Source organism: Mangifera indica, chromosome 3 (assembly GCF_011075055.1).
Source record: "Mangifera indica cultivar Alphonso chromosome 3, CATAS_Mindica_2.1, whole genome shotgun sequence".
Lineage (NCBI taxonomy): Eukaryota > Viridiplantae > Streptophyta > Magnoliopsida > Sapindales > Anacardiaceae > Mangifera > Mangifera indica.
In genome coordinates this window covers 6478747-6597818 of record NC_058139.1, presented here as the reverse complement: position 1 = coordinate 6597818, position 119072 = coordinate 6478747, and the positions used below count along the sequence as shown (strand labels likewise).

General features: G+C 32.3%; 13 protein-coding genes, 1 long non-coding RNA gene and 2 pseudogenes across 24 annotated transcripts; 8 read left to right on the top strand and 8 right to left on the bottom strand.

The window, feature by feature from the left end:
- The first annotated feature begins 8131 nt into the window (after positions 1 to 8131).
- On the top strand, positions 8132 to 17431 carry LOC123211760 (annotated as a pseudogene).
- Positions 17432 to 17566: 135 nt separating this feature from the next.
- LOC123211761 lies at positions 17567 to 18098 on the top strand. The gene is made up of 2 exons (XR_006501470.1): positions 17567 to 17811; positions 17932 to 18098. It is a non-coding gene; the product is annotated as an uncharacterized LOC123211761 (long non-coding RNA).
- Positions 17966 to 19630, bottom strand: LOC123211759 (protein SRG1-like). The gene is made up of 4 exons (XM_044630626.1): positions 19207 to 19630; positions 18854 to 19101; positions 18382 to 18703; positions 17966 to 18315 (listed from the first exon to the last, which is right to left on the bottom strand). The coding sequence occupies exons 1-4, from the start codon at positions 19456 to 19458 to the stop codon at positions 18079 to 18081; spliced, it is 1059 nt and encodes a 352-aa protein (XP_044486561.1). The 5' UTR covers positions 19459 to 19630; the 3' UTR covers positions 17966 to 18078.
- A 4384-nt stretch (positions 19631 to 24014) lies between these two features.
- Positions 24015 to 27363, top strand: LOC123210877 (calcineurin subunit B-like). Of its 2 annotated transcripts, none has more exons than XM_044629367.1 (7): positions 24015 to 24175; positions 24548 to 24641; positions 24740 to 24864; positions 24959 to 25055; positions 25558 to 25667; positions 26530 to 26607; positions 27117 to 27363. In XM_044629367.1, the coding sequence occupies exons 2-7, from the start codon at positions 24572 to 24574 to the stop codon at positions 27165 to 27167; spliced, it is 531 nt and encodes a 176-aa protein (XP_044485302.1). In that variant the 5' UTR covers positions 24015 to 24175; positions 24548 to 24571; the 3' UTR covers positions 27168 to 27363. The 2 variants fall into 2 exon arrangements, with proteins under 2 accessions (XP_044485302.1, XP_044485303.1); XM_044629368.1 differs by having other exon boundaries at positions 24020 to 24200.
- Positions 27364 to 28024: 661 nt separating this feature from the next.
- On the top strand, positions 28025 to 29428 carry LOC123211913. Its single transcript, XM_044630885.1, has 3 exons — positions 28025 to 28232; positions 28586 to 29073; positions 29187 to 29428. Exons 2-3 carry the CDS (start codon positions 28615 to 28617, stop codon positions 29274 to 29276), a joined length of 549 nt encoding a protein of 182 aa, XP_044486820.1. The 5' UTR covers positions 28025 to 28232; positions 28586 to 28614; the 3' UTR covers positions 29277 to 29428.
- Positions 29429 to 29523: 95 nt separating this feature from the next.
- LOC123211912 (DEAD-box ATP-dependent RNA helicase 35) lies at positions 29524 to 32257 on the bottom strand. The gene is made up of 3 exons (XM_044630884.1): positions 32115 to 32257; positions 30979 to 31888; positions 29524 to 30506 (listed from the first exon to the last, which is right to left on the bottom strand). The coding sequence occupies exons 2-3, from the start codon at positions 31878 to 31880 to the stop codon at positions 29642 to 29644; spliced, it is 1767 nt and encodes a 588-aa protein (XP_044486819.1). The 5' UTR covers positions 31881 to 31888; positions 32115 to 32257; the 3' UTR covers positions 29524 to 29641.
- A 390-nt stretch (positions 32258 to 32647) lies between these two features.
- LOC123210560 (triphosphate tunnel metalloenzyme 3-like) lies at positions 32648 to 34757 on the top strand. 3 transcript variants are annotated; one of them, XM_044628998.1, is made up of 2 exons: positions 32648 to 33401; positions 34471 to 34757. In XM_044628998.1, the coding sequence occupies exon 1, from the start codon at positions 32729 to 32731 to the stop codon at positions 33389 to 33391; it is 663 nt and encodes a 220-aa protein (XP_044484933.1). In that variant the 5' UTR covers positions 32648 to 32728; the 3' UTR covers positions 33392 to 33401; positions 34471 to 34757. The 3 variants fall into 3 exon arrangements, with proteins under 3 accessions (XP_044484933.1, XP_044484935.1, XP_044484934.1); XM_044629000.1 differs by having other exon boundaries at positions 34406 to 34757; XM_044628999.1 differs by having other exon boundaries at positions 34397 to 34757.
- A 1266-nt stretch (positions 34758 to 36023) lies between these two features.
- On the bottom strand, positions 36024 to 38134 carry LOC123210741 (phosphopantothenoylcysteine decarboxylase subunit VHS3-like). The gene is made up of 3 exons (XM_044629215.1): positions 37880 to 38134; positions 36689 to 36747; positions 36024 to 36598 (listed from the first exon to the last, which is right to left on the bottom strand). Exons 1-3 carry the CDS (start codon positions 37994 to 37996, stop codon positions 36283 to 36285), a joined length of 492 nt encoding a protein of 163 aa, XP_044485150.1. The 5' UTR covers positions 37997 to 38134; the 3' UTR covers positions 36024 to 36282.
- Positions 38135 to 38735: 601 nt separating this feature from the next.
- On the bottom strand, positions 38736 to 43916 carry LOC123212267 (P-loop guanosine triphosphatase YjiA-like). Of its 2 annotated transcripts, XM_044631358.1 has the most exons (10): positions 43312 to 43908; positions 42568 to 42633; positions 42260 to 42440; positions 41894 to 42090; positions 41411 to 41461; positions 41217 to 41308; positions 40224 to 40321; positions 39421 to 39503; positions 39206 to 39310; positions 38736 to 39048 (listed from the first exon to the last, which is right to left on the bottom strand). In XM_044631358.1, exons 1-10 carry the CDS (start codon positions 43804 to 43806, stop codon positions 38911 to 38913), a joined length of 1506 nt encoding a protein of 501 aa, XP_044487293.1. In that variant the 5' UTR covers positions 43807 to 43908; the 3' UTR covers positions 38736 to 38910. The 2 variants fall into 2 exon arrangements, with proteins under 2 accessions (XP_044487293.1, XP_044487294.1); XM_044631359.1 differs by lacking the exon at positions 42568 to 42633 and having other exon boundaries at positions 43312 to 43916.
- Positions 43917 to 47002: 3086 nt separating this feature from the next.
- Positions 47003 to 56718, top strand: LOC123211653 (F-box/LRR-repeat protein 14). Of its 3 annotated transcripts, none has more exons than XM_044630448.1 (16): positions 47003 to 47158; positions 48592 to 48891; positions 48974 to 49102; positions 49214 to 49421; positions 49916 to 50062; positions 50468 to 50542; positions 50753 to 50824; positions 52018 to 52089; positions 52377 to 52448; positions 52579 to 52650; positions 53825 to 53896; positions 54587 to 54658; positions 55029 to 55172; positions 55513 to 55584; positions 56084 to 56230; positions 56336 to 56718. In XM_044630448.1, exons 2-16 carry the CDS (start codon positions 48694 to 48696, stop codon positions 56518 to 56520), a joined length of 1737 nt encoding a protein of 578 aa, XP_044486383.1. In that variant the 5' UTR covers positions 47003 to 47158; positions 48592 to 48693; the 3' UTR covers positions 56521 to 56718. The 3 variants fall into 3 exon arrangements, with proteins under 3 accessions (XP_044486383.1, XP_044486385.1, XP_044486384.1); XM_044630449.1 differs by lacking the exon at positions 47003 to 47158 and adding an exon at positions 47200 to 47340; XM_044630450.1 differs by lacking the exon at positions 54587 to 54658.
- Positions 56719 to 57741: 1023 nt separating this feature from the next.
- Positions 57742 to 66642, bottom strand: LOC123211454 (topless-related protein 1). Its single transcript, XM_044630201.1, has 27 exons — positions 66479 to 66642; positions 65982 to 66120; positions 65645 to 65824; positions 65428 to 65541; positions 65182 to 65340; positions 64636 to 64813; positions 64426 to 64552; positions 64204 to 64313; positions 63929 to 64094; positions 63698 to 63807; positions 63530 to 63599; positions 63368 to 63441; positions 63175 to 63270; positions 62998 to 63093; positions 62726 to 62853; positions 62361 to 62595; positions 62122 to 62280; positions 61960 to 62049; positions 61619 to 61765; positions 60738 to 60848; positions 60452 to 60631; positions 60243 to 60371; positions 60064 to 60159; positions 59584 to 59772; positions 59336 to 59502; positions 58327 to 58604; positions 57742 to 58047 (listed from the first exon to the last, which is right to left on the bottom strand). Exons 2-26 carry the CDS (start codon positions 66059 to 66061, stop codon positions 58391 to 58393), a joined length of 3405 nt encoding a protein of 1134 aa, XP_044486136.1. The 5' UTR covers positions 66062 to 66120; positions 66479 to 66642; the 3' UTR covers positions 57742 to 58047; positions 58327 to 58390.
- Positions 66643 to 78498: 11856 nt separating this feature from the next.
- On the top strand, positions 78499 to 80641 carry LOC123210583 (annotated as a pseudogene).
- A 4831-nt stretch (positions 80642 to 85472) lies between these two features.
- Positions 85473 to 86733, top strand: LOC123211205. The gene has a single exon (XM_044629788.1). The coding sequence runs from the start codon at positions 85653 to 85655 to the stop codon at positions 86391 to 86393; it is 741 nt and encodes a 246-aa protein (XP_044485723.1). The 5' UTR covers positions 85473 to 85652; the 3' UTR covers positions 86394 to 86733.
- A 166-nt stretch (positions 86734 to 86899) lies between these two features.
- Positions 86900 to 92093, bottom strand: LOC123211204 (protein NUCLEAR FUSION DEFECTIVE 4-like). Of its 2 annotated transcripts, XM_044629787.1 has the most exons (4): positions 91588 to 92093; positions 88090 to 88979; positions 87510 to 87700; positions 86900 to 87422 (listed from the first exon to the last, which is right to left on the bottom strand). In XM_044629787.1, the coding sequence occupies exons 1-4, from the start codon at positions 91915 to 91917 to the stop codon at positions 87235 to 87237; spliced, it is 1599 nt and encodes a 532-aa protein (XP_044485722.1). In that variant the 5' UTR covers positions 91918 to 92093; the 3' UTR covers positions 86900 to 87234. The 2 variants fall into 2 exon arrangements, with proteins under 2 accessions (XP_044485722.1, XP_044485720.1); XM_044629785.1 differs by having other exon boundaries at positions 86900 to 87700; positions 91588 to 92092.
- Positions 92094 to 95342: 3249 nt separating this feature from the next.
- LOC123210492 lies at positions 95343 to 96442 on the bottom strand. Its single transcript, XM_044628877.1, has one exon. The coding sequence runs from the start codon at positions 96290 to 96292 to the stop codon at positions 95645 to 95647; it is 648 nt and encodes a 215-aa protein (XP_044484812.1). The 5' UTR covers positions 96293 to 96442; the 3' UTR covers positions 95343 to 95644.
- A 1257-nt stretch (positions 96443 to 97699) lies between these two features.
- LOC123211685 (mediator of RNA polymerase II transcription subunit 15a-like) lies at positions 97700 to 115787 on the bottom strand. Of its 4 annotated transcripts, none has more exons than XM_044630508.1 (12): positions 115448 to 115787; positions 113582 to 113682; positions 112267 to 112378; positions 105372 to 105492; positions 103312 to 104664; positions 101921 to 101991; positions 101515 to 101589; positions 99842 to 101200; positions 99320 to 99664; positions 98667 to 98867; positions 98491 to 98579; positions 97700 to 98286 (listed from the first exon to the last, which is right to left on the bottom strand). In XM_044630508.1, exons 1-12 carry the CDS (start codon positions 115532 to 115534, stop codon positions 98079 to 98081), a joined length of 4122 nt encoding a protein of 1373 aa, XP_044486443.1. In that variant the 5' UTR covers positions 115535 to 115787; the 3' UTR covers positions 97700 to 98078. The 4 variants fall into 4 exon arrangements, with proteins under 4 accessions (XP_044486443.1, XP_044486445.1, XP_044486446.1 ...); XM_044630510.1 differs by lacking the exons at positions 112267 to 112378; positions 113582 to 113682; positions 115448 to 115787 and adding exons at positions 105860 to 105971; positions 107194 to 107317; positions 108915 to 109070; XM_044630511.1 differs by lacking the exons at positions 112267 to 112378; positions 113582 to 113682; positions 115448 to 115787 and adding exons at positions 105860 to 105971; positions 107194 to 107317; positions 108632 to 108782.
- Between the last annotated feature and the right edge of the window lie 3285 nt (positions 115788 to 119072).

The following is a 119072-nucleotide window of genomic DNA, read 5'->3' as shown; positions in this document are numbered from 1 at the left end:
ACAAAACCTTAGGGGTACATTTGAAATTCGTCCCTGAATATATTATATTTTCTGTATTTTTAAAGTGCCAGCCAAGCACCGAAATGTAGGAATAATAATTGGGAAGACATATTTAGGCGGAAAGTACGAAGCAAAATTTAGTTATGACTTCATCGCTCCCGAGTCTTCATTGGCTAAACAACTAAATTTGCGAGCGGTGGCCACGTGTCGCTATTCGTTGATAATTTCTAACTGCCGTCATCCTAGTTGACTTCGACAAAGCTGCGTGGTATGCTTGTGTGTCTCACCCTTATCCACTAAGACGAGAATTAAGTATTTTTCCTACTTATTAATATTATTTGATTTTTTTTTTTAATTTCAAACTTTCCATTATAAATGGCAAATCGTCTAATATGGTATTTACATAACATTTAACAATTTAAGTCCTCATTTACATAGTAATGAAATAAAGATTTTTGTCCTCTTATGGTAAGTAATTTCAAAAATTATATTCTATAAAAACAGATTTTTTTGGTTTCATTAATGAAATTTTGCAAAAAATAATTTTGTATTTAATTTATAACAAATTAAAATATATTTGATAGTTTATAAGAAAAACCATTTTAATAACGTGTTAGAAAGATATATTAAAATAATTTTTATAATATTAAAAACCTCATAAAACATTAGGAAAACTTAAAAGTGTTTCATATTTTAAGTGTTTTATATATTTTTTTTTTGAAGTTTTTAGTAATTATGGTGATGTTTAACATTAAAATTGATATTGTAAATATAAAAATAAAATAAAATATTTATATTAGTGAAAAGTTTTTTTTTTTTTTAATTTCATTTTCAATATTGGAATTTGTATTTCAATATTGTAACATTTTGCATAAATATTAGAATTTCTATCAATATATTTAATGTTTGATGTAACATCGCATGTGTATGCACAGATTATGGAAAAGCTTTCTCAATTCGTGAAACATGCTCTGAAAAATAGAAAAGAAATATTATCTATTAATTAATTAAAATAACTTTTTTTCCTTTCGATATGTGTGATGATGGAAACCCTCCAATATAATATTAAATTCTTAAAAAATAAAAATTTTCATTTCCTTTTCAATCATTTTAGATGATTTGATACGCCTGTTGAAATTGACTTATCCAAACTTTGATATAAAATAAATTTAATATTAAAATAAAATGTTGGGGCAACAACCAAGAAAGTAAGCTACCATATTTTTTATATATTCAGGTAAACCATCAAAATATATAAATGTTATTGACTAAGTCCGAGAACATTTATTTTCTTGGATCATGTGGATAATGTGTAATTTTTAATTTTTCATATTGTAAACTTTTTTGGTCACGGGGAATTATCCATTTATTTAAATGCTTTAACTATCTTGAGTTCCCCCATTCATTATCATCATTTGATAATATTGAGAATAATCAAACATCACATATATTAAATTTTGTAATTACTATATTAAAAATATTTAAATATGTTAAATATCAATTCAGTAAATTTTGTAAATATAAATTCGACGTATTCAACTACTAATTTATAATAAAGCTCATTCAAATATAGAGCGAGGTATGAACATGAGTCATACCCACAACCCTATTTGCCCATATACTGTATTTTTATTGGGAAATATTAGTTTATATTTTTTTTATGTGTCCAAGGAGAAGAAAAGAGAGTCTTCTGTTTATTTTGCATTACTTTTATAAGATGATAATTTTTTGAATGTCTAAATAACGTTGAAACTGTCATCTAATAACCGGGTTCAGTTAATCCATCATGGTGGACCCAAACCCAATAGATAATTAGTGTGTATATATATGTAACAAAAAATATATATATATAAAGTTTAGAAATAAATTTTATAGGGTTTAGTGAATAATATCACTTTACTTGAAGCGTAACTAAAAAGGCTTGTGTTTTTTTTTTCTACTGAGCCAAGGTTAGGCCCATAAGGAACTTGAAGTCTAAGCCCAGATATACCAGTTAATCTCATGACCATTATTATAACGAATGGAAAGGTGTTGATGTATAAACATAAGAACAAAATGTATTCTAGCATGTTAGTGTCGCCTTAGAGTGGCTTGGTGCCTTTTTGGGTGTTGTTTCATAAGTTTGGTTAACAGGACCTTTCCCATCGTTGTCCACAATATTGGAAAATCCTCATCCCTTCTTGCTAAAAAAGACATATTGCATTTTATTGATAATCGAAGAGAATATATATCTCCATTCAGATGTCGTTTAGCTTATTTTGGAGAATCTCTTTTTCTTAGACAATAAAGTGTGGTGAGATAAAATTGTTATCTCAACTCGTAAAACATTATAACAAATATTAATATTACAATTTTTATATATATACACACATATATTCGAGAGTAATATTATATATATAAATAATGTGTATAATTTTACACACCGTTAATTATAAATTGATGGGTAAGTTTAGGGTTGTTGTTGCTTTCCTATAACCATTTATTTTATAATTTACAACCTAAAAATTTGTTAGGTAAATTAATTTGATAAGTATTTATAAAACAATCTGAAAAAAAAAATCCTATATCATCATAAAATGTGATTTTTCAGATTTTATCAAATAAAAAAGGGTCTCTCAGTATAGGAAAATAATTAAAAATAATAAAAAAGGAATATCAGAATGTTGCCACATCATGTTAGGAGAAGATACAAGGCAGGGTGTGATTGGATAATTGTTGACGATGGAAATATTTAGATTGAGACATCTGAACAGAATGCCCAGATGAAGCCTTCCCTAGTTCACAATTTTCTTTAACAAAATCAGTCTCTTTCATTTCATGGAAAAGAATCCACGTTCTCTTGATATGTTAATGTTCTAGAGAATATCAAAGCACAAATTCCCTGTTAAGTGGGTAGTTTTCTGTCTAATTCAATCCAGACAAATACAATTAATTGGGTAATGGAATAAAATAAATTACATTCATAGTTTTTCATTTTTTAGTGTTAGAAATTTGTGGAAATGGTGATTGCATACCTTTTCAAGAGAATTACTTGTCTTGCACAATTGAATAGTAACATTCATTTATTATATATTTATTTAAAAAATAAAAATAATAAAATTATATATACAATTTTATATATAAACAATTATATGTTATCATACGATTTAATATTATTTTATATTTAATTTTTAATTATTCAATCATATGATAATACGTTGTTATTTATGCACATATCATTACGAAAAAAAAAGTTATAATGAAAATTACATCAATTCCACTAAGCATCCCACGATAGAAGCACAAGTGTCTATCTCAAACTTTGACACTCATACAATGGGAAATGTTTTAAATATGAAAACACTTACTTTTTTGAGACATTTTCAAGACAAAAAAGTGAAAAATTCAATTTAAAGTAGCCTTTCTAATAATATGAAACGTTGTTGTCTTACATCAACTTCCATAAACCCTATAACCATTTTGTCCCCTTTTTCTTGAAAATAATCATTATTTTGTCAAATTCCCCCTTGATTTGGATTAATGGGTGCATGACAAGCGTTCAAATTTATTGATGTCAAAATTTGTCCAACTTCCAAAAATTATTTGAAGTGTTGTGCGTGTGTGTTTATCATTTTCACTCAACACATATCATCAAGATAAGGCTGGCTTGTGGTCACTTATTCTTCTTGTCGTTATAATCATTAAGTTATTAGGATAGTTGGTAATTGATTGTATTTGAAGATAAATGATGAAATTATTTGAGGAATATTTGATTTGTTATTCAAACAGAGTAGTATTATATATACAAATAATAAATAGTTTTTGTCTTAGTGTAGGTTTTATTTGATTTTTGTTGTTTTGGTTGCCCCTCCCATGGGAGGAAGGGTGAACTTAAGGTATTTCCAAGATCTCCTTTTGGAGATCTCGTTGTTATTTGTTAATTTTCATATTTACTTACTCAAAAAAAGATATAATAAGTATCATTTTGTGTATAAATAATGATATATCTCATTAACCTTTAAGAGATAATTAAGTGACAAAAAATGAGGGTTTATATAAAAAATCTTACGATATATCAAAATCAAACTCTTGACTTACTTGATTCAGTGATTGTGAGATTGATCACTGAATCTGAAGTTTGTCTTATTTGGTATGGTTGGTTCAGTCCTGAATGTGATAATCTAATTTAGGTGAAATTCTTCGTTAAAAAAAAAAATATATATATATATATATTTTATTTGATTGAATGTTACTTTATTTTAATATAACAACATTTAATTATGTGATTATATATTATTATTTATGTATAAAATTATATTTATTATTTATATACATAATTTTATTGATTCAAATATTATAATTTATTTTTGAAAAATAAAGCATTGAGAAAAAAGAAGTACATGGTAGAATTATTTTTTTCATGTCATGATATAAATTTAATCAAGTGACCTTCTTTGAGTCATGCATGATTATTATTGGGCATTGATGAATGAATGGCAATTGGGTATGGAAAGAAATAAAGTTGGTCAAATGAATTTTCAAGACAAAATGCTGGTGAATGACAATGACTATTCAGATTTATAGGTCTTGTGAAATATGGCAGTGCCTCACTCCTTTTGAGAAAATTTTGTTTACATAATAATAAAAATTCATAATAGCTGCCTCCAAAAGATTGAATTTTAGTCAATATAATTTACAACACAATTTAAAGATTTGAAATCAAACTTCAAACAAATATATTTCTTTAAATTAGAGATATAATATTTGAAAATTAAATAAATTTAGTATTTTCAGTGTTTGAATTAATTTATATACCCAATAATAAGACATGTCAAAATCATGGAAATTCTTTAAGCTTACAGTCACTGATTTTGACTGTATAAGAATAATTTAAATGAAAATAAAATTGAAAAATAATAAAAATATAATCCTTTTTAGGGCAAGAGAAAAAGGCATTTTCCTTGTATATGCGATTTTGATGAAAAATAGTGTACTAGCCTTTTCATGAAATTCTTCTTGACCACAAATTTCTAAAATTGGCCCTACAATCCTATTCATTAGCAATGACAAAAATTCCTTACCTGAACATGAAGGACGAGGACAAAGTCTCATCTTTAAATTAATTTCCAATTGAAAATAGTTTTGGGTCTATATAATAATATATTATTATTTATATATATAAAATTTATTTAAAAGAAGAGACGAAGATGTCTTTTACCATTTTCACAACCCATTAACAATTTCTTTACCTGTTGTCTCTAATTTTCTTCTTTCTTTTATCTCGAATTTCTCTCATAGATTATCACCCTCAGTAATAATACCTTGCGATTGCCATTGGCAAAACCAAGACTCACACATGGTCACCAACACCACCATACTTCACTATATAAAGAGTTTAATTTAATTTAATTTTTTTAATATTATTGAATTTATTTAAAGTTAGTTTGTGAATGTCATGAAATTTTAATTAAAAAATCATTAATGTTCAAATAAAAATGTCAAGAGTTATATTTTTATTTAATGTAATCAAAACTTTCAGGATTTTTTGTTTGTGAATATTCAATTTTAGTTGGAATTAAAGTACGTTAAAAATCATTTTTTAAAGTCTTAGTTTACTAAAACTTGTAATTAATTCTGTGTAAGGGAGTTATTGTAAATCGAATCATCATCCATTTATTGAAAAAATAGAATTCTGTATATTTTTCTTAAAATCTTCATGTATATTCACATTATTATTTTATTATTCTTTTCATTTTATTGAATTATATGAATTTTTTAACTCGTTCGAGGAAGAAGAAGGTGGGAAAGAAAGTCAAAGACCTACGGTAAGAGAACGTAGGGGCCACGGATGAGAGTTTACGTTGGCCTTTGAAAAAAAAAAAAAAAAAAAAATTTGTGGTGAAAGAAGAGAAATAAAAATAATAAAAACTTATAAAGTAATATAATTAAAATTTTAAATAAGATAAATAAAATTACTTGACAAAAGTAAAAGTTGCCGTAAATTTTTGACGATCATCGCACTCTATATATTTTATAAAAGATATTTCTTATCTAAGATTTGAAACACGTCAATCAGAAAACGACGTTCGTTGGCAGGGTTGGCATAGTCAATGGCTCTCCAGGGTAAGGCCTCCTGCTGGCAACCGATTAAAAGCACCGAATGCTGTGTGGCGGCCGAAAAATGCTTAAACGGCGGGTTCTCTGGTATTCATTCCGAAGCTAATTTGTCCTCGGAACCTTTCAGGAGCCTTATCCCTTTGAAATTTGAGGGATGAAAAGCAATTTCCAAAATTAGGTGAAAAGTTAGTGTGGATCAGCCAATGGGTGAGCACCCCTGCTGAAATAGATGCGGGTGTAGGGGACCACAGGACAGGACAACAGCGGGGCCAACCTTGAGAGGCGAGTCTTCTTAACCGTTCCATTCACTCTTCTTCAAGATGAAGCAAACAAAATCCACTGTTTGCTACCTGCCAAATTTCACGTCCATCTCTGTTTCCCCTCTCTCATTCTATTTCCACTCCATTTTTCTTTTATCTTTATCGTTGAGGTCTTTTCAATTACATTAAAAAATTTAAAAAAATCTTTTCAATTATAAATAATTAAATATTGAAAGTCTCTGCTCATATAAATAGGTTCGATGATTAGACCCTAAATTTATTCTCTAACAAATATATATAGGATTTTTTATTATAAACAAAATAGAATAATTAAATATTAAATTTTATATTTCTAAATAAATCTGTGTTTCTAATGGGAAATATATCAAATTTATAAAATAAAAATATAGAATTTTGTGGGGGTGAAATCATATTTATAAACAAAATTTTTTTATGTGTATTAGCAAATTTAAATGCAAGAATTTTGGATACATTTTTGAATCTCCTAAAATACTGGAGTGCAAGAAGATAAAGATGGAGTGGAAATATCAGGTAAGAGAGTGAAATAAAAGAAAATGAAGATTATCCCATCGGAGGATATGCACACCACTCAATACACGCAACGTCACTAGCCGTTCAAAAATCCCCTTCACAATATCCTGTCACTCAGCTTTTACACCCTGTTCTCACCTCCACTAAACATCCCTCTACTCCATCCATCATCTCGAAAGCTTCATTTCAATACCAACCTACATCAAACCGGATTCATCTTAAACGCTAGTGAAACTGCAATACAGAAAGCCGAATCTGACAATGAAGCGTCGAAAATGCACGCTGCAGTCATCAACTATTTTCTTCTCGCATACACCCCGCCAATCATCCACCGTTGCAATTAATTTGATCGGACCCCACCTTCATTATTCGGTTGGGGTCGGGTCTTGCTGCATTCCGGTTAGCTATACCTTAATTACATGATTATTTCTAAGAGTACGCAATCATGTATTTTATTTTTAATTAAAAATAAATTAACTTTATTTTTTTTAAAATACTCTTAAAATATAATTAAATGTAAATTTGTAACCTGTCTTGTTAAATTAATATGCTTTTTGTTAAAATATTTATTTTGTGTATTTTTTAAAATATTTTACAGGTTTATAATATATTATAAGTTTTTAAATTATTAATTTGAAAATGAGAGTATTATTATGCTATAAAATAATTAATCAAATTATTTCCTCTAAAATATTTTTTTTATTATATGAATTGAAAATAAAAATATTATTGTGCTATAATTTTAATAAGTAAAGTTAGATAGACCTGGATTATCTCATATATCATCTTTTATCTAACTTTGGTAATAAATTATTTAAATAAAAAATTACTTGAACCAAAGGTGTTTATATTTATTATCAAGGAAATATAAATATTTTTATAATTTTGAATTAACTTGTTATAAATTAAGTCAAAACCCTCCTATGCAAAAAGGATTTTTGCATATTTTGCTAAATACTAATGTGGGAAATTATTAATACTTTACTAAAGCAAAATATATAAGTTTACAACAACGATTCATGCTTATCCAATCTAATTGTAAGTCATTACAAATTAAGTGAAACGGGCTATCCGGTCATTAATCATATGATTAAAAAGCCTGAAATAATCCAACGGTGCATATTTCACCTCTTTTAAGAAGCATATCTCACATCTTAACATTACGCTCATTGCCACGTGTCAATTCCATCTTATTCACTCTATATATAACCACCTTAAACCTTTTTCACTAGAACAACTTCACTTTCTTTTCGTTTCATTTCTTTCTTCACGAGCCCTTTGCTTTCATTTCTTTTGCGTTCTTTTAGTTGTGGCGTTATGGGGTCGCCGACGATTCTTCCGGAGTTGGGGACCGAGATTCTGGTGCCGGTCTGCGCCGTCGTCGGCATCATCTTCTCGCTCATTCAGTGGACTCTCGTTTCGCGCGTGAAGGTCACGCACGAGCGGACTCTGAGTAACAAGGACAAAAAAAATGGGTTCAATGATTGTTTGATCGAGGAAGAGGAAGGGATTAACGACCAGACTGTTGTTGCCAAGTGTGCTGAAATTCAAAAGGCTATCTCTGAAGGTGAGGTCTTGTTTAGTTTGGAGATCTTAGGGTTTTTGTTCTAGATCTGGTTGCTCACTTGTGGTCGTTCTGTGATTCGTCGGTGTGATTTTTCGTTTTGTTTTGGTGGTTGTTTGGTGTCTAAGAAAAAAGGAGGAAAATTGAAGTTTGTTAAACGTTTGAGCTTGTTCGGTGGCTATGGGTCAAGTTACATATTAGACTAAAAATTTGATTGTTACTTCATTTCGGCTTTGTTTGTTGTTTGCCTGTTGAGAAGGTGGGTTTGAAAAAAGAACACGTTCAGGAACAGATTTTCTTTTAAATTAATTTTACCGGAAGAAAATATTTGATTTAAGTTTTTAGAGCAAAAACGACGTAGCTTTTGTACTTTTCACTGTTAGAAAAATCTAGAACTATTTTTTCTTTACATCTTTTAAAAAATTATTATTGAAATTTTATTAAATTACTTTCTTATAATTTGTCACTAGTTTATTTGTACGACGTCGTAATAATGGGTGGGGTGTTATTTATGAGGCGCCTTTGTGACTTGTCTTTATGTAAATGATGTAACTTGTCTTTTGGTTGTTATTGTCACAGTCTGTGTTGCACATGAGTGAAACTGATAATAGATCTTAAAGATTAGATGTATGTGTGTGGGAGTGACTCGTGGTGGGCATCTTTATTATTTTTAATTATACCGCAAAATATGGATTTATTAAAATAATCTGGTTTAGATTTCTGTGTTCCCTCGCATATGTTTTATTTGGACTTTTCTGGCTGTTTTTTAATTTTATTGTGTTATTTGTGAGGATCTGGATTACTGTTTTAAGGTTCCTGCATCTTCTACTGTGGTATTTAACATATTTAAGAATTTTCTAAAAATTGGAAGTACTCTAGTTTTGATCCATTGATATTTTTGTCTGATTTGGAACATTTTAAACATGTACTTAGGTTCTTAGGCTCATAACATGTAGCATGTAAGATGTTTTGAGCTGATAACATGTAACTGGTAACATGTTACAAACATATTTGTTCGACGTCTGCCGTTTAAGCTATCATAATGTTGAGGAATGATGACAATCTTTTAAGGGTTGAGAAACAGTTTTTTTTTTCTTTTATTTTTTTTTTAAATTTATGATTCCATTACTTTATATAATGTGTTCATGCAATCTACATGCGATACCTTATTACGCACTTGTTAGATTATTATATTTTTGGGATTTTAATAACATCGCGCGATTTTTAGCTTGGAAATTGTGATGATCTAATGTGTTTATCTTATGTTAAGTTTGGCCCTTGTATGTTAACACCAGTTAATACTAAATATTGCTTTGCGGGATTTACTACTGTTTTGTTTTTTCAATAACTATTATTTGATTTCTTCTGCTGTAGTCTATTCAATTTGTATAAGGATATTTCCTAGCAAAACCAAACGTTTGGTGCAAGTTATATCTATTTCCCAACATGTTTACAATTTCAGTTACTCATCATTAATCTGATTTATATTAGGTTGATTTTATGATCCACGTATTTACTCTTCTTTTTTTTTTTTTTTTTTTTTCAGTTCTTGGCCACTACTGAAATTGTAGGGACTGTTTGGAAGTATATTATATTTTTTTGTTCTACTTATGGATGTGTTTATGGAACAGGTGCAACATCCTTTCTTTTTACTGAATATCAATATGTTGGAGTTTTCATGGTTGCCTTTGCAATCTTGATCTTCCTCTTTCTTGGTTCTGTGGAGGGCTTCAGCACCAAGAGCCAACCTTGCACTTATGATCAGCAGAAGACTTGCAAGCCTGCTCTTGCTACTGCACTTTTTAGCACAGTGTCATTCTTGCTTGGTGCTGTAACCTCTCTGCTTTCTGGTTTCCTTGGGATGAAAATTGCTACTTATGCCAATGCAAGGACAACCTTAGAAGCAAGGAAGGGTGTTGGGAAGGCTTTTATTACTGCATTTAGGTCTGGTGCAGTGATGGGTTTCCTGCTTGCGGCAAACGGTCTTTTGGTGCTGTTCATTGCTATCAATCTTTTTAAGCTGTACTATGGTCATGACTGGGAAGGCCTTTTTGAGGCTATTACTGGTTATGGCCTTGGTGGATCTTCCATGGCTCTCTTTGGGAGAGTTGGTGGTGGTATCTACACCAAGGCTGCTGATGTTGGTGCTGATCTTGTTGGAAAGGTTGAAAGAAACATTCCAGAAGATGACCCCAGAAACCCAGCTGTAAGCGACACAGTATTTCTGAGATTGAGTTTTAGTTTGAGATTTGGGCTTTACTAATATGGTTAAATTGTTTTCCTTTCAGGTCATAGCAGACAATGTTGGTGACAATGTTGGGGACATTGCTGGAATGGGTTCTGATCTTTTTGGCTCATATGCAGAATCATCCTGTGCTGCTCTTGTTGTTGCTTCCATATCATCTTTTGGGATCAACCATGATTTCACTTCTATGCTATATCCTCTGCTCATTAGCTCTGCAGGTATCATTGTCTGTTTGTTCACTACTATGGTTGCTACTGATTGGTCTGAAATCAAGGATGTCAAAGAAATTGAACCAAAATTGAAGCAGCAGCTTATAATCTCCACTGTTATTATGACAATTGCAATTGCAATTGTCTCCTGGATTGGCCTGCCTTCGTCCTTCACAATCTACAATTTTGGGGTTCAGAAGGTCGTGAAAAACTGGTATGAATCCAAATAATTCTTCGTTGGAAGATTATTATTTTATTGAAAAAGTAATGTCTGGGTTTTTTCTGAACATTAATATAAATTTTTGGTTTCTTCGGATCTATTTGTAGATCTATAGGTAGTTCATTCCATATTTCTGGCTTATTTAGTTTATGAGACAGATGTGGGAATGTGAGGCTCCCAAATGTGTGTTGGTATTTATGCACTTATTGTGGGCCTATTTAGGCTCCAAATTTCCTGAGATGACTTGCATAGCTAGGTCTTTTATGATTTTCTCTAAAACAATATACTGTGATATTCATGCTCTGCTCTGTGAACTGTATCAAAACATTTTTATGCAATGTTTTACATGGGTCTTGAGTTGTTGAAATACGGAGTCAAAACTGCAGTGGATTTTCTACTCATTGCGGTGCCACTAATGATTAACTTATTCACTTAGTCAAATTCTAGATGTTTACATCTTTTAGAAGTTTTTTGAGTTTTTGATCTATCTACTATCGTTGTTTTTCTTTTGTAGGCAACTGTTCTTATGTGTGGCTGTTGGTCTTTGGGCTGGACTTATTATTGGGTTTGTCACTGAGTATTACACGAGCAATGCATACAGGTAATATTGAAAGAAAAAGAGAGAAAAAATTACAATTTAACAGATGACTTTTTATTATTGCTTCAAGTTTTTGTTCTTGATGGTATGTCTGCTCGATATGCAGCCCTGTGCAAGATGTTGCTGATTCCTGCAGGACAGGAGCTGCCACCAATGTTATCTTTGGCCTTGCTTTGGGATACAAATCCGTAATTATTCCAATTTTTGCCATTGCAGTCAGCATTTTTGTTAGTTTTAGCTTTGCTGCAATGTATGGTATTGCAGTGGCTGCACTTGGAATGCTCAGCACTATAGCCACTGGTTTGGCCATTGATGCTTATGGTCCCATAAGTGACAATGCTGGAGGTATTGCTGAGATGGCTGGAATGAGCCACCGCATTCGTGAGAGAACTGATGCCCTTGATGCTGCTGGGAATACTACTGCTGCCATTGGAAAGGTACTAAGATATTCTTTTGGAGTATATATGACCTGGAGAATGGGTTTCTTTTTGTTTCTCTTTTTTGGATCCTTTTTGTGGGTGCTACTAATGTTGACTAGTTTCACAAATTTCTGTAAACTCATTTCCTTTTGTGCTTGTTTCTGTTATCTTTTGCTAACATAATTTGATGTGGAAGCCCAAGATATATTCATTGTGTGATGCTTAACAGTTTATAATACATTATTTAACTTGAGTAATTCCTTGGCTTCAGGGATTTGCAATTGGATCAGCTGCACTGGTGTCCTTGGCTCTATTTGGTGCTTTTGTCAGCCGTGCAGCAATCTCTAATGTTGATGTCTTGACCCCAAAGGTCTTTATTGGTTTGATTGTTGGTGCTATGCTTCCTTACTGGTTCTCTGCCATGACTATGAAGAGTGTGGGAAGTGCTGCTTTGAAGATGGTTGAGGAGGTTCGCAGGCAGTTCAACACCATCCCTGGTCTCATGGATGGCAGCACCAAACCTGATTATGCCACCTGTGTCAAGATTTCCACTGATGCATCCATCAAGGAGATGATCCCCCCTGGTGCTCTTGTAATGTTAACACCCCTTATTGTGGGAACCTTCTTTGGTGTGGAAACATTGTCTGGTGTGCTTGCAGGTGCCCTTGTTTCTGGTGTCCAGGTAAATATCTGCTATGTATATTGTCCAGGAGGTAAAAATTTTTATATCTTTGAAATCATGTATGATAACACCTATTGCTCTCTTGTTTTTGTTTCTACAGATTGCGATTTCTGCATCTAACACTGGTGGTGCATGGGACAATGCCAAGAAGTACATTGAGGTAAGTGTATACCAAAATGTTAAAATCTGATTTATCCTTTATGTTTTTTTTTTTTTTTTTTCGTTTGTAAATAATGATTGTTTTGCATTGTTAGGCTGGTGCCTCTGAGCACGCAAGGACTCTTGGACCTAAGGGATCAGAACCACATAAAGCAGCTGTGATTGGTGACACCATCGGAGATCCACTAAAGGATACCTCAGGCCCATCACTTAACATCCTTATCAAGCTCATGGCTGTTGAATCACTGGTGTTTGCTCCTTTCTTTGCCACTCATGGCGGCCTGCTTTTCAAGATCTTCTGAGGGGGATAACCAAAAAATACAATGTGGAAGAGGGTCATCAACCCATTGAGACTTTGCTTTCACCCATAATATTAGTATCCTCACCAACCCTTGATTTAAATTTTGTGCTTCACAGTAATGGGGTTTCTAAGTTAGTTTGGTTAGTGGTGAACATTTTGTTTGAAGCGGGGATAACGATGATAATTGAGAGATGATTTAGATTGATGGCAAATAATGTTCAGTCTTTACATTTCCGTGAGAGTCGTGGCGTTTTGGGTCTTTAATTTTTGTCCTACTGTAGTCTTGTAGAATAACTTCCATTTTTAACTTTCCTGTAAGGTTCATCTGTCACCATTTATGGAAGAAAAAAAGCATTTGGACTCCATTTAAGCAAGAATGAGCTTATCTATTGATTTGATATTTTTCTCTCTTATATGAGTTGCTGATTCCCAAAATTTGAGGCCTGTGATTGAGAACCACTAGTTTCTGATTAAATAAGGGAACTGATTGTACTTATTGTGATGCTATCCCTCCAGAAAATCATCTCTATTTGTGTTGCTTAATATGAAGGGTTCCGTGCCCCCTCTTTCTTGTCCTTCTCAGCGCCACATACTGATTATGAAAGAGACTCGCAACAACCAAGTAACGTACGCAAGTCTTTGGAAATTACTTTGGTACGGGTATTATAAATCTAACTTTGCCCACTGGACGTTTTATAAAAAGGGATAATCACTATTTCCCACTTGATATATTCAAAAATGACAAGTACCACCTTTGAAGTAAAAAAGATGATGAAATCCCACTTTTAATCAGTCTGAAGGAAATTCTATTACATTTTAAGAGAAGCGCATAGAAAATATGAAAATGCTCTTATGATAATATTAAGGATAATATTATACGAATCTATTTTGAGTATATAAATAAATATATACTTATTTATATTATTATGTGATTAGTTTTTTTTATATTTAATTTAAAATTATTTAATCATATAATGATATATATCAAATATATATTCATTTATATATTTAAAGTAGGTACTCATAGTTTTATTATAATATTAAAATAATGAAATTGTTTTTTTAATAATTTATTTGCTAGATTTTAATGCTAACTGCATACGATTACCGTTTCTTCTCTTTCAATTGTCAATCTTAATGTCCATCAAACAAAGACCGAATCTTATTATAAAATTCAATAAACAAAACACTTCAGAATAGGATCAATGCTTGAAGAACCCATCATAGTTTAAACTCTTGACTTAAAAAACTTCTTACATAATCATAATTTAGTTTTAGTACTGATTTAAATAAGTGAAAACACTGTCACATCGAATTAGTGGTAGATTGAGATTGAGGATGAAATATTCTTTTTTTAACTACTTGTTATCTCCTTTGAACCATAAATATATCTTAAATCTAGTTAGGTGCATACAAACATATGCAGACAATTATCATCTTTAGTCAATTTCTTGAAATTTATCTTGTTGGAAGATATCGTTATTGCAAAGTGAGCTTGACCATTGGATAATTCCCTTACACTCAAGGGAAGGTAGGAATGATCGGATCGACTAAAGACTTCAAAGTAAGTTTATGCTCAACTTTAAACTAAACAAATGAGAAAGGCATGCTAATTGCCTTCCCAAAGTCCAAAAGGCTGATGCATATTAACATAGATATTTCTTAAACAGATCCATACTATCAGGGTTGTAAAAATAAATGGAAGAAAAATAAATAAATGGTGTTATTTAGTCAAAATTATACTATTATTATATGATTTATACTTAATTGTATAATTACAATACGATTCTTATTTAATCATATCAATTCAATGTGATTTCTATTAAATCATACTTTTATAATTAAATTATAATTAGAATTACATTGATTGTAGTTGAAGGGTGCTGGTTGTTAGGGTTTCATTTAGTCATTGATTTTGTGATGTTTGGAGATGAAGAAGAGAGGATTAGGGAGTGGCATGGAGAGATGAAGATTGAAGAAGAAGAAAGAAAAGTTGTACCATTTGGGCTTTTGTGATAGTATCTTAAAGTTTAGAGGGTCTGAAAACAAGTACACTTTTCATTACTTTAAAAAACAAAACACGTTTCATCATTGACGTTTCAATTTCGTTAAACCCGTTATCCTACACTGCCCGTGAGTCTTCTTCACTGTTTCCTCTCTGCAACACTTGAACAATTCTCTTTCTTTCTTTCCACTTAGCCACAAATCAAACCAAGGAAAATGCTTATCTCCACCACATATCCTCTCTCTCTAATCCCGCGAGCATCGCCACCCTTTCTTCCCTTCTTTTCTCTCTCTATTCGCCGCTCTTTGCCTTCCACTCCCTTCTCCGCAATCACTGAACCCCTCCTCCCCCGCCTACCTTCCTTTCGAGCCCTTGACGCCGCGCAGCCTTTCGACTACGAATCCCATCTACGCTACCAGCACCTTAAATCCGCTTCTCTTAAAATTGCCATTATCGGATTTGGCAATTTTGGCCAGTTCCTGGCCAAGGCCTTTTCCAGCCAAAATCATACTCTCTTTGTTCACTCTCGCTCAGACTACTCTCATGTTGCTCAGCAATTCAACGCTCAGTTCTACTCCGACATTGACGACCTCTGTGAACGTCACCCTGATGTAGTTCTCATCTCTACCTCCATTCTTTCCACTGAAAGTGTGCTTAAAACTATCCCATTTCAGCGGTTGAAAAGAAGTACACTTTTTGTTGATGTTCTCTCGGTTAAAGAGTTCCCTATGAATCTTTTCTTGAAGTATTTGCCGAAGGAGTTTGATATCTTGTGTACACATCCGATGTTTGGTCCAGAAAGTGGTAAAGATTCGTGGGTTGGTCTTCCCTTTGTGTATGATAAGGTGAGAATAGGAGATGATGAAGAAAGATTGAGGCGGGTGGAGAAGTTTCTTAACATTTTTGCCAAAGAAGGTTGCAGAATGGTAGAGATGAGCTGTGCTGAACATGATAAGTACGCGGCAGGGTCACAGTTTGTGACGCACACAATGGGGAGAGTGTTGGAGGGTTTGGAGTTGAGTCTTCGCCAATTAACACAAAAGGATATGAAACATTGTTGAATTTGGTGAAGAATACGAAAGGCGATAGCTTTGATTTGTATTACGGGTTGTTTATCTATAATCAGAATTCTTTGGAGCAACTAGAGAGGTTGGATATGGCCTTTGAGTCTGTTAAGAAGGAGTTGTTTGGACGGCTGCTTCAGGTTCATAGAAAGCAGCTATTTTTGAATTCTAAAGAAGAGGATAGATTTTTGTCGACAATGAAGTTACTTCGGGGTGGTGATGATTTGGTGGAACCTCATGATGAGGAGAGTAAAAGATCTGAAAGATCTTAAACAGGACGGTGAATTTTACAATATATTCATTTTGTGACCTTTTTTTTTTTTCATTTTATAGGTATTATAGTTGTCTTACCAGTATATATAAGTCATAAGACCAGAATGTAAAGGATAATGCATCTATTAGAGAAAATTGTTCAATGACTTGCTTTCTGAATTTTCATCATTCCTTTAGGTTTCAATTAGTGAGAGGTTTGGTGTAGAAGTACCTCTGAATTTCGGTTCTCCTAGGTTTAAATTGTGTGTTCTGTACTTGTGTTGATTATTGGTTCCCTTAATTGGTAAATGGTTTGGAGAAGACCTGATTGAATTGAAGTATAGGATGGAGAGGTTGTGTTCTATTAAATGGTTTTGGAGACGATCTCCGATTGAATAAAAATGGAAGAATGGAGAGGCTGTGTTCCATTAAATGGTCTGGGAGATGAGCTCTGGTTGAAGGAAATAGGAGATGGAGAGGCTGTGTAAAATTATGATAAATCCCTGAAGACACAGATCGTTGCAGATGAAAGAATGGAAATAAGGTCTGAATCCTAGCGGTACAGTATTAAACATTAGTTTTTCTCATAATTGTAAGAAAAGGAGATATCAGAACCAGGTGTTTTCATTGTGAAATTCCCGAACATTTTACTCTCTCAGATATGTCAAAGTCGTTCATTGTCAGTGTCTTCTTAGCTGAGACCTGGATGAAAGGGAAAAGAACTATACTTGTGTAACTTATCTTCCCGTTGGTTTGCCTATTCTGCAGATAATTATACCAGAAGCTGTTCAATGCTTTCTTTTCATGTTGGCAAAAGTTCATTGCTTTGCTTTGCTCTAATTTCACCTTCAATTCAGTTTCCCTCATCTTAGCCGTCCTGGAAGTCTTCCAAGAATGTTAATGGCCTGAAGCTGAAGTTTTCAAGAGTGGCCAAGTATGTTATGTATGCCATAGAATGAAAAACTTCATTTTAGGAAAATGAAAGTTAAATTCTTTTTTGGGTTGTGTGCTTCTATGATTCACCTTACATAATTCATAGGTATTTGAGATCAAAGTCATCTTAAAAAATGTAGAACTTCCTAGGATAAAAAGGACATCTGTGTGTTGTGGAATGGTCTTACTTGAAGCTAAGGAGCATTTGCAGGTATCATACCCAAGGACAATGGAGCATCTATCAGTAAAAAAGTAATACAGATACTCTAATTTCACATCATTTAATTGCAGAGTACTAGATACACTCTGAAAACGTATAATAAAGTTTGATCTTTTGAGACATAGTTTAAAATTTTGAATGCTATTTTTTAGGGCAATACGATATCATACCAATGAAGGATCATCATCAAAAAGCATGCAAAGGAGAGATTTCATTAAGGTTTAAGATAAGTTTGTTTAATTTGTTTGTATACATAGTTTTATTATCGTGCAAAACATACACAACAGAACTTTTCACTATCACACTTTTGCAACATGAAGTGCTCTCTCTCCTTTCTGGTAGAATCCCCAGTGAATATCAGCATAATTTTTCACCTTCTTGAATAATTTTGATGTTTCCTCATTGGTCAAGCTGTCTTCTGGTCCAATCTCTTTGTTTACTTCAGGTGTATAGAAAACAGCCATGGAAATCCTCTCCCTTTCTGAGCTAGCCACCACCCTATGTACTGCGCTCTTGAATATCCCATTACTCATTATCTGCAAGTCATTGGATAATAAATGAAACTGCAATTTTAGATGAAACAGGTTAACCGAAATACATACCTCCATTTGATCGCCCATGAGAACTAGGAGAGCTTCAGAGATTTTGGGTACTGTAAACCACTTCTCATCTTTGAGGATTTGCAGACCCTCTTCATCCATCATTATAATGGTGTATCCAGATCCATCTGAATGCGGCTTTAAGCCGAGAACAAGATCAGGTCTTTGGCAACGCGAGTAGTAGTTAAACCTAGCCTGGTACTGTGCTTTTTCTCCAAACAGTGTCAAGAAGCAATTTTCCTCTATGTTTAATGATTTTGCCATTGCTTTGGAAGTGAGTTCTGTCACCCTTTTCATCTTAACGGAGTATTCCTCTAATATGCCTCTGTACGTTTGCCAAACGATCAAATTAACATCAGGTATGTACCTATTAAAGAAACAACTCAAGAAATTGGATGAGCAAAGATTTTAGAAAATTTCTAGTGTCATTTTGATGTGAATTTATTAACTCGAGACATGGAGAGCATGAAAGCACCTGAAAGATTCTGGTTTTTCTGGCCATAATTTAGGATTTCTTCGATCCACTGGGTACACTTCAAGATAGAGCCTATCAGACCAATCCAAAAATTGACCTTCTTCAGGCACAGGGTCAGCTCCATAGCCTTCAAAATCTTCAACTCCTTTCGCTTGTTTCTTCTTCTCTTCCATTGGCTGTTTGAAGTATTCCTTTGAAACTTTGCGAATTTCATCTAGAAAAGTACTGGAAATCCCATGACCCACTGCCTGAAATGCATAACGCAAGAGAAGAACTTATGTTATTATATTACAGAACAGAACATTTAACTCAAAAAACTAGTTCGCTTCCTCACTAAGTTAAAACTGTTGAACCTGAAAGCAACCCCATGAGCAAAGTGCTGAATTGAGCTTGTGCAGTTCTTTCTTTTGCTCTTCGCCAGGCGTCGATGAGGCGCAAACACTAAGGTCAATGATGGGCACCATAGAAAATGGAGCTTCAACCTCTTGAAGTCTATCATCAGTTCTGCAAACATACGGAGCTGGTGGTTCTTGCCCTTCCAGGACCATTTCCTGGACACGCTTAGATAGCAAAACCCCAGCCGGAAGAACTGAAAGTTGAGCCATGCTGTTTGCAGAATTACAATAGCTTTTAGGAAGTGAGAAGTTGTTGGTGAGATTTGCACAATATGAGAAGGTCACTGATTAGTACTAGGAAAAGGATGGCAGCATTATCGCACTCTCAAAGCCAACAACTTTACGCGTCAGTGTTGTGCGATTCAAGATATTTGTTATCAATAATTGGAATGATATGTATTTTGTAGCTTTCTCCCACCTTAGAGGTATAGTTGATTGATTGATACAAGATAAAAGTGATATGGACAAGAGCATCATCATCTGTTTTTACACCAGAAGAAAAATCAAGAAAAGTTTACTACCCATTTCAAAAACTTCATCATCCCAAAAATGACATCTTATATAGTGCTTTAAACTACTGGTTTTGGTATGATTTTTATCATTGCATAAACCTGTAGTCTATAGACAAGACATATGATAATTTAGTTTGTGATTTGTTTTTGAAAGATTTAGGTTTGCGTCCCCTCATGAGCATTTGTACCGAGCCGCAAGTCTGGATATAGTGAAAAGATTTTTTCTGGTATGGAAAAAGAAGCAAAACAAACTAGATAAATGGTGATTTGCAAGTTTTCACAATCATATAAAAGCAAGGCTCGTGCCCTAGGCCCGTGGGCTGAGAGGTTAGGACCCAAACTCTAACATCAGGCCCGTAGATCGATCTGACCAAGTTTGCAACTGTTCACATATTAAAAAAATAATAAAAAGTTTTGGCAGGAAGCCATTGGGCAATGACCCCGCGTTCCATCCAATGGCTACTAGCCATTATTATTATTTTTTAATTTCCTATATATATTATCCCAATACTTATTTTGAATTCGCAAAATCACATTACAGTCTACTTGCCACTTTTCTCAAGTCTCTGAATCTCAATCTTTGATTATGAAGTTTTCAACCCTTCCCAATCAATTTTCAATTTTTTAAATTAATTTTTTTAAATGCCTTTTTTATATTTTTTCAATTATTATTAGACTTGACAGTTCATATTATCGATTTGTATTCGTATCGTATTAATTTAGATTTTGTATTAAAGATTTTTAACTATAATTCAATCCGATTTAGAATTATGTCAAAATTTTTAACTATAATTCAACCATTTAATATTTAAATTAATCTGATTTGAAATTATTTATTATTTTTACTTTTTAAAGTATTTTTATTATTTTAATTTCTTCATCAAATTACCTCAACTTACTATTAATAAAACACACAATATAATATTTTGTTTTATTGACAAATGATTTAAAAATTTATATACTAAAGACTTTTAAAACACGTCAATAATTTGACAATTAAATCAAATTTTTATTATTTAATAATAAAATAAAATATTTAACTAAAAATAAAAAATAATATGAGTAATTATAATTATACAAAAGTACAACAATATATAATATATAAATATTTAAAATTCATAGTGTATGACTTTTAAAATACATCTATAATTTTACTAACCAAATTAAATTTTTATTACTTAATAATAAAATCAAATATTTAAATAAAATGCAAACCAATATGAGTAATTATATTTATATAAAGATAAAATTATATATAATCTATAAAGATTTCAACTATTGTTGATATTGTTTTTAATATTTCTATAATTTATCCCTAACAAATTTTATAAAAATAACATTTTTCTAAAATATTTGAGTCAATTTATGCTATATCAAATTACTTTCGTATGAACTTTAATACTATTTGATTTAATTTTAAGTGGTATTGAGTTGATCTAAAATAAATTTTATGTTAAAAAACTCAATCCTAATCCAATATTTTTCGTATTATATCATATCCAGTTAATAAGTTACATTGAAAATTGTTGCTTCTAATTATTATATTTATTTTATTCGTATCAAAATGAATCCGGATCAAATGAGTTTATTCAATTGATTATTTTAAAATAGTATTCGATATAAATTGGACAACTCATTATATTCTAAATTTAAAAAAAAAAAAGTAGTCAAACGGTTAAAAATAACTCATTTTTGTAAGTTTAAATGAGGAAAAAACGTTTAAAGATAACTCATTCTAAATGTAAACATTGTAAGACATACATTATAGAAACAAAATAAAAGTGAAGTTAAACATTTAATTTTCATATATCATTTTAAAGATATTTTGTTTTGAAAAATTAATTCGAAGCAACAGATAAAGCAAAAATATTTTTTTTTAAATTAAAAAATATATATATATATTTATAATTAATATTAATGATAATGTATTAATTATATTATAAAAGAGTAATGTCATATATGTTTAATTGGATATAAAAATAATAATATATTATTATATAATTAAATGATTCTAAATTAAAAATAAAATAATATTTAAATATATAATAATATATTATTTAAGTATTTAATTAGACATTTAAACTTAATAAACATAGTTTTATTAATAGTAGAACCACTCTAACATTAATAATAATTTTTTTTATTTTGTTTTCATACACTTTTTATTTAATATTAATTGAATGAATTTATATCAAGATTTTCCTTTTTTGGAATCAGAAAATGAATTAAAGGTGTGATTGGTTTTGATTATTTTTTATTATAAAAAATAAAAACTATTGTAAATAAATTATTTACAAGATTATTAAATATAAATTATTATTATATTTGATAAAATTTAATAAAAATGATAAATATAAATCATTATTGTGTTTCATTGAAAGTTATATAAGAACACTAAAATATTATTTTATTTAAATGTCTTTAGATACAAATATTCTTCATATTACTTATTAGATTAATAAAAAAAATATTTTTTAACTAAAATATTAATAAATAAAAATATAATTATAACAAAATTAATATTACTTTAACAATATTTTGTTAATTGAAAACAAAACCTTAGAGGGGTTTTTAAAACTTGGCGTAGAAAAAAAATTGTTAGGTTTTAGAGTTTAGAGGGAAAAAAAAGATAAAATTTTAATTTATTTTAATATTATAGATAAAATAACGATTTTATCTTTAAAATTAAAATAAATAAGTTTTTAAAATTAAATGGTAAAAATTTGAGATAACAACATGTTTTGAATGCGAATAAAGTTTTTGGCCTATTGATAATAAAAAACTTACAAATTAAATAAAATAACGTAAATAATAAAAAATAAATTAATTATTTTACATCATGAATCAAATTTTTTTATATTAATTATCATATTATTATTAATAATAAAAATTATTAAATTTGTTTATTATTTATAAATTAAGAAGTTAATAAAATATATATTATTAAAATAATCCTTATATCCCTTCCATCGAACTCACCCAAAGGGTCGGTGATTGTAATAGAAAATGAGATATGTTGTGTCGTGTAGTGTGCCAAAAAGTACTGCATTATACGCTAACATTTATAATAAACCTACCAATTTAATATAAGCATTGATGAAATCGGCATTTGCATTTTATTATATTTCAAAACTACAGCATCAAACACGTTCCTTCATTTTCAATTGACAACGTGATTTTACATGTATCTTATTAAATTTTAGATTAATAAAATTTAAAGACTTAAATATTACTCAATTTTTTAGTTATATTTTAATATTTTAAAAATATTTTTTATATAATATTAAATAACTATAGAAAATTAAGTCCACAACGCATGGAAACTCAATTTCACCGCGAGTCATAGAAAAATCAATTAAAACAAGGCCAAAGCACTATTTCCCACCCAAGATATGCTACAATTCTAAGTTTTCCCCTTTATCTTTGATAATAACAAAGATCCACCCGTGAGTAGTTAAAATTAACGATAATAAAGGTAAAATCATTATTTTCTTTATAATATTAAAAATAAACTAAATTATAATCTCTTTTTGCCCTCCTAAAGTTTAAAAACTAAAAGTCCCCCCTAGCCTAAGTTTTAAAAAATGGTAGTTTCACTATAGGTTTTCGTTTTAAAATCTCCGACGCTATTGCCAGTGGTCTCTCCCTCCCGAAACATCCTTTCCCTCCGATAGTTTCTCTTCTCTCATTTGGGCGTCTGATCGACGTCGGAGAAACAGTGGAAGACGAAGAGTTTTGTTGGGGAAGACGAAACTCTTTATCTTTCCAGACAAAGACAAAGTTGTTGTCTTCGTCTGAGAAGATGAAGGTCTTCTTCTGGGAAGACGAAGAACTTCGTCTTCCCCGACAAAGTTCTTCCTCTTCCACTGTTCTTTCGATATCGATTGGACATTCAAATGGGAGGAGAGAGACAGTTGGAGGGAGAGGATGTTTCGGAAGGGAGAGGGCGCTAACAATAGAGCTAAAGATGACGTCAGGGATTTTAAAACGAAATCCTATGATGAAACTGTCATTTTTTAAAACTTACGCTGGAGAAACTTTTAATTTTTAAAGTTTAGGGAGACAAAAAGAGATAAAATTTTAAGAGATAAAAAAGGATAAAATTTTAAAGAGTTAAAGTTTTGTTAATTTTAACTGTTAATAGGTAGATATTTGGTATTATCAAAGATAAAGTTGAAAAACTTGAGATTGCAGGATACTTGGGTGGAAAATAGTGCTTTGGCCTTAAAACAACGTGAAATTCGTCGTCACCTTTCCAACTACAGAATAAAACGGCCTTTGGATTGTTCCAGTGGTTCGATGATGGCAAAGTCACTCTATTTATCTCTATTTCTTCATTCCTATCTTCGCTTTTAGCCCATTGCCTCTCCCGAACGTTATTGCTCTGTTTGGTTTTGACTTTCGAGAGATTTCAGGTCAGAAAATAAAGGCAAAACCAGTGTATGTGTTCATATATACACTTTATGACAGTTGCACAGTTTCAATTCAGTTTCAAAATCTGGGTTTATCGTTATTATTATATATATTTGTGGGGAACTAACTAGAGTACGATTAGATATTCTTCGTTCGGTTGGTGAGAAACCCCGTTAAAGAAAGAGAAGCGCTTTTGTTTTTTTTTTTTCAATGTTTGAAGCTTTTTAAAGTTAATTGAGCTTGTTATTTATTGAAGTTTGAAGCTTTTTAAGTTACTAGAATGAGAAATTTCATCTTTTCATTTTTGAGTTTTGTCTGATGGGTTTTGTCTATTGTTGGTAAAAATTGGTGGGTGTGTTTTCTATTGTTCACAGTTTATAGTTTTGAAGTGAGAATCAATGGGGAGTGCCTCATCTATGCTGACCCAATATGATATTGAAGAGGTTCAACGCCACTGCCATAATCTATGTATGTATATTCTGTATTGTTTATGCTTTGCGTTTCTCTTTTTTTTAAATATCTTTTAGTTGACAACTTAATGTGTTTTTGAATTGAAACTCGCCCAGTTTCCCAGCAAGAAATAGTTTCATTGTATCAGAGATTCTGCCAGCTGGATAGAAACGCAAAAGGGTTCATCTCTGCTGATGAGTTCCTATCTGTGCCTGAATTTGCTATGAACCCACTTTCTCAGGTACTCTTTAGGTAAATATTAATTGATGTTCAGTTGATGGAGTTTCAGTGATTGTTTTAGTTTATTAATTTGAGAATTTTTTGGGGTTATGCAGAGGTTGCTTAACATGGTGGATGGGCTGAATTTTAAGGATTTTGTGGCGTTCTTGTCTGCATTTAGTTCTAAAGCTAGTATGCTGCAAAAAGTTGAACGTGAGCGCTAATAACCTTGACTTTGTTCAGCATTTAACGACTTTAATGCACGTGTGGGGTTAAATTACATAGTTTTGGAAGTTGTGTTGTGGCATAAGTAAATCGTCTGATGCTAAATCTTAAGTGAAATATTTCTTAATGTATAATGAATAATAATAGCTCCCAAATTTGATGCAAAAACTAATTCAGTGGATAATGTTATATAAAAAGATTAGAATCAGGTTGTATACGTAAAAGAACCATCTAATCATGTATGTAAAGAATAATAAGCAATCAGTAAATGAGACTTTGACTGGGAGTTTTAGTTATCTTACAAGCTTAGCAGACATTTTATGTTTCATTCATAGTCTTAGTTTATTGGTTACTGGCTCAGTGTGACAACCGAGGTGGTATACTAATCTCAACTACCTAGGCTATTACTTTTCTACTGTATGTTTGAGGATACCAATTGCTTTGATCTCCATGATGTTGTATCAACACTGCATACTGTTTCTCCTCTCAGTTATTTTTAAAGTATATGACTCAGACTGTAAAGGAAAGGTGTCTTTCAATGACATAGTGGAAGTACTGCAGGATTTGTCTGGTTCGTTTATGACTGATGAGCAAAGAGAGGTATTACTGAGGATCCACAGTCTCTCCCTTTTTATTTTATCCTATCATCCACACCAAGATTTAAAGGTTGAAAGAGATTTTAAAAATGACACATGCCTTTCATTGACAGAGAATCTTGTTATTTAGAAGTGAACTCATCGGCTATGTGAAAAATACTACAATGTTGGAGAAATTTGTCTAGTAATAAAGTGGTCTAGTCGTATACTCTGACCGAAAGCATTGGATTATGATGTTTGTCTGAACTATGATAATAAATTAATAGTTCAGGATAATCAAATATGCTTAAATTCAAAATGTATTGGCTAATACAGGAAATTATCAGTGGTTTTTTTGTATATGTTGATTCATATTAGTAGTGATTGATAGCTTAATAGCTCATTGATAATTTTTAACTCAGTTATTGTGTTCTGCACTAATTTTAATGACCAACAAAGTTTTTAGGAAATATTTGTGGTTGTGAAGTCTTCTAATTTCTGATGCATTTAAAAGCCTTTGATGTAAATCATTTCTTGAATTACATAATCAAATTTTCTATGATGCTATAATATATTAAAGAAGCAAATTGCTCATTTTATTTCATTCTTGTAATTGAAAATCGTGGCATGTGATGATGTGAATAAGATAAAATTATCTAGTAAGGTATTTAGTTTCTAGATTTACTGACATGTTCAACAATTACTTTAATTTTAATTATTTATTGATAACATCTTTGCACCTTGTTTCTTATGCATCAGTACAATTACTGTTTGAAAAATATCTTGGATTGATTATTTTTTTGCTCATTTACTCTGAAAACAAAGAAAAGATGAGTTTTTCATAGGAATGTGTTGTGACAAATTCCTGCACCTTCTCTGCTTTGCAGCAAGTCTTGTTGACTCAAGTGTTCAAGGAAGCGGGTTATACAAGAAACTCTTATTTAACGTTGGCTGACTTCATTAAGGTGCTTTAAATTTATTTATTCTTTATGAAAATTTTGTTTCTGCAAGTAAAAGGGATGGGAAGAAGTAGAAGACATATTAATTTAGTTGCTATATCTTATTTAATTTATACATCCTTGCTGTGATAATAAGCGAAATGATACTTATTTCCATTGTTTGGGAAAAAATAACGATAACAAACTGTTGAAGAAGGCTACAGTTTGAAATGCACAATTCTTTTTACACTTTTGTATTAGCTGATAGTAGCACAAAGGACAAGATAATTTAGGATGACAAAGTGAAATGGCTTTACTGGAAATTTCTCTTATCTGGCAAGGATAGCAATTAAGCAAACAATTTAGCTGATTTTATGGACAAAATGAGAGCATCGTAAACTTTTACCCATTAGCAAGAACCCTGTTTGAAGAGCTACTTTTATTTGGATCACCATTTACCTCAGCTGAATTTGCTTCAGTTGTTACTTTAAATTGTTTAAAATATTACAATTTTCATTGGTTTCTATCTGTTCCAGGTTTTCGGAAGTTCTGGCCTAAACATGGATGTTGAAGTTCCAGTTGACTAAAGCAAATCCTGCACTGTTCTTGATCTTAATTCGGGATCCTTCTCTTTCTGGATTTAATTCAAGGCAAACATACAAAAGAGATATCAAAGCATGCTTATGTAGAACAGGTCAAATCATATAGAAACACACTCTTGTATTATCCTTTTATGTTCCTTGAACTCAATGAATAATAAGGAAACAAGTTATGTGTGTATTACAGTAAGCTTGCAAGTTTTTTTTTTTTTTTTGGTTAACATGGGGAACCTTTGTGGTAAACCCCAGGTGTTGTGGTATATTACGTTGCGGTCACTCGAACCCCTAGACATTTGTTAATGATTTTTAATCCTTCACCGTTTAGGCCAATCTTTGGGTCAAGCTTTCAAATTTCCTATGGTCAAATCAACCTATAATTGCATCCAAATGGAAGCTTATCTGTTTTGCTCCATGCATCCATCTGTCGAAATCACTTTCTGTGAGACACACAGAACTATTCAATTAAGAGATGCGGAAATCAGGCTTCAGGTTTGTTAGTGTTGTGCTTTAGCTATAACCCCATACTTTTATCATATGGCAGAGAATGATGATGGACCATTGGACCCCCTCTCCCTCATCGGACATATTAAAGGGCCAGTGGGAGCCGGTGACCCCACTGAAAGTATTAATTAATTTTGCAGAATCAAATTCATTTAGATTTCCTAGAATTACACTAGATTACATAACTAGAATGATGCAGGAGCCATGAATCTAGGACTCTCTTTAGTAGAGCCAAAATTTTGCCTCTTTTATGTCATAAATCAGAAGCCAGTCTCTGAAATCCAACTCTAATTGTAACTTAAAGTTAAAATAAGCCGAAATGGGCTACCAATAGCAGTAGAGACCGAATTTAGAGTGAAGACATTCTATGTGCAAGTGCTTGGTAATTTCTCATGACAATAAAAGCAAACAAAATGATGAGAGAAAAAGCAAATCAGAAGACTTCCCTTCCTCTTGACACTGCAATATTTTTTCTCTCCATCTCTTAGAAGATAAGCAAAGAAAAGAAAATCTCTTGAATAATGTCCTCTATGGAGACTGCAACTTTGTCTGGTAATTAACCTTTATTTTACATTATCATCATGCTGACCAACCAATTTATACATGTCATTTTTTTTATTTTACTTTAAAACTTGGAATGCTTGTCGTTGTTCGAAGTTTGAACATCATTCGATACCATCAATTTTTTGAAGCAGAATATGCTTGTGATTCATCAAACTGTCAGAACAAAGTTTCACCTGTCTTTTCATTTTCTTAATATCAAATTTTACTGGCCTTTTGTATCCTTGGTTGCTTGCCAATATTGATTCAGAATATTATGTTTGCCTATTTACACAACAGATAGATCAAATGGGTGCTGTATGACGCAGCAGACTTTGTTACTGAACATTCTTATAATCTTTCAGATTCCTGAGAAGATTTGGTTGAGAAGGAAATGGAAAGCACCCCACAAGAATTAGAAGTTGATTCCCGGAGAAATCAGCAATCTAGATTCAGTAAATGTACAACTTATGATGGCTCTAAATTAGTGAGTAAACAGAACAAGCAGTTTTCTAATAAATTTATCCCAGATTCAATAGCTTCAAGATCCAATGAGGCTGGGAAGAAATTGGTGTTGAATTTTTCCAGAGGTAAAGTATTCAATTATTCCTTCAAAGGCCAGGATAGTTCACAGGCAAATGAAATCGAACAACTGATGGAACGATTGAAGATTCTTGAAGATGAAACTGAAGCTATGAAGCAAACATTGGTTGACACCATAGAAGAGAGGACAAGGTTGGTGAATGAAATATATCAAGAGTTTCTGACAATACACCATTTCCAGCGCCTCAGAAACCTCATGACAGGATTGAAATCTTCGGATGGATCTTTGATTGTCAATCCTTCACATAAGGTAATGAATTTGCCTCGAAGACTGCAATTACTGTTTCATATAATCGAAATTTAAGACTACTTACTTACCAAAAAAAAAGAAATCTCAGACCACTTTGTTTGATGTTAATACAGAAGGCTATAATGGGGATTGGCCTGTCGCAAATTCTACAAGAAGAGTCAAATCCTTGTACTGTCCACAAAGCAAATATGCACTTCAGCTAGCAGTAGCATCCATTCCCAAATGGGGCTTTCGTTTTTCTTGTTCAATTACTAGATTGCAGCCTACTAGCATTGGTGTTTACTGCATATTAATACTTTTTCACAACTCAAAAACTTTCTAATTGATTAATTTGGTATGTTAGCACATTACACAAGCGCAGAAATTCACCTCCAACATGCAAGGAACTGTTGGGAGAATGATAGTCCTAAATTTGCTGAAATGGATGATAATCCAAAGATTCCTAAACCATGAACAAACAAGAAAGCAATAGTACTTCTTTATTAACTAATTATACTAGAAAGCACAAGCAGACTCAATAAAAGGTTTGCTACCACGTCGAAAGACATGTATAACGGGAAAGTGTACATCAGATTTCTCCTCGATAGCCTCCAGAACCAAAATAATCCCTCCGGGAGCTGGCAATTGCCATGCTTTTCTGATGCTCCAACTTGGGGCAATCACGGATACGATGACCAAGCCCACCACAATATGCACAGCCCTTAACCCCACTTGCAGTTGTAATTGCTTCTACATCCTCCATCGGATCGTTTAGCTCAGCTAAAACAGGAGGAATCCTCTGTTTTGCTTCTTGCAATAGGTGCTTAAGATCAAGAAGTGTTGTCTCACTTTGATTCTTGTTTATAAATGTTGTTGCAATCCCAGTCCTTCCACATCGACCAGTTCGCCCAATTCTGTGAACGTAATTCTCTATTTCAGCAGGCATGTCATAATTAATGACATGTTGAATATCAGGAAAATCCAAACCCTTTGAAGCAACATCAGTAGCAACCAAGACATCTTTCTTGCCTGATTTAAAGGCCGAAATGGCATATTCTCTGTCTTCCTGATCCTTCCCTCCATGAATGGCCACTGCCTCAACTCCTTTCACCAGAAGATATTCATGAATGTCGTCCACATCAGCTTTGTTCTCACAAAATATTAAAACAGGAGGTGGGGTTTTCTGAAGGCATTCAAGAAGGTATACAATCTTTGCCTCTTGTTTCACATACTCAACTTCCTGAATCACATCAAGATTTGCCGCTCCAGCTCTTCCCACATTGACAGTAACAGGCTTCACCAGAGCACTTCTAGCAAAGTTCTGAATTTTTGTAGGCATAGTGGCAGAGAATAAAAGAGTTTGTCGTTGAGCTTTAAAGTGGTCAAACACTTCCCTTATATCATCTTCAAATCCCAGATCCACCAATCTATCTGCCTCATCCAATGTTAAATATCTGTAGTATGAAGGTCGCAGTTTTAATATCATTACATATTATCAAAACAAACCACATATATATCCTAGGAACAATAATATATAAGTAATCCTTCAACAAGGCAGATATAAATGGAAACATCTTACAATGAATGCTAATAGATGTACATAGTTATATCTCAACATGTATAACAACTGACCAACCAATTCCAAACTTAAAGTTCAAAGGATGAAATAGAAAGGATTGGGGAAGGACATGAAATTTTCTTGCAATAAACTAAACATTTACAATCTTTTTAAGTAGAAAACATAGGTTAATATTGAAAACATTCTGGCTGACAACAAAGACTGCCTACACAAGTTCCATTAATTAGAGAGGAAATAAGCATTGTGCATAAAAGTGCAAAAGTGAAACTACCCACTCAAGACTTCATAATTTTGCAGCTTATTCTAAAGTTCGACGCAGTTAGAACCGTGGGACTAAGTCAGCTCACCTACAGTTATCCAGATTCATCTTCTTCTTTGCCAGCATGTCCTTCAACCTCCCTGGAGTTGCAACAACAATGTGCACGCCCCTCTTCACAATCTCCAACTGTGACCGCATATCAACTCCCCCGATACAAAGCAATGCCCTCAACTCTGGATAACCGGCTTCCTGCATTGGTATCAAAAACTGTTCTACCACCTCATATGTCTGCCTTGCGAGCTCTCTGGATGGGCATATAATTAGACAAAATGGCCCTTCTCCTGGAACAATTGGCATCATCATCTCCTCTTGCAGTGCTATCATGATCATTGGCAATACAAACACCAATGTCTTGCCTGAGCCCGTAAATGCAATCCCAATCATGTCCCTACCAGACAAAATAACTGGAAGACCCTGTACCTGAATGGGAGTTGGTTGAACGATCCCCTTTGCTTTCAACTTCTTCAAAATGGGCTCAGGAAACCTCATGTCCTTGAAATTCTTAATTGGCGGAGGAATATCTTCACCATCAACGATAATATGCCACTGCTTTCGAATTAAATCACATGCCTTCTTTGACATTTTTCGAATAGACAAAGGTGGCTTCCATCCCGTCAATAAAGGTTCAGTGTATGTTATTCCCTTTGCCAATTCCCGAACTGACATCAGCGTTTTCCTATCAGACAAGTGCTCAATCATCTCCTTTTCTTGTTGTACAATCTGCTCCGTGGGACTGATTTCAGGTTGATCACGCTTAAGCTGAGATGCTTTAACAAGCAAGCTAGGCTTGGCTTCAGCAAGTTTAGATTTTTCAAGCTCTTCCTCCAACGCCGAGGATTTACCCTTACGCTGAAGTATTTTTTGAGCTTCCATAGCTCTACGCTTCGCCACTGGAACATAATCAACATAATCATCGTCTTCCTCCATCATTTTATTTCCTGATACAGCATTAAAAATTGTCAATAATCACAGATGCCAAACTTACAAAAAAATGCGTAAACAAGCTTAATAAAAAAGAATCAAATATCCAGAACATTAAACACAACCGCTAGAAACTCATATCAAACAGATGAAACTACAGAAGAAATTAGGGTTTTTAAAACACAAACGAAATTGCACCACTTGATTCATAGTTGATAAAGAAAGAGACGTAAGTTTACTTACAATTGACGAGGCTGATGGAAAAATCAGAAGATCTGGGGGAATCGCCGAAAACCTAGGTCTCAAATTGGGGCCACTGTATTAATTATTTCTTTGTCCAGAGTCGGTTTAGTAACGACATATTAATTTAACTTTTTTAAATATAAATTTTAGAAAAATTAAATGATTTAATCAAAATTCGAAATAAGAATTTGGATTACCGTTAAATTTCAAAAATGTTATATCTATATTAATTTCTATTTTTGATATTTACAAATGTCTCAAATACTTCTCTGTAAATTTAATGCATTTATACAAATTTATTATTTTCTGTTAGAATATACTGAGCAAAAATCAACTTTCAAATAAGTTGGAATTATTTGATTTAATAAGTTGTATATTGATTTGAATCACATCTTAGGGGATTATTGCTATTTTAGAAACTTAAGGTGCACATTGTAGTAATTATATCTTAGGGGAATATTTTAACTCTAACAAAACAAGGAACAAAAAGAGAAAAATGGAGAACCCCTGAGGTATAATTAAATAACGAAATTTCCCCTAGATTTATTCCGTTTTCTGCGCAAAACAAAAATACAAACAAAATCCATGTTTTCCTTATCCAGTCGAATAATTTTATGAGGTTTTTTTCCAACATTCCTCTTCTTGACAAGCTCAAAAATTTTGTTGCCATGGAAGTGGAAGTTAAGCTCCGATTGAAGAACTCCACTGCGCATCAAAAGCTCTCTCACCTTCTCTCACCTTTCCACAAGAGAACCCTTTTCCAGGAAAACGTTTTCTTTGATGATAAACACTCAAAACTCTCTTCAAACTTAGCTGTTCTTCGTCTCCGTTTCTACAACTTAAATTATCACTGTGTCCTCTCCCTCAAAGCCAAACCCGTCATGTCAAATGGAATTAGCCGCATCCAGGAGCTTGAAGAGCCCCTTCCTGTGACTACAGCCACTGAATGTTTATCAAAACCGAATCTTTTATCCAAAATCGATTCAAAGATCATGGCTTTGGTTAAAAATGAATATGGGGTTGGTGAAGATGGTGAGTTTATTTGTTTAGGTGGGTTTAAAAATGTGAGGGGTATTTATGAATGGAAAGGTTTGAAGTTGGAATTGGATGAGACAATTTATGGGTTTGGAACATGTTATGAGATAGAGTGTGAGAGTTTGGAGCCTGAGAGAGATAAGAAATTGATTGAGGGGTTTTTGGAGGAGAATGGGATTGAGTATGAGTACTCTCAGGCTTCAAAGTTCGCGATTTTTCGATCTGGGAAGTTGCCTGATTGAGTGGAGAATTGTAAGTTGTTTATGGTTTTTCTTTTTTTTTTTTGGTTGAATTATTGTATTGACTGTAATGTGAATTAGTTTAAGTTAATAACGTATAATGAGGTTGTTTGTGTCAATTTTAGTGAATTTCGATTGCAAATTTATGTGCTCTTTTGTCATCTCATATTTATTGTGTGTGACAAGTGAGACTAGCTGTTAGCAGTTGGTTTGAAATTCAGTAGTGAAATATTCTAAGAAAATTATGGCATTTGTGCTTAGAAATTTAGTTAAAGTGTGCATAGTTATCTAGTTGTGGTGTAAGTATTCATAGTCTGGAGTTTGAAGGTTCATAATTTCTGGCCAACGCTGCCCAAGAGAGTGAATAAGGATGGTAGCTCTGTGTTTTTGTTGTTGAAGGGGTGGAATAATGTTTTATTGATTTGTTAAATGATTAATAAACCACCATTGGCTGTTTATACATAATTCTTTTGGTATTGTTTTGACTCATAAGTTTAACAGTCTCCATCCCAGCAGATTAAAAGAATATGAAGTCATAAAATTTCGTGGACTGAGAGAACCACCATTATGTTCTTAAGGAATAGTAGAATTACCTTTTGAGCACTTATAATGAAGGTTGAATTACTACTTTAATGATTCTACAGATTAGAAGTGTAATAGCACATGTTATTAAGCACCTTTTGTAAACAGCTGAGCATGGTACACTCACTGTGATTTATTCTTTTCTTTAAAAAAAAAATTGTCGTTTCCATGAACTAGACTAGACTTTGCACAAGAGAATGTTAATTCAGTTATTTTGGAGAAAAAAAATCTGAAAAATTGAACTAATAAATGTGATTCACTAACTATTTTTTATTCAAGTATTCACACGATCATTTTGGTACTTTATTGACCATTATAAGTGAGCTCTAAATGTTTATTTAAGCTGTGGATTGTGTTTAAAATCTAAGTTGATTAAGATTTTCTCTTCCTTTTAAACTTGTATTGACATTTTGCTATTTTGTCAAGTGGCTGAAGATTAGTTTCTATAATTCTGAGGGCAAACTAACGACTGTCTGGTTCTTCACTTGTTTGACCAAAAGGTAGAAGAACCTGAGCCATCTATGTTCTGGTTAGGCCCTGCAGACACGGCCTCAGGAATTGATGCATAAAAGTTTAAACATTATAAGCCTGGAAACTTGCTCTGTTTGTGGTATAAGAATTTCTCCTATGCTGGCATGATATAAGATGCAGTTATAAAGAAACTAAAATTTTTCTTTCTTGTTCCTTATTCCTTAGTTGCCAGAAACAAGTTCTGATCTCTTTTGTAGTTATGAACACTAACACTATTCTATGATATTTTGCGACTCTTGTTTGTTAACTATACAATGATTGAAATTCTTGTTATAAACGCATATTTTTCCCATTACTGTTGCTGATTGGGTAAGGTTCTTAATCTTCTAAGAAATCGGAACATGTGCTGTATTTTCTAATGCAGAGGCTTGTGTAAGAGTAAAAATTGGTTGCTATGTAGAATTGTGGAAACTTCATATCATTGTGCTTGAAAAACTTAGGGGAAGATTTGGTAGATGAGATGCTGAAAGTACTTTTTCTATGGATCAAACATCAACATTGTTTAATTTGTGTTTGGATAGGAGACAAAGTATATGGATAGAATTTTCAACTCTTCTTGTCAAAATTTGTGGTAGGTGTTTGAAACCTCTGTTTTAGGGAGAAAACGTTGAAGAATAAAACATGCTATTTAGTGTCAGCTATTATTATTGTGGATTTCCACAGTTTTGATCGAAATTGTAGTATATTTAGAACCTCTAAGCTGAATCCAAAATTTTTACACTGAAAAAAAAGATAAGAAATATGCTCATGGAACTTCTACATGCTGCAGCTCTAGAAAGGTTTTTTTGAGTTTTTAACAACATTCTCAGGTTTTAGACATATAAAATGAAATAAATTATAGATCATTACAGCAATGAATGGATACAACTCAAAAAATCATAACTTTCTCTGAAAACATCAGTCAAGATGAAGTGTAAGGGTAGCCCACGCATCTATCAAATTATCTCCATAAGATATCTCTGAGGTCCAAAGTTAGAGGTGTTTGTGGGTAGGCCCAGCCGTCTCACTTGAAAAAGTATGACCCATTGGGGCATGGCTCACGATTTGTGGACTACATCAGGTCCGTAGGTTGTACAGGTCATACCAGACCTATGGATCCAACCTGGCATGACCCATAAAAAATAAAAAATATATAAATATATTATGATATACCGGCTCATTAAAGGTTCATAGAGAAATGCCCCAGAATCCATAGATCGTGTTGCAGGTCGGCAAAGCTCATCCTTTTGACAATATGTGAATACGACGGGACATACCAAATTCAGCTCGGCACAGCCCACAACTGTGTCTAGTCAAAACCATGGCCCAAGGAATTGGAAACCAAACCCAGCTTCAGAAACTTGCAAATGTTAGCAAACAATGTCTAGCTTAAGTTCCAAACCAACTTTTACGGCAATCCCAAAGAAGCTCTAAAAATGTGGGTTTCTAAATAAGATGCGAATGAAATTTGCCATTGGCTTATCATTAGTTATTCACTATTTAAACACACATTCCAAAGAATCAACATTCTACAATAACAGCATGTTGAAACTCATTGATGTATAAGACCTGGCAAAACAATTCCTCATTACAAATTTGTAACAAAAAGGGCGGTCCTTTCATATACAGGCATAAGAGCCAATGTGGTCAAGACTTAATCTACTTAGTTATACATAATAGACGATGGTTCAGACGCTAAATAAAAGAAAGCTAACTTTTCTTCACCTACAGAACAAAACAGCTTAAATAATTGCCCCTCCTGACAATATTCAAAAATGGCTTCAACGAAAAATAGCATTCTCTCATTTCTTCTTTTTAGATGGTGGCTCCCTTTGCTCTTCATCCTCTTCTTCATCATCATCATCCTCTTCATTGTCGTCGTCATCATCGTCATCCTCCTCATCCTCCTCCTCATCATCCTCATCGCTTTCACTATTGCCATTTGCCTCAGCAGCATCATCTGAATCCTCCTCCTCATCACTTTCTTCTTCTCCAGAGTCATCTTCCTCCTCCTCACCACCATCATCATCGTCATCACTTTCAGTTTCATCAGCTTCACCGGCATCTTTGGCTTCTGCATCAGGCTTTTGCGCTTCAGTCAATTGGGTGAATGGAAACCTGCAATGCAATCACAAACCCATTAGACGTTATCACCTCAAATTATCATTACATCAGGAAGATTTTCAGTTTAAAAAAACTCTTTTGTACCTATGATCAACTCCTGGGAAGCTTGAAAACTCATTTCTACCATAGCATTGAGATCCAATCTGTTAATTGCAGAACATGTTAAAATAAGCATATTATCAGACTACATATACCAATTCCTAAATTAGTGGAAGACAAAATTTGCCAACTTATAAAAGGGAAACAAAGGAGCTTCTTAGATATTGCAACATAACAAAACTGTTGTAAAAAGAACAGGATTATAAAGAGCACAAAGAACCTTGAGAAAGCAAACAGATGATCTGAAAATGATATATACAAAATCCTGGATAAAGAATACAGGGAATCTGAGGAAAGAGTTGATGTGTCCCTAAAGCAGCAAATTTTATAATCATCATGGAACTGAAATTTATAAAGTATTGTTCTTGTCACCACATACATACAGAAGCCACAATCTTATCATCAAAATAATTCAAGAAAGAGCATAGATCCAACCCTGTTAATCTCCAATGTAACAATCCATGAATTGTACATGAAATTTACACTAATTGCTTCAATATGATAATTCTGTAAATTGTACCTTGGTTGGCCACAAAATTAAGAAAAATTCAAATATCATAGAAATTTAAAGTTAGGTTTTGTACTGATTTGATTTTGGAAAATAAAAGCATAGCGCTGCTCAGCCAACATTGGCGTCACTCTCTGTTCAACTGAAAACTCTTAAAAGTAAACAACCTAACAATCACCACAAGTAATCTTGACCAAGCAGCATTGTCAAAATCCAATATTATTGTCTATAGGAAACTACCAATTAACATTGCACAAGATGACCCAAAAAAAATAAATGTATCTATTGCTCTATCAAGCATCCCCAGCTTGATCACAAATAACTAACCTTCAATGCAACGATCTCAACCCACAAAAGCTCGTCTTTTAAGAGCTGCTCACTTAAAAACCACCCCAAAAATGAAAAACCCAATTATATATTTATTTATTTGTGTGTGTAGCCAGGTCACAAAAACACTCTTCTTGTGCTTGTGACATAGAATCTTCACATCAACAAAACCGTCATTAAAAAACAAAACCCTTGTCTATAAAAATATACTGTCAGCATATAAATCTTCAAAATCCAATCTAAGCATCAAACATGAGTCAAATTTGCAACATAAAAAATAAACAGGTAAAAAAATAATGATAAAAATTTAAGATACTACACTTATGGAAACGACAATGTACCAACAAGAGAAGGCCAAGAAGAAACTTTTGAGCCTGCAAAGAAGTCTCCGCCACCAGAGAACACAAAATCATCTCCAGATCAACAGTAGTTCTATGCAGAAGTGTCTCCATCTCCATAAGCGAGTGCAGAGGTCTGAAGAAGACAAGCGAAGGAAGCAAAGACTGAGACACGAGAGGGTCAAAGGGAGGTTTACAAGGGAGATTCTTAGGGCCTTGACTTCTTTGTCTGCATTTGGACTTGTACTTTACCGAAATTAATTATTTTTAATGTTATTGGTTAAAGTGTAATAATAATTTTGTTAATAAATGGGATACGAAATTAATTTGTGTATATATTAAGTAATAATATAATTAATTAAGAAATAAGATATTATTGTTAATTGGATAACTTATTTAGTAATATGTTGTTCTTGGGGGAAAAAAAACTCTAAAGTGCAAAATATTGAGAAATTAAAGTTCAGTTGTCACATGTTAAGCGTAATTGAAAGAAATTGTGAAAGGATTAAAATAGGAGAGATAACAAAATAAAAGACTTTAACTGCGGGGTGAGGTGTGATCTCAACTCACACGTGGCATCCAGCTCAAGAGCACACCTGATGCCGGAGATCACCAAAGCTGACAGACATCGGAATAGAACTATTTATATACACTTTCAAATATATAAATAATTAATTAAAATATAATTAAATAATTTTAAATTAAAAATAAATATATTTATTTAAATAATTATTATTATTTATGTACTTAATTATATTACAAAAATTATATACATATGTTATTATTCTTTATATCCCATAGATTCGACTCTTGCAGTGCAATCCATTTTAATTGAATTTCAGGTATCAAAAATGAAATCTTTGGTAAAAAGTTTATTTCAATCCAATTTCGTGATTGCCGAATTTTTAACTTGGGTCAAATATACATATTTTCTTTAAATTTTAGGATTGACAACCAACATACATAAATACATACACACAAAAATCCATTTTTACGGTCAAGAGTCAGGACAATATATTAGATTGTTTTGGTGATCATAGTAAACAGGCTTTAAACCCCTTCTCTATTTCCTTTGCATCCAATTTCTTCCCAATGAACACAATCTTATTTATTCTCGGTTCATCTCGACCCCATGGCCGATCAGGAGAGCCTTGAAATATGTCATGAACACCCTGTTATAAATGAAAATATACCAAAGTTAATTCGGGCTGAGAGAACAAAATACCCGTCGCAAATAAAAAAGGACTCAATGAGAAAAACTCAAAATACCAACAACAATGAATATGTTACTAGGTGGCAGAAATGTGATTCATAAAGAGTATAGATTACCTGAAAGACAAATCTTTCATCCATTCCTTGAACGGACAGGAGGCCTTTCATTCGATATATGTCTTCACTACGTTCTAACAATAAAGTACCAAGCCACATGTTAGCCTGCAAAAACAAATGATCAAATGGCATCATCAATCTGTCAGTTTCCAATACTACTAAGCAAACAACTATTCAACAGTTATATAATACTTATCCCTATGGTTGTAACCAACCTTCTCCAGATCTAGGTTCCCTTCACAAACTATGCTGAGAGAAGAGACACCGGGATCGTGTGAATGGTGACCATCATGATGCTCTGCAAATCAGGCCCCAACAAAATCAGTTGAGTTAATAATACAATATTAGTACCACCAGCATGAGAGTCCATTCTTATTGGAGCCAAAGACCAAAATGCCAAACTAAACAGGCAAATATATCCAAAAAATGAAATTTACACAGAAAAAATGAGGAACTGAAACCATCTAAAGCTTCTCCAACTACATCCTCTATACAGTCTAAGACAGTGAAACCGATGATAAATTAGGGGATAAAAAAAAAAGAGGGAAGACATGAAAGGCAGTAGGGTTGGCTATATGGAAATAAAAAGGACCCAACAAACCAAATGCAGAATGCACTTGAGAGAGAGAAAAGTGGCTGTTTCAGTATGGCAGGGCTAAAAACTAAAAACTGAGAACTTCTTTACCATGACAGGCACAATGTTCTTGTACATGCATGTTCTTGTCCATGTATGGGGATGTTTTGCAGAATGGAGATCTACCACAGGTATGGGATGGAGATAACTCACACAAAAAAGAACAATATTACATCCTAAGAGACAGCCATTCAGAGATTGAAACAACTATTTTAGACCATCAAGATTAAATATTCCAAATGCAGTGAAATCACTAAGACATCTGGTATATACCACTGGGAGACAGGAAAGCACATACACTGTTGCTGAAACAAATAGCATTTACACTAGAAACAGCGATAAAATGCTAGATTGTCTCCTGAAATTGTAATTAAAAGAAGTTACCATGCTTGTGGTCATGTTCGTGATGGTCATGATCATGATGATGGTCATGGTCATGGTGACCAGCATGATCTTCCTTTGCATCTACAGCACTCTCAATTCTGCAAAGGTTAGCAAATGTCAGTCCACAATCTCAGATCATTAAATATTTAGCAGGAGTTAGACAGCAGGCAAAAAGAAGAGGGTAGAGAGCATCAGCATAAGACTACATCTAAATCACGACTATGCCACATTGCCCGAATTAACAAGGGCAAAAATATTAAACAAGAAAGCTTGAGGTCAGCAGGGTGCAAATAAATTGTAATTTCCACTTTTTATTCAATCCTTAACCATTTTGATTGTTGTCTTTTTATTTCACTTCCTCCTTATATGTTGCAAAGATATATATATATATATATATATATATATATATATATATATAGAGAGAGAGAGAGAGAGAGAGAGAGAGTACATATTTAACACTAAAATGCACCTATATATTTTCGTAAGACAAAAAAGAGTCCAAACCATTTAGCAAGTAGTAATACACATGAAAAATCAGTAAAAGCATAAAAGACTATCAAAAGATCCATACATGTTGGCAGATCAGAATTCCCTTCTACTTGTGAAGACTGTAGTTAGCATCTATACAGATAAGCAGACTATGAGAATCACTGTTTTTCTATCTAACCAAAGGAAGACAAGACTTGTAGTGAATACAAACCTCAAAAATAACTACTGCTGTGCATGGGCTCACAAGTGATATAACATATAAAGCATCTTCATCAAATATAATTTTTGAATTATTTAAATATATGTCACCAAAGATTCTAACTAAAAGAAAAATTATTTTCTTCATAACCATTTGAGGTGACAGCGGTACAAGGATAGGGAGAAAATTTAAGAAATGAAGATGTCATGTCCTAAGTATAAATTAAAAATGTGAGTTATTTTACCCAAAAAATGGAACAATGGAAACCCAGAAGCAAAAGAATCAGAATCCAGAGAAGATCTAACCTCTCCAAATCAAAACCTCCAATTCCAAGAACATAATCTAAGTCAACTTTTCCAAACTCTGTTCGCTTCATATAAGCCATCCTATTTATGTGCTGCATTTACATGAACAAAGTCAACTTTAGGAAAATAGTCTAACTGAATTAGTAGAACAAGAAAATTACAAAGCATGACACAAGAAACAATAGAATACCAACCTTTATTCGGTCCACCAATGAAGCAATCTCTGGCTCACTAACAAGATCAATCTGATAACACCATAAATACATATATCAGATGGGCGTTAGAGAAACAAATGTGGCATCTGAAATAGGATGCATGTACATTCTATATTCCAGAAGATACAGAAATTACTATCTTCTGATTGAATGAAGCAAACGCATCAAGACAAAAAAGCAAGCTCTTGTGAAAATGATTAAGCCTAAGTGTTTGTTTCTGTGATGTTAAATTGATTCCCACCCAAGGTAAAACATTTTAGGAATCCTGGAGTCGTGGAAAATTTTATATAACTATGCCACCATGCCATTTGGCAGCCAAGTCAGGACATTTCCATGAAAAACATCACATTAAAGTTCAAGAAATAGATACACTCGCAGGACCAGTCAACCAAGAATTCTAAAGCTTCATTTTGAACTGACAAAAATTAACAAGTGTGAACAAAAATATCATATTGAAAATACCTTATTTACTATGACACGATCAGCATAAGCAATTTGTTCTATTGCCTCATTGACAACTCCTTTTGGCTTAACCTCATCCAAATGAAAACCCGCATGTTTAGCATCAACCAATGTGACAACACCATCCAGCTTTACTTCATTAAAAATAGAATCCTCAGCATAAAATGTCTGAATGATTGGCGCTGGGTTTGCTAATCCTGAAAATAAAATTTTGAAACATATCATGCAATGAAAAATAAATATTTTCAACAAATCCAGTTGATCAATTACATATTTGAGATACAACAAACAGCTATAAGTAATTCAACAATTAGTCTTGAAGCATATAATTACATCATAAACTTATGTTGTAAACAAATTTGATACCTGTAGTTTCGATCACAATATGGTCAAATTTCCCCTTCTTTTTACTGACTAATTCAGAAATCATCCTCACCAGATCTCCCCTTACTGTGCAACACAAACAGCCATTGTTAAGCATAACTATGTCCTCAGCCCCAGTAGTTTTGGCTGCAACTAGTGAACCATCAATGTCCACTTCACCAAACTGCAAGTTCAATACAACAACATGAAATTATTCACCAAATGGCAACCCATTTAAGCATGTTTCTACACAAAAAATTCAAGTACCCTTAACAGCATAACAAATGCACCAATAAAACTCAACTTCATACCTCATTCTCAATAATGGCTATGCGCTTCCCATGATTTGCTGTCATGATATGATTGAGCAATGTCGTCTGTCATTAACCAACACAATTTACCATCTTACTAGCATTTAAAATCTACTATCTTTCAAAAGCAAAAATTCTGCTTTCAGACCATAATAGCAGCAATCATTTGATTACTAAAAAACACCTACTGGCAACACATTTTCTCCAAAGGTTTTGATTTAAAAAAAAAAAACAATTTTCAGAAACAAAATGATGAACAAAAAAATAGAAATAGAAGAAATTTCGTATTCAAAGCTTTAGAAGAGATCTAGGGTCTGTCTGTAATAATTTGAATGAGCCAAACGGCACCCACCAACTATCAAAACTCATATTCTAGACACTCTCGTTATAAAACTAAAATTTTGACTTCAGAAAAATTCAAAAAATTTAACAGACTGATTGTTACTGCTTAATTGAATAGATAATAGAATAAAAGCAAAACTTGTGTTCGTAGTTGATAAGAATGTATAATTTTTAGAATTTTTATAATGAGTGTGACTACTATTTTTGTAGCTCCATCAATACAAATTCTAATGGAAAAAAAAAAAAAAAAACCTACACAAACCATATTTGTTCCAGTTCGTTCTTACACTAAAACTAACTTCCCAAATTTCGCAACAGTTCCAAAAAGAATTCCTCAACAATTCACTTTTTTAACCCTTTTTCATGCTTTATTCAAATTTAATTCCTTAAAGAAATAATTACCTTGCCGGAACCTAAAAAACCGGTAATAATTGTGGCAGGGATTCTATTATCGGGTGGAATTTTCGTGGCAACGTCAGATTCATCAGCTGCCGTCGTAGCATTCGCAGCGACGGAAAACCTACGGCTGAGTTTGGTGAAGTTGACAGCAATGAATTTGGACTGAAAAGAAGACGGCGTTGTTTTGAAAGAAAATCTCCGTGTTTGAGGTTTAAATGGAAGGGAAAGGAGGGTGGTTGGGAGTTTGGAAAGGAAGATCGTTTGTTGGCGACAAGTGGAGGAGAAAAAGGCAGCGGCCATTCCCATTGAAAACGAAGCCATTGTTGCTAGACGAGACAGACAGAGAGGGCTTTGGTTTAGGGGTTTTAGATAAGTGAAGAGACATCGGGGCTTCCATGGGGTGATTTTGCGGTTTTTCAAACCATGCGGGCCACGAGAGTTGTGGGGGACTATGTGTGAGATTTCAGTTCGCGAGGGAGTATTTTGTGCGATCGGCATGCGAGCCAGTGTGGTGGGGTTTTTCGTATTTTCCACCAAGCGTGGTGGTAGGTGTTTTCTGAAAATTTTCCGGAATTGGGGTTGTTTTTTTTTTTTTCAAATGTTTTATGAGATATTCTAAATGAGAGTATCCTTTGAAAAACTAAACCATTTAAAATTGGTATTTTGGTATGATATTGAATACGATTTGGTTTTTGTTGAAAGAAAATTGAAAATGGTTGATGATATAAGTTACAATTTTTGGTGATTTTTAAATTAAATCAAGTAGTAAATTTTTTATATGACCTCTTAGTATCATCGCATCTTTCGTCATCAGTAATTATCTTCAATAATTGAGACATCTTTTGAAGTGGTAGTTTAATAATGAAGTTCGTGTTTTCAGTAACCATGAAAAAAATTATAAATCTAAATTGTAAGTCTGAGTAAATCATAATTTTTAGTTCAGTTTAATTTATTTTAACGTATAAAATAATTTGGTTTGACATATAATATTTGTTTTTCTTTTTTTCTAAATTAAATTAATTTTTTTTTAAACTAAAATAAACCGCCCATACACTTTATAAAATGAAAATTCAAGGATTTTTTTTTAAAGATAAATAATTTATTTATAGTTTTGAGTGATATTATACATTTCAGAAGATATTCCATATTATTTCTCAAATTGTGTGTTTTTCCTATTTGCCACTGTCATTATATCTCATCTTCCATAATTTTTTCCTCCCAACTCCAAAATTCTTAAGGGATTATTTCAGTGTAACACGTTTTTTATTTGGATATTGAGTTTTTCTACAATCTATTTAGAACTAAAGAAAAGTCTTAATCCGCTCACGAAATGTTCAATTATAATACTAAAAAAATAAATTTGTGCTATATTTTTTATTTGAAAAATTAATGACACTAAATATGATTATTAAATCCTAACGTCAGTACCTACTTTGATATCTTGTTGAACCAGGCAACCAAAAATATTATTGGTGGAAGAATCACAAAATTAATTACCAATAATGTCAAATTCAACATTGAATCCAAGAGAAAGAAAACTTATAATTTAGAAGGATAACGTGGCTAATCAGCTCACTCAAAGAACTTATGATAAATAAATAAAAGGCCAATGGATTTATTCTAATCTGAAGGAGGTTGTTTTTTTGAGTTTTTATTTTTTAATTTTTAAAATTTTAAATACTTATTTATAGGTGATTAAAATTAATAAAATTTTAATCTCTTAAAATTAATTTTTTTTTACTATGAAATCATAAAAACTAAAAGTTCTTCCTCTAAATTAAGTTTTAAAAAAATTGTATTCATCTCTAAGATTTAGTTTTAAATCTTTGATACTATTGTTAGTGATAAATAATTTTTAATGTATCACTATATTAATAAGATCTTTATCGATCAAAATTTTGAAAAAAAGAGGAGAGATTATTAAAATATAGTGATGCATTAAAGATTTTTTTATCTCTGATAATAATATCAAAAATTAAAAACTAAATTATAAAAAATATTATTTTTTAAAATTTAATTTAAGAAAAAAATTTAATTTTTAAAATTAAAAAATATTAAATTTTAATTTATTTTTAATATTATAAATAAAAAAATAATTTTACCTTTTAGCTAATAATTGAACTTATCCTAAATGAGTGTTAAAATTTTCAAAATAAAGCAGTAAAAATTTGAAAAGTCAACAACAGACCTTGGGTGGGAATGAGCCCTATGGCCTAAATAAAACAAGCAGTACTCCATCCAATCCAACGAACCTCATCATGATTAATCTCATAATTTAACCAGACGAAAACGTTGCGTGTAGAATCCACAAACACCAAAGCCAACCCCGTTTGGGCCCACGCGCGGCCCGCACCAGTCATCAGACTCATCACCACAATCCTCAATGGATAAACCTAAAGAAAAAAAAAACAATTTCTAAATTTCATTGGCACCCACAGTAATCAACCAGAAGTAGGGCCCCCTAATATCTTCTCAGCTTGATCTGAATATCACTTAAGTCCCAAAACTTTGTCATAATGTTTTATATCCCTGTCATTCAGCACGAACATATACCATTCATAATTTCTGGACCAATTATATATCTTTTTTAAGTTTAGGTGCGTTTTTAAATATGTATTTGTAAGATTTTAAAAGTTAAAAATCTTATTTATTTATTTAAAATTTTAGTTAGGATAAAAAAGTAAAATTAATATTTAATGAAAAGATTTTAAAAGGTAAAATTATATTTTTTATCCATCTTAATTTAAAAATTTTATAATTTTTCTCTTATAAAATTTAAAAAATCAATATTTTCTTTTAAGGTTTACAAACCATCATAAAAGATGGTGGTCTCTGGTAGTATTGACTCTCTCCCCAAACTTAAATCTTTCTATACATCACATCTCAACAATCAATGAAACCTATTTTTTTTAATGAAGATGAAATTATTTTCATCGGAGTGTTTTTTCTTGGACATAAACGATTTAATCTTTATTTTAGATGAAGATGAGCATCAGAGGTCTTAGACTAAAACATGGTCATTTGAGATCTCTGATAATAATCTTTGTCCGATATGAAGATAATTTCATCTTTGTCAGAATAAATAAATTTCTCTGGTGGTTGAAATATGATTAACAGAGAGAGTCAATATAACTGAAGAGAGCAAAGTTTATTGTTTCCAACGAAGATCTATAAATCTTAAAGGAGAAATATTAATTTTTTAAACTTTAGATCAGTAAAAATGAGTTTTTAAATTGAGAGAGATAAAACTTTAATTTTTTAAATTTTTATATAAAATAACTATTCTATTTTTAACTTTAACTAATATTTTAAAAGAATAGATAAGACTTTTAACTCTTTATACCTCGTATACAGAGATTGTATATAAACTTAAGCGGGAAATAATCCTTTGGCTGTAGGTTTATTTAACAACTTAACAATTCACGTACATAAATGACTTTTTCTCCGCATAACATGCGCTTGTTATCCGGGTTTAAGTTTAACAACCAATTTCCACATGTCCCAGAGATGGGTACCAGCCGACTCCTATTAAATAGAGTTGTCCTCATTCAGAAACTACAGTTAGTAGTAGATTATTTTGTGATTATGACAATCATTAGGGTTGTCAAGTAATTCTCCACACAGTACACCAAACTCCGAACCTCCCTCCTTGCTGACTCAAACGAAAACGTGGCAGTCATCTGTTGGTTCAGACTCTGGTTCGAGTCACAGCCACTGGCACTTTTCGGTAGTCTATTTTAGACTCTGCTTCTTCAGGCTTCACTCTGAAACAATCTCTCTCTCATGTCACTGTTAAGCCTTCGATATTTGTCTCTCTCCATCAAAAATCTAGATTGATCGTGATGATGAGGTATTTTTAAACCTTTTGTCTGATTTATCCTTTAGTCGCTTTTGTGTATTCGTTTGATTCTGCTTGTTCCCGAGTGAAAAAAATGAAATGATTGCTGGAAAAAATTTCCGGTTAAACGAAAATTCTGTTTTATAAGATTTCGTTGTTTTTATTGCCTGTTCCTCTTACGTCTGTGAATATCGGTGAGTTTATTTCCATCTCTGTAGCTGAGACAAGGACTGATTCTATGTTTCTCTTTACGTTTTTGTATATATTTTGGTTCTGTTTCTCTTTATGTGTTGGTCTGTGTTCTTCTAGATAATTTTCGTGAAACTATTTTCTCCGAATCTGCATTTTGACTCGGCGATCACGGCTTTACTCTGTTTTTAATTATTTCTGTTTTGTGAATTCTCTGTTTTGTTTTTTAAATTTGTGTTGTGTCCTGACTGAGTAAGCGGAACTGAAAACTTATTGTGAATTTGAAGTTGAAGTATGCCTTGTTTGGTTGGTAAGAAAGGCAAGTTAAAAAAAAAAAAAAGTAAAGTTCAATATTGGCCTTATCAAAATCCAGTGTTTCTAATTTTTCAAGTTTGAACCTGACATATTGCTGTAATTTGGCTTGATAATTTTTTTTTTAAGTCGTGAGTGTATTTTTACAACAATTATTGAATTTGTTTATAGTCCGCATGAGGTTAATAATGTAAATTTATTATTTTCTTTTTAAAGATACTTGAAATGTGTCTTAATTGCTCAATCACTTAATGGCCAAGACTTTGATTGCTCTCGGTATTGTATTACTGTTTTATATTATTAATTTAGTTGGATTGTGGTACCTTTATTATCACATATACATTGCACGACGGCACCACCTCAGTTACTTTGTAACTATCACTTAACCACCGCCATGATGACCACTTCTAATGTATAAGCATCACCATTACATCTGTTTACACCCACCAGGACTGCCACAACTGCAGTTATTACCTTCACAGTTATGACTATACCAGACAATCATTACTGCATCATCCTGAAAGAGAAAAATGGATTAACTCCATGTCTAAGCTTGAACACCTTGCCTGCAAGCCTAGAACACAAGTTCGCAGCAAACAAACAAGCACGAAGGGTGTTTTCCTCTCATTTCTTATGTTGTGTGAAATATGTATAGAAAATAGATTATTAGAATAATTTGATTATATGAATAAATTTTCTAAGAGAATGCACATTATTACAAACAATTTTTAGGAAAGTAAGTTATCCTTAGCATGATATGAACCATTTTGATTTGGCTGAAAATATGTGTGTCATGATTTTTAAATGACATCCTGGCTCTTAAATTTATAGTTTTAGCATGATAATCACAAGCACAAGTCTCATTGGATGCCAATTTGGAAGTTTCTTTCTTAATGATTTTGTGGGCTGACTACTTATTTTGCTTCACTCTTTCTTGTTTACAGGGTGAATTGGAGAGCATTTTTTCTTTTTGGTAATTGAATGGATTAAAGTAGTGTTCTGCTGCAATTGTAATATATACATATTTTTCAAAAGATATTTCCTCAATGGGAGGAGCTTGTTCTAGGAAGAGAGACCAATTGAACCGTGAAGATAATTTACATAGAGGGGCTTGTGGAAGAAATCATAAAAGCGGGAGTTCCAAGTGGTTGGTGACCTCGTTTTCTAGGCCTCAGCTGGAAATCCAGCAAGGACAGGGCAAATGTCTGTCTCTTATGGAGTTATGTGCTCATAAAATTCGCGAGGTATTCTATTTTCATATCATGCTTGGTAGAAGGCCACGACAATTTATTTCTGTGACTGATCTTTGATCTGCTTACCTAACAGGACATAGACAAATATGATACCTTTTCTAAGCTCCCAAGGGATATCAGTCAGCAAATCTTCAATGAACTGGTATATTCCCAATGTCTAACTGATATTAATCTTGAAGCTTTTCGAGACTGTGCTCTCCAGGTAATTCTAGCATGATACTTTGACATGTGGTGTTAAAATTATGGTGATGGTTGTGCTACTTGTCCTTGAACGAGCATGCTGATCTACAATTTTTTTTTTTTCTTGTGATAGGATCTTTACCTGGGAGACTATCCTGGTGTAAATGACAAGTGGATGGATGTCATCGCTTCTCAGGGTTCATCTTTACTTTGTGTGGATCTTTCTGGTTCTGATGTCTCGGATTCTGGGTTGATTCATCTCAAAAATTGCACAAACCTGCAATCCTTAAATTTTAATGACTGTAACCAGATTTCAGATCGTGGGCTTGAGCACATCTCTGGTACCTTTTCTATACGTTTTCAGTTACTGTGTAGGTAATGGTGAATACTCTGGATTCCAAAGGATTGTGGGGATGTAGAAATGAGTTTATGATCTCCATTTGTATATATTACATTGATATAAAATATTTTTCTTTGTCTGTATTAATTGGTAAGGGACTTGGGTGATTTTTATATGGATAGTTCTCTTTTCCAACATGGAGGGCCCGTATGAACTGAGGGTTATAGACAGTTATTTTAAGGCTGTCTTTGTATAAGGTTGAAGCTCCTTTGAATTTTGTCTTCAATTTGGTTTGCTGGGTCTACCTTCTTTGAATTGTTATTAGTACAGTTTGTTTAGTTTCCTACTAAAAGAATGACAAATCTGTATTTTGGAGCATCATTCATGTGTTTTTCCTTTCCTACCATTTTCCTTCATTCAAGACGTTTAGCATAGCTTCATTTTATACTTTAGTGCCTTTTTCATGTATTGTCTTACTGTGTGAAAATCTTTCAGATCTCTCAAACCTTACAAGTTTGAGTTTTAGAAGAAACAATGCAATTACTGCTAAAGGGATGAGTGCCTTTGCTGGGTTGATTAACTTATCAAAGTTGGACCTGGAAAGATGTAATGGAATTCATGGCAGTCTTGGTCACCTTAAAGGTATGTTTACCTCTAAAGGCTTGCATTGTCAAATCTTCCAACCCTCACTCTCTTCCTAGGCAGGGGTATGAATTTGGTTTTCTGTGGGAGGGTACATTGTTTGAATTTTCTTTTTTCATTAATAGAAGTAGTGGATATGTTGGACATGAGAAATATAATTGGAAAAGAAAAATGAATGCGGTAAGGTTGGTCTTTCTCTTTAAATATTTTTTATGGAAACAAAAGATTTGTGTTACTGTAGTGGAAAAGTTAAAAGTGGGCTCAATGTCCCCAATTGCACTGAAAAAAAAAGCAGTTTCTTATTTTTAAACACCTAGCAACAGGCATTGATGGAGTTTTTGAAGAGTTGCTCCTTTTCATAAAGGCATAAATTGGCTAATGTGTAACATATTTATTGTTTTGCAGTTTTGACAAAGCTGGAGTCTCTTAATATTAAATGGTGTAATTGCATCACGGATTCTGATATGAAGCCTCTCTCAGGTGATTCGAATCCTTCCTTTTCCTTGGGATGGTTTTATTAATTACTTTTTCACATGATTCTCTCATTCTAATACAGATTTCATGTTTTATATAGTTCTTCATGTCTGTCTAGAATTTTTTGGTGAGAGGAGTTGAAGGATGTGCATTGGATCAGTTTTATTGACATTTGGTACAAGATCTAGTGTGATTTTATTTCCATTTTCTTTTCAGGTCTTAGGAACTTGAAAAGTTTACAAATTTCCTGCAGCAAGGTTACTGACGTTGGTATTGCATACTTGAAAGGTATTTTTTTTTCATCTAGATCATGTTCTCACGCCTTACAATTTTACAAGTTGATTATATATCTTAGCCACATGGACCACCATTCTACTTTGCCTTGGTGAATGTGGGATCTTTTGTTGATGTAACTCATATGACATTAGGATCTCAAGCTTAATTGGGCTCGTTACAGAGTGGATCAAAACAAATCTGAAAGCACTTTGATTGGGTCTTTTTGGTTATCTTAGTAATTTATTATTTAGAAAATGTATAAAACCATATGAACTCATAAATGGAATTGCTTTAAAAGGATTCAACGATTAACCTTTTATGGAGACAGCATTAACAAGATTGCCTGAAGCCATCTACATAGATAGCATAGAAACTGGGAAGAAGCTGTGATGTATGATAATATTTGTAACTTGACTAAAGCTGCTTACAGCCTTTGAACGTTGGATGAAGCAAATTTACTGTTTGAAGTAGCTTGAATGGTTAAATCATGATGGACATTATATTTAAATTGTTAAATTATGTCACACAATCTTTGGGCAGCGCTAAAGGATGTAACAGATCTGATTATCCAAATCAAGTCACAGCTGGAATAGAATACACAAGGACAACATCTGTTAGGGAGATATGGTGAGAATTTGATTTGTGAACAAAGGCTTCTGGGGTAGAAAAAATAGAAAGACCAAGTTTTTGATGGTGTGACTAGTATTCATGAGAGAACTTGAGTGAAAAAACTTAGTTTTTGTTAAAAATAGCTCTCTTTTTCTCATGATTTTAAGGTAGGATCAATTGGGATTTGCTCACAATTTAGGAAGTGACAATCAATGTGCTGTGACTTATAGATGTATAGATGTAACTAAAGATTGATGATGGCCATGTATAAGTTTCAGAGGCACCTAAGGTTTATGAAATAATTGGAATTAATGAAATATAGACAGAGAAATATAAAAAATTTGGAGCCTATGCTGACATCTCAAACTTCTACAATTATGACTATTTTCATGAATTTGATATGCCATCCATAATGTCTGAGTGTCATTTTAACATTAGTTTTTTCTCTCTTTTTTTTTTAAAGTATGTCCTGCTTCCTGATTAGTAATTCTTCCATAGGCTTCTAATGATCACCCATTTTTTCTAGAATTTTTTACTCTTGTTTGACTTGGTAATTTAAACTTCTGTTGTGCTTGGCAATTGTTGTTGTGTTTCAGGTCTGCAAAAACTTTCTCTATTGAATTTGGAAGGCTGTCCAGTGACGGGTGCATGCTTAGACTCCCTTTCAGGTTGAAGCCTCTTGATGTTTCCATTTTCTACTGACCATCTAATTTATTTTTCAATGGCAGCTTGCAATGAACAACTCATTCATCTATTTAGAAACGTTAAATAATCAGATCTGCTGCAAGTCAAGTTAACGCAAATAGCAGAAAATGATAATCCCTTGACCTAAAATGTGATCTGAGTTAACCATTTAGTAAAAATTTTGATTAAGCTGCTTGGTCTTGTTGAAGATACACAATATCTTAATTAAGTGTGGATTTAGCCTAAATATTCTCGTCTTGTTTCTATGCAGGTCTTGGGGCCCTGCTGTATCTGAATCTTAACAGATGTCAACTGTCTGATGATGGATGTGAGAAATTTTCCAGTAAGTTGTCTTTAATTAACTGCACCTCTTGGGATCATGGGATCTACTGCTAAGATGATGAATGTGTTAGATATTTGTTGTTAGAACTTTGCATTTAACCTTGACCTCGATAAATCCTTATTTTCTGCAGGGCTTGGGAGTTTAAAAGTGTTGAACCTGGGATTCAATGACATAACCAATGCATGTTTGGTGCACCTGAAAGGTCAGTTCTCTGTCTTGTTTACTGTGTGCTCAACAGTTTATTCATTTTACATAATGTAAATGTTGTAGAATATTTAAAGAACCATTGATGATCCTTTTTCTTTATGTTAGATTCTTTGATTATAATCCCTGATTTGATCCCAGAGTAGAAAGATTTTATCCTAGAATAGAATCTCTGATTTAAAGGACTTGATTGAAGTCCACTTTCTTTTCGTTGTATTTCTAATTTGTTATTTTCTCTAAGTTTGATAATTTTCTGGTTGTGTAATCATAGAATAGCAGGGATGGTAATGCCCCCATTCCTATATACTTCATTCCTATTGATAAATTAATGTATCAGAGACCTTTACAAAATTCTTGTCTCATGGTATGAAAGCCAGATTCAGCACTGGCCTGGTATTTTTCTTCATTGCTTGTTCGAAACCAAGACAGTTTAGTCCTTTTGACAACCATTGCCCTGATCACTTTTACACTGGAACCTTCAATTGCTCCAGCTGTTTTTAATCCTGTAACTAAACCCTTGACTTTCTCATCATCAACCAACTCTCTTTCTCTCCAAATCACTCAGCAGAAACTCAAGAGAACCACTTTTTGAGATTCAACCCGTGTTAGCAAGTTGGGACTCATTGACATCTATTCACCAGCTTTATTTGACCCCAGAATAGAATCCCTGATTTATGGGATTTTGTTGAAGTTAACTTCCCTTTGTTATTTTATCTAAGTTCTGTAATTTTCTGATTGTGTACTTCTAGAACAATGGGGATGTTAACGCCTATTCCTTTATATTGCATTCCTATTGATGAATAAATGTAACAGAGAAAAAATAACCTTATCCTGTCTAACAAGCCAGGACAGGAAGTTCTATGTTTCAATTTAGTACTTGTGCTCTGCTGTTTTTTCTTTTTTTTTCCCTGAAATTTTAGTGAGTCTATCTTGAACTGTACCTACCTTCGATTATGAAATTTATTAAATTTTCGGGATTCATTAGTTTTAGGACTATAATGCAATATGGATTTGTTACAATAATTTTTGGCTTTATTGGATTGCTATGGATTGTGCGAGTAGTTTTTTTCAAAAAAATAATAATCATAAATAACCAAGAAAGGGAAGAGAAAGAAAACTGTTTCTTCTAAATATCTTTAGACTGTATGCTTCTTAATTTTGCTTTGAAACAGGATTGACAAACTTGGAGAGCTTGAACTTGGATTCCTGTGGAATTGGTGATGATGGACTGGTTAATTTGACAGGTGACTGGTTCAACTGTTTCCATTCAATTATGACTTCCATTTATCTTGTACTTTCTTAATACAAATTTACATGAGAAAAAATTAACTCTTTTTTAAATGATTCATTAAAATAATGTTCCTCCTAGTATCAATCTAATTGGTACTGATGCGGTGGGTCCTGAAATTAAAATTTTTATATATTTATGGTGAATTTCGGAACATTCCAATGACATTACTAAACTAATTTTTTTGTGTGTGTGTTGGGGGGGGGGGGGGGGGGGGGGGGGGGTGTGTGTTCTGGTTGGGGGAAGGTGTGAGGGTGAACATTCCAATGTCATCATTAAACTAATCTTTCAGGAAAAAAAGTCCAGTGTGCTTATTAAAGTTTGTAGTATCTAGAAATTTATTGAATTTTTTGGTAAGTTGTTTCCATTCTCTTGAATGACTTGCTTGTTTAATATGCGGTTTAAATGCGTACAACATATTTTGCATCAGAATTGTATAGCAATTACTATAGAACCAATCAATTTGAAAACTTATTGTTGTTAAGTCTTTGAAGTTAAACAGTAATTTGTATAGCACTTCTAGGCTTACTTAATCTATTTACTGCATATTTGATGATACTTCTGTTTTCCTTACTTTTACCCCTCTTTTTAGTTCTTTTTAAATTCTTATATATATCTAACACTGCTTGAGACACTGATGTTTTAGGCCTTTATCATTTAAAATTTTTGGAGTTGTCTGACACACAAGTTGGAAGCAATGGACTTCGCCATCTCTCTGGTTAGACATTCACCTGCAACTCATATTATGATATATAAACATGATTAACAATTTTTATATTCAGAGAAAAGAACAGATATAAGCATAGTACTTCTTTAGGTTAATTTTATATTTGTTGCCTTTTGCCAGATTTCCCCTTTTAATCTAAACACAAACTCAGTCCTATACTTATCACCCTTTCCTAATCTACTGTTTTAACAAGGTGTTGTCAAAACTTGTAGTGGCTAATCGAATATAACCCTGAGGAAGGTTTGTGAAATTCTCTCGTTATTGAATATGATTGTCATTGACTCAACAAATGTAGTCTGTAATAAAGGTTGTGGAATTTAAATTTATGTATGAACCTCATTGTATATGTTATTGTTTGTAGGTTTGGCTAGTCTGGAGAGTATAAATCTTTCATTCACTGGAGTTACAGATGGTGGTTTAAGAAGATTGTCTGGACTGTCATCTCTTAAGTCACTTAATCTTGATACTCGGCAAATTACAGATACTGGGCTTGCTGCTCTCACAAGTAAGAGCCTTTAAAATTAATGGTTCCCCTTCCCCTTTTCATTATTCCTAATTTTTCTTTTCCCTATAGTGTTGTCGTTTAATGAAATGATTTGTATATCCTTATTATCTTAGAGAAACTTGGCCATATTTAATTTAATTAATCTGGTTCTTAACTAGCTATGAATATATTTCTGTATTTAAATTGATAGATATGAAGAATTTATGGCATGTCCTGAATGTCCTACTGCAGAGAAGTGTCATTCAAGGATCATATGCGTATTTCAGTAAATAGATATAAAGAAATAAATGCATCTTTAATACTTTCAACTTATTCCATTTGTCTTCACTAATTTATACAGGTTTAACTGGATTGGCACATCTGGATCTTTTTGGAGCTCGTATCACTGATTCTGGAGCAGCACATTTGCAAAGTATGTTATATAGAACTGTATTGCTTCAGTCACTTATCAAGAAGGAACATTTATTACAGTAGTGATGCTAACTACAAAGGAACCTCTATTATTTCGAACTTGCTAAAATTGTCTGAAAGTTTGTTGCGTCAGGTTCAAATCTTCATTTATAACTGGATGAACTAGCGTGAAGGTTGCTGTTTTGGGATCCTGTATAGAGTTTAAGAGAATGGACACAAGTTCATGATATTCCATATCCAAATCATTATTGCCACCATATTGCATCTGATTACACTTTTATACTATATTTATATGGAGAAAAAAACTTTTGCTAGGCGGCTAATAATTTGATGTCGGACTGGTTAGCTTATACATTGTGCCGGGTTTTCTATTTGTACGAACCTCATTTCATTAATTGATTTGGATTTGTTTGTTATTAACAGTCCTTGGTTTGAATTTATCTGTTTTCTTTTTAAATTTTATTTCTGGGTATCAACCCTTATTATTTTTTGTCAAATAGACTTCAAGAACTTGCGCTCCTTGGAAATATGCGGTGGAGGATTGACTGATGCTGGTGTAAAGCATATCAAAGATCTTACATCGTTGTCTCTGCTAAATTTGTCGCAAAACAGCAACTTGACAGATAAAACCTTGGAGTTGATTTCTGGTATCTAATATTAACTTCATTTTATATTCTCTCTTTATATGCATGGTCCACCCAGTGTTTCAATTATTTTTCATTTTCAGTAACATCCTTTTATCGGACATGCAGGGTTGACAGGGCTGGTCTCTTTAAATGTTTCAAGTTCTCGAATAACTAGTGCGGGGTTAAAGCATCTGAAGCAATTGAAGAATTTAAAATCACTAACCCTGGAGTCATGCAAGGTTACTGCAAATGACATCAAGGAGCTTCAAGTAAGTGACCTCCCTAATCTTGTAAGCTTTCGCCCGGAGTAAATTGAGGAGCTTTAATGAAATGCTGTGTAAATATAGCAGATGTTGGCATTCAGAAGCATCTATTTTATTGAAGAATTGTAAATATATAGCAATAAGTAACATGTACAGGCTCTTGAATAATTGACATTGTGTATGCATGATTTATATATACTAGTTTGTCTGATTTTGGTGACTTTAATATTAATATGAGTTTTTACATTTGTCTGTTGATAGTATTTCAGGTATCTTATATGTTACTACTTTATATATTATACTAATTTTTAGATGTTGTATGTTCAGAAGTTGCATATATTTTTGTTAAATGTTTCAATAAAACTATGCACACAAACAATGATGTTATTGTATGATTGAATGTTGTTTTATTTCTGATTTAAAATAATCTAATCACATGACGATGTGTCATTATGTGTGGATAAATTTGTGTATCTTAAATGTTTTTGATTAAGGGGTAAAAATATAAACCCCCTTATGATGCAAATGTTATGTTTGACTAACTTGGTATTGAATTATTAATTTTTATTCTATTATGAGTTAACAAATTTAACTTAATTATCATCTTAACGATTAATTTTAACACCTAGAAATGGTAGGGGAAATTTTATTATATTCAGAGCTTCAAAGAGATTTTTGTTATTTGATCACTCTGAGAAGATTAATTTATTACTAATGTATTGATTGAAATAATTAAATAATAATGCTACCCATATAAAATTAGGATCTCAACTTTAAATCATGATATGACAGTGGTGTTTTTGCTTGTCTCATTATCCTAAAATTCAGATGATAGTGACACATAATAATCACACGACTTACATTTATAAAGTTGGTATCCCAACACTTTATTAGGTTAGCACCATTGTTTTCCTACTTGTATTGAACAAGGTTTTTGAGAGGGTGGTTAATGACTTTTCACTTGGCTGACAGATGAATTTTGTCTGACTTTTATTTTGTGGGTTGATTAATTTAGATTATTTTTTATTCGAGAATTTCCGGATTAAATTTTGGGCTAGATAGAAATTTTGGACAGCCTTGTTTTTTTCCGAGTGTGGGTTGCCACAATGTTGGTTGATGAAAGCAAAATAGCATATTTTCCCTGCAATCATTCAATTTCGATGCACAATTAAAATGTATTATAATTAAATATCATTTTATTTTTACCCGCCAATTTTTTAGTTTTTGCGTGCAAATGGATACAAAAGTGGCATTAGGACAAACCTGGAGTGGGAAACATTTCGAAAATACATAAATAAATTTACTGCCATGTGGGGGTTATGAGTTTTCCTGGAGAAGAATAGTGGAGAGATTTCTGCATTTTTAATACAGTCCTCCCTCGCCTCTAATCAAACTAGGGATAATTTCAAAACAAAGCAAATTCCAAGCCTTCGTGTTCATTTTTCTAAAAGGAGAAACATTTCACTACCAAATTCTTCTACGTCATTTACCTTACAAACTATCCTGATAAAACATCTTAAATCTACATCTTTGCATGTTGTTCTTTGAGTAAGTTACACATCACGAACCTCAAAACTGCAAAACAAGAAAAAGTCGACAAAATAAGTGGTATAACACTAACAATAAAGTTATAAAACAAAAATAAAGACCCGGATTACAGGGAAAACACGTTAACGTAGGTCAACCCCAGTGAATCTTACATCCTAAAGAGTTGAACAACTAATAGAACACAGAGACTATCCTACTATGAATTTTGTATCAAAAATGCAAAGGCTTTGTGGATGTCTGAACAAAAAGTTGGGATGATCTAATTTTAACAATACTGCTTTTAGTAGAAATTGATAAAATGCGTACCTAAATTAGAAAAGGGCCAGCAAGCCAAGAATGTAAAAGGACTTGTGCTCTGCCAGCCATTTTATCATCTTTGGGCTTGTTCTGAACCCGAAGCTCCAACTGAAGGTGTAGCTGGTACACTGCTTGTTGACCCATTCTCAACGGGTGGAGTAGTGCCCCATTTCCCTTCAGATTCAAGAGGCTCAAAGACATGAACTCCACCATCCGACAGTCCCAAAGCAAACTGATTTGCTTCTTGTGGATGTGAAGCAATAACGAGTGGGTGAACAGAGGGACTACTGCATAAAGTCAAAAAAATGGGTCAATTAAATCAACGAAGGCAATCATTTAAGTATTAACTTGTAAAAGGTAATGAAGTGCCCACCAAGGGCAAGATTACAAATAAAACTGACTTAATTTGGCACCCCACAAAAGATGTTACCAGGTTGAAGATAACTTCAGTTCAAACTGAATGGAAAAGTTCAGGTCAATAAATAAGAAAACGAGCTATACAAGATATTGATACTTGAAGAGAAAAAAAAGCCATGAAGCTCTTCCAGAATTGAAGCCCAGCGAGTAGCAAAAAGTAACTCTATGCCACAACTGCCACAGTCATTTTTTTCTCCTTTCTCATCAAACAGTATGATTATTTCTCAAATGCTGAGTAAATTCAAGCATCGAAAAACTGAATCATCAAGTGTGAAGTCTAGTAAAATAATAAATAGAAGGTAATTTTCAGTAAGAAGGGTTCCAACTAGGATGATACTGCCATGCTATGTTACAGTCTAATCCTACAAGTAAAACAGCAAAATCACTTACATACTCATATCAATGCATATGCATAGGTACACTAGTGCACAACCAAGATAAGATCTAAATGATCAAGCAGTATTAGCATGTCGTGTTGGGTAGTGCAAGAGTAAATTTTAATTGCCTTCAAAATAACTCTAGAGACACTTGAAACCACCATGTAATGCAGGAGAGTTGCAATAGTATGTGCACAATTTGAGCAATGAAGAGAAAGAATTACCTGACACTAGCAGGAAGATATGCAGATGGATTGATACGACAACGTAAACTGAGATTTGAAGCACTAAACACACATACAGTTGCATCCAAGAAGCAAGCATATACCAGCTGGCTATCACATGAGAATGTTGCATGACTGATTGGGGCAGCAGACTCCCGTGGGACCCACTAATAGTAAACAAGAAAATCATCATTTCAAAGAAAAGAAATTGTAACCTTAACAACAAAATGGATTCAAACAGAAGGTACCTGCTTCACACATTCTAGTTTTGTTGTTTCAAATATTGCAAGCTGTGTCTCATGTACAACCAGGAAGCGTATCTGGTCTTGATGAAACTGAACACGTGTGTCAGATAGCGCTGTTGGCGTTCTCCCAGGGGGAATTTGCAGGAATCGGTTCTTTTGCTTTTCCCATCCATCAGAGCTCCATACACAAAGCTGTTGAAATAAGCAACAAGTGAACCAACATCAAGTTTTTCGCTTATGGCTTCAACTTAAGAGCCAGAAAGAGAAAAGCTTTTACTAAACTAATGAAAATAATATCGATTATAATAATTTGAAATAAGAGATTGATCTGAATCTTCAAAGTCACAACTCCAGAGGGGGAACAATTAATTTGAGTTAGGGAAGAGTGCATAGAATGTTGAAAAGGTAATCACTTGATTTTCTGAGGACACGCTAACTGAGCACTATGGTACACATCACATGCCAAAGTAGAAAAATGATTACCTGAGCATCCGCTCCAGATGAAACTAGCACATTCAGTACATGAGAAAAGGCAAGGCCAGTTACTTTTTTGGAATGCCCTTTAAGCTTGCTTTTAACCTGCAATGATTGAAGGAAATTGAATACTACTGCTTTCCAAATGAATCCAGATAATGCCCAGAAATAGCATATCCACATCATACCTCATCTACACGGACATTATATATCTGAATTGATGAATCATCCATGCCAATAGCAATAATATTATTATCTTGAGGATGAAAGGCAAGAAATGTTGCTGCAGGTGGTGGTGGCATGAAAGTTGCCATTGTCTGTATTTGCCCAAGAAAGTTGAGAATGGTCAAATGAACATCAAGAATCGTAAAACTCGCCTTTAAAGTTCATGAATTACCTTAAATGTCATCATATTGAAGAGGGAAATCTTTCCACCAGATGCAGACATTACATAAGAATCATTCTTGGACAAAGCAAAGCAACAAACAGCCTCTTCAGGGTTTGTGTCTGAAACATCGTTGGTCATAAGAATGCCACTTGATGGTTGCCATAGTTGAGGTGGCATGCTGGCAGTTGCCTACAATGAATGATTAGTTTTTGGAGAAAATCAATGAGTCATTTTCCAAATTTAAGACTGAAAATCTGTGTAAGCCAACAGAAACTAATTTGAAGTAACCTAGTACCTTGCCAGTTGAATTACGGTCATTTCGCTGCCACTTCCAGAGAAGGTGAATAGCATTGGATGCTAATGCCAAGATAGCATTCCCTGAATTTGTAAAGATTAATCTTGATATCTGTAGATTTCAAGAAAGAAAATAATGAGGAATAACAAGCAAATGTGACATATTATCAAATCTAAATTCACTAAATAAAACATCCAACTCTATTCATGAATCACTTGAATATCCAACATCCAGGGCCTGCCCTACAAAGTGGAGTCTGGAAGGGCTGGTTTCATATTAAAATGTAAAAATAATCATATTTCGTTAATGTCATGGAATAGGCTCAGAAACCAAGATATATCACAGAACAGGCTTACAACCCAAGGAAACAGCTACTTTTAGATTGTATGTCACACATCTTGAGCTTCCACATTTATGTCCTCCGTGGGAGAAAAATAAGGGGCTATATGTTTAGTGTTCATAGCTGAATCTTTATGCATTTACGATTTTAAGATGCATACTTAATACGCTTAAAAGAGTTGAAACTGCTGCACCAGGGATATAATTAACCAAGCTGAACCTAAACCTCACCTCTTCTTTTTCAATAATTAGCAAAATTAGCATCTGCAACAGAGAGGCTTTATTATGGTCAGAGAAGGTCTTCACTGAAATTACATTTATAGCTAACTCTTTGGCATTTTCTACAGCAGCAGTTGCTATGGATGAAACAGGGAAACAGCTTGTAGAATACATATAAATATCAATCAAATGCCCAAAATATTACTGGTTAAATGACCAGAATGCCAGAAAATGCTATAAAGCAATCAAGCAGTATAAGGAACACAAAAGACAAATTAATAAGAAAATCTTTCAAGAAGAAAGTAAATTAGCAGATCTGGTACCTTGGTTGCCCTCATATTTTCAGAAAGTCTCAAAGTTCGACACTGAGATGGTTCACTGATTTCTGTCAGCTTCCAAATCTTTGGTTTGTCATTAGATTCTTCCATTATTCTAGGCTTCACATCTGCCAAAATCCGGGCATCCCCATTCTGGCAAGAATAATTTACTTACAGTTAAAACAAACAATAGACAAATCACAAAATAATGACACCAAACTCCATCTGTCAGTGGAAGAAATGAAAATTACATTTGTATAGTATGCCACATCAAATTGTAATCATGACCATTAAATAAATTTAAGAGAAAAAAAAACTTTTGTATTTAACATTCATGCTCCACAGACCATTCCAGGAATAGCAACCAATGATGTCCCTCTGTCTGCAAGTCCAGCACTAGTGGCAGCTACAGCAGCTGAGATTGGGTTTATTGCAGGCTGCAGTTAACATATTAAATTAGAATTGTTCAAACTTTGAGGTCGGATTGCAACACCTATTAACTATACCACCTTTGGGGCCTCAGATGCTCTTGATGCATCATATGAAAGATTCTCAAATGTACGCAGTAACCGCATGCCATCTGAGTTTGCCAAAATCTTAATGCCGTTCTCATTGGCAGAAACAGCCATGAGACTGCCATCCTTGTTAAAGCGGATACGTGGACTAGCCTGTGAATCATGGAAGGCAGAAATGAGAAATTGCCACTATCAAAAAGGTTTTCAAAAAATATAGAACTATATTTACTTACCGGAAGGCCTCCATCAGCATCAATGCTCGTCAAAAGTTGAACATTGTCCATATCCCAGAATTTAATAGAGAAATCATCGCCAGCAGCCAAAAACCGGTTTTTCGTGGTGTCAAATTGCACAACACCCAGAGATCGCTTGCGGAATCCTTGATATTGCCTTCTCACAGCTCCTTCACTTTCATTCCATTCAACAATATAAGAATCCCCATCTTTACTTGTCCCACATGAAAAAAGCCTGTGGTATCCATCAACCAACATGGCAAAGGAAAAGAAAAACGAGAAGAGAAAAATAAAACATTTTTAGTATTGACAACTCACTAACAGCGGAAGACAAGAAACACAGATACTAAGTCAAGTGCATTAACCTTGTGCCATCCGCACTGTAAGCCATTGTTGTGCACCAACGACCAGGAGCATCATAATCAACACGAGATCCCAAATTATCATACAACCAAGCTTTTATCTTTCCATCAAGAGCCGTTGAAAAGATGAACTGAAGCACAAAAACATGATAAAGAGATCAAGTACTAGGAAAGCTTGTTAACAACTGGATGCAGAAGGCAAAATACAAACAAGACAATCTAGTTCCATGTAAGTAGCACCATAAAGTGAAATAGGCATTAAATAGACCAGCTACCTGAATGTTTTCCTTATGATGAGGGCAGACAGAATACACAGGAGCCTCGTGACCTTCAAATATATATTGTTTTGCACCAGTAGCAGCATCCCACACCTATATTTACAGGAAAAATTAAAAAACAATGGCAACCTCCACTCTTCGTATGAAAATTATAAACAATGGACAGAAACAAACCTTGATGGTCTTGTCATCACCACAGGTAATCACACAAAGTTGCTTATTTGGGTGAGAGAAAGCAAGATCATTGACTCCACCAACATGAGCATCAATCTAGATAAGGATTGTAGCGTCACTTGAATGTATGAAACTCAAATTCAGTGGCAAGCACTGAAAATCTGTACACTCATTTAACCCAGAAAATATATACCTCCAAGTGCTGTCGGACTTCATCTCCCCCATGATATGAATATATTTGAACAATGTGCTTTGAGTATGCAACTCCTGTCAATATAATGGAATATGCATAAACCGATTATCCAGTTCACCCACAAAATTAAGAAGTAATAAATTTAGAAGTCTTCAAACATACCAAATAAAGAACCATCAGGACTCCAGTTGACACGATTAACAGACACAGCAGGATCTTTGACAAGAGCAGCCTGAATTAGAATAAAATCCATGCCAATTTTGCATTCATTAAGTGTACAGAACATTCATAATGGGTCTCTTACATTGATAGGGATAAGAATAAACAAACCTTGAGAGGCACCGGACATGGACTAAGATCCCAAAATGTAAAGTTTCTCAAAACGAGCCGTTCCCTAGATCCAACATCCCACAATGCTATGTCCCCAACATTGGTTCCAACTAAGGCATCAAATAGAAAAAAATTTAAAAGTCAGATTACAAAACTGACACCTAAAAGGACATAACTTATTAAACATTCAATAGCTACAAATACATAATCATAGGCTCAAAGGATTTGGACCTAAAAGAAGTGTCTGTTGAACAGGATGGAAGTCCATGCTCATAGGAGATGATTCCTGATTCAACGTCCTTGTGACAGTCTTTGGCAAGTCTTCAGGTGCATTAAAGGCCTGACTATGACTGTGACCTGGAAATGTTACTGGCAAAACATTAACAGGCAAATTTACCTGCACCAAAAAAAGAAAGAAATCAATTGAAGAGAACACTAAGGAAAAATACAAGTATACAATGGTCAACAGCCAAGAGATGAGTTGAGAGTGAGCCAAATTAGAATACCTCATCAGATATTCCCATTGGTCTTGTTCTTTTGGAAACATGGTCAGCTTCCCCAGGCGTGTAATCCACAGAAGGGTTACTTGGAGGAGTTCTGGGATGCTTTAAAGCTGCTGTATAGGGCAGTGCAAACAGTCAAGGTTATTAATAACACTATGTACTACATAGGATCCCAACCTATAACTTAGAGACCTAGGCCTACAGTAAGAGAGAGCAATGTACCACCTGGGATAGATGGAGCACCAAGACCAATAGCTCCTCCTCCAGACACTGCTGGATGTGTTACCGTGGAAGGATTAGACATCCAACCTGCAAGGGGTGTTGGAACTGGTGCTGGTGTAGGTTGAAATGGCTGACCACAAATCCAAAAGCACATTAATAGAGCATATCAAAACTAAGAAACAATTTGATAAATAATTAAGGTTGGTAACTGACCCCATGTGCTCCCAGAGGAGGAAAACCCCCAGCTTTGGGTAAGGACCCAAGCAATGGATTGTTTGCAGGTGACGGAGCTCGTGCACCATTTGGTTGTCCACATGAGTGATCAACAAACAGAGTTTTTATATCAGGATTTGGCCTTGGGTTTTTACAAAGTTGGTGCTGCCAATTCAGGCTGTAGTTACATCAGGATGTTAGAAAACAACACAGGATATATTTAAACTGATAAATTACAGCCTACACCTACGGTTTATGATAATGCATTAGCACATTTCTTGGCCCATAATCAGGGGGATTAGATGGAACAGCCACATATTTCAGTTCGACCAATAAAAGTAAGAAATTGCAATGAAAATGGTACTATTTAGTTGATCTATTTTACATTCTAAAATCCATGGAAGACAAATGGACTCCTTCCTTATAGGGCATAAAGATATTCAATAATATCATCACCATGTATCAGCATTCTTGAAGTCCACTCTCAGTAATTCCACAATTTATTTATTTGAACTGAAGGATATAGCAAATCTCTCGAAATATTACCTTTGATTGATGAGAGTTCGTAACCTTGAATTCTTAAGGTGTGGAAACTGCAACTTGTCACGGAACAATGGGTTGGCTTCAATAAGTTTCTTGAGCTCAACCAGCATGATAGCTCTTGCTGACTTGGTATCTCCATACTTGGACAATTGCTCATTCTCCCTATAATACAACAAGACACCATTTTAAAGGCAGCTCCCTGATATTGTTCTACATTCAATGTTAAACCAATTTAGGCAACTCTCCTACCTAAAATTCTCCAGTGTTAACAACTGAGTAATCTCCTTAAAAAGCTCCTCATTAAATGTAGCAAAAACCTTTAAATCTTTCACTAGTATCTCCACAGCCTTTGACCGGTCATGCCTATTTCAGTTTACATGTAAACAGTCATTTTCATGCAATTAAATCAATAAAACACTTGCAATGACCCCGAACAAAATGCAAAGCAAAGAAGCAACGAACTTACTTGTCCAATGCCTCGAGATATTTCTGTTTCCTTATCTCAAAAAAGATTTTCATTGAGTAGCGATTATCGTCCACTTTAGTGAAACCAGAAAGGTACTTCTCAACCTCATCCCAGTTACCATTATGCACCTCATCCTCAAAATATTTCATATTAAAGAAAAAGCCAGACTCTTGCTCCAGCCTATTTTCCATATAAATAATGATGCCAAATCATTACATAATAACAATAATAAATAATTACAGTAACTAGACATTATCCAATAGTAAAAGCTTTAATGAAAAGTAAAATTAATTTTTCTCTCTCAAAAGAGTGAAATAATAAAAAAATTTATCCTTACTTGTGAACAGTTTCTTTGAACTTTTCCTCATCGAGAAACTGTAAGATCAAGAACACCAGCTCTCTACTGAGAGACGACATCGTTTAATCACCCCGTCTTAATTTCCTAGCGCGCAATTTTACCAAATATATCTCTAGATCTGACAATATCAATTAAAACAAACACAAAAAAATAATAATAATTTCATAAAAGGTGAGCTGAAAAAATCCTCAATGAAAACCAAAAAAATTATAAAATATTACAAAAAATAAATCAAGCCTCTCTCTCTAGAACTAGATCATTCAACTGCCTTCAATAATCACTCTAAAAAAACATTTTTTTATACAATTATCGAAAAAAAAAAACCCAAAATGAAGTTAAAAACGAACTTACAAAAGAAAATCAGATTATTTAAGGGATTAACGATGCACCACAAAAAAGAAAAACAAAAGCGGAAAAGAAAAGTGAAAACAAATTTTAAAAAATTCACGAAAAATTAAAATCACAAAAAGCTTTACCTTATGAGTCGATTACAGCGAGAGAGAGAGTCTAACACGAGCTTTCTCTATCTAGAAATATGAAGCTTTCTTTATCTAGAATTAGAGTTGGTTTAAATAAATATATATATCTATAAAGCTTTCTCCCTCTAAAACTCTTCTCTGAAAATTATATTTATATACCGACATTAAGCCTTGCAGAAATTGCGATTTTTATAGGAAGAGCAGACGGATTTGAGAGGGTGATAAGTCAATTGACTTATCACTGAGGGCTTATCGCTGAAAGTAATAGCTTATAGATATTATAGATTGGATCATTGATAAGTACAGTATGATATGCCCCACCAAGCCGGCTACATTTTGTCGACTTTATCGGCGCGGAATCTCTAGCGAACAGCTGTAATAGACGGGAAAGAATCCTCTACTGGAGGGTACATGGTAGATAACATGGACCCGATATTAAATTTTGCTGTTATGTAAATTTTTTCGTAGATTATTTGGTAAATAAAATTGCTTATAATAAATAGAAAAAGAAAATTCGACCTAATTTTGAGTGATGATTTTACTGATGGGGGACAGATTAACTGGACGGCTCGTAGTGGAGGAACGGGTTAGGAAAGTTGAGGGAGCGATTTTCACTCGTCTCAGACACCCCGGAAACGACAAGCTTTCTCTGGGAGTGGGGTCCAAGAACTTTGACCCCAGATTTAGAAGAATTTTACGGCATTTGCCATTGGGGTCAATTCTGGAGATGTGGTAGTTATTATATCACGTGATATACTGATTCCAGTTCATGAATTCGATATGAGATGAAGATTGTTTCGGTTTCAAGGAAACAAGCTAATCATTTTCTCGCCGACAAAAAGTGGTCGTTTTATCGCACTGTGTGAGATATTATAAATGATATTATGATATAAAACATATCAATATAATAATTAATTAGTGAGATTTATGGATATTAAATAAATAACTATTTTTAGAGCCATAAAAAATATCACACCTTTAAAGTTTATACTTACGTGGCTATCTGCAATGAATTGGCTTAATTTTTATGCTAATCTAGGAAAAATAGGCAAACGTAGATTAGATTTTGACAATTTCGTTTTTCCCATGCAAAAATTATGTCCACGTAATTCCATTATTTTTTTATTTTATTTAAGTTTGGTGGTCCATGTTTAATATATATTTTAACTCGATGAAATAATTAATTAATATTTAGAATTGTATAAATAATATTATATATTTATTTTAAATATATAAATAAGCATATATAATTATATATTATTTTATTATTAATTTAAAATTATTTAATTATATAATAATATATATTAAATATATATTTATTTATATAATTAAAATAAATCCATATTATTTTACTTGAAATTGTATTTAGGTTTCAAACTTTAAAAAATTTTAAATTATTTTTCCTGCAACTTAAATTTTGGAACGATAGGTTAGTTTTGTCATTTCATGTCACATCCACTATACTCATGATTTGATATTTAAGGTTAACAAGCTTTTCATGAATAATATCCATTCATTTCTTTTTTTTTTCAACAACTATTTTAAAAAAATTAAATATTTTCAAAAATAAATAAGTAAATTAATTTTTAAAAAATATTTTTTATTAATAAGATTATAAAAATTATTGTTGTATATTTTTTTCCTTCAGAAATACAATCCATTTATTTTTTAAATAAAATTATTATTTTTTTAAATAATAAAAGGATAGTCTATAAAATACGGTTGAATATCGGTCCCACCATGAGTGGACAAAATTAAAATTCAAAATAAATATTTAAAAGTGTATGTTAAATTGCATATGTCGAGAAAATAACTAAGAAAGGACACATGACAGACAGATGTAAAATATTTTCTATAGACAGACACACGAACCAACATAACATAGAAATAAAAAGAAAATGGGATCTCACGCGCTGTTAACTGTACGTGGGACCACTTCTTCTTACAGGTTACAGCAACTTCTGACACAAGAACAAATTGGTCGTGTGATTTATGTCAGAATGGGTCCCACCTTTTGTTTCCTTCTGAAACCAGATCTGATTTGATGGTTACTATGCAACTGCGACTTCTTCCCTATTCTATTTCTTTCTCTTCCTACGGCGCGTCATTCACGCTTTACCAGCCTCTGTTTTTGCTAATTGATAATTTTGTCTTCTTTTATATATATCGTGTTAATGACAATTTTAATTATTAAAATAATATTAATATACAAACTCTTTTTTTAATTAATTTACGTAATTTCAGTGATTGATTCAATTAAATGCTTAGATTTCTTACTTGGATTTTAGAGTTGAATTTGTAAGGGTAAAATTTGTTGACCCTGCCAATTTTGAACAGCTTAAAGTAGAATCTTTGATTTGGGAAAAATAGAGTATTGAGGCTCATTTCAAAGGAGGTTTCTAATAAAATTGAGTTGTACCATATTTGAAAAAAAAAAGAAATAACTTATGATAGTTTTCAATATTCTTCTAGATGTTATATTTATCTTGGTAATGATTATAATTCACCAAAGTTTGAATACAATTTTCCGCGTATGATCTTATTGTAAGAATTAAAACATTAAGTTTATAAATTTCCTTATAGATCAAGATGGACCTCCAAAATTAATTTTATTTGAGTCAAATCAATTATATTAAAAGGTGAAATTTTTAGTTTAATAATTGATTCCACAATCATTTTATTCAATAATAAATTAATAATTTAATATTAAGATATTATAAAAAGAAATTAAATTTATATTTTCAAGCTTGACATTTCATTATTTTATCGCTTAAACTACCATTTAAACTTAATTTAATTAATTTAAAATACACATGTAAAAAGTAATAAGGTGGAATCTAGAAATATCAATGCATATATAATATGATGAAAATAAAGAAGTAACAAATTTGTTAATGAGCTAGACTAGACTTTAATGTTGGCATAAATAACATACACATACATTTTCATTAATTAGTTTTAAGTGGTATGGATGGAGGATCATAGATGGATGCAAATATATAGATAGAGAGATAGAAAAAGAAAGATAATATTATACATAAAATGGAAATGAGTTGGCGGTGGGGAGATTTTTGAAAAAAATAAAAAAGTAGTCCAAGTTAGTTTATTATTTGAAATAAAAAGGGTCAACACATGAATGTTGTGGCTTCAAGTCAGAAAATATCAGGACAAACCATAGTTTACACATAAATTTTGTCACCAACATTAATTTCACAAGGACGAGGGTGCCCATTTAGAAATTATAGCTGGGGACAGTGGGGCAGAAATAGTAATTGAAATTCAATTGGACGATAAGAATTAAGTAATAATAAGTATATATATTTTGTGTATATAAATAAATTTATATTTATATATTATTATATAATTAGATGTTATTTTATTTATAATTTAAAATTATTTAATCATATAATAATATATATTAAATATATATTTATTTATATATTTAAAATATGTATATATAATTTTATTCGAATATATAATATTAATGAATGGCAAATCCAAGTTGAAGAATAATCCTTCGTGTAATTGTCTTTATTTGATTGAAGTTTCTTTTATGATTGGAATTATAATTAAAAAGTTTACACAAATCTTAGGCACCCCTACTCCATTTTTTGCGTAAAAAACCTTTTATCTTTTATTTAAATATTAATAATTAATAATTTTGTCTCGTATCAAATTTTAAAAAATAATATTTTTCTCTTAAGATTTATTTTTTATTATTTAACTATTCCTTACAATACTATCTCAAGCAGTCTCTCTCTCTCGATATTTTCTCTTCCTCTAATAGTCTCTTTTTCCTCGTCTTTCTCTCTTTAACCGGCCGAACAACATGCGTCTAGTGCAACATTCTTAACCATAATATATTTACAATACCTTTAAACGGCAAGCTCATAAAGAAGAAAATTCCATTTCAAAGTAAAAGCAAATTAAATTGTGACAGTAACATTTATGTGAGAATAATTCTTATTTTTAACGCAAAAATTGGTGGATGCTCCTTTAGAATCCAGAAACCTGTAAAGAAAGTATCAATGGAAGTTAAAGCAAAAGCAAACCCTTTTGAGCTCTATTATTATACATGTTGTGAGAGGCACAAAATTAATTAATTATATATGATAAACAATTCTAGTATTTTTATTAAAATATGTTTGCTCATAGTGCCTTCCTACTTTAATCAAAGATTAAAAGACAAGTGTGGATTTGATAATGAGTTAATCATGCTCAAATTGATATTTGGTTCAAATAAATCGAGTTTAAATCTTTAATAAATTTATTATTCATTAAACAAGTTAAATTTAATTTTAAATTAATTATTTTAAATTTAAATTGAATTCAAATTAACTATTATTTAGATTCGATCCGGCTAAAATCTATCCCTAATATAAAAAGTTTAATTTAATTCTCTTTGCTTTGAGTATTACAATAATAAAAGTATTTTAATACCTTTTATTTGAATTACTTCTCAACACACATTTATCTTACAAACTTTTCTTATAAATATCTCAAAAAATTATTAATTTTAATATATTCTATAAAAGATATACTAAAGAAAGCACTTTGGTTTGGTTTTTTATAAGACTAAAATACATTTATAAATAAGATACATAAAATTAATGGTGATGGTAAATTAGGTCGCATCAAATCGATACTCACACGACCTATCCCGTTCACATGGCAAGTTGGTTGGACAAAAATCCAGGGCCTGGGGCATGACCCAATTTCCCATCATGCCCCCCATAGATCCTTAGCAAGGCAACCTGCATATTTTTCCAAGCTAATCCATTTATAATTTTTTAATATTTTTTATTTTAATTAATTTTTATTTTTTTCTATGGATTGTGCCAAACCGATGTACCAACCTTATCTCATAGTCCGCTAACCCCGTGATAATATATAATATTATAACTATCAAGACGATGCATGCAAATCACGCAAGAAAATATATACAAATATGTATTTTCAAATTACATTATTTTAAAAAATAAATATATAATTATGAAATGCATAAATATTTTACTATTATTAGAATTATTTGCTCATATAAAAACAAACCAGAAATAGCATGTCCCAATGAATGAGACTGAGTTTGATTGGTGTTACAAATTATACAATGAATTACTTTTCCTATTAATATTTCTGCCATTTTTAATATGAATTTGTTTGTCCACAATCCATCAACCTCCCAAAGTCAATTTATTATTATTATTATTATTTTATTATTTTAACATTTTGGTCCTTTTCGACTAACCATTGCATGGACCAGTGGTCACAAGATTGACAAAATTATATCTCAAGGTGTAGACGGTGGGCCTTAGAAAAGTTGGTTCACATAGCTTTCTTTCTTTCTTTCTTTATATTGTTGATAACATTCATTTGCTTAAAAAAAAAAAAAAAAAGCAAAATTCATAGTGGTCTTCATTGATCCTTTGGCATAGAAAATTTAATACCCAAGTTTTATTTTGTGAGATTCTTATGGAATATAAATTATATAAAAAGAATTGCAAGTGATTAGATTCTAATTTAATTATGTTTCATGTCTTGAAAGAATTGGACCATTTACTTTTAAATTATCTTCACTACTATTGCTTATTAGAATCAATAATAGACAAAATTTTTAATTAATATTAATAAGTTAATAGAATTAATTTGTATGATTTAATTCTATATAATAAAATGTTTACTTATGAATAGTCTTAACGTGTTTATTTTGTTCAATAAAATTGTAATTTGTCAAATATAGGAGACAAATAAATCAACCCAACATTTCATTTTTCATTATTAATTAGAGAACAATAAAATTATATATATAAATAATGATATGTCACTATATGATTGAATATTGTTTAATCCTTAATTTTTAATTATCTAATCGCATAATGATATGTTATTATTTATATATAAAATTATATATATAACTTTATTTATTTGAGAATTATAAAGTGTTGGATTGACGGAAAGAAACTGTAAAGTGACAGTGATGACATGCCTAATATCTTGAAGAGAATTTCAACACTTTCTCTTTAGTTTTAATTTCTTTTGGGCAAATCCCTTCTTTTTCTCATAGGTTTTCTTGGATAAAGACACTAATATTTTATACATAATTAAATTAAAAAAAGAAAAAGTTGAAGATAATGGGAGGCATTATGGGGAGAGAGCTTTCAAGGGAACTCATAAGAAAATGACTGTTTATCATCTTATGGGGGGTCTCTTTTGATGGCTCAATTTTTAAGAGATTAAAGAGCATCAATATCATACAAAGTTTCAATTGGATGCTCATGTTCTGTCTCTTCCCTGTAGGTGTCAATTAGGTTATTTTCATTTGGTGCAAACCGCAAATCTTCAAAATGCCGCTTGCAATTAATTACATGAAAAATTGTGACTTCACATTTCAAACCATTTTAGGTCATATTTAAACTTTTTCCCATAAAGAAAAAACATTAAACAAAAAATTGCTGGCCCAAATCAATTGTATGTTCCATTTGCAAGAATAAGTATTTTTGTCTTTTCCCATTAAAGATTAGATTAGTTAGATTCTACACTTTAAAAAAAGAAAAAGAAACAATAATCCTTATCATATCTTATTTGGGGTTTTCAACAGTAATACTTAACAGTAATTACTGCCACTGCTTCGTCGAAGCTGCAGTTGTGTACGATTCTGCAGCACAAAATTCCCTCCTCGGCCCTACAAATATTTCAATGTACAAAATAATATGAATATATGAAGTCTCCCACGTGCATTACACGCTAAAAGCAGTAGCGTGGAAGATGAGTGGATGGAAAAAGTACCTTTAGAAAACATATTTCCATAAAAAATTTAAAAAATGGAAGGGTCAAGCCAGCCAGTTCGGTGAGTAGATGCCTATCAAAGTGAAAATATCACGAGATGGTGAGATGAGAAAAGATATTGAGATGACGATAAAGTAGTTGGGTAGAGTCTTGCGGTGGAGTAATGGGAATTATTTTGGTTAATTGTGTGGGAAAGTGACGTGTCAGCCCACCGAATCAATCAAACTTTGACAAAAACCTGCCTTGCCGGGTCATATTTTTATAAGTCATAATATTATATGTATTTATTTTAAATATACATATAAATATATTTAATATATATTATTATATAATTAAATATTAATATAAAATTATTTATTTATATAATAATATATGTAAATATATATTTAAAATAAATATATATAATATTATTTTATAGTCTTATTTTATGAGTATTGTCTTTTTCTCCTGTTTACCATATGCTCAAGACTAAGTGTATCACATAAATACGTTTTAGCTTTTAATAAAATAATTGGTTATTGATTTCGATGTTACCTAAGTTATACATATAATTGGTTATTTATTACTAATTAAGCCAAGCTAGAAATTTTTAACCCCCATTATTCTCATCAAAAATTTTTTTTTGGAAGAAATAAAAAAAATTTCTTAATTATGCTGTCATGAGATTAGTGGCTGTTAGTGGAATTAACCCACATTAATCATCAATTAATTCTGACTTTCAACGGATTTTTTTTTTTCAATTTTATAAGAATAGAAAGTTATTATTTTTCTGAAAAAAGAAAATTAAATACCTTTATTTCACTGATAATTTTTTTCTCTCATCTTTCACAAGTAATATAATTAACTATACAAATAAGTATTAATGCGTCGTTTTTGAATTTATTATATTAACAAATTTAATGATGAGTTTATCGTTTATTAATCTCATCAATCTTTTAATAGCTCTCTTATCATAACTATTAAATGTCATAAATTTTTTTGAGACATTTAAATAAATACAGCACTATCTGGAATTTCCACGTCATTTCACTTTGAGTTTGCTTTCTATTTTCGTTCTTTTCCAATTAAAACAAATCATTTTGTATATTAAACTTTATAAAAATATTATTAACAAAAAATTTCATTTAAATTAGATTTTTTTTCCTGAGTCAAATGAATCATTTTAAATAGTTAAAATCTTGAATTCAATTATTAATTCTAAAGACTTAAATATTAGCTTTTTTACTATTTGAGCTAAAGACAAAAAATATATTATTATCCTTAAATAAGTATTAAAAAAAACTATAGTTGATTTCCTATTTTACTAGGACATTTGATTTGTATAATAATCATGATATTAAAGGATATGACTAATGACTCAAGATTGGCAATAGAAAAAGTAATATAACTCCAACCAATCAAGTTGTTGTCGAAAATGTGAACACGAATGCTTAATTTTAAAGGAAGGGTCTAAGAAAGAAAAAGTTAAATAGTCGAAACTCAATAGTCTTAATTTTGGAGAGTATTGTCTTTCTCATCATCTTGTCTTAGATGATGTCCTTTCAAATATCAATATCATCTTTAAATCGACTAATAATAAAATTATATGTATAATTTTTACACATAATTTTATATATCAATAATAATATATTTTTTATAATTAGATGTTAATTTATCTTTAATTTTTAATTATTTAATAATATAATAATACATTATTATTTATACATATAATATTACTTATTTATAAATATGGAAAAATCTTTTTTAATTATTACTTTCTTTTTAACAAAACAACTAGTTCTATACGTCTTTGATTTCAGTTGCTTCAATTTATACATATAAGTGTTGCTTTCAAAATTTATTCACCACCTAATCTTCCTACTGTTTTTTGTCTTTTCATTGCGTCCAAAAAGTGTTGTCACATACTTACCATAACATCTAAATAATAAATACAATTATTTATGGGTATAAATTATTTTTTTTCAAACTCTTGTATAAGTCAAAGTTAATAAGTTTTGTGTTTGTATCATCTTTACATTGCTCTACACCAAGAAATGTCATTAAGATGTCACCATAAAACAAATATTTTAAGCAAAATATATAATCTTTAAAAAAAAAAAAAAGAACACGGTCTCTTTCTCTTCCACATGGTTGGACTCGACCATTACAAAGTGGTATTTTTTAATGGCCAAAAGACTTATTCTTGTCCAAAGTTTAGTGTAAATGCAAACTTATATCTATTAATTTTTAAAAAATTAAATATTTATTTATTGTTAAATTTTAGTGTCCTTGTAAGTAAAATTAATATTTAAACTTATATTTTAGAATTATTTTTAAATTTTGAAATATTTATTTCTATTCCTTAACCTCATATTTTTTATGATTAAAAATTGACTTTTCATCAAAATTTTTGAGTGAAAAGTAATCAATATGAGTTTGAGTTTTCACCAATATTTATTTCTGATAATACTAAAATAAAAGTTTAAATAAAATTTTTAAGTGATAATTTTACTTTTAATAATAACACAAAAATTTAATAAATAAGTGGATATTTCAATTTTTAAAAGTTAACACATTTGAATTTGAGTTTACACAAAACCTTGGGTGGGAATAAGTTTTTGGCCTTTTTAAATTTATTTAATAAATGAATGAATGACAATAATGAAAAATGTAATTGAATTTTGAAATATATATTATTTATTTATTTATATATTTAAAATAAATACATATAAAATTACTCTTCTATTAGTCCCTACCTCCACATCCATTCATTTATCTAAATAATTCAATTTCTTTATTTTTAAATTTATAATAAATTTGATTCCATTTTACTAGCCTTCCTTCCACGAGGGACCCAAAGAAAAGAATATATTTAATGGGGAGAAAAGGACAAGACCCAAAATTATACCGCCCCTTTTTTTTTCATCAAGTGAAAATTAAATGCTTGAATTAATGATTTTTACAATTCAAAATTAGGAATTTATTCCTAACGCCTTTTTCTGATCATAAATATTGCAATGCAAGTTATACTATCAAACCAAATATCACTTTTCTCAATATATTTTTTTTAAAAAATTATCTGCCGAACTTTCTAATAAAATCTAAGCAGATTTTGAGTGATTGAAAAGCAATCTCACACGTCGCAAATTTCCTATGATATAATAATTTTTGCATATTTTTCAAATTTAGGATTATCGCTGTCACTAAGCAACGACCATTGGGTGGAATTACATTTCTGTCTTACTTTATTTAGAAAATGTTTGGTATAAAGTGAAATTTAATTTAATTTAATTTTGGGTCGTTTTAGGCAAAGGCAGAATAACTTTTCTCTTCTTCTTTTTCTTTCCAAACATAATGTTGAAACTTTACGAGATTCAAGCCCCACGATACGTGAAAAATTCTTCTATTTATTGCAAACTAGAAAATGGATAGTTCCAAAATCCAACGAGCTTTTCACATATAAAGTACGATATGAGTTAAGAATCCAAATTATCACGATATTTTGACTGTGATCTTTCTTAGGTTGACGTGACATGGTTTATGGCGTATTTAGGAGACAAAAGATAGTGAGGTGTGACAGTGATGGAGAGCTTTTCTATTTTTTATTATTTATTTATCTATTTTTGTATATTATTTATTTTTTTCTCTTATTATTTTATTGAATTCCACTATAATGGAACCTTTCAAATTCATTTAAAAATGGGCTGCAGTATATTACTATTATAATTAGTAAGTGTTCATGGTTTTAAATAAACTTAAACATATGATTAACAAAAATTAAAGTTTGGGAAAGGATAATATTTAAACCAAAAATTAAAAAAAAAATCAAATATTGATGTAGGCCCCAACTAGAAATTTTGGAAAATTCAAAATAAGTGTAATTGACGTTTAAAAGCTGCCCTCCTGCCTGGCCACCTCAATTTTGACCTTAAATTAAACGCCTATCCCGCCGACACGGTTTAAAAGTAATTAACCCCAATTAAAATTTGTAATTACGAATAAGTCATTTATTTGTAATTTTATTTTTTAAAAAATTCTTGAAAATGTTTTTATGAAGTGGTGGTAAGGGTTTGTTGTTTATATTAATGAGTTGAATGGAATAATGAAAGCAGAAGGTGTTTGGGGAAGTGGGCACGAGGAATTTAATATTTGATTTGTTTTATTATATGAACGAAGGTAAATTTTTCAAATAAAAAAATAAATAGGTTCCCTTCATGTTGACATCAAACACCAGCTGGGTCTGGGTGTAATTGTCTGCTCAGCCTTTCAATTCAATATTTACAAACGTAATAAAGATTCAAATCCAGACTTTCATATTTGGTATCTAGTAATTATTAAAGTGAAAATTAGTATACGAATTCGGCAATGTACTATAGATAACGATAGTCATGAAATGTAAGTATTTCAAACCTTTTGTTATTTTGCTTTAGAATTTAATTAATAAATATTTTACTTCTTTAGTTTAACTTCTCTCAGTTTGGCATTTTCTGTTTGTTTTCCTTCATAAAAACATTTCTGTAAAATAATTTCCTCATGCATGATTCAATTAGAATTAGGCCCTTTTTGGGCCCAATATCGTTAACCCTTTCTCTCTTGGTTTTCTTTTCTCTACAAAACATGTGAAAGCAATATAAGTGGATTTGAAAAAAAATCTATATATAGTTAAAGTTTGGTTCAAATTCATGATAATTAATCTGAAAATTGAGTTTGGGTAGTATGATAAACGATATGGTTGTTGGAAAGACCTTAAGTGTGAACAAAAAAAGTTAAAAAATTTTCAAAGAAAATAAAATTTTTTTGAAAACGATATATCTATTAACGGCTCGTATAAATCAAATATTGAGTTAATTTAAGTTTGTTTGAATTAGAGTAATATTATGTATACATATTTTTATATATTATTTAAATATATAAATTATGTGTTATCATATAATTGAGTATTACTTTATTTTTAATTAAAAATTATTTACTTATATTATGATATATAATTTGTATGTTGAACACAAAAATTAGTATTCTAAAGCAACTGAAAATTCCATGGCAAATAAAAAAAAAAATTACAATACCTCTACCACAAAGCTCTTCGAAAGTTTTTCTATATTTGATTTAATAAAATATAAAAACCCCACTTTCTAAATTTAAAAACTCAGAATAATAATAATAATAATCTTCTACGATTCTCCAAAATCTACGTAAAATCTCATATTATTTTATAAAATCCAATTATCTTTAAATAGAAAAACCATAAATCCACGTCTGAAAATAAATCCTCCCATAAGAGAACCTGACTTCCTACAAAAAAAAGTTTCCCTCCCGCTCTGTTGTTGAACCAGAGAAAAGCCACGAACGAAGACAAAGCAAAAACATCGTCAAGGACAAACAGTCGACCCTGAGATCTAGGGTTCTTCCTCTCAATTCAATCCCCTCGTGGTTTTTGTAAGCCTTTGATCTTCTTTACCCACATTTGTTTTGTTTTGTTTCCTTTTTTATTTTAGATATTTGTTTCTTTGTATTTTTTCTTGCAATAATGGATAGTAATTATTCAGCTCTTTCCAAGAATGCTTACGTAGAGTTACAAGTACATAATAGTTCCCAAATCAACGATCCTCCCAAAAAACCCACATCAGAATGTCTTCTTTTGGTGATGAAAAAGGATTTGAATTGAAGAATGCCAATGATCATACTGCCTCAGTTGAAGGTCTTGGTGATGATGTAGGTGTTTACCCCCTTAATCATGATCAAAACAATGATGGGATGTATGGCGCTGTTTTCAATTTAACCACCACTGTTATTGGTGCTGGGATAATGGCCCTGCCCGCTACTATGAAGGTTCTTGGATTGACTTTTGGGTTTCTGTTGATAATCTTAATGGGCATTTTGTCTGAAATTACTGTCGAATTGTTAGTGAGGTATTCCATTTATTGTAAGGCGTCGTCCTATGGGGAAGTTGTGCAATTTGCATTGGGTAGACCGGCTAGGGTGTTGTCTGAGATTTTTATAATTTTAAATAATGCTGGTATTTTGGTGGTGTATTTGATCATTTTGGGTGATGTTATGGCCGGTTCACCGCATCACATTGGAGTTTTCGATCAATGGTTAGGGAAAGGGATGTGGGATCATAGGAAATGGTTGGTTCTTGTTGTTCTGGTGGTTTTTCTTGCACCGCTATGTGTGTTGGATAGGATTGATTCTTTGAGCGTGACTTCAGCTGCTTCAGTGGCCCTCGCTGTGGTGTTTGTTGTGGTATGTGTTACAGTTGCGTTTATTAAGCTTGTTGAAGGAACTATTGAGCGTCCGAGGATGAGTCCTGATCTTGGGTCAAAGACTGCAATTTTGAATTTGCTTGTGGTGATTCCAGTTATGGCAAATGCATATGTCTGCCATTTTAATGTACAACCTGTCTATAATGAGCTTAAAGGGCGATCACCTCAGAAGATGAACCAGGTGGGGAGAATTACAACTATCCTTTGCATTGCGGTTTATTCATTAACTGCCATATCAGGGTATTTACTTTTTGGGAAGGACACTGAGCCTGATGTGCTGACCAATTTTGACAAGAACCTTGGAATCCCTTACAGCTCTGCTTTGGACTATATCGTCCGGGTTGGATACATTCTTCATTTGATTCTTGTTTTCCCTGTTATTCATTTCTCGTTAAGACAGACTGTAGATGCTTTGGTGTTTGAGGGATCAGCTCCACTGATAGTGAGTAAGAAGAGGTCATTGACTTTAACAATGGTTCTATTGGTGTGCATTTACTTAGCTTCTATCATAATTCCCAACATTTGGACCGCTTTTAAGTTTACAGGGGCAACAACAGCAGTGTCATTAGGCTTTATATTCCCATCTCTTGTGGCTTTAAGGTTAAGTCAGCAAGGAGAGGCTTTAAGCGATGTGGAGAGGTTCATGTCGTGGTTGATGTTAGCATTGGGCATTGTAGTAAGCATTGTTGGAGTTATTGGCAACATATATACCCTTTAGAAAGTCTGATTGATTCTCTTCTTAGTTATTAGTCATGATGTTTTGTTATGTATTAATCTAGTGAATTTTATACGGTCAGAGGGTGGAAATAGCCTTTATATTTTTCTGATTCCAACATGAAAATGTAAATAGATGCCAAGTTTGCTGAGAAGTGAAAAAGAAAAGCAGGAAATTGCAGAGAGGTTGCTCAGGATATAGATATAATGTGTATAATACACTCTTCTTCATGGGAGGTTGCTCTATTAAGTTGACACACCATAGGAGGAATGTTTTGGGAGAATACTTCTATGGAAGCATCATAGATGGATGCAAGTTAATGAAAAATTAACATATTGATAGGTTTTCACAGGAACACTGTAATACCTGTATTAGTGCAGGAACAACATTGTTGTTGAAATGAATACATTCATCATTATATATTTTGTTTAACAAGCTTATGTCATTTACTTGGATAAAGGTTTTAATTGTGATACTTGCTTTTTGATGCACATTGAGTTTTGGAAATCTTATTTGCCTCTTTTGAGGGTTGTCTAGACTAGGCCATGGGACTCATGGAACACTGATGAATTTTCTTTGAGGGGTGTGGTGTAAGCCAAAATTGGTTATATACAACCCTTCATATTGGTTATCTTTTATATATATATATATATATATCAGGTCTGTTACTTCAAGCGCATTCAGATTTAAATTATATAGAGAACGTTTATGACATCAAAAGCCAAAAGTATTAGAGCTGTAGACATTAATTCACTGCGGTGATGCGATAGTATGATGTAAGGTTGTTAGCCAATGAATTTGCTCTGTTTTGACCGGTTTGAAATTTTCTACACTTTTACGAGTGATAATTTTGATGTGATTTATTAACGTCCATCGTATCCACTGTAGCATTGGCATATATTTTTAGTGCAAGTGGGTATATTTTTAATTATAAGTGGTCAAACTTATATCTAAAAATAATCGATATAATTATGTGTATAAAAAGTTGGATGACAACAAAATTTAAATCGTAGAATTGAGTAGTTATATGTATTTTTGAAAACCTCAAAACCATGATATTGAAGATGAATAAATAAGCATAGACAGACTTTGACACTTGTAATTTAATAATTGAGTTTCTTTTTTTCTTTCATGAATGAATTATTTTATTTTTTTATCATGTTACCATTGTTTTTCTTCACCATAAATTTTCAACAAAAATTTAGAAGTATTGCTTTTATTTTGGATTAATTTAAAAATAATTATGAATTAAGAATTTTAATTTATAAACGACTTTGAAAATTTTAATAGGAATACTAATTAAAGACCCATAAAATTATAATTTAATGAATTTTGAATTATACCTTGACTCTTCAATTCTAGTGGGTTGGCTTAGACCATTAGGGCTTCCATTTGATAGACTTAGATATAATGGATCGCACTGAAATTGACATGACATAGTTTATTATTGTATTGAATGAGATTAATTTTTATGTTACGTTTTTTAACTAAAGATAGAAAATGAGAATTTTTTTTCTTAGTATATTCAAATACGATCTATTCTCGTATTGAATGAGATTAATCTTTATATTACATTTTTTAATTAAGGATCGAAAATGAGAATCTTATTCCCTAGCATATTCGCTCTAATCTAATGTGAAGTGTGGTAAGTGAAATTGAAGAAGGTTGTTCATCAAAGAAGCATATGAAAAATTCAATATATGATCAACGATAATTGATTGATTAGAGAATTGGCCAAATTAATTTAGAATGAAAGGAAGAAATTAAGGGTACGATTACATTAATGGTCTAATTGAACAACTGTCTTATTGGTCCACATAAGTAGAATATTTAAAGTCTAATTGAATTCTTCAAATTTCCCATGATGTTGATGCATCTTCTTTTTGACAAAACCAAAAAAGTTCTAAAAGGAGACTAATTGATCAATATAATTATATAGAGTGTTTTTAAACTTTAAATTTGCCTTAGATGGAATTAAATACAATTATTTGTATTTGCTAAGACCAAAAAAAAAGAACAATTAGTTGATTGAAAGGTGGGTAATTATGAAATTAATTAATTAGATAAACACATCTCACCTCATGCGCATGCAAAATCATAATTTGTTAACCCACTTCATATTGTTTAAAGGTGATGAGATAATCATAATTAATTAAATCCCTTAATTAATAATTTAGATAACAAGTAACATCAGGAACAAACTTGCTGCATTATTGAAATACCCCACACTCAACATAACAACAAAAAGCCTTGTAGTAGGTGTCCAAAATTGCATGGTGCTTCATCACTTAATCATCTCGTATCGGGATCTTAAATTAGATTATGTTGGATAAAATATCTTTATTTTAAAATTTATTTATGTGAATGATTGACATTACTTTCAAAATCGTAAAAATACAAAATTTTTTTTTTTTGTTTGGACTAAAATTTGTGAAGTTTTTTTATTTGATGAAAAAAATTTTTATTTTACGTTTACAACAAAGTCCGACACACTAACTCTTTTTTAGGTATGATTAATATTTGTTATATTCTTTTCTTCAATTTTTATTATTATAAAAATTTTGATAAACTTTTAAGAAAAGTCGATGCTAGTTTATATTAATAGTGAGAGAGAAAATTATATCAATCTCTAATTTTGGTCTATTATCTTTATTTATTTAATAAGATAAACATAAGTTTTTGTTTTTTTTCAAATATTTTTTACTTAAGAAAAACCAAAAAAAGTAATAAAGAAAAGATTAGATTAATAAAACATCAAATAATTTAAAAAATTTCCTTATGTCGTAAGCAAAATAGATAAAAGTGAAACTAGGAAAGTAACAAAATTATACCGCAATCTTTGGATTGAAATAAATAAAGTAAATTTCCTAATATTTGTTTGTATCCAAAGTGCCAAAATAAATTTGTTTTACTTAATAAAAAGAGAGAAAGAATGAATAAACGTAGATTCACATTCACATGGAAATAGTAATGTGAGGCCGTGAAGAAGAAAGTGTTTGAGTCTAAAACGTAATTGATTGGATTGCATGTGAATACTGGCCTATTGGGACAAAAACAAGACACTTTAGACTAGTGCATTTTCAGACAATACTTAGTGTCTTCACTGTCACCAATTTGGTCGAAACGTGTTCTCAATTGTTAATGAGCTTCATGTTTTCTTTATTATTTTCGTGGGTTCATTCCATTTTCCCTCAATGAGATTTCTAGAATAAACTTCGTATGTTACGTTAAAAAAAAAGTATTAAGTACAACCCTGATTAGGGTTTTTGATAATTTAATTTTATATATACTAAGCGATTTTATACGAGGAAAATGAAATAAACTCTTTAATTAAGAGATAAATCTAGTAAATTAATTGAAATTTGTAATTTTAATTTATTTGGAGGAGTGATTAATTACTGGATTAGTGATAGTAAGACATATATGATTAAGAAATGTCTTCACTCTAAGGAGGCTACGCTTTGATTTGATAATTGGGAAATCTTTTAATTGATCATTATGTTTCCTTGAGATTTAACCAAAAGCTTAATCAATCTACAACATCATTAACAATCTGACCCGCAAACTTGCATGGTTTGCTTTTATTATTTTATCTAAATTAATAAGTACCAATTAATTAATAATTATAATTATATTATAGCATAAAAAATAATTTAAATTTTTTTACTAAAGGTAGATACAAACCCCGTGCTTTCTCTTTTGTGGTCTATAAAGTAATGGGTGATTTTGATAACTTATTAAGTGATTTTGATAATTAATTAGAATTAATTAATGGGAACAGTTGAACCGTTAAACTAATTGGAGTTTTCTTTTGTGTGTATCGACTAATTAAAAAATATTAATTGAAATTAAGTAATATCAAATGATAATTGTTAAAAAAATAATCTAATTATATATTTGAGATTAGTTAAATTGATAAAATATTAAAAATTAAAAAAAAATTAATTTAAATTTTGTTATAACTATAAAATTTTAATTTGAATTAGTTACTTAAAAAAATAGATTGGCATAACATATATTTTGTTATTCTTTATATTTTTTGAAAATCATACAATATATTTGATTTTATTTGTTTGTTTAAAATATCTTATTTAAGAAAATAAAAAATTATCTATTTGTTGATGAAAAGTGAGACCAGTGTGTCAACTATTTTCCACTTAAATTTTAATACAAAAATAAATATACATTTATAAAATTTTAAAAACTTAAATATTTATTTATAATCTAATTTTTATTAAAAATCTCAATTAGAGTTAGAGATAAAATCAACATTTACTAAAAAATTAAAATTTTATCATTTTTTTTAGGTTTAAAAATCACATAATTTCTCTTTCATATAAAATTTTCAAGTTTTGAAAAGTGACAATTTTATTTTTAAATTCTTAAGTTTTCTTTTCTCTCTTTTTTATGATAACAACTATTTGAAGACAAAATAAAAAACCGATGACTTTTTTAAACAGGTGAATCTTCATCTTTATCAACGAAAAAAATATTATTTTTTTGTTTTTATATTTGTTTTTATATTAAAACTTGACAGAGTAACACTTATCTACCATTAAAAATTATTATAAGTTAAATAGTGATGGCATACTACACCTAATTAATTAAATAAACATTAACAAAAGAAAGTTTGAAGTCAAAAACCATATTATTATTATTATTTTTTTTCTCCAAGCCGACCAAATTAAAGTACTACTTTTCAGTATAGAGCAAAACCAAAACGTCTTTGAAACTTTTAGACTATGATGTATAAATAAAATAAAATCATATAATTCCTTTGGTGGCAATGATTTTAGCCAGTTGCTTTCAATATATATGACCAAAAATTAAAGCCATTGCCTTAAGTGAGATTTGTTTTCAGTTGACTCCCAAGTCCCAACAGCCACAGCCTTAGGCTTCACGCACGAAAACACAACTTAAGTGAGTGAGTGGTCGTCCCTACACGCTTTACTATAGCTTACTCTTTTTTGCCATGGCGTGATTGATGGCAAACCAAACAAAATGCTATACAATTAATTCATTTTCACGACGCTCCTTTGAGTGGAGTTTTGTTTGTGTTATGTTTATCTGTTTTGTTTTACCCCAGGAACCCACTCCACACGCTATGCTGCTTTCTTTTTCATTAGTCATTCTCAAATTTTCAACCACCTTATTAGTATTCAATTTGAAGACATCAAAACTCTGAACATGCCATTTGAACGCCTTCCTGCCACTTCATGCCTCTATCATCACACGTGGCACATCATTAATACCCTCTTGTGTATTACCCATTTCTTAGTTATTTTTTTACCCATTTCTTCTCCTCATAGTTCATGTATTGTATGTATATATCTTAAAATGTATATTTTATGTATATGTGCGTCTGTGCGCATATAAATCTCAAGCCTTGAAAGAGATTACAGAGAGCCACATTCAATTCAAGTCATTCAGAATGATGGATTGGTATTCATGGCTATCAAAGAGTGGCCTTGAGCCATCTCTTGTGTATGAGTATGCCCTTGCTTTTGCACATAATGAACTTGAGGAAGAAGACATAGCATACTTCAACCACGAGTTTCTTCAAAGCATGGGAATCTCCATAGCCAAACACAGACTGGAAATTCTCAAGCTTGCAAGAAAAGAGAAAGGAGCCACAACTCCAAGACCAGTTTCAAGGCTTCTTTTTGCAATCAAGAGGACAAAAAGAAGTCTTGCCAAATATTTGAGAACTTGGGTTCATGGTGAAGAGTCGTCATCATCATCATCCTCAGCTCTTGTTGTTGTTCCAAGGCATCCTGGTTATGCCACAAAATGGAGAGGTGCCATGTTGAAGAGGAACAAGAAGTTGGTCATGGCTAAACAAGGGAGATTGTTGCTCACCAATGGAAGCCCCATGGTGATCTCTGGACCTCGGAGAATTGATAGTTTTTCAAGTCCAGTGGTTCTTGATTACCAGAAGGAAGAGAAATTTGATGCTGATGATGATGGATATTGGTCAACTGGTGTCGAAGAAATCAGATGGGATACCTTGTTTCAAGATCTCAAACCACATAAAAGGTTGTCTTCATTTTTCGTTTTTTCCTGCAATTTGATTCAATCACTTTCTCTTAATTTTGTGACAAGTTTCAAAATTTCAGAAGCCAAATTAAGGAAAGTAAATGCAAATATTTTTCCTTCTAAATTGCAATGGTGAGAGATGGGATTTTAGGTTCTTCCACCAGCTGTTTGTCAAAGTAGAGTTATTTGATCTCTTTTTTTCTTTTTATTCAGTGGTGGGTCAAGTTAAGCCAGGCTTTACCATCTGTTTCAGTAATCAGACTGTCTACTACTTTTTGTATGTTCTATTTTTCTCTCTTTAATAGACAAGAATGCTCTAGTATTCAGTGTCCAGCTTGTTGAGGAGAGAATTATTGTATTAGGTTTATGCAAATATGTAACAATCGGGTACTTGGAAAATTGTACTGGTATAGCTGTTCATATGAAGTTGAATTATGAATGATTAGTGAATGAATCCATTTTCCTTTCTTTTGCAATACGGAAATTGAAGTATGAAAACCTTTATTTACTTTGTTATTCCAGCAGCCAAAGATTTTGACCAAAAATAAAAAGCATAAAGATGCAGTTCACTTTATGCACTATACATTTGACTGGAGCTAACTAATCTATCTGAACCAAGAAGTGAAGAAACTAACGCTAGAATAATGATAAAGGGAAGCTCAAATTTATTGACTAATCACAGAGAGTTCTCAATATTACAAATGTTCCTTGATCAGAACCAGGCATTCACCTGATTAAAATACAGCATCTTCAGGTACGATTATAGAAGAAATACAGCATTCCTTACGGGCTAATACATCATCTTTCGCTATATATCTTGAAGCTTGACAATTGTTTTAAGAAGTTACAACAACTTACAAGTATTCAAGCTCAGGCAAAATTGTACTATACATAATGTAGCTATGTATATGGCTAATGCAGGCACTTCCAACAAAATGCCCATGCCTCTATTTGATGATAAAAATAACTAGCAATAATCAATGGCCTGAAGTTTGAGGCAGACGAAAAGAACCCCCACCATACAGCATTTGGTAAACTGGTCGTATTCGAATGGTCAAAATTGTGCTCAAGATGGTTCCTAGTCCACAGACGCCGGCTAGAATCAGGAAGGTGAGCCTGAAGCACTCAGCACCTAAGCAGGTCGAACTTCCTTGCCTGGATGCTTCTGCATCATAAATATAAGCAGCAAGAATGGCGGAGAAAAGAAGTGCACCAATTGGATTTCCCAGCAGAATAAAGTTATAAATTATACCAAAATGTTTCAAGCCGAAAAGCTCTGAGGCCGTTGGAACCATCAAAGAGTATATAATTCCGTAGCAGAGTCCAAGCAGTGCAGTTGCAGCATACAGAGTACCATTGAGAGCTGATGCATACAGGAGGAATGTGAGGACCATGATTAAGTGCGTGATTGTAATCCAAACTGTCCGTGGAATTGTGTTAGATCTGCATTTAACATGATTTCAGATAGAATTGGAAAAAGCTCTTCCAATGCAGTGAGAATATCATATCTAACAATGAGTACAAAAGGTTCAAAAAATGTTTTGAAAGGAAAAGGCCGGAAGTAGAAACATGAGAAACTCAAGAAACCAGTTCTGTGGCACAATTCTAAATCGTTTTTCAAGAAACATTTAAATGAAAGAAATCCCTATACAGAGAGAGAGAGAGAAGAATAAAGGAAACAGTATCCAAATAAAACATGGAGCATAAGAGTTTCAAACAGTAACAAGTTCAGATCATGTTAGGTATGCTAAAAGAAAATTCCAGTCCCGGTTTTAATATTTCAATGCATTTCATTGAAGTGCGTTCTTAAATCAAAGCAAATGAGTAATGACCTGACAAAGTGTTCAGAAACAGCACCCGAGCCAAGACGTCCAGCAAAATTACACAAGCTGAAGACACACAACAATGTTGTAGTATCATCGACTCCCAATGCAATACCGATTTGAGCCAAATTGTTGAGAACTGTAACTCCAGATCCAACCCCAAGAAAGTATACAACCCAAAGAAGCCAGAAATCAGCCTTGATAAATGCTTCATGTAACTTAAAATCCTCCCCCCTCCTTGGTCTCCGTTTCTTCTTCACTGCTCCCTCTCCAACAGCAAGTAGTGTCTCAATATCTGAGACATCATCCTCAGTATCAAGGGATGTAGCAGATGAAGATGGTGTCAACAAAGGATCTGTCTGGGTTGAATCACCCCCTTGTCGAACCAAATCATCTGAAGAACCAGCTGGTGTAGATTTATTGGTGTTAACAGGGAAAAAGGTCATTTTGATAGGAATCCCAAGGGGAGACATCATAATGACAACCATTATGGCAATTAATATGTATGAAACAGTCTCGCTCAGAGAAACCACATCACTTGTTATTGAAATTACAGTGACATAGATGGCAAAAATAACGCTTGCTGCTTGGGTAAAAATAAAATGGGCATGCACTGAAGAATCTTCTCCAGAAGCTGGTGTGCAAGCCCGGATTAAATACATCATAACCAAACATATAACAGGAATTCCAAGTGTCAGGAACAGTAAAAGTCTTGTTGCAGATTCTTTAAGTACCATACTGTACAATGCAGTATAAACTGCAGCACTAATCCCAACATAACCTTTGAGGATACCAGCAACAGTGCCCCTACTAAGGGGGAAATTCCTCATGTTTGTTACTAGCACTGCTGTCCCAAACCATGCATTGCTGTTAGTGCCAATAACGAGTGCAAGAAATAACTGCCATTTTATTGAATAATGCAAAGTATAAGTATGTAAACCAGAATCGATAGAATCAAACAAGAACCCATCCTACTAGAATGCCTCAAAACAAAAGGGTCATGAGAAAAAAGTTTACATTTCTATTGACCTAATGCTCACTTACAAATATAGATCTCTATTTTTGCCAACATGCAATTAATTTCATATCATCTCAAGATTTTGGCAGATAAATTGACATCACTTAAGTCCAATAGATGGAAATACAAGAAGGAAAAAGCCCATTATGATGAATTATGATATACCTTGGAACATATTTTTTGTGTGTGTGTGTATCTGCATAAAGGTTAATTTCATAAACTTGTTCCACTCTGCACATAAACCAAGCCATCTCATACTCCCAGTTCCATCAAAGAACAAAGAAATTATTTGAGAAATATTTCTTTTTTATTTGTTTAAATAATGCTCTCTCAAAACCTGGATATTCTATGGTACGCATGCAGAGTACACAATAAGTAATGAGAAAAAAGAAACACAGACTAATCCCACAAAATTTCCTCCCTTGATCCCAGTTTTAGTTCCACACCCATCTAATCTCAGGCAGTGGGTAAGTTGGAAAGAACAAGCACCCTTAGTGGTCTGACAAGACAAAGTTTGGCATAATATAACCAAATCATTCTATTCAAAAGGAAAATACATCAGATCTTTTTGTTAAAGAAAAGAGAAGTAAGAAATATCACATCTTAACTATTAGTTTCATCAAAGGATTGGAGAAATTCCAAAAACACGTTCTTTTGATTATAACTTGAACAATATGTGATGTGGATAAAATAAAGCTTTGCTCTCTGTACAAGTGTCAGTATATATATCAACACAAAATAATCCTATTGATGTTCACAATGTTCATCAAAGGAAAGATTAAAGCATTACAGGATCAAAAACATTAAGATATTTCAGCAACTGGCTTATCATTCTTACAGCACATCAGAATTGCATTTCATCATATGAAAACTTCCAGAGCATTAATTTCTATGTTTTGACCTTTCCCCTGATTGAGCAAGGCAAATCATTATATGTCATAATAGTAGTCAATGTATCCTCACAACTTCAAAGAATATGGCTTACAAGGTATAAAAGGAAATTTCCAATGCCTTTGATGGATGGCCCCAAATCATTAAATTGCAAGAATTATGCAGACTCCCACCAAATTATTTTCTGCAGGACCTTCAGATGACGCCACAAATTTCATATAGTTGCTTTGAATCAGAAACAATATGTGTGCTTCTACATTTTATATATTCACATTATATTGCAGAATGGCTTGCATCCTCCTGACCAGCACTGGTCACCAACAAAATAAAGAAGCATTCACTTCATTGGAGTAATGTCTAAATTGACTGGTTTATCTTGTCAACCAACTCATTGCACAATTTTGCAAACGTCTATCCTCCTGACAAAGTTAATTCTAAAAACCTTCAGAATGAGTTAATATCTCCTCAAGAAATTTATACCAAGACTAAGAAATTTCATTTCCTCTCCAGAAACTTATTTTGGTTCAAAATACCATCTATTGCCAGAAACATTCAGCTTGACACTTATACAGGTTTTAGTTTTCTTTCAAGACAGTAGATTTAATACTCAGGAACCAAATGACAAGATGGAAACAGACACGATTGTTATGTTCAAGAAGGAAAAAAAAATTCAAGTGTGGGCTCAAAACTGGAAAAACAAACAAGCGTGACACTGTCTAGATATTTTACCAACATTTACAAAGACTTTATATTAAGTTGGACGCCTATTCTTAAAGGAACCTTATGACAAAATTTTAAATCAGCAGATGTGATGTATTTTTCCTCCTTTCTTAAACTTTTATATACAAATTTAAGCAAGCAGCAAGTCCGCAACAAGCAATTTTGTCTCACTAGCATACCTATTTAATCTCAAGATTAAGTTTCTCGTATTTCACTGCTTCAGAACATAGAAAGCCTATATATTTGACTTGAAATGTGAAATCAATCATCACTATGACCTAGTTGAGAAATAACCTATATCCTATATGGTGATTGTCCCATTTCAGAAGTTTATACCAAAATTTCTACAATCAAACTTGCAACAAGTTCCCAAAGAAATTTCATTTTCCAATCAGCAAGATGAAAATAAATTCACAGTCAGTACCAGACTATCGAAATCCTTGAGCTGGTACTAACCATCAAGCAATAACTGTAGTCATTAAACACCAATAATTGAAGTCACCAAAAAATGCCTCAAAACTCAAAAGCAATTTAAACCCATCAAGCAATAATACCCAGCGATCAATCACCAAATATGGAAAAAAAATCAATAAAACATGAAAATAAACTACAATCAAGGACACATGCAATATCCAGGTAACCAACTTCCCAATTCAGCTCAAAAAACATCCATCACAATTCTCAGTTAAAAAAAAAGGTGAAATTTTAAACCCATTAGGCAAATCAAACTCAAAGTTCAACCTCCTTTCAAATCCAACTCTCTACACTATTTTCAAGCAACCAAACTTAAACAAACAACTTTGTCCATCAACGAGAAAACAAAATTCCCACATAATCAGAAACAGAAATTTTATGTCAAAAGAAAAAAAAAACCTTACCAGCCAGTAAGGCATGCCACTGACAGTCTGACTAACTGCAAGCCAAAGAACACCATAACCCAAGAAACAAAACACAACACCAACCAGAAGAACAGCCCAAGGTGGGAACTTGTTGCAAGCTATCCCAGGAAGCAGCCCCACATTCTCACCAATATCATTCGCCACCCCCAAGATTGTAACTTGTTGCTGATTAAACCCCATCACAGATTTCAATTTAGAAGAGTACAAAGGGAAGTTGTAAGCATTCCCAGCCGACATTTCCACCCACACAGCGGCCGCTAAGCCCACCCACGGCGGCCGGCTCCCGCTCTTGAGCGCTTGCTTTTTCATTCTAGTTGTTGTTGTTTCACGTTTGAATAGAAGAAGTTTTGGGAGAAAACGAATAAAGAGTTGAAGAGTGATGGAAATTATGAAGGGACGAGGTGGTCAGTGATGGTAGACGTTATGTGTACGTAAGAGTGATGGAAATTATGAAGTGACGAGGCGGTCGGTGATGGTAGAGTCGGAGAGTGATAACTGAAGTCCACGAAAATATGCGTGGTTATATAAGCATATATTATTTTATATTTAATGTAAAATTATTTAATTATATAATAAAATATTATTTATATATTTAAATTATTTATTAAAAATATGTATATATAATTTTATTATTGTAATATTACTTTTTTAAATAAAATTATTTATATTTATTTTAAATATATAAATAAGAATATATATTTATATATACTTATTATATAATTTAATAATTTTTTAGAATATATATATATATATATGGTGAAATTTAAATTAAAATCCCATTAAGACTGTTTTGTTTCATCAAATTTTATGGAAGGGAATGAGTACCTTATGATGTAGAGAAGATTTATGAAGATTCTAAAAAATTTAAATAAATAATTGACATGGATGCTATTTTCAACATGTAAATAGAAAGGTCAAATGATTCTTTCTTATCTAAAAAATGGATAAAAAATTAATGGTTGCCACTCTTCAAATTAAAAAACAAAACCTTTAAAAAATGACGATTAATTGATGTTTTGTTTACTATATTCCCTTTTATTCTTTTTCTTCTTCATAAATTTTTTCGTAATTACTAGTAAATAATATTATGAAATTTTCATTTGTAACTATTAACCCGAGGATAAATCAAAGCTGACAAAACTTTATGCTTTTGAATTTTTTTGATTAAGTGCGCGAGGAGAATGGATTGGATAAAGAGGATATTGAAATAAAAAGGGTATAATTTAACCATAAAGATGCAATTTTGACCATTCATAAGATTAATAGGGTAAAATATTAATTAATAAAATTATGTATATTTATTTTATGTATATAAATTAATATATATTATATTAAATAATTTTAAATTAATTATAAAATAATATTTAATCACATAATAATATATTATATATATATATAAAATTAGGAATTGGGTGAGAAATTATAATTTATATATTCAAAAGGGGAGGAAAAAGACAAATCCTGATGGAAAATGTTAAATAATTCAGGGACGTTTAGTTTGGGTAATGTTTGATTACTAAAATAGAAAGATTACCTTGAAGATAGATTACTTAGAAGATTACTAAGTATAAATGATTACTATGTTTGATAAAATTTGATAGGTATAAATAATTATTGTGTTTGGTTAAAGGTAATAAAAAATTACTAGTAAATTATTTTACTTAAATGCCTTTGAATATAATTATTTTTAAATATTTTTTATATTATTTATCATATTAATTAAAAATAAATTTATTTTTATCTCAAAAAATTAATAAATAATAATATAATTATAATAAACTTAAGATTACCTCAGTAATCTTTAAATACTTAAGGTGAAAGTGGTAATCAGATTACCACCTATATTACCTATCACATCAGCATTGGTAATAGAAGATTATTGTAATATTTTATTATTGACAAACCAAACAAGAGAATAAAAGATAACTTATCAAAATAATCACAAAATCCCCCAACCAAATGCACCCTCACGTGTAAGTTTGATAAATTTATCAAACGTTGCGTACTTGTTTATAAAGTAGTGGTGTCTTTTCAAGTGGGCATGGCAATTTGAAATTCTACCAGTCCCTTCGCGTGGAATTATCTAAGATTGTGGCATATGTGACCCCATCAAAACTACCTAATCATTTATTATTCAAGCAAAATTTAACAAAGGTCACGTGAAATTGAAAAACATGGAAAACTAAAAGGGGACACTTGATTGTGATATATATTGTGACATTGAACTACCTTTGTGTGAATGACACAAATACCCTTAAATGCGATAACACTCATAGGCTAACTGATTTAGTAGCACTACCAAATCAAGCTTTGTCCATCGCAAGCTCCATATCATAATTGGGCCTAGCTCAAAGCAAAATATTTTAATGCCATCGAATTAAATATATATATATTATTATATAATTAAATAATTTTAAATTAAAAATAAAATAACATATAAAAATATATATATATTTAAAATAAATATATATAATATTATTCATCAATTTTGTTTTGTGCAAAAATATATAAACCATTGAAGGAAAATACCAAGTTGACAGCAAAATTATTTTATAAAAAAACTGTCTCTAAAGTCCTATGTACAAACGCCTAATAGGTAATATAAATGTTAAAAAAAAAAATTTTATATATAAAAATGTATAAATTTAAATATTTTTTTAATAATATGTTAAAATAAAAATTTTAATTTTTATGATTATAAGATAAGTCATTAATTCAAAGTTTCTCTTATCTAATATGATTGGTTTTGATCAAATATAATGATTTGATTTAGATAAAATTTTTTGGTTGAAAAAAAATTTATACACAAAAGAATATAAATATATGTCTTTTTATCATATATTAAAATTAAAATATTGATTTATTTAATAATTTAAATATTATAGAATAAATTATTAAATTTAAAAATTAAAACACAGTTACTCCCGTCTTAAAAAAATATCCAACTTAGGTGGATTTAAAAAACACTCACGATCTTCATCGAGCCCATAAATCTTCAATCTCAATCCACTCTCATGCCGAAACGATCACTGTCAATTTCTCATTTTATGCATTAAATCCATTATTCAATCAAGCAATAATTTCAAACTTTGCTTACTCCAAGATCCAAGGTGGGGTTTTTTTTTTAATCCTTTGCCAACTGGAAATTTCCGTCCATTAGTTCTCTGCCGCAACTTTAAATACAACATTATTTGTCAACCGATTGCGCTAGTTGAATCCGTATTTGGTCATAAAAATCAATCTTTCATTTGACCCAAACAAGTCTGCTACCTCTAACAATTCAAACATCTCCAAAGCTTAGAAATTTAAATTAAATAGAAAATAGCCTTAAAAATTATAATTCACATAAATAAATCTTCTAAAATGAGTGAATCTCCCTTTCATATCTTATTTTCATTTACTTGCCATGAAAAAAATGATACCATATCTTATCCTATCTTATCTTATCTTCTTAACTTAATATATTTGAACTTCAATCCTAATCTAATCACAATACACTTAAATGTATTTTCTGATTTTATTTCAATAATAACAGATTCTATATTTTTATCTTGATTGAATTATTATCATTATAATTCACAATTTGATTCATGAACAATTCCAATTTATTTTTAATGTTAAATAACAAAACTCAGCGTTTTGATTAATCAGAGGGAGAAAGAAACTGTTTAATATTCTCACTTACTTTCCCAATGAATTCACAGGAAGAATCTAATGCTCATGGAAACCAGAAATTTTGCAGAGGCACTAAAAGTCGCGCCATCCATCGGGCACACAGAATTTAAATAAAAGAATAATTTCTCTCCGTACAATTTAAATAATTACCAAAACAATTAATATAATAGTATTTCTTTCACAACTCTTTACTGTGATACAGCTCTCCTCCGAACAGATCTTGCCTAACCTAAGTCAACTCAACAAAGAAAAGAAAGTTAATATTTAAAACAAAATTGACACGGCTTTACAGTTAAAGCACTGAGTCAACTCGTCTCCCACTCCACTAAACATTTGACAATCTCAAATCACGCTCAAACTTTCATAAATTTTCGGAGTTTTCAGCTTTTGACATGAAGTAGAATCGACTCGGTCTCGGCTCGAAAGCGGCTCGGCGGCGTTGGTGGTGAGACGACGGCCTTATTAGAGCAGACAATGATCTTTTGACCAACTCTCCTTCCACTCCTCCGATTCTCACGAGTGAGTTCGTCATCGCTGATCTCCTGTAGTTCAGTCTACCACTCGAGTGGTACGATGACGAAGAGGACGTCGTTTTGTGACTCTGATAATTGTTCGTTCTCCTGTGAAGAGCGCACCGGAAAGAGCCAGGGTGTGTCGTTGGAGAACACGCGCAGGTCCTCTTAGGAGTGTTGAACGCTTCAGCATTGCCTTTCTTTGTGACGATCTGTCGGGTAAATGAGATCGAACGGTTGGGAGAGATCGGACGGTTGTCGAGAGAAAACCGAACCGAGGACGAGGATCGATGGTGGTCCCTGTTATTGAAGTGGCCGTGGACGTGTCCGTACAGGCTGACACGTGTGGGAGAAGTGGCACGGGCGAAGAACGTGGAGGAGGAGCAAGAGGAGAAACTCGAAGAGGTTGATGAAGCGGAGGAGGAGAGTGGTGGTCTGCAAAAAGTCTGCAGATATGGACCGTTCGATTTATTCCTTGATGACGTTGATGTGGACATTTTTGCTTTAAGCACACTCACTAGAGAGAGGTTTTTTTTTTCCCTCAGCTTCGAATACTAATTTTGGCAAACTTAATGGAGAGGAAGGGAGGGTATTTATAGGTGGAGAGGATGAGACGGTGGGTGGAATATAGTTTATGAAAGGTAGAGGGGCAGTTGTTGAAGATGGTGGGTTTCGCGGGTTAGAATTTCTTTTTCTGGTTTGGAAAGGAAAAGGAAAACTGTCGGCCTGATTGTGCTAGGGTTTCACGCGCGTCTAGAGAGTGTAAAACAGACCAATAGGTTAAAATTTGTTATAAATTTATTTTAACAAAATATATAGACATAATAAAATATATAAAAGAAATAAAATAAAATCAGGTTATAAGAGAAAAATGTTTATAATTCCATCCAAATTAAAATTTTTAATGTTTTATTTATATTTATATAAGAAATATTATATATATAAAGTCTATTATTTTATTAAAAAATTAAAATTACATATCCAAAATTTATTTTAGAAAATGATTTTAAAAATAAATACTTATCAAATGCAATAATATCTGCACATAAAGAAGGTTAAAGTTTTCTAATTTGTAACTTTTCCTATATATATTAATATTTCACTATAGTAGAAAATTGATATATAAATTATAATTTCATATTTAATGTTTAAGAAATTCGCACTTCCTTCCTGGTCTTCTTTACTTTTGTCCCACTTACTATTTGTAAATTGGTGCAGTTAAGCTAAAAATGTCATTATATAGAATTTTATTTTTTAGAAATTTTAAATTATGATGGTAATTAATAATAATAATAATAATACTAATATTAATCAACAAAATCTTTATCATTTACGCACGCGCCGGAGTGAGAAATTAATAATAATAATAATAATACTAATAATAATAGCGTATCTGGAAGAACGGTACATTAGGCGCCCAAATTCGCGCCATTCATTAGTGATTTCCTGGGCGAATAGTTAAGTGCCAGGTATTGAATTAAAGTAGATAAGTTTTTCAGATCAACTGTCAGAATCTATTGTTACATCTGTCTGTTTTTTATTTACCAAACTACCCCTCCAATTTAGTATCCGTGACTTCAATCCAATCATGATTACAAATTTGTTAACGTTACGAAATTAATTATGATAACCGAAAAAGAAAGGCCCAAAGACTTCTCCCCAACCATGGTATAATCCATTCTCGAGGTGATCTCGTTCATTTGAAAACCCATCACATTTTAGTTACAAAAATAAATATATTAAAATAATTAATTTTTTCTTTTAATTTAAAAATTAATAATTTTTCTTACTTAAAATTTAAAAAATTACTTTTTTCACATTAAGATTTTCACATTAATTGTAAAATTCATAGGAATAGTGGACATTTGAGTCCATGTACTAGGAGTTACATCCACGATAACAAATTAAATAAAATAAATAATTTATTCTAAGATAAATATTATAACATAATCTCCCGCTAGAAATAAAATTATCACAGAAACAAAACCCCGGCCAGGCCAAACTGGCTTACACATTGAAGAAACTAATGGTTTGTAACTCTAAACTGATTGCTTCTTGAAAATATAATTGCTACAAACACATGCTACACAATCACAACACCATAATTACATATCATTATTCAAAACTTCTGCAACACACAAATATAGTTTTGTGCTCTTCTATGCTGCCATTTGTAACAAGCTGAAAACTGCTTCTTTAGCCACCATCATGGCCGAAGAAACTGGTGAATTTTGTATTATGCCTAATCAGCATAAATTTTTTGGTTTCAGTGTAGGAAGATGATCACGCAGTAGTCAAGCAGTTCTCCCAAGTCCCATATTTTGAGCTGAAACTGCCTCCACCGCTCTGCTGTGCATATTCAGATATCACAGCACGTGCACAGACATCCCAAGTCCTTGCTATCACCCCAAGGGTCATGGGTTGTGGAAGGCTTCTCAGAGATATGCTAAACCTTGACTTTGTCTTCACCGAAAGATCTTCATATTCCTTACTGTCAAAGCAAGCAGAACTCCCATGTCTCATATTTTTTCATTTAAAAAAAAAAAAGTTGGACATTAATCATGTCCTTCCAGTTACACTTGGTTAAAAAGTAGTTTTCGTGCAAATTCCAATTTATATGAGACACTTTCAATTACAATTTCAGTAGATGGGAATGGGTGATAATTTGCTAGAAGGAAATATGCCATTCACATACCTGACTTCAACTGGAAATCTGTCTAATAATATTGGGGAGCAATTGGGGTAATTTGCTGGAACAAGCAATCGCAATGGCTGAATAGGTGACTGCATAGCAAGAAAGAACATATAAATACAGAGGAAAGCATTATATTTATGGGTGGGACATCATCTCTGGAAGGTTCAAAAGCTTACCATTTGAGCTGAAGCATACTGTGATTTCAAGTTTGGACTGAGAGCCACTGCACTGAAAGAGCATTTGACAATAGTTCCTTCGCCCCCTTGAGAAGTGGCTTCAGCAGCAGTTGGATCAACATCTTCGTCACTGATATCAACCACCGTGTCTATAAGTAGCTGATTGATTTCCCTTATTTCCTCCACAAGAGCATTATTGACCTGCAGCAGATGCAAATAATTTTGTTATACTGAAGAGGGTGAAAAGGCACTAACAGAAGTTAGTACAAAGATCCGAAACATATCTTGCCTCACTTCACTACCAAGATATTTAATGCATTCAACTTTATGTGATAATTATGTTCACAATGAGCAAGGTTTGAATAAACAGCAATACACGTTATTTCATACGGCACTTGCTAAATGTATATATATGGAAATAGAGGAAAAAATTATTTTTTTGTCTTTATTATAAATAAAACTGCTAGAAGCTGCAAAATAAGATCTCCAAATACAATTACTTGATCAATAAAATAACACATCAACTATGATACATACGGTGCATAGAACTATCGCAAAAGAAAACAATCATGTAAACAAAAGGTTTTGTATGATACAATAAACAAATCAACTCAGCCAAAAATAACTGATTTACATAGAAACTAAGCATCTACCTCCATTCTTGGTCTTTTCATACTAGATATGGCAGTTGATTCCAGGTCAGATGTCTCAGAACCATTTAACTGCTTGAAACTATCATTCATATTGCCTGCCGATGAAACAACATTTAATGGCATGGCACTTGTGTAGCGCCTCATTTTCCTAGGTCCAGCCATTCCATCTAGCGTGATGAAATTTCTAGCTTGCAGACGACACTTGGTCATGGCAACCAAATCCTCACCAACTGCAGCTCTAGATCCATTACCCGGCGCCGATCCTGCTATTCTGTCCATCATACTCACAACTGAACCAATGTCACTGACAGATGCACTCAATGCTTTGGGTGACATTGATTTCACCTGAAAATTACATTTATGACTGTCATTCAAAAGAGATATAACTTCCATAAAATTGAATAGTTCTTTTTAAGTGAAGGAATATCTTTAAAAATCACAAAAATTAAGGGTGAAAAAACTAAGGTTGACTAATCACGAGCACCAAAAAATGGTGGTGCCAAGAATTAAGTTTGACCTTACCACTTTGATCAAGCGCTCAAGAGGCTGCTCTGTAACACTGTTCTTGACTGAAACAGCCGTCAAGGCATTACCATGAGTGCCATCTGGACCAGTAAACTCAGCAAGCAAAGGTGATGCTGATATTCCAGGAGTGCCAATTGCAAGAGATGGTGCGGCTGCTTGTGCATTAGAATTCTGTTGATGTGCAATATTTCCAGCATTTGCTAGGGAAGAAATACCAGAAATTGGTTTCTCAGAATCCCCAGGCATGGGTGATGGAGCCAAAGGTGTTGAAGGAGATGGCATGACAATAGGAGAGCTTGCAGATTGTAATGGGGTTCCAGTTTTATGGTGTGATGAAAGCAGATTCTGCTGGTCGACTTGTGGAGAAGAATGTTGTTGAATTTGAGGGGATGCAGCCTGAAGGATTTGGGCAGAAGGAATAGGAAATGTAGTTCCTGCTTTCAACTGTTGATGGTGATAGGCAGGGCGCTGGCTTGATGACAGATGTTGCTGAGAGCCTGCAGGCTTAACACCCATCCCCTGTCGCAAATTCATGTCATTCGCATCATTTATCTGATGCAGCTGTGGTATTTGATGTGTCTGCATCTGCTGCTTTGCTTGCTGGTGCAACTGTGGTGGCTGCTGTTGCTTCTGCATTATTTGATGATGTATCTGGTGCTGCTGCATTTGTTGTTTGAGCTGTTGTGACTGCAGCATTTGTTGCTCCTGCTGTTGTTTCATTTGCTGATGTTGTAGCATATTTGAATTTGATTGTAGGGAATTAATATTTGACTGCAGCATATTAACTCCACTTTGTGATGACAAAGTGTTAATGTTTGCTTGTTGTTGAGGAGTGCTCACAGAATTTTGTTGTAGAGATCCAATAGATACATGTAAAGAGTTCAGTGAATTTCCTTGTCCTGAATCCAAATTGGTAACTGGCAGCAAGGAATTTAACATGTTCTGTGATGCTGTTGAGAACCCCGAAATAGAAGGCATAGAATTATGCTGCATAATTGCCATATTGTTCTGTGGCATTGTTCCAACAGAACCTTGTAAGTTCATTGATGGCATCTGTGTGTTCATTTGATTGTCATGGGGCTGAACTTGAGTAACTTGTGATTGTGGCTGCTGCATGGCATGCAAAGGAGGTGTGGGAAGTTGCCCTGGTTGCAGTGAAGAAACAGGCTTCCTGAGCCTATTTGTATTTATAAAATTGATTATCTGCTTCTCATAGATACCCAACTTTTCCTTAATATTCTGTCGGATATTATTTTTTGACACCTGCAAGAATGTTATAATATGCTCCAACATAGTCTTAAAATTTTTCAGTTTATCAAGCTGCTCTGACTTTGGTTGTTGAGGAAGAGAATCATGCTGCCAAGCACAGAGAACACCAGTTTACAGGAAAGACCCACAATTCAAAAAATGGAAAAAATAACATTTTAACAAAATATTTGAGTCAAACTTTGGTTCAAAAGATAATTGTTCTCTTAATTTAAAAATCCTAAGGGGGAGAGGCTTGGTTGATATATGCAAAAGATCTACTTACAAAAACAGTTTAGTTAAATTTGATAAGCAAATGACACCTAAAGATCTATGCTATTAACTCCTGAACTAAGTTGAAATCTCAGTAAAGCATATGGTTAGGCATAAAGTTTCAAGGAAATATAAAAAAAAGGAACATTTACCAGCTGCAATTTAGTAGCAATTTTCTGATACATTTCCTTTAATTCGGGTAAATACGTCTCCTTCATGGTTTTAATCTGCATAGTAAAGATTTTGCACGACAACATTGTTAGGTTCATCATTTTTTTCAGGTTCCATAGCTACAAAAAAATAAGTAGTCACATATAAATACTTGTCACAGTGACTAAATAGATAAAAATGAGTTATTGAGAATTCTCTCCCAACGGTAAAATCATTGTTTCTAATTAGGTGTTCCTATTGTGCCAGCTACTAAAATCATACCAAGTGGACTGTGGTTATTTCCAATCCAAAATTTAAACCCCAATCAAAACCTATGTTCACACCTTAAATATTTTCTTTCAAGTATATGATTAAACTTCATCTAAGGGGCATGACAAAACATAGTACCTTTTGATATAACTCCTCTTGCCAATCACCACCATTTGCTTGTCCAGTCTGGGCTGAGGAATCTAGAGATGCTAACACCATAAAAATTGTGTATATGTAAGTTAAACGGGAACTGGATACAAGGAAAAATACTGGGAGAAACGTGGGTCAGACTCAGGTCACCACAGATCCAGCAAAAGGAAAATTAGTATGATTATTCATGCACTATACAGTTAAATGATCAGAAAACACTCCAATGAAGAAATCATGCTCCACACAAAATTCCAATAGCGTAAGCCAAATGTGACATGGGATTGACAGGAACATAAAAATCACATCACAGGCAAATAGGTAATTCATAAGATATGAATGAACCAAGGAGTACAATAACATAATGTTGATGTCAGACAACTTTAAGTTGTTTGACTGTCCTTGTTTAGAGTCACAATTATTTTCCTGTTTTAATTTTGATAATTAGATTAACTTAGATTAGTTAACTTTGGGTTTTTTAATTGAATCTTCCTCTTTGACAAGGAATTTTGGTTTACTAAGGAATTTTATTTATCTTATTTGAATAGTATTAGGAATAGTCTACCATAAATAGGGTCATTATGTAATAAGTTATTCATGATTTATCATTATATATTTTTTTAATTCCCTTTGGAATTTCTTTTGTCGTGGATTTAACATCCCTAAGAAAGCTAACCAGAAAACAATTAGTCCAACCAAAGATTACGGCGTCAATTTCTCCACAACAGGAATAAACACAAAGACAGCATTTATGCATTCTTCCCACAAGAAAGATGATAATTCAGCTGTACTGCTTCTCACAATCAACCACATATGCCATAATCCATAGACACTCAATCAGGTAAATTACAAAGTCTTGAGTCAGGGAGAAATCTGATCAAAAGGAATTATAAATATTTTCTTCTATTGCATTGTTATTCATGAGGTGTAAATGCCAAGATTAAAGGGTAAACATGTTGAAGTGTCAACTCACACACTTGAAAATTTAAATTCAAACTGCATGTCTCAATGTAAGCAACTCTAGAAGTGAATACATCCAAAGTCATTAGCTTGGTATTCAAACTACAGACAACTAGAAGTGATAAGCAAAAATATGTTAGTGCATGACCCCATGGTAAGGGTGATGCGTAACAGAGCCAACCATAGTAGTCTCTAAAGAACTTTCAAAATTTGACCAAGATGAAAAATGTCATTAGCTTAGCAAGAAATGAAACACAAATTAGAACATTCCTTTGATAATACATACTTGCAACTAATCACATGTAAAGTCATAACAAAAATCTTGTCAACCAAATTCTACCATAATAATCTTTAAGAAGAAAGCTCAAACAAGGCACAGTTGTTAAAAAAATATGACTAAGAGCATATATGAAACAACATACTTGATGATGGTTCTGTAAGGGTTCTTTGTGATTGATACATCTGCTTTTGCTGATCCATAATATTCTGAGGTTGAAGCAAGGAACCTGATGCTTGACTTGATGCCTGAAGCCTTTGCTGCATGTTTGGCTGTAATTGATTAGGTTGTTGCAAACCCAACTGCTGTTGCAACTGTGCAGGCTGTGATTGCATCTGTGACATTGATTGCTGCAGTGGCTGTTGCAATTGCGACTGTTGCCCTTGATTTAATAATAAAGGTGCACTCTGCTGGCTTGGTTGCTGCAATGGAACCTTGGGTTGTTGTATCACATGCACAGCGCGCTGATTACTTTGCATGCTTGAGTTTCCAGACTGATTACCAAGTAACTGTTGCTGCTGCTGTGGCTGTAATCCTGAAACATTACTTTGTGGGCCCAATTGTTGATGATGCATACTTGAGAGGTTTTGCTGAGCCAACAACTGCTGCTGCTGTTGTTGCTGCTGCTGCATATTTGGAAGATTACTCTTCTGCCCTAGCAACCTCTGTTGTTGTTGTTGCTGGATATCACTAACACTATTTTTTTGGCCCATCAACTGATTCTGCTGCATGTTTGAAGCATTTGAAGGTTGACCCATTAGGTGCTGCTGTTGCAGAGGCATCATTGATGGCTGTGTCATTGGTGTTTGCTGTTGATGAATACCCACAGGCTGTTGTTGCTGTTGCTGCGGCCTAAGGACTGATTGCTGGGGCAACTGAATCATGGATTGTGTTGACAGTTGAACAGATGACTGCTGGTTCTGCTGAATACCAGAGAGAGGGGCCGATTGAACAACAGAAGGTTGCATAACAGACGATGATTGCATACCAGACTGCTGAGAAGATTGCAACTGATTAGGCTGTAATATGTTTGGCTGCTGCAGTGGCATGTGAGGTTGCATCAGTGAGTGTGGATGATTTCCTTGCTGCAGCTTTTGCTGCAGATATTGTTGTTGAATCTGCTGCTGGTACATAAACTGTTGTGGGTTCTGGGATTGTTGTTGTTGCTGAGGGGGAAGAACCTGTTGCCTTCCTTGCATTTGCCTCTGGGAATTGGCAAAGAGATTGGAGGGCAACCCTTGCCCTGTTGAAGATACTGTGTTCTGTGAAACACCAGATATATTTTGAATGTTGGAATTTTGGTTCACAACACTGGGGATTGGAGCCTGCGTTGAACCAGAGACCGAAGGAGGAGCAGATGGTAATCCAGAAGAACCTGGGACTCCAGTTGATGTCATGTTATTCTGAATGTTCTGGGATAACAATTGTTGGCGTTGTTGACTCTGATTAGCTGACATTGGGGTAGGAAGCGATTGCCCTTGGTTTTGCATGCCAGTCCCTATTTAAAATAGGAAAACCAATAGAATATTAAAATAGACAAGTTCAGAGGGAAAAACAAAACCAAAAAAGCAGGTAATAAATAATTAAAAGAGTCATTTGAACACCAAGGAGAAAGAAATGGTTTTTAGATGAATTTATATTCAGAGTAGACAAGGAGTTTACCATTAACAGGGAAGAAATTCTCTAGGTTTGGGGGCAGGGCAGAGTAGAGGAGGGAGGGGAAAAAATAACAGAAATTTGTATTTCACCTGCCCCTAGCTATGTTTTGGCCAAATCACACAGCACCCTCCTGATTTGAAAACTTATCAAATCACTCCATGGTATTATTATTAATTTTTTTTTATGGCAGGTTCAATTACATACTACCATTGCCCATCTTGTTATTTTGTTATCAATACAGAGTCTTTCATATTCTACAAAAAGGAAATAAACAATCAGTTATAGTGAATAATACATATGTAATATGTTAAACAACCCTAAATATGTTAAGTGTAGTATCTAGTGTGGTATCTACTTAAGACCTTAAGCATTTGGTTGCATTTTGTTATTAATTGCATTACCGTAATTGAGATGATTATTCATGCATTAATGACATGTTTGAATATATTTCACCAACTCTACAAGCCACAAAGACTGATGGGATAGATCAACTTGCGAGCAAAGTTTTCCGTGTCTTAAGGGAAAAATTCTCATGAATGGTATTACCTTGATCCAGTGGTTTGTTGCTGTTACCAGTGGTACTGGATGGCAATGAATTAGGCATAGGATTTTGAGATTTTGACTCCATTGAAAGCATCTTCAAAGATATTTTCCGCAAATAATCTGACTGAAATTTGAGATAAATATAAAATTTCAATCTCATGGTACTTTAAGTTCCAAAACTCCCACACACACCCAAAACAATGACCTAATGGTGCGAATCCGCTATTAAACATAAACAAATAAATAAATAAAAGAAATGATATAAAGGCTAACAAATAAAATGAACGAGGCTCAACATGGTTAGAATATCTTCCTTGGATATCTTCATGCTGTGATGACAGGTAAAAGATATAAAAGAAATGATGAAATTTGAAAAGAAGGGATAATATGACTAGAATGAAAATGAAGTGCATATATATGGAAATAGGCTTTTTTATTTTATTTTTCTGTATAGATTAATGAACATTATAGAATTCAGATCAAAATTTTACCTGACTTGTAGCAGCAGTATATATTTTCTCCTCAAACCTCTCAGCAATTTTTTTGAGCTCATTTAATCCCTCTTGACCAGAAAAAGGAAGATGCCTCTTTAGTGTATCCATACTATGCAAAACAAAACATAAGCGAGTTGCTGACCATGTAAGTATTGTCCTTACCGTGAAAAACTTTATTTGGTAATCCATATTGCAATGTAACACTTAAACCATGAAAGAGATTTTGGCAAAACCACCAACTTGAAACTAACCTTAATTTTCCATAATTTATATAAATTAAAACAATATATCTCCTAACAGCTTACTCTTTCATGCAATAAAGAAGCAAGGAATATTAATCCAATCACTGTTGAGAATGAAATTGTACGTTGTATGCTCACAAATATCAGTTGCGAACAAGGAACATTCTTCCAAAGCAACTGGCAAAACTAACAGTCATATGCTAACTCAATGACTCAAAAGATATTCAGCTTCCCATTTCTATCACAATTTTAGTTTCAACCTCATACTGTTGCTGCCATAAAATAGAGTAGATATTAATGAAGTGGAGTTATCATGATCCTCCATGGAAAAGAGTCTGGAGTAAATAAATATCTATTTATGTTCAAAAGAATGGACTTAATAATGGCATAAGCCATCACATGAGACCACATAATTCTAGAACAATTAACTCTGTCACAAGCAAAATGGTGACACATCAATATGTGGTCTACAAAATTCCATTTTAAAATACCTTAAATCCTTTTATTTGTAGTGGAACATTTTTTACACTCTGGTTTCCACATTAACTCAATAGAAGTAGACATTAACATTAAGGAATTATTAAGCACAAAACATCTTTTGCTATAAATGACCTGTTATTTCTCTATAGCTCAGTTACAATGGTACTTCAAACTATAATTTTTGAGACAAGAATGTATTCTCATGGAACATCATTCAAAATGATTCCTTTGAAAAAAGAAGAAGATTCAAATGATGTAGTAGTCCAGAATGACAGAGTGCATTTATCCCTATCAGATGAATTTGACACCCAGGTTTATATTTACAATTCACAGACTGGCCCCCTTTCTGCTGGCTGATCCATGCTTAGATTCTGAATGTTCACATGCCCAACTTAAAAAAACTTGTCAACAACAGATAAAGATCATGATGGTGGTCTCACTAAACTAGTGACTGATTTCTAACCCTTTTCTCTTTCTTGTTTATTTGTAAGAACTTCATTAACCATACAAATCACTACAATTGCATAGGGGATCCAATGCACATTGCAAAACTGAGAGTGTTTTTTAAGTAACAGATTATGGCAGGGAAAGAAAGAAAAAGACACATACATCTTGTTGACAATTCTTTGTCGTGACTCAGGCGGCAACTGATTTCTCCAATCGCCAGCATCCATAACAGGTTCACCACCTTGAGGAGTAAGCCTCCAATTATTGGTATCCATCAAATTCTAACCTAAAAATAAAGTAACAAACATTAAATAAAATTAAAAACCATTACAAAATACACACGTAAAGAAGAAAAGGAATGAACCTTAAATTAGGGTGACAAAAGTAAACATCGAAAGTGATTCTTGGGTTAGAAATACAATATAAGTTTCTCCACATAAGAGCAAACCCTTTTATGAAGGATCCACTGTTTCCTAATACATAATAAATGCATATAAAAACAAAAAACACAAACAATGGTACACAGCCTTCAGTTCAAAACAGTGAATAAAAGACAACCAATCCAAGCACAGCCCAAAATGTAATTTGTGGTCTATGTCAACCCAAGTCTAACTAAAATAATAACAATAGAGACCTAACCCGTCCAATAATCATCATGGGTTAGGTGGGCCATAGATCAGTTTGGTTGAATATGCATCCATATTAATAAACTAAAAAAATATTAACAAAAGAAAGGTATAGCGCTAATATTTGGCTAATTCTTCCAAGTTAAAAATTTCTTGAAGTTTTCTAATGCAAAATGCACAGAAAGATAAAGCTATGGCTAAATTAAAATTTTTCTTCTCCATTCTATTGTTTCATTATGTACTGTTGTATACAACAAGGTGCATAACTATACACCTGACACCTCATTTCATAACCACTACCTGAAACCTTGTTTCATAACCACTACATATACAATATGAAATCTAGCAAACTTTGCCAATAGAGCCGAAATACTTAATCCTTACTGAAGCCAATGCTGTTGAGCATACCATAATTATGCACTAGCAGCTTGGTACAAGCCAAGCAATAATTACAATAATGACAATAAGTCACAGCATACATATTTGATTCTACTAAACGTTATGGTTAGCTAGCCTTTATGGTAACATAGCTTCCTTGTTCTGGACTAACTTTCTCGTTTCACCCAATCATTCATTCAGAGGCAGTTATTTAAAAACCCTCAGCTTCACTGCGTTTACAAATCAAGATCCAGCCTAACCCAATCCCTTTTAATAAATAACAACCTTCTGAACCTAAAAAACATTAATTTATTACAAAAAATCTTATCTGAACCCTGTGTAATGTTTTCCGTAAAAGCTTACCGGGGACGATTTTCTCACAGGTAAACTGATATTCTGTAACTTATTTAAGAGAGATTAAAAAAAAAAAAAGAACATGGGTCTGTTTGTTTCATAGGAAAATTTAAGATTTTCCTATAAAATAAGAAACTTCAAGCTTGTGAATTCCCACAAACGAAAAATAAAATAAAATAACACACTCGCAAAAGACAAATAAATGCCCATATGAAAAATAACCAAAAGGAAGCAATTTTCACCATAATATGTGGTAACAAACACGAAAACTAATTCACCCGATTCTCAACACCGATCCATCCATCAATTAAACAATTTTGATCCTTCCAAAACATAAAATTAAATATTCTATTTAAGAATAAGTTATTTGAGCTCGAATTGACTACAAATTCATACCAAAAAATACAAAAAAAAATTCTTGTCAGTTATCGGTGGGATTCGGTTATCTATAATTTTCGGCAAAAAAATTACAGGGATATAAAAAGGTGAAGGTAAAGAAATTTTAAGAAAAAAAGAAAGATGCACCTGTGAATGGTAGTTACTTGTGTGAGTTTATTTCTCTCTCCTTGTTATTCTCTTGTCGAGAAAGCAAGAGAGAAAGATGAAAGTTGAATAAGAGAAGGAGAGGATCAAGACAGGTGTAGGTGTTGGACCCTAAGTGAAAAAAGTAACTTGTTTTGTTAATATTCCCCATTTATATCTAATCTCGTTGATCCTTCTTGCTCTTACTGGTCCTCATTTATATCTTATCTCCGTCCAAACTGAAACGATTATTTTTAAATTTTTTGTTTTCAAAATATTCATTTATAGATTCTTCAAACCTGTGGGAAATAGACTTTAGAAAATCTTCCAAAACCATTTCATTTATTAGAAAATATAATTCTTAAAAATAATAATAATTAATAATTTTAAATTAAATATAAAAATTTTATATTATCAAATCATGCTAACATGAAAAATCCAAATATAAAGGAGCTGATAGAAAGGCTATTCTCGACACAAGGATAGTTCGTAATCAAATTACAATTTAAGCAATGAGTATCCCATGAAATGGAAGGGCTTAAAAGATTGTGAAACAAGTTGATAACCTGAATGTGAACTTTGACAACTCAAAACGAGCTGGGAACCTGAAACATGAATTTTGGCACTTTCAGAATAAGATTCAAGAGTTTCATGATACGCTTGACACAAGACTATATATGACCCAATTCTTGATCTGAAGGCTTAACATAAACATAGACTCAGAATTATAAGAGAATGTGCCGAAAAATCTTTTTAGAAGCTCCTAAAATATCCTATCACTAAACATGCATCTGAATCATGCCAACTCTTATAAGGCAAATCCTAATCATTCGCTTGGATGGATTTGTATGAATTTCAACCTCTAGATTTCTTTATAGAATTGTATAAATAGTTAGCTTTATTAATATAGTTCATTCACTTTTCGAACATTGTAGCAATACAATACAATTATCTCTCCATCTTATGTTATTTTTTGTTTTTTTTAATATATTTTTTATAATTTCTTTGAGACTTTCTGAGCTGTCTCCATACTTCGTAGAGATAATTTATCCCAATTTTGTAATGAAAATCTTGTAAATGCATAGCTGTCCTAAAAATTCCATTCAATTCATGCCCATAAATTTTGGAAATGCATACCTGTCTGTCAAGGCTCCAATTTCAGTTCCTATATGTTAGGAACCGGCCGGTTCCAATTTTGGTTCTCATTTTTTCAGTAAAATACCCAGACCCATTCACCCTTGGGTCTAGTATTTCCTATCTTATCCACTACAACCCGACAGTAAAAGATAGATACATACAAAATTTAGTTTAGACCAACTAAAACTGCTTTTGGTTACCTTAAATCAACGTTTTGATAACCCCAAGGTACTTTTCATAGAGCTAAAAGCACTTCCGAAAACCTACTTGACCAAATACAAGTGCTGCAGTCAATCAAACATTCAACGCATTAAAGCACTCCCAAATACACATCCCATCTATTCACATTTATTTAGTTTTAGCTTTGAAACTAAAAATCAAGATATCGAAACTATTTATGCCTACAAACAAGTCCATATATGCAGTAAATCCATAATGCTTCTCCAAGGCCTCCAACATTGTCTTAACATTTCCAGCTTGTCCAACTCGAAGACCACACATTCAAGCTGGCAAAAAACCAATATAATGCATAATAAGAGAATGCATCAGCGTATAAAAATGAAATGATGGTGGCAGCATATCAGAAGTTATATCATATAATGCCACATTGAAATTTCAAGCACAGGATCAAAACGCTGCTTTTTTAAAGAAAAAACGAATTATGACACAATTTGTGGACTATTCAATTGCCTTGATTTGAATATTTAAAATTATTCTTCCAAGTTGCAATATTTGTGTCATATGTGATTTTTAACCTTTAAAGTGTATTTAATTATACCTCTACTAAATGTACACAATATACACATATCATGAATTATATCTCTAAAATCAACATATTGTAGTCAATTGAGTTAGAAATCACAAGTGGAATATACTACGTTAGCACCCTAGCCATGAAGGTCTGCTACAGGAACTGTTAGGACAGAAAATCAGAGCACAAGAGGACCACTACAGGAGAATAGAATTTTGGAGCTTTTCCCATCAATTGGAGTGGCCATGTGGCTGAATGTTATTGGAAACTTGAGCAAAAATTGTTAGCAGATGGAAATAAATGGGACTGGAAGAGAATTGTGTGACAGAGAGATCTAGACTGTTATTTTTTAGTATTGTTACTCTTAGGAGAAGACTGGCCTCTCTACAGCCAGAAATGTTTTTGGTTCATGGAGTTAATTTTCATTGTAACTCCATGAACCAAGAACATTCATTGACTCATTTGTGAGTTTTCTTGAGTTTATTTTTCGCCTGCATTGCTGAGGTGTGGATTGACATTTGGAGGTTGTGGTGAGCTTTGAATGATTTTACTTATCAAATCATTCTTATTTGAAAACTTATCAAATCACTCCATGGTATTATTATTATTATTTTTTATGGCAGGTTCAATTACATACTGCCATTGCCTATCTTGTTATTTTGTTATCAATACAGAGTTTTTCATATTCTACAAAAAGGAAATAAACAATCAGTTATAGTGAATAATACATATATAATATGTTAAACAACCCTAAATATGTTAAGTGTAGTATCTAGTGTGGTATCTACTTAAGACCTTAAGCATTTGGTTGCATTTTGTTATTAATTGCATTACCGTAATTGAGATGATTATTCATGCATTAATGACATGTTTGAATATATTTCACCAACTCTACAAGCCACAAAGACTGATGGGATAGATCAACTTGCGAGCAAAGTTTTCTGTGTCTTAAGGGAAAAATTCTCATGAATGGTATTACCTTGATCCAGTGGTTTGTTGCTGTTACCAGTGGTACTGGATGGCAATGAATTAGGCATAGGATTTTGAGATTTTGACTCCATTGAAAGCATCTTCAAAGATAGTTTCCGCAAATAAACTGACTGAAATTTGAGATAAATATAAAATTTCAATCTCATGGTACTTTAAGTTCCAAAACTCCCACACACACCCAAAACAATGACCTAATGGTGCGAATCCACTATTAAACATAAACAAATAAATAAATAAAAGAAATGATATAAAGGCTAACAAATAAAATGAACGAGGCTCAACATGGTTAGAATATCTTCCTTGGATATCTTCATGCTGTGATGACAGGTAAAAGATATAAAAGAAATTATGAAATTTGAAAAGAAGGGATAATATGACTAGAATGAAAATGAAGTGCATATATATGGAAATAGGCTTTTTTATTTTATTTTTCTGTATAGATTAATGAACATTATAGAATTCAGATCAAAATTTTACCAGACTTGTAGCAGCAGTATATATTTTCTCCTCAAACCTTTCAGCAATTTTTTTGAGCTCATCTAATCCCTCTTGACCAGAAAAAGGAAGATGCCTCTTTAGTGTATCCATACTATGCAAAACAAAACATAAGCGAGTTGCTGACCATGTAAGTATTGTCCTTACCGTGAAAAACTTTATTTGGTAATCCATATTGCAATGTAACACTTAAACCATGAAAGAGATTTTGGCAAAACCACCAACTTGAAACTAACCTTAATTTTCCATAATTTATATAAATTAAAACAATATATCTCCTAACAGCTTACTCTTTCATGCAATAAAGAAGCAAGGAATATTAATCCAATCACTGTTGGAATGAAATTGTAGGTTGTATGCTCACAAATATCAGTTGCGAACAAGGAACATTCTTCCAAAGCAACTGGCAAAACTAACAGTCATAGGCTAACTCAATGACTCAAAAGATATTCAGCTTCCCATTTCTATCACAATTTTAGTTTCAACCTCATACTGTTGCTGCCATAAAATAGAGTAGATATTAACGAAGTGGAGTTATCATGATCCTCCGTGGAAAATATCTAATTATGTTCAAACGAATGGACTTAATAATGACATAAGCCATCACATGAGACCACATAATTCTAGAACAATTAACTCTGTCACAAGCAAAATGGTGACACATCAATATGTGGTTTACAAAATTCCATTTTAAAATACCTTAAATCCTTTTATTTGTAGTGGAACATTTTTTACACTCTGGTTTCCACATTAACTCAATAGAAGTAGACATTAACGTTAAGGAATTATTAAGCACGAAACATCTTTTGCTATGAATGACCTGTTATTTCTCTATAGCTCAGTTACAACGGTACTTCAAACTATAATTTTTGAGACAAGAATGTATTCTCATGGAACATCATTCAAAATGATTCCTTTGAAAAAAAAAGAAGATTCAAATGACGTAGTAGTCCAGAATGACAGAGTGCATTTATCCCTATCAGATGAATTTGACACCCAGGCTTATATTTACAATTCACAGACTGGCCCCCTCTCTGCTGGCTGATCCATGCTTAGATTCTGAATGTTCACATGCCCAACTTAAAAAAACTTGTCAACAACAGATAAAGATCATGATGGTGGTCTCACTAAACTAGTGACTGATTTCTAACCCTTTTCTCTTTCTTGTTTATTTGTAAGAACTTCATTAACCATACAAATCACTACAATTGCATAGGGGATCCAATGCACATTGCAAAACTGAGAGTGTTTTTTAAGTAACAGATTATGGCAGGGAGAGAAAGAAAAAGATACATACATCTTGTTGACAATTCTTTGTCGTGAATCAGGCGGCAACTGATTTTTCCAATCGCCTGCATCGACAACAGCTGCTCCAGCAGGGTGAGCAGCCATCAAAAACTAACTCCCCCAAGGAAATAGAGATAAACAAGTGAAAGAAAACAGATCTTATTATAACAGTTTTGAATTTAACGACAAACCAACACAATTATTAACAGATAAATAACTTATAAATAGAAAAAAATCCCTTCAGCACAAAACATTACGTTACGGGAAATTAATCTGAGCATAGCCCAACATGTACTTTATATTATTTAAGGCACGCCCAACCAAAATAGTTAACTAAAAGATAAAAAATTCCTGACAATTAATATTGCTAAACTAGGCCATTGATACACTAGGTCAAATTTGCTCCCATAATATCATAAATAAACATTCCACACAAAATATGTTAACTGGCAGTGACAGAGTACCTTGAAAATCAGGAGGAAAAACTGAAAAAGAAGAAACAAAAGAATAGAGGTTTTGTACCAACTTTTGGCTGATTCTTCCCTATTAATAATTTTGGTGAGCAATCAATGTCATGGTTAAGTTCATTATTTCAATCAACATTGAAGTAAAAGCTTTCCAAGTAAATGCTTTGCCCACACTAAACTTGTGGTTTGACAACTTGGGATATTAACACCATGTTGGTCAATCTACAAAATAGATAAAGTCTTTTACACTAAAACTAACAATCATTCACTCCAATAATCACTTGAAATATTCACACAGAACTAATAACCAAATGGAATTGCCAATGGTTTCATCACTCCAAACTTGATGTAAAACAATTTTCTACCTTCTTAATTGATTTTCCTAGTATAATAATAATCATCTAATTAATTAAGGAATACTTAATTAAAAATATTGATTATAGTGTGCGTTAGTTTCCTTTTTCATTAGGAATTTTCTAATATGTCTTTTTCAATAATGCTTTACAATATTTTGCATGGAAATTTATTTTATTCAACCTTTTTCTCATGGATTCAAAAAATCTCTTGTACACCTATATGGATTTAAAAGTTACCACAAAAGGAATAGAGTTTTGTTTGTAAGTTGTAACTTTGATGCTAGAATATATGTAGTGCTTACCAATTCAACAAGGTATACGAAACCTTCCTCTACTACTAATTTTCAAACTTGGAATTGATAAACACTAGATAAGATTTAGTATGGTAGAATGAACCATAAACAACACTTGAATTCACAAGTGACTCTCAAATCCATAAGAGGTTTTCCAACCCACAAGAAATCCTCAACATTTACACTGGACTTTCTTCCAAGAAACTCTCCTACATCAAATGTCATTCCGTAAGTTAGGGTTTATCTAATGATCTTGTGAGCCTTTTAGCCATCATGCTCCAATCCAAGCAATTATCACAGTACAGCTTTATTTACAGCACATCTTTCAAAACAAATATCTACAGTTAGTTAGCTCTAACTTTCCCAATACCAAAAATTCTCATCTAAGATCCTGAAAGGAGTTTCCATGAGAACTCAATGCATAATAACATCTAAACCCCAGAGCACTCACTAATCCAATAAAGGTCCATACATAAAGTTATAAATCCAACATCATCCTCGCTACTTTCCTTTTGTTAAACAAGAATTCCATTGCCATATTCAAGAAATCAAATAAATATATATATACTTGTTTCGGAGGAAAATTTTGGGTTTTTCTTGGGAAAAACAGGAACTTTAACCTTGAAAATAACCATAAATAAGAGTATCTGAGACACAAACATAATTAAACGAATACTCAGATAGAAAGATTACAAGGACACGTTTCGCGGCAAAAATTAGTGAAAAAAATTAGAAAAAATAAATATCCGAATAAGAGTACCTGATTATGGATAGCAGTTGAACGGGATGGTTTGGTAATTTTCTTAGATTTCTCACTGGGACGAAAAGGCTTTCCTGGCACTCCCATCCTTCTTTGCTTTGTTTGCTCTTAGAGGCGACTGAAATGAGAAGAAGAAACAGAACTTTATGCAAAATATTTTCACGTTGTGGCGTAACTGGAGTTTTAGACTTGGTAAATACTTTCGCCAATTATATTCTTGCAGGACATTTTCGCACATCCTCATAGTTTAAAATATGACGAAAAGCACCCTAAAAATAGAGGTTTATTGTCAATATACACATCTTAAGGGTTTCACAAAGCGTAACACTTATTTCTAAATATAAACAATATTAAAACTTCAAAAAAAATTTGTTAATTCATTTATTTCAAATTACAACAAAAAATCAATAAATTAATATGTAATTGAGTGGCATAGAATATATATAAAATAATATAATCGAAAATTGAAAATGTTAATAATGTGCATATTTATTAAAAAAAATGGTGTTTTAGTTAGAATAAGGATATTATAATCTTAATAATTTTTAATTTAAAAAAAAAAGAAATAAACCTTATAAGGGAGACAACATAATTCGGTACTCGCCCAACCTAATTAAAATTATTTATTAAACCAAACATATGAAATACTGATAAATGAAAACAGAGGAGAAAGAAAAACAACACAATTTACAATGATTCTGATTATGACATCCACTATGGGGCGTGGGCGTAGCAAAAGAGTCCAGAGTTTTTATTTTCTTAAATTCTCTCCATTTGTGCCTCACTTTTTGATTACTTCTTGGCCAAGGAACTTATTCTCACCCCCCACGCCAAGTATGCCAGATTGAGATCCACTATGGGCCGTACAAAAGAATCCAGAGTTTTTCCCCCCCCCCCCCCCCCCCCCCCCCCCCCCCCCCGGTCCAAAAGTGTGTTGTTTTCCCAAATTTTCTTTTTTTAGTTTTAAAAATTTTAATACTTATTTATGAGTGATTAAAATTAACGATAATAAAGATAAAATTGTTATTTTATCTTTAATATTAAAAATAAACTAAAATATAATTTTTTTTCTCAAAACTTTAAAAACTAAAAATTTCACCAAATCTAAATTTTAAAAAATGACAGTTTCCCCCTAGAGTTTAGTTTCCAGACGTCCGACGTCATTGCCGATGACCTCTTCCTCTGGCGGTCTCTCTCCACCCATTTAGAAGTCTGATCGGCGTCAGAAGAAACGTGAAAGATGAAGAGCTTTGTCTACACCTCCTCCAAAGCTGATCGGACATCCAAATGGGTGGAGAGAGATTGTCGGAGGGAGAGGAAGCTTCAGAGGGAGAGGTCATCGAATATGGTATCGAATATCTGGAAACCAAACTCTATAGGAAAATTGACATTTTTTGAAACTTAGGTTAGTGAAAAACTTTTAGTTTTTAAAGTTTAGGGGGGTAAAATGAGATAAAATTTTAAGGAATTAGGGTTCAGTTAATTTTAACTGCTCATAGGTGGGTATCTGAGATTTTCAAAGTTAAATGAAGAGAAACTTGAGAAAGTAACAAACTTGAGAAAGTAACATACTTTGGATGGAAAATAATCCTTTGGACTTACTTTTTTCAAATACATAAATACAACTTTTATATGCAAATTCTGATAGAAGGTCAACAACAGACATGTACAAGATTTGTTCCTAAACTAGCCTTCCCAAGTCACATTTACTTCTACTCTACTAATCTTTCAAGTTACTTCGTTCTTCACATTAACTACTCTTTCAAGTTACACCCACTTTTACTTTATTAGTCTTCTAAGTTACTCCTAGTCCAAGGTAGCTCCTAATTTACCTCGACCGGTCGTCTCAGATTGTATCTATTTCTACTCTACTAGCCTCTCAAGTCACTTTTGCTTCATCTCGACTGATCTTCACAAACCGCGCCAACATATTTAGTAGCTGCATTTACGTAAGTGTAATAAAACTACAAAACTGCTAAATCATGTGTCACATTGCTACATTCATGAATCAATAGCTTTTTCTTTGTGATCACTTACTAGAAATCTAGTATACTTATTCTTCAGACTTCAATATTACTATCATTATTTCATCCCATATTTTGAGTATTTTATTTTCCGCATAAAAGTTTTATTAATTAAAAAATATTTATATATTCTTGTTTTTACAAAAAAATAACATTCGATCAAATAATAATATATCATAACATCCTTCTTTTTTATATGTACGGCATATTGTTACCTAAAAATAGTGCCTTGGAGTATGCTCATAACATTGTAACTCTTTTAATTAAATATTAGTGGATTGATTGTCAATTTTTTGAGTATATAATATTTTTGTAAAACCTTATAATTTTTGTTTGTTCTCTCTTCACTTCTTTGCTTAGTTTGTTCTTTGTTTTTATCCATCTTAATATGATTGATTAATCATATGAGCAATTTTTTTATATTATAAGATTGGTTATTTCAATTATTTTGTCTGGTATATACAAGTTGGACATTGACTTGCTGAAATTTCATTTAAATATAGATGTTGAAATGTTAAGATTTGTATGAAGCCAAGAGGCTGTAGACAAAGGCGTGTGAGTAATATGCAATACATGAATACAGAGGATATTAAAAATTATTTTATTTAAATATTTTTAAATATAATTACTTTAAAATATTTTTTATATTATTTATTATATTAATTAAAAATAAGATTATTAATAAATAAAAATATTATTATAATAAAATCAATATTAGTTTGATAATCTTTAAATATCCAAGTACATAAAGTATAAGTATCGAAAAATTGCATATTCCATACCAAACATAATTCAAAGCAATAGAACTATATGTATTATACAAATAGATACACATTTGACATATGTTATTACGTGATTAAATAGTATTAAATTACGAATAAAATAACATTAAATCATGTGATAATACACATAAAATATATTCATTTGTGTATTTAAAAAATGACACATATAGTATTACTCAATTCAGGATAGTTTGTGTGGTGAATGGTAAATACATGAGTCTAGTGGAGGGTATTGGCAAGAAGTGAAATGAATTTATGAAAGATGAGAATAATATTTCTTGAAGGTGAGAATGGCTCTGAAAATTGTGTGAAAATGACTAATCCTTTTAATCCCAATAATTAGAAGATTTCTTCTGTCAAAACTTGTTGTAAACGTCAATAACGTAGAAACCACGTAGAAACGTACAAATAAAATATTAAAAACACCAAAATTACCATGCTATTTATATATTTTATAAAAAGATTCCGAAAGTTTCTAAAAATTATAAACAATCCCTAATTTTTCCTCCGAGCAAATGTAGATCAAAATTCTACTGTTTCCAATTACTCTTTTCCATCATCCAAAGAAAATAATAAATAAAAACAAAGCCACAAACTAAAGAGTTTGATATATATATATATATAAAATTTACTTCTCGTTCAAAAGCGAAAAGAAGAAAAAATTATAAACATCACATTCATGCAACCAAAATCGTCTAAATTTCATCATATTCCCCCAAAACAAACCTGATCTCTTAATTAAAATTAACTCCAATATACACAAAGAACAGCACAATCCTCAGACAGGAGACCAAGAGATGAGAGAAGGAGACAAAGATA

Excerpts from the sequence above, each read along its gene's own strand:
- LOC123211205 (XM_044629788.1), top strand. The coding sequence starts at position 85,653 with ATGATGGATTGGTATTCATGGCTATCAAAGAGTGGCCTTGAGCCATCT.
- LOC123211685 (XM_044630508.1), bottom strand. The coding sequence starts at position 115,534 with ATGGGAGTGCCAGGAAAGCCTTTTCGTCCCAGTGAGAAATCTAAGAAA. Across the intron at positions 101,201-101,514 it reads TTGCTACTAAATTGCAGCTG|CATGATTCTCTTCCTCAACA; the intron begins GTAAATGTTCCT and ends TGTGCTTGGCAG. Across the intron at positions 99,665-99,841 it reads TTGAGCGCTTGATCAAAGTG|GTGAAATCAATGTCACCCAA; the intron begins GTAAGGTCAAAC and ends TGTAATTTTCAG.
- LOC123211912 (XM_044630884.1), bottom strand. The coding sequence starts at position 31,880 with ATGATGGAGGAAGACGATGATTATGTTGATTATGTTCCAGTGGCGAAG. Across the intron at positions 30,507-30,978 it reads ATGAATCTGGATAACTGTAG|ATATTTAACATTGGATGAGG; the intron begins GTGAGCTGACTT and ends TTCATACTACAG.
- LOC123211759 (XM_044630626.1), bottom strand. The coding sequence starts at position 19,458 with ATGGCTCAACTTTCAGTTCTTCCGGCTGGGGTTTTGCTATCTAAGCGT. Across the intron at positions 18,704-18,853 it reads GAAAAACCAGAATCTTTCAG|AGGCATATTAGAGGAATACT; the intron begins GTGCTTTCATGC and ends GCAAACGTACAG. Across the intron at positions 18,316-18,381 it reads TCATGGGCGATCAAATGGAG|ATAATGAGTAATGGGATATT; the intron begins GTATGTATTTCG and ends AATGACTTGCAG.
- LOC123210741 (XM_044629215.1), bottom strand. The coding sequence starts at position 37,996 with ATGGAGATGGAGACACTTCTGCATAGAACTACTGTTGATCTGGAGATG. Across the intron at positions 36,748-37,879 it reads TTCTTGGCCTTCTCTTGTTG|ATTGGATCTCAATGCTATGG; the intron begins GTACATTGTCGT and ends TGCAATTAACAG. Across the intron at positions 36,599-36,688 it reads TTCCCAGGAGTTGATCATAG|GTTTCCATTCACCCAATTGA; the intron begins GTACAAAAGAGT and ends ATTGCATTGCAG.
- LOC123211454 (XM_044630201.1), bottom strand. The coding sequence starts at position 66,061 with ATGTCGTCTCTCAGTAGAGAGCTGGTGTTCTTGATCTTACAGTTTCTC. Across the intron at positions 64,314-64,425 it reads TGGTGCTCCATCTATCCCAG|CAGCTTTAAAGCATCCCAGA; the intron begins GTGGTACATTGC and ends TGCCCTATACAG. Across the intron at positions 60,849-61,618 it reads AAAATATGAGGGCAACCAAG|ATATCAAGATTAATCTTTAC; the intron begins GTACCAGATCTG and ends TGAAATCTACAG.
- LOC123212267 (XM_044631358.1), bottom strand. The coding sequence starts at position 43,806 with ATGCCGATCGCACAAAATACTCCCTCGCGAACTGAAATCTCACACATA. Across the intron at positions 40,322-41,216 it reads GGAGGTTTTGATTTGGAGAG|AATTGAGAGTGCTGTAGATG; the intron begins GTTAGATCTTCT and ends TAACCTTTGCAG. Across the intron at positions 39,504-40,223 it reads CGAACATGACCACAAGCATG|AGCATCATGATGGTCACCAT; the intron begins GTAACTTCTTTT and ends CCTGATTTGCAG.
- LOC123210560 (XM_044628998.1), top strand. The coding sequence starts at position 32,729 with ATGAGGTTTTTTTCCAACATTCCTCTTCTTGACAAGCTCAAAAATTTT.
- LOC123211913 (XM_044630885.1), top strand. The coding sequence starts at position 28,615 with ATGGAAAGCACCCCACAAGAATTAGAAGTTGATTCCCGGAGAAATCAG. Across the intron at positions 29,074-29,186 it reads TTGTCAATCCTTCACATAAG|AAGGCTATAATGGGGATTGG; the intron begins GTAATGAATTTG and ends ATGTTAATACAG.
- LOC123210877 (XM_044629367.1), top strand. The coding sequence starts at position 24,572 with ATGGGGAGTGCCTCATCTATGCTGACCCAATATGATATTGAAGAGGTT. Across the intron at positions 24,642-24,739 it reads ACGCCACTGCCATAATCTAT|TTTCCCAGCAAGAAATAGTT; the intron begins GTATGTATATTC and ends AAACTCGCCCAG. Across the intron at positions 24,865-24,958 it reads CTATGAACCCACTTTCTCAG|AGGTTGCTTAACATGGTGGA; the intron begins GTACTCTTTAGG and ends GGGGTTATGCAG.
- LOC123210492 (XM_044628877.1), bottom strand. The coding sequence starts at position 96,292 with ATGTCCACATCAACGTCATCAAGGAATAAATCGAACGGTCCATATCTG.
- LOC123211204 (XM_044629785.1), bottom strand. The coding sequence starts at position 91,917 with ATGAAAAAGCAAGCGCTCAAGAGCGGGAGCCGGCCGCCGTGGGTGGGC. Across the intron at positions 88,980-91,587 it reads GTGGCATGCCTTACTGGCTG|TTATTTCTTGCACTCGTTAT; the intron begins GTAAGGTTTTTT and ends ATAAAATGGCAG. Across the intron at positions 87,701-88,089 it reads GTTTCTGAACACTTTGTCAG|ATCTAACACAATTCCACGGA; the intron begins GTCATTACTCAT and ends TGTTAAATGCAG.
- LOC123211653 (XM_044630448.1), top strand. The coding sequence starts at position 48,694 with ATGGGAGGAGCTTGTTCTAGGAAGAGAGACCAATTGAACCGTGAAGAT. Across the intron at positions 50,063-50,467 it reads CAGTCTTGGTCACCTTAAAG|TTTTGACAAAGCTGGAGTCT; the intron begins GTATGTTTACCT and ends ATTGTTTTGCAG. Across the intron at positions 50,825-52,017 it reads TGGTATTGCATACTTGAAAG|GTCTGCAAAAACTTTCTCTA; the intron begins GTATTTTTTTTT and ends GTTGTGTTTCAG.